Source organism: Numenius arquata, chromosome 3, assembly GCF_964106895.1.
Source record: "Numenius arquata chromosome 3, bNumArq3.hap1.1, whole genome shotgun sequence".
In the NCBI taxonomy this organism is placed as follows: domain Eukaryota; kingdom Metazoa; phylum Chordata; class Aves; order Charadriiformes; family Scolopacidae; genus Numenius; species Numenius arquata.
In genome coordinates, this window is record NC_133578.1 from 11,139,296 (window position 1) to 11,281,547 (window position 142,252).

General features: G+C 44.2%; 3 protein-coding genes across 3 annotated transcripts; 2 read left to right on the forward strand and 1 right to left on the reverse strand.

The window, feature by feature from the left end:
• Positions 1 to 922: 922 nt before the first annotated feature.
• On the forward strand, positions 923 to 42,662 carry OSBPL11 (oxysterol binding protein like 11). The gene is made up of 13 exons (XM_074144868.1): positions 923 to 1,056; positions 17,812 to 17,880; positions 18,403 to 18,578; positions 19,383 to 19,462; positions 20,390 to 20,572; positions 24,704 to 24,905; positions 28,003 to 28,148; positions 30,181 to 30,321; positions 32,280 to 32,778; positions 34,406 to 34,592; positions 38,352 to 38,534; positions 39,146 to 39,299; positions 40,689 to 42,662. Exons 1-13 carry the CDS (start codon positions 923 to 925, stop codon positions 40,764 to 40,766), a joined length of 2,232 nt encoding a protein of 743 aa, XP_074000969.1. The 3' UTR covers positions 40,767 to 42,662.
• Positions 42,663 to 46,284: 3,622 nt separating this feature from the next.
• On the reverse strand, positions 46,285 to 65,857 carry LOC141463306 (TGF-beta receptor type-2-like). Its single transcript, XM_074145639.1, has 8 exons — positions 65,774 to 65,857; positions 63,547 to 63,640; positions 59,947 to 60,097; positions 57,603 to 57,805; positions 52,787 to 53,586; positions 52,529 to 52,670; positions 51,134 to 51,261; positions 46,285 to 46,789 (listed from the first exon to the last, which is right to left on the reverse strand). The coding sequence occupies exons 1-8, from the start codon at positions 65,855 to 65,857 to the stop codon at positions 46,577 to 46,579; spliced, it is 1,815 nt and encodes a 604-aa protein (XP_074001740.1). The 3' UTR covers positions 46,285 to 46,576.
• Positions 65,858 to 89,150: 23,293 nt separating this feature from the next.
• On the forward strand, positions 89,151 to 124,622 carry SNX4 (sorting nexin 4). The gene is made up of 14 exons (XM_074145011.1): positions 89,151 to 89,505; positions 90,563 to 90,678; positions 101,105 to 101,243; positions 101,320 to 101,469; positions 102,585 to 102,632; positions 106,524 to 106,579; positions 111,088 to 111,160; positions 112,700 to 112,761; positions 114,308 to 114,373; positions 118,437 to 118,526; positions 119,781 to 119,880; positions 120,682 to 120,827; positions 122,219 to 122,333; positions 122,656 to 124,622. The coding sequence occupies exons 1-14, from the start codon at positions 89,398 to 89,400 to the stop codon at positions 122,701 to 122,703; spliced, it is 1,317 nt and encodes a 438-aa protein (XP_074001112.1). The 5' UTR covers positions 89,151 to 89,397; the 3' UTR covers positions 122,704 to 124,622.
• The last annotated feature ends 17,630 nt before the right edge of the window (positions 124,623 to 142,252 follow it).

The window sequence follows — 142,252 nt, forward strand, 5'->3', positions numbered from 1 at the left end:
CTATGTACATTCTCACATAGGGCATTTTTAACATCTTTTGTATAATGGTTGTTCACAATATTACAGGAGTATAATAAAGGAGCTGGAGAGAGGAGGGGGCAGTTGGGGCAGGACAGGATGTGGAGAACCACAACCTTGCTAACGATGGCCATGTCTAATTCTGCCCTCCTCTTATTTATGTGCTGGCTGATGAAAGCCAGAACAAGGACCCTCTGCCCCTGATTTTAAGAAATAAGGTGGCTGCAGTCATGGTTGTCCAAAAGCCATGCCTGGCCTGAAAGATGTCACGTAACCAAACCCACCACTCCTAGTCAGCTCTGTGAAGGAAAAAAAACTGCCTAGCTGTTTTGTAATGCAGTAATTGGAGGAAAAAAAAAGGAGGAAAAATGTATTTCCTCTCGAGGCCTGGTGAATTTGCTCCTGTTTGATGGGTTTCTGTGAACACTCAGTCAGATCCCAGCCAAGGGCTTTCATGCCTCTGCTCATAAGAACCTGTGTACAACACAGCTTCGATCCTTCACTCTTCGTATTCCTCTCCTTTCCGGGGAGAGAACCCTTGTAGCCAGAAGTTTAAAATGATTTTAAAGGGTTGCTGTGGCTTTAAGCACGGCAGCACCTGGGAGCGGCCTAGCCCGGGCACTGCTGCCCGCACTAAAGATGGCGGCGGCGCTGACCCGGAAGGGGCGGCCGGGCCGGGCGGGGTGAGGGAGCGGGAGGGCGGGTTTCCCCAGCCCGCCGCGGCCGTGTGGGGAGCCCAGCCCAGCCCAGCGGGGCGCGGGGGGTTGCCGGCAGCCGCCGCCATCGCAACACACATGGGGCGGGCGCGGCCGGGCCCCGGCGCGGCCTGAGCGGGGGGGGGCGGCGGCGGGGCCCCCTCCCCTGGGCCGGGGGCGCCTCTGAGGGGGCGGGCAGCCGAGGCGCCATGCAGTGCGCCGACCCCGCGGCGGCCATGAAGGGGCCGGAGGGCGAGGGCAAGCCGGAGCAGCAGCCGCCGGCGACGGGACAGAGCGGCGGCAAGAGCGGCGGCGGCCGCGGCGCTAAGGGCTGGCAGTACAGGTGGGCGCGGCGGGCCGGGCCGGGGGCGGCGGGCTGAGGGGAGGGGAGGGGAGGGGAGGGGAGCCGGGGGGCTCCGGGCCCGGGGCTGCTTCAAGCCGGCCTCTGGCTCTCCCTGGCAGTGCCCTTTCGGCGGGCCGGGCCGTCAGCCGGCTCCCCTGGTGTTTTTTGTGCCCGTGTATCGGCACAAAGCCCCCTCGCCGCCGGGGGGGTTGTGTGTCTTCCCTCCCTCCCTCCCTCCCTCCCTCCAGCTTTTCGTGTTTCCCTCACAGAACGTGGAGACCGCCTTAAAGTTGCTGCTGGAGGCGCTCCCCGTCGCTTTCCAGCCTTTCCCGAAAAGCCAAACTTTGTGCCGAGTTTTTAGTTCGGTGCGTCTTCCTTGGAGAACTTAATGGCAGCCTTTTTTATTTCATTGATGCTGATAGCGAAACTGCGAGTGTGCCCGGAGTTTCTGTCTGATCTGGCTTATTTTAAGAATGGCTGCGCTTGGCGTAACTGGGGGTGATTACTCAGGTACAGCAGAAGAGAGCGGAGAAAGCGGGAGAAGCTGTGCACACAGCACGAGTTTGAAATGGATTCAAACTAAAACGCTTCCTTTGAACGACCTGCCTGTGCGTTCGAGGGATTTGGGCATTTTCATGTACTTTCTTTTTTTTTCTTTTTCCTGATGTGCTTTCTGGTTGAATTTCCATTCGCACACCGAGGGTGGGCTCTCTGAGGCGTCACTTAAGAGATTCCCAAATCTCCGCTTTTAGGTCTCTCGTCCTTGAGTTCTCTCATGTTGCTGTTGAAAGTACCGCTGTGACGTGAAGTTTGCACGCTTCTCCCTCAAATGGATTTGGGGGTTTTCATGTACTCTTTTTCCCTGATGTTCTCTCTGATTGAAAGAGTTTCCACTCACACACTGACAGCGGGCATTGTTGGAGAGATTTCCGGATCTCTGCTTTTAGGTGTCTCGTCCGTGACTGGAGTTCTGCCATGTTACTGTTGAAAATGCCGCTGTTAGGCGAAGTTTGCACACTTCTCCTTCAAATGGAGGCTCTCCAGAGCTGTCATCTGCCAGCCCAGATGGACTGGCTTTCTGTTTCCTGCGCGCGGAGACAGGGGAACCAGAGCGTGGTACATGTGTGTGCGCTGTGCGGGATGGAGAGCCATCGGATGGCAGAGGAGTGCCCAGGTCCAGGCTGTGCCCGCACTGAATGCCTGAGGATTTTAATAGCTCGGTCATCGCTGAGAACCTGAGTCGTGAGTCATTTACCTTCCTGGTGACTAGTCCCAGAAAGAAAAGCGGTGATTTTAGGGCCAATATTTCAGGGTGTTGAATAGGCAAGCTTCTTGTCCCATTTGGCTATTGGCTGTCTTATTCATTGTTTCCAGTTGCTTCTAAACTTCTTAAAAAACTCTGGATTCATGTATAACTATGAATTTTCTTACGAAAATTCTTAGTACTGTGACCAACTATGTGTTTCACATGTGAAATACAAGAGTTAGTTTATGCAATCAAAACGGAAGTACTTAATATTTTTATGCGTCAGAGGCAGTGGAAAGGATGAGATACCTGATTTGCCTGGACCCTTTTCTGCTATAGTACCTTTGAGATGGTGGTTGCAGGTCTGTGCTATGCAGTGAAATACCACTTTCTAAAATTATCCATCCAAGTGTTTTGTTTCTTCTCTCAGTGCTGTAGATTGTAGGACGAAAGTTGAACTGACTCTCTGAGGGATAATCAGTTTGGTGGCTTGGCAGCTGTAAGCAGGAGCTGTCTGTGTTACTCCCTGCAGCTATCAGTATCTGCTTTGATTTGCTCTAATACTCTACTACAGATTATTCTTCTTTGTTGTTTTCTTTTTTTTTGTTTGTTTGTTTTTTCCTTTCTAGATCATTGGGACAAGTTTAATATACCAATTTTATTATTCTGGACACTTGAGGTGCCTCACTGGCAATCTCTGCTCTGTTGGGAATCAATTATTTACTCCTATGTTTGTTTCTATATCTAATTACCCACAAAATATCACCTTTCTCCCCCTGCTTCCCTAGGAAGTTCTCCTGGATGGGATGCTGTAGCTGAGTTTTCACTTTGGATTGCTTCTATTCTAAAATATATTTGACGAAAGACCTAATAGTAAATCAATGTCTAAAATATAGGATTTAGAAACGGATTCGCTGGGAGCTTCTGGTGGAAGTTTGATCTTTAACTTTTACAGCCTGGAGTGTGAGCAGTGTGTGGTCACGCAGCCTGGCAGAAGTAGGGTCCTGAAGTACTTGCTCAGCCGAGACTGCGTCTGGTGCAGAAGTGTAACTGTATTTGGTGAAGCTTCTTCTCAAAACAGTTGTAGCGTAGTTGTCAGACAAATGGGACAACAGGTACATGATACTTTAATGCTCCAAATACGGAATTATGGCTATGGAAAAAACTAACCACCTCCAGCACTGCTGGAACCTGAAATAATGAAATCTGAACCTCTCAAAGAGGTGGAAAGTCACATACCCTTGGGGTGAAGTGCATGTCTAGAAAATAAAAAATGAAGCAGAAAGTCTAACTTCACATTTTTGTGGGGGAATAGTAGGGAGATTTTTAAATAGCTATGATAGAGTTAGACCAAATGTTTGTAATAGTGGAGAAGAAGAGACAACCAGAGGCTGCCAGACACTTCAGGTGATGCGGAGATACGACTGAACCTCTCTGCAGACTTTCTGCCAGTAGCCTGTGTATGGTGAGTTTAGGCAGCCAGTACAGCAGTGCCTCTGTTGAAATTTGTAAGGGCTCAGTTTTTCAGAGCGCAGGAAGAGACCTTTTTTTTTTTTTTGACTTAATAAAAGTTAAGAATTCTTGAGAAACTGTTTTTCTTGCCCTCTGACAGGAAATAATCTTGTTTACTTGTGAATATATGATCAGGGTCAGAGTGCGTAGTAATTAGCCCTCGGCTGCATTTTGCTGGCTGGGATTGGGAACAGTGTGAATGTTAATTTGCAGTTAAGTAGATAAACAAAGCTGGAGAGGCTGTGCTGCACACTAAACTCTTTATCCCTATTTTAATTTAGAAAAATAGTTACCATAGGGTGAGACTTCCAAATACCTTCAAATTATTAAAAGATCACTTGATAAAGTAATATAAGATTATAACACTTTCTAAGCAGCTGCTAACCAAACTAAGTGCAGTGTTGCGTGTATAGAGAGTTATTTGCATTCAGCAATCCTGCTTTTACTGTTGACCATCTTCATTTGGTTTTTGCCTTGCTCTAGGTTAAATGAACAGCTTAGTTTCAAAGCAGTGAGAGAAAGGAGACAGCCTTGGCAGGTTCTTCTGTGACATGTGAGTCGTAGTCATTCTAATAACGTAAAAATTTCACAACTAGAAAGCAGATTCTGTGTCTATGAGCTTGACAGAGAGCTGGTCAGAATGTGTGCCGAGAAGTCTAACAAGTCCTTTCAGCTTGGCTTGAGGGGCTTCCAGATAATTTTGAGCGAAATGACTTGCGATAACTGGTTCTCATTTATCTACAAAATTAAAAGTTCAAAGCGCTGTGGTTGACTAGAGAAACAAGATTGTCTTTCCCAGTTGGAGGCATGCTAATGTGCTGTCATTTTATGTTTTTCTTAGTGGTTCTGCTCTCAAATACATAAATCAATTCAGCTGCTATTGAAAGGACTCCCAGCATTTCTTCCCTTGCCGGTAGAAGCACATGTAAAATGTTCATGAATTTCCCAAGTTCTTGCTGATTTTTAAGCTTACAAGTTATATTTCAAAACCTATTTCCTTTTCGGTTCTGTGTGTATTTTTGTAGGTATTTGCCTTTGTTCCTCATTTCTGAAATGGTTTTAGCATCAGCTCGCTATGGTTTTAGCTATATATATTTATAAAATGCTACGGATCATGTATTTTGCACCTTTTTTAAAGGAAAAAAGTTAACTGTTAGCTGTTCGTGAAAGTTTACTTAAGTGCTGCAGGGGTATTCACAGTTGTGAATTAGTATGGAAAGACATTTGGATGAAAGTAGCTTCTAAGGAAATGAATCAACTTGCTAGACTAAAATTACTTTTTTTTTATTTTTAATTTTTTTTTTCTTTTTTTGCTAGGGATGACAATGGCAGGTAAGAGGGTTCATGCTGTGTGGCTTCTGCTTGTCTTTAGTTATCAATTTAAGACAGATTCTCTTGCAGAATTACTCCATGTGCCTTGGGCTGGATTAAGAGAGGCTTTTGGTAAAAAGAGTAACATTGTAATTTTTTTGGTATCAAATGCGAAAGGATAACAAATTTAAAACAAGTGGGAGGGTCACCAGTCTTGTTATAAGGGCTTTTTTCATTTTGTGTAAGCACTCTTCATAAATAGTAAAAAAAAGGAGTAAACAATCACTGACCTTAATTTAATCTTCTGTTTTTGAGCAAGTCAGCATGCGATAACGTAACAGAAGAACTGCTATCCGAAACACGTGAATATATTTTAATTCTGCATTTTGAGACGATCGTGAACTTTTCTTCATAAAGTGATCCCATAGCAAATGTAAAGAAAACGCTTGTTTCTGAGTTCGATCCCAGTTGTCTTTGGAGAGTGACCGACAATCCTTTGTACTTCAAACACGTGGAAGCAAAACGTGTGAGGCTGAGAGAGACTGCGGAAGTGTTGATGACTTTTATTCATGCTATCTTGCCAAAAGGATCTAATTAGTAGTAATAAAGGGAAGTGTCTTGAAACTGGTACAGTCTTCCTGAGATGTTGATAAGAATCTTTTTTTTATTGAGGGTGACGTTGATGTCAGTCTTGATTGCACAAAAAATGTAGAGAGTTTTTCTAGTTTCTATGCGTTTCTAGTCACACTCCAAGAATGTTTGATCTCGGGAGGATAAATTTCATCTGTTTGGCCTTTACCAAGCTGTTTTCAGCTTTAGAAACAGATACAGGAGGTAATGGCATAACAACGCTTCATGTTGCCAACCTCTCCCTTGCTGGTCCTCCTTTCTTGTCTCTGAACTTAACATTTCTCATCATATTATTAATGTAAGCATCAAATTCTTGCTTAGGCTGCAGCAGAGTGTGTTAGCTGACCTAATTAACTCTGGACTCTTGAGAGCAGGCCAGAATTTAAGTTAAAGTCCCCAGCACTTGTTAAGTAGAAGAAAAGAAACTTCCCAAACCTTCATGTAACCGTTAGTGTCATCCTAGGACAGTTCCCTCTAATGCTGGTACTCCTTGGACTTCCTCTTTAATACCCATCTCCCTTGTTCTGGGGTTGCTCTCTGCACTGCTTGAAAGAAAATTCTTTGGGATCCTATGTGGAATTTTTGTATATTCCAAGTAATGGATGCCCCCTTCTTTGCGTGCAACCTCAAAGGCGGAGAGAGGCTGTAATTTTGTGGTCTTACCTTGGGAGGTCTGGCGAGGACCACTCCTGCTTTGACTTTCCCCTGCTCGTACAGCCCACCCCGCTTCCTCCGTTTCCTGCTGGCATTGTGACATCAAGGCACTGGCCACCAATGGGGTTGAGGTTTCCGTTGCTCCTACTGTTACACATCTGCCAGCGGCTTTCAGACTGGCTGGTGGTGCTGATGTCAAGCTTGTGTCAAAGTGAGCCCTGGTCATCCTTGCTCCTGGTGATCTGGGGAGATACCTCACCGCTGGGTGGCCTTCAGAAAGCCCTTGCTGCTCGTTTTCTGACTTGATGCTGACCTTTGGGATGTGATGAACTGGGTGCTGAAAAGAAGAGTTTCTCAAGTGGTTGCTGTGACAGAATTTATTTTTGCAATTTTGTGTGTTGTATTCCTTTTCATTGCTAAAAATCAGGTTAGGATGGCTGTCACATTTGTTTGATATGCTGGAGAGAAAAGGTTGAAAAACCTAGTGCCTGAATTTCTTTATACTGATTTGAATCTTTGCTTAAAGAGTATACCACATTCATAACGCTAATTTAGAAATGCAGCACTCACCATAATTTGCTCATTAGTATAGATAAGAAGCCCATATTTAAGATGGTCAGCTGGTTATATCCACCTCAGGATCCATTCTGTGTGACTAAAATGTTAAGGTCATCTTTTATCAAGTTGATTTTTCCACTTGCTGAAGCCCTGGGCATTTCTGAGAAGGCAGGTGAGCCATTCGTGTTCACACATGTATTTACGACCTGGAAGAATGGGGTTGGAGCAGATGGAAGCTTAGATGTGTTATAAATTAAGAGAAGTAAATCAGTGTGTGAGGGGTGGATAGAGTTGGGGAGACAGGTTTGGGTAATTTAAACAGGAGCTTCATGATGGCTGATGCTCTAGTAGGAAATCTGAACCCAATTCCTGAACCAGGTCGGCAGGGCCTGGGTTCCCTTGTCCAGCCTTGTGTCCCACTCTCCCTTCCTGGAGCATCCCTGTGTTGAATGGGCAGGTGGTAAAACTCACTGGGGCAGGGCTGACAAATGTGGGAGTTGGTTCTGGCATAGCAGCATACTTGTGTTTAATACTGAGATATTAATTTAGAGTTCAAATTAAGCTAAACTGAAGAATCACAAACTTTTGAATAGCTTCTAAATATAAAATAATTTGTGCTTTCCACGGAATAGATTTCTGCAGGAGTTAATGGCCTTTACAAAAGTCTATCCTTCTCTAAGCGCAACGGGTATTTTCCAACTTCACCTTTTCTAATGTAATTATGTATCAGCAAGTTAATTAAAAGCACCTACAACATTAACGTCCTGCTCTGCCACACACATTCCATCCCCAGAGAGAAGAAGAAAAACAAACTGGATGTGGCTGACCTAGTGACATTGCATTGCTTAATGCAGGAGCAGAAAGTGCCAGCTGCTGCTGGTAGGTTATCCCAGGTGGGTTCTTGCACTGTATTCATCGTACCATGAAAATGAAGGCATCTGTGCAAGGACCTCTGTTTACTTAAGGATGTTGCCTTGACATGCACTCTGATCACCTGCCAGTGTTGATGAATTCTTTTTGTAGGAGGTCACTGCCTGCTTGTAATGCTGCCAGGCAACTTTCTTTTTAGGGTGCTTGCAAAGCTTGTAGCATTTCAGATGTTCTGTATTGTGTGTCTAAGATCAAAATGAGAGGGGAGGACCAGCTGAAGTGGGTAGGAGAAATGCAGTTTCTTCCTGTGTATTTAGCTGACAATCTTATATTTAATAACCTGCTTTGGAGCAGGAGTGTCAGGGAGAAGGCTTTTTGCTATGGGTATGCATTTTTTTTTCTTTTTCCTTCCAGGTGTAAATTCCTGAGTTTTTGATGAGGCTGGAAATCTTGAAAATCTTGATTAACGTTTAAGCATTGGCAGATAAGTTTCCTGAAGAGCTCAGTTTGCATTGGGAAATCGATTTCATTCATTGCAGTGACGGTGTAACAGAAAGCGTGAGCACTGCTGGATGCTATATTAAGGAGCTGGCTTCTGACCCTGGCTCTGACTTCCTCTGTGGCAACAGTCGTATTGTTTAAACTAGTTTTCCTCTGTAATCACTAATTGTATGTTCCTCTTTTTTTCCTCAGAGGCCTAGTTTGGAACAGTTGGCTCTGATTTTGCAAAACTTTTGCAGGGTCACAGCTGCAGCTGAAATCAGCAGAAGCTGTGATTTGAATGTCTTGAGTAAAATGGGGCTACGACTATATCAAAGTTAGAGAGGCGGAAAATTCATTGTGCCTCAGTTCCCTGTATGTAAAATGGGATGATAATGTCCTGTCCTTTTATTGTTTGGTACATGACAGTCCTTCATAAATGTCAATGACAAGCGCGAGGGAAGAAAACCATAAGGAAACTCTTTATTAGCACATCAGTGCCACTTAAAGAATACCTGATGCTTTTTGCACAATGAAAAGGAGCAGTTTTGAATAATTCCTTATCTGGGAATTGTTGTCCTCTTAAAACACTGAACAAGAAACCAGTCCTACTCTTTTTATGTATTGTCATAATCATAGGTGGTTAAGTTAGCACATGTGCTTTCTTAATTAAAGTTTAACCTTCTACCTCAATTTTATTGCAAGAATATTTTTGTTTAATTTTTCTATATCTAGGAATTATAGAATAATTTAGGTTGAGAGCAACCTCTGGGAAATCTCTAGTCCAGCCTCCTGCTGAAAGCAGGGCCAGCTTCAAAGGTAGAAGAGGTCATTTGGGGCTGCAGGTTGAGTTTGGGCATCTCCAAGGATGGAGATGCCATGGCCTTTCTGGGTTCGTGGCCCAGAGTTTAAACCCCCCCCCATTTTGAATGAATTTTTCCTTGTGTCACATGAGGAATTTTTTTTTTCCTACAACTTAAGACCATTGCCCTGCTGCTGTGCATCTCTGAAAAGAGTTTGACTCCATCTGATCTGTATATAGGGGAGCCAGTAGTGAGATCCCCGTTAAGCCTTCGCTGCTTCTGAAGGTGACTGAACAGACCCAGGTACGGCATACCTCACTTGCACTGGTCCATGGGTTAGTCCATCCCAGGCAAAAGGCTTCGCATTGTTTTTATCAAAGTTTGGTGGTCTTGGTCAGCCTGTTCCTCTGGACAGTCGGGACCCTTTGGAAAGGCAGCCCACCCTCCTGCATCCTGACTGCTCCCCTAGGTTTGGTCTCACCTGAGAGGTTGCAGAGAGCGTGTGCTGGTCCATCAGCCAGCTTGGAGGTGTTTACTGGTAATGATCCCCGAGGTGCACCACTTGTAACTGTTTGCTAGTTAGACTTCAAACTATTGGCCATTGCTTCTTGAGTCTGGTAGTCTACACAATTTTTTGCTTGTGTTGTACTCCAGGCTTATGGTCTTTCTGGATATTTAGATAACGTAATCAATTAAGCGTCTTCTTGCTTGCTTGGAAGGTGGTAATAATTACTATCCTTTGTATTTAATCTGAAATGTCTCAAAAGTGGTTCAAAATCATTAAGAAGGCAAGAAGCTTGTCTGGAGTAGCTGATCAGTGTATTTACCTTCCATTTAATAGCCAGTGTTTTATTGCTGCAAAGTCCACGATGGCCGTGGGTAACTGTCAATACAGTAATTTTAAAGTCACAAAAACTGGGAGGGCATGGCTTTATATTTCCGATAGGATAATTGCTACGAGACTAGAAACGGACCAAAATGCCTTGGGCTGGAATGTGTAGTAAGTGAATGTGTAGTAAGCTAAACCCTGTTGGACTGTGCTTAGAGTAACTAAGCCATGCAGAGGTTTGCTCCAGCAGTTTCCGAGAATAGTGCTTACCGGGGTCCACTGCTTTCTGAGGTGGTGTAGGGTGGCAGATAGTCCCAAATTGTGAGGATTCTCATCCATCAGTGAGTTTGCCTTGCTTTTGTTATGCCAGTACCATTCACTGCGCAGAGTAGCTTTCATTTGACTGCTTGAGCTTTCTGAAACTAGACTTCAGGGGAAAGTTTTGGGGTTGGTAACAATAAGTGAAACTGCATTATGTTGTGCTAATGTAAGCTGGTAACATACATAGTAGCAAACCTGCAGGCAACAATCATTCTCTGGAGATATCAAGCAGAGAGCTCAGACTTTTTGAGGTGCCTGGTTCTTGTATGCTCCCGCCCTAAAATGTTATTGGCTAAATCTACAGTTATTTTTCCAGTGATAGTTTGAGTAGTAGTTATCATTGCGGAAAAACCTGCAGGGCTGGCTACTGACTCTCGGGTCCAGCTTCAGTTGTGTTATGCTGCCGCAAATCCACAAATAAATTGCGTGTGAGTGGAGTTCTTGCTGACTTGAGGTGTTTGTGTACGTGCAAAGAGAAATTGCTTAGCTGAAACTTGCTGCAGTTTTTTTCCAGATGTATTTGGGAGAGCTAAAGAGCTCTCTAAGTGATAAAGTAGTTAAATAATCAGCTTTGCAGTAGCCCAGCGAGAGCAGTGTTTTGCTACTTATTAATTAAATATTATCTTTCTCTTTTTTCACTTGCTACCCTGCAAAAGCACCACAATACAGTTTCATTTGTGTATAATTGACCTGTGTCATTAATGGACAAAAGAGGAGAATTGGATGCAAGTTTAATTAGGATGGTTTTAAAAAAACCCCAAACTGTAAGCTTGATTTATCATTCCCCTCGAGCACTAGTATTGACAGAAACTGTAGGTACAAAGGCAACAGCGGTGCCCGGAGCTGGGGCTGGGGGAGCTGGGCGGTGGGAGAGCCCCGGTGGGGTCAGGGACAGCCAACAGCTCATTTTGGCTCTGCAGCACTCTTCCTTCTTGGCAGTCTTCTCTTCCAACGCATGTCTGTGCTCTCAAGGGTTTATAAGAGTGCATATTAAGAGAAGTTTTTATATCTAATGAGGATGTGCGTGTTGCTAGCACACTTGTGGCCGAGCGGTGGGTATTCTGAAGGATCCCCAGGGTCTGCTGTCAATGTACTTGTCATATCGTTGAACGTTTTCTCTTTGCACTTGTTGGTTTCTAAACTCATAATTGAATAGTCAAAACCACATGAGCTGAAGAGCAGGAGCTTTGCTGCCAATTTACAGTTGACTGTGGGGCACTGCTGGTGAATTCCACAGCAAGGTTGGTTCATTTGTTTCTCCAAAAGAGGTTTGGAAAAGCAGAGCTGATTTATTGATGTAGGTAAGCAACATGGAGGCTTCTGCCTTACCTTGCTGGGTGTACTGGGCAACCCACGCTTGCATCAACAAGCCGTGTGCTTAACGTGGTGGTGGTTTTTGGGGAGCAAGTGATCTTTGCAGTTGCAGAAGATAAGCCCAAAGTTTCTGTTGTTGACACAGGTTTTTTTTTTTTTTAATTCTCTTCTCCCCCGCCCTTCCCTTCCATGTAGCAAAAAGGGGAATCAGTGGCTTGAGATAAACCCTCCGCAATGATCAGTGAGGAGAAAGCGAGCTGTTACAGAGGGTGATCCTGTAGGCAGATAGAGATGAACAAGTTCCATGGAAATGGTTACTGCTTTTTTCAAACTATGTGGTCAAAAACTACTCATTAGTTGGCACTCTTAAAATCCTGATTTCTTTCTTCCCTTCCCTTTGTGCTTTGCTAGCTTTTAGCAAAAAAGCCCTTGGCCATGTCCTGAAGGCACGGTCATAACAGTGGTGGTGGCAGCTATGGAGGCTGGACCTCCCCCCTTCAGGACCCCTTCCCAACATCTGCATGAGCCCCAGGCTCCTGGTCATCCTTCCTGCTGGAAGGAAATCCACGCATAGTCAGCTGCCATTTGAACCCACGCGTTATGCTAGTCTGTGGGGAAACTTTGGCCTCTGCGGTTGCTCTTCAAACAGCTGTTGGGTCTTTAGAGACCTGGCTGCTTGAAGTATCCTGCCCAGTGCTATCTGGGTCCTAGCAAAATTAAAATCATCGGAAGGGCAGCCTTGGAAGTTTTCTGTAATCGCTTTCCCGATGGGTGTAATTTTGTGCCACTGCTAGGAGTGGTTTGTTTCTGTGGGGCTTTTGGGGAGAGCTGCACCAGGAGGGGTTGGAAAAAAGGGCGGAGAGGCCTTCTGCATCACTGTTTCTTCTTGGAGAAAATGTTGGCCCAGCACTCATCAGGTGTGAGCCCGGGTGTCTTGGCTGAAGCTCCTGAAAGACGTCATTCTGAGACTGCTGTTCCTCAGCATCTGCGTTCAAGACTCGGATGCTGCACGTAAACAGGATACGGGGGGAATTTGGCCTGACTATTACTGTCTTAATTCTCCTCCAGGACAGGAGACCAGCCTGTAAGGCACTGACAGCTGCTGCAACTTAAGAAGTGTACTAGAAAAGGATAAATAAAACTAGAAAAGAATAAAGAAACTAACAATAAGCCTTTGTGAATGTTTTATTCTTATAGTATTTTATATAGAACTCTGGCTTGTGGTAAACATCTTTGAAGATGGGGAGGGATAGTTTTCTGGAAAGATTATGAACTGATTTCTAATTTTTCGTACACTTCAGTCATTTGTTTACAAGGAGAATTTCAGTCCATCTCACGATATTTATAAACTAAATAAGTGTGATAAATGGGCAGCCAAGCTCAGTGGTGTTCAGCCTTTGGGAAAAAAAAAAACCCACGGATTTTTCGGGGGTGGTAAATGTGCTGGGCTGGAGTTCAGATGTTATACCATGAGCTCCTGCATAATTTTTTCCTGGATTGTGATTTGTACGGTATCCTTACTTAAAGTAGTCCAGCAAAAGTGAAAATGAAATTCTTTTTACATCTTTAAGGCTGTGACAGGTCTGCTGCAACACAAGGATGTTTTTTGTCATCCTTTGACAGAAGGACATGTGAATTTCTACAGAATATGGACTTTAGGGGTTGTTGACTCATTGTTACTGAGCTGTTGCCATTCCTTTGACAATGTGAGACTGCTGTGAGCATTTTGAAGAGCAACAACAACTTGGTTATGAAAAGATACACGTACCCCTAGATACATGCGCATGGATGTAGGCAGCGGCGTGAATGCAAAGGTATTCTTAAAGTTGGGCAGGATCTCAGGGCAGCCAAGTCTCACTGTCAGTGCTGAGTGTTTTGAGTGCACTTCTGAAATCTGTTTTCTAGAAGTCAGAAACCTCAGTGTGGGAAATTGTGGAGGCTTCCGAGGTACACAGGTGACTTTGAAACAGGTTTTGCTGTTGTTCCATTAGAAACATGCTGGTAAGAGCTTTAAGAAAGATCTCGCTCCTATTTTACAAACTATGGTTATCTGTGAGCAGAGCCAGTGCCTGAACCTCAACTTCTTGTTCGCAAAGTCTATTATCTTAAAAGCTTTCTGTAGTGCTCTGAGGAGCTTTGCTGTTAATTCCATACTAGTGAGATATTACTGGGGGTTTGGGTTTGTTTGGTGTTCTTTTTTTCTACAATGTTAACTGCCTTACAACGCCATTTTAGTAACAACAAATATTGTAGTTTAAGTCTTGCTGTGGAGACACTAATCTTAGAATCACTGAAGAAATGCGCTAGTTAAGATTCCATGGCCTTGTTGTTCATAAATAATACTGAGAATGTTTTTCTGTATTCATAGAAAAATACTAGTGCTTACCCAGAAGAAGAGTAGGAGGTTGACTGTAGTTCTGTACCAGGTTTGTGTACAGTAATAGGATCTACCTTTTGTGAATTGTAATTTGCAGACTGGATTTAAATCTCTTTTTTACTGTATAAAATTGCTAATTTTTAAAAAATAAGCCTTAGTTCAAATGTTGAGAATTCCCTGGCCCACGTGGTGTGGGAATCTGTGCTGGGAGAGTATGATCAGTGCCTGTAAGGTCTGTGCTTTTACTCTTCTGTTTGCTTATTTGTTTGCCTCTAGGCCCTTATACTGTCAAGGGAAATGTTTTAAAAATGAACCTCATTTTTCATTCCCTTCAGGCAGTTACTTGCCTGGGCACTAAAAGTTTGCCCAGCCTTTCACAGGGTAAAAACTAAATAACAGTCTTTTGGGGTTGTGCAGTTCTATTGCAGATACATGAACACAATTAAGAAGGAAAATAATCAATATTGTCCAAGAGGCGGCTCATTTAGCAGGGACCTTTGTGCTCCATCTCTTTGGACTTTGGCTCTTCTAATGTTCTCTGGCCTCCCAAAAAGCAAGCCACAGCTCAGTCTCTCTTCCCATGCTGCAGAGGTTACTTTCCATGATCTTGGGCAGGTGGATGAGGTCTTTTTGCTTGTGAATGGGAGATACCTGCTAAATGTAATCTCAGCTTTACCTTTTACATTGAGTTATAGTTCTTTTGTGTGAGATACGGGGTTTGGGTCTCCATGAGTGCAAAGGTAGGGATTCTGAAACTCGGCTGGTCAGTGTGTTTAACGTCATAGAATCATAGAATGGTTCGGGTTGGAAGGGACCTTAAAGATCATCAAGTTCCAACCCCCCAGCCCTGGGTAGGGACACCTGCTACTAGACCAGGTTGCTCATGAACTGGTGCTTGCTGCAACATGCTCCTTCCAGGTTGGCAGCGCCCATGATGCTGGAGGTGACTGGCTTGCTTGTCCTTAGTCACTTTCTCAGGCTTCTCAAGGGGGCTGTTTTTGAAGTTTTTCGGTTAAACCATCAACTTCTGGGACTGTGGAGGCTAGAGATAGGAATTATTGAAGAGGAGGCATTTAGAGAAGTTTGGGTCTAGTCAAAGTGAAAATTCACATGGAGGGGGATGTGCGGATGAAGACAAAATGTATTCAGGTGCTCATTTTATGTGGAAGTACATCACCAAAAGAGCTGCATTCCCCTCTAAAGACTGACAGAATCAGCTCTCTCATCTGTCACACTCAAAAAAAAAAAACAACAAAAAAACAAAAAACCCAAAACAAAAAAACCCAAAAAAACACACCCAAAAAAAACCACAAACAAAAAAAGAAAACCAAACAAAAAAACCAACCCAAATGATTTTAATCAAAGACTGTTTAATTTACCCATGCCAGATGAATGGACTTCCAAGGCCATACATACAGTCCTTATGTATTCGTTGCAGTCTGAAGTTACTGTTCTGATTTTTCTTGGATTCTGCTAAACATAAAATACCTGTGATTTGGGCACGGTCGTTAATGGGAGAGTACAGCAGCTCTTGCCCAAGTGCACAGGGCTATGTACAATGCCTAACTGAAAAGCAAAGGTGAAGCTTGCATTCACTAAAACTGAAAAACAATTAGCTGTGACTAGGGACAATTTTCAGGCAATTAAAACCAAGCTCATACATTTTTATGGCTAGGCAATGTCATAATTTTCAGCTAAATTAAGGCAGCGAGCAAGTCTAAACTGTACTTCCCTTGTATGCCAATAATAACAAATGAGAGGCGTCTGCAGAGGATGAGTTTGGCTGTGTCTCCTGTAGCATTTTTGTACACTTAAAATATATGATATCCTGAATACCCTCTGCTCTCCTCGGTTTTATTTTTATCTGTAGTACCACTTAACGAGCTATTAGAAATTAAATTCCTAGACAGTCCTGCTGGCTGCTCTCCATTGCAGGATATTACTGCAATACTGATTGCTGCAGAAATAGCTAGAACACATATTTTTGTTTTGAAATGTTACATTTAAAGTCAGCAACTTCTTTTTCTTCAAAAATGTACGTACTTCAATCTCTTCTTTGAATAGCGTTACTGAATGGCAGTGATATGGCATTGATTCATGTGGCAGTGTTTTACTCTGAGGTTGTCTTCATTATCCGCATCCTAAATAGCTTCCTTTAGGATGAGACTTACTATGTTTTATTTATTGAATTGTCAGGTGTCTAACTAATCTGATGATACTGACACTGTTTAGAAATTAAGTGTAGACAGCAGCTTCAGCCGTTATTTGAAATTTACCCCAATAGTTCATCTGGCTGTGTTTGCAACTGAAATCCACTAATGAAGGTGATCCCTTGGCTCTAGTAGTCCTATTTCTCTGCCCCTTTCCACTTCTGCTGACATGACTTTGACTTCTTAACAAAGAATCACAGAATGATATGGGGTTGGAAGGGACCTCTGGAGATCATCTAGTCCAACCCCCCTGCCAAAGCAGGTCCACCTAGAGCAGGTTGCACAGGAACGTGTCCAGGCGGGTTTTGAATGTCTGCAGAGAAGGAGACTCCGCCACCTCCCTGGGCAGCCTGTTCCAGTGCTCTGCCACCCTCAAAGTAAAGAAGTTCCTCCTCTTGTTTAGGTGGAACTAATTATGACCAAGTTTGTGCCCATTTCCTCTTGTCCTGTCACTGGGCACCACTGAAAAAAGACCGAGAAAATGACCAAGACACTACTGAAAATGACCGTGTCAGGCTGCTGCTTCAATGAACTCTAAATAGTTTTCATATGATCTTCAACATACTATGAGCTACAGAACTTTTAATTTAAAATCTAAACAAGATGGCTTAAATATAAGCTTCTTTTAAAAAGCAAGTAGTCAGTATCTGATATTTGGGAGATTGTGTCCATTCTTCATTGGAATAATAGGAATTTTTCTTATGCTGGACCTGATTTGTCTGTCAAGAGTGTGTTCTTCAATGTAAAATTGTGGCCTACTGTAAGAGGCGAGGGCATTGAGGTGGCGTTTCTAGAATTATGGGGATCTACAGTATAAAATAGGTCTTTAAACTCATTTTAAGATGATTAGTTTGTAGCCATAAGACTTGTAAGCCTTATTTAGGAGAACTGCTTTTGCCTGTAGTGATATGAAGCCTCCGTGCCGAATGCTCTCGATGGGTTTTTGGTTTTGGTGGTTGTTACAAGTTGAGGCTTCGGAAGAGAAACTACCTGATTTTCCTGCCAGGCCAGAGGAGGAGATGTTTCGGGTCTTGTTTTACGTTTCAGAATATCTTGATGTGACGTGCACCCGCGTGTTGGGTTCTGTAGAACATCTGTTCAAGAGCGTGATTGTTCATGTAGTTGGGAAGGGTTCTGGACATCAAAAATAAATAAAACCACACTGGTGTAGGAGTAGCTACAGACTTGGTCATGGTGATTAACTAAAAACAGTTTCTGTTAATAAGCTAGTGAAAGTTAATTTTGTTCAGGAGTCCAAAAATAGGAAGCTTGCTTAGAAGAGGGAGCAGGAAACAGAAGAAACATGGATACTATGTTTTTAATTACTCAAAGCTAGTACAGACCTGTCCAGAAGTGCCTTCTAAGTAAAACTCAAGTATTGGTGAAACTAATTATGTTTTGAAATTATTTGGAATTCGGTAAGCCTGGTTAAATTGTCTTAAGAGAAAACTTTAGAAATTAATCTGAAAAAGTTTAAGTGTTGATAGTTTTACTAAAATGGTAGTGCTATTCTAAAAATGAAGGTGAAAATTCGTTTTCTGAGAGTAGATAATGATGATCAAAAGCTGATAAGATCTAAAGTTTGTTTGGTCTGAATACTTGTCTCTCTTTTTTTTTTTTTTTTTTTTTTTTAATAATAGTGATCACATGGAAAATATTTGTGGCTATTTAATGAAATATACCAATCTCGTCACCGGTTGGCAATATCGGTAAGTCTGTTATGATGCTTTTTAGTAATTGTTAAACTTCTTGTTAAACTTGGTTGAATAGATGAAGCATGCTATCCACTTTAATTTTTTTTTAAATCTGGAATTGCTTCAGTTTCACAGTTTTGTATCTTGACTGTTTTGTAGCTGGGGCTGTTTTACCCTTAATTTATGTAGTTTAAGGATGTAATAAGCCTTGGAGATTCAGGATAATTTTTTTTTTAATTCCCAAAATCTTGCAATAGCACTCTTCTGTGGGCACAGCTGTTCTGTTGTGCAATAGCATCCCTGGTCTCTGAGAAAACAAATTGGTAAGAACTTAATTTTTGTGGAGTCTTGTTGGGAACATAATTTGTATGTTTGGGGTTGTACTGACTCAAGTCCCAACCCCATCTGTGCCAACTTGTAATGAAAGACTTGACTTCTCCCCATGCCTGCCCTCCTCCCTGCCAAAAAAAGGAGAAAGGAAAAAAAAAGGAAAGTGAGCTGTTTTTATTTAGTGTGTTTGCTTTGTTGTCATTGCAGATTTTTTGTTTTAAACAATGATGCTGGTCTGCTGGAGTACTTTGTTAATGAGCAGTCTAGACACATGAAGCCCAGAGGTACCCTGCAGCTAGCGGGAGCTGTGATTTCACCCAGTGATGAAGACTCTCACACCTTTACAGTCAATGCTGCCAGTGGGGAGCAGTATAAACTAAGAGGTAGGACCTAGATTCTTGGGCAGGGGATTCTTCCACTAGAGGACACTCCTGGCTCTCACCTGTGGCTGCTCTGCTGGGTTTGGCAGCAGGTCCAAAGCAAGAGAAATTGTTTGGCAGACTGCTGCAATGAGACTTATATGTGAAACTTTCATTCCAGTCTTCACTTAAGAACTATCCTTCTTTATGAATGATTCCGTACTTTGGGGTTGACTTTCAGAAGACCATGAAGTTAAGATGTGTAGAATGGGGTTTAACCTGCATGTATAGTGTCCTTAAACTGTACCGATTCAGCATTTTCTAAATCATTGTAGATAACAGTACTGTGTTGATGCTTACACAGAACTACGTTATTCCTAATGTTCAATACATTGGCCTTCTTGGGATGGTTATAGAAGCCCATTCTCTGATTTTGCAGGCTATGGAAATCTGGGCTAATGTCTTATAGCATTTCTTCCCCTGAAGACTTGCTGTCATTATCTAATTCTGGATATTACTCTAATGTCCTCATGACTTATGTCATTACTCTAATTCCAGGAAAATGTGTCATGTTGTAAGAATTAAAATGTGTGAGAGGGGAGTTATTGTTTGTGGAAGCTATTTCTGTGTTACAAAATTTAAAAAAAAAAAAGTACATGTCATTTATTTTCAACTTTATTTAATGTTATAGCTAATTACTGGTGAGCTGAGCAAATTTTAGATAAAAGATGCTTTGTACTGTTAAAGTCTTCTGTCTGTTTTAAAGAATTATGCAGACTTTTGCCAATACTTCAAAATATCGTAATCATTTTGGTTTGCTTTTATTAGCTACTGATGCTAAAGAACGGCAACACTGGGTTAGCAGGCTACAGATATGCACACAGCATCACACGGAAGCTATCGGAAAGGTATCGTACGACTGACACTTTTATGGGCAAAAGTAATTTAGGCTGGTGGTAGAAGTAGTTCCAAATACAACTACATCTAAGAGAAATACTACAAAAGGGCCTGTGGTTGAGCTTGACGCTTACGTTAAGAAACATTTTTCTGAATAATAGACTTGTAATAGAAATATGCTTTAGGAATGACACAAAGTGAAGCCAGTTAGCTGCTGAACAGCTGAATTATCTTCCTTTCCAGTGGTTTTGCATTTTTATTTTATTTTTTTTTTAATAGGTGAGGAAACAGGTCTTCAGTGTTATTGAAGCCCTTCTAGTTTGGGAGCTTTCATTTTATTTTAACCTTTTCTTAAAACCACTCAACAGCCCACAAATACATTTAGGATGAATTTCCATGTCTGAGAAGCAAGTCCTCAACACTGTATCTGAGGGTTGTTGATTCTATTTGCTAACCATGTATTGGTTGCAAATATACTGCATTTGATAGAACCTCCTGATTACCATAACATTTATTCTGATACCTGAATAAAACCTTGCTTTTAAGATAAGGTTAACATCTTGTAACTGGCTTTGTTGTAAGAAGTAAGTTCAATGAATGGTTCTAAATAAAATCCCATTCTCTTAAATGTGAGCTTTATCCTTGCAGGATCTGTTAGGAGTCAGTTTCTGGTAGTGTTGCAGATCAAGGACTAAGTTTCAATTCAGAAGTGATAAATATTGATCGATCTCATTTCACGGTTTGTTCATAATTAGACTATAAAACAGTGCAAAATATTTATTTAGCAGTGGCCCTAATAACATTAGTAGCATTGTCATCTCTTTGCTCTATAAAATATCAAGGATTAAATTATTCTACTGTATCTTTCAAATTAGAGTATTTGCTGGCTATTAGGAATTAATTGTAAATGTTTCTCAATATGCTTATTTATTCACTAGAACAACCCTCCTCTGAAATCTCGCAGCTTCTCTCTTGCATCCCAAGGAAGTGCCAACTCTCCTGGTGTGCAAAGAAGACCCAGTCAAAATACAGTTTCCTTTTTCAATGTTGGACATCACAGATTGTCAACTGGAAAAAGAGTTCCTATTATGCAGCCAGATCACCTTGTAGATGTTAGAGAGGTTTGTATGCCTTGAATTATTTCATAATCTTTTGAAAAAGCTGTCCTATTATTTGTAGGATTGTAGAGAAACCTGCTATTCTTAGTTGAATATATTGTCAATACCATGTCCTAAGCTGTTACTGCATAGCTGTGTGAGGGTAAGTAACTTGCCTTGGCTAATTGTAGAAGTATGTGATGTATATTCGATGACTTTTGTAGAATTTTGCATGTTCTCATCCTTGTAAGTCCAAGCACTAGGAGTGACAAGGGAATATCCTTAAGGAAGGGAATATCCAAGGCCAGGCTGGATGGGGCTTTGAGCAACCTGCTCTTGAGAGGTGTCCCTGCCCATGGCAGGGGGGTTGGAACTAGATGATCTTTAAGGTCCTTTCCAACTCTAGCCATTCTATGATTCTATGAAGTGCAATATCACATACTATGACACTTTTATATCATAAACTGTTTTCTTCCTGTGTCAAGCTATAGAAGAATTGACTAAGCGGTACTTGTATCTCCTATGACTAAGAAGACATTGGTTGTGACTGATGCCGAAGAACACTAATAGCGCTTTCTAGTATGCTAATTCATGTGGCCAAATTGTGTAGGGATGGATGTGATTTAGAAGAGAGCAAAATAACATGAGCAATTTGGAACTATGCTTTTTTTTTTTTTGCTGTGCATTCAAGTGTAGTGCATTTTGGAAAAAAAACCAGAAATAATTACTTTCTCATCTTGACAGACAGAATGGACCGACGAGTGGTTGATTTAACTTGTGAATATTTACAGTGTAGATCATGCAAATCTGAAGCTAATACTAAAGGAAAATTAACTGCTGAATTACAAACTTGTGTTACTTAGTAGTAGTATTGGTATTAATGAGTATTGTAATGCTAGCTGTGTAATTACTGTTGTGTGACACATTTCTTGGCAAAAATAAGTTTCTAATGGAGAACTTTTTAATCTAGGAAGTGTGTATAGTTAGAAATAGAACATGGACAAACTGGGACAGAAGAGTGCTCTGTATTGTGAGCATCATTAACCTTAAAATATGTGGCTGAGCACTGTGGTAAATTCAGCAGTGGGAAGCTGTAAATGGGTATTGAAAATACTTTCCCTGGTGTGGTGTGGTATGGTATGGTATGCTGCCGTCGTCATTGTTCCTTGATTTAAATCAAGTCCTGTGGTGTAATTATTCAGTAAACTAGATGAGGTGGCTGCCTCTTTCACCTTAGAATCTGCAGCAGACTGTTCTTGCAGATGGCTTGCAAAAGGGTAAGTGCTGCCATCCTGTTTATGTCCTCTAATAACAGTAAAGTCTCCTGTAGTGCTAATGCAAAGACACGTGAAGCCCTGTCAGGTACCCAGGAAAACTATATCCAGTGGTTTCTGTTTTTTATGAGCTGGTTCATCTGCTTTATCCTCTGAAAGAGAAGGTTTTCTTCCAAATTCGTTCTAAAACCAAAACTATACAGGTAGTTGCCTTTCAGTTTGATTCATCAAGTTACGTCTTACTTGTGATTAACCTTCTTACTAGTGTGGTACAATTGCAACATATGATAAACTTAAATAGTATTTGAACTTTCCTACCTATTGCATGAAAATAGCAACAATACAGAACATGCCATTAATATTTACAGAATTCATACTTATAGCTCTTAGCAGGTTTTCTTTCTTTTATCTGTAGTTGTATCTTGGTGTTTGAGAAGCTATCCTGTTTAAGTGAGGTAACGTTTCAGAAATGACTTTTTAACTTTTTGCCTTTTCAAATGGCAATATGGCATTAAAAATTTGAGGGAGGAAAGCAGGGAGTGTGTGAGCTGGAGCACTGAAGCAGTGACTTGCATCTTCTAATTGGGATTCTCACTGGGTGGGAGGTAAAGTGGAATGATTTTTCTTAGCATTGCAAAGAGCATGGAAAACTATTTGTGTTCCCTTTTGACCGTTTGGTGACACAGCATGGTTACTTATCAGCTTAGAATGTTTTGACCTGTGCAGATGAAGACTCCTCAGTAATGGTAGCTTTTCTGAATGTCAGAGTTGGTTTACTTACCTTTTTGAAGCTAAAATGCTTGTTAGAGACAATGCCTACTTTTTCTTTTTTATTTTTTGAGATATAGTTAAAATACTTAAGAGGCAGGTGCATGCTTGTTAAACATGATACAGCTCGAATACTTACAAATTCACTTTGAGAAGCTGTGGCAAGAACAGCTGCTCTTTCAAAGGATCTGCTGCACGGTGATCTTTTTTAATTTTCCTGTGAATTGCACTGTAGCTGGTTCTTCTGTCAGTCCCTTTCCCTTCTACTTACCCTTGTTCTTGGCTGAGTACATGTCACGACGCTGACTTGGATCCCTTGCTAAGCAGGAGATCTAAGAGGATCTTTATGCTGCAGGTGTGTGTGTTTGCAAAGTGAAAACTGCAGCCTGTGTATTTCTGATGAGATTTTGAGTTTTTAATCACAGTATTTCTTCTTTTTTTTTTTTTTTTTTAACAAATCCAAGTGTATAAGCAGGAAAAACAGGACTGTTCAAAGTAACTTTTTTGAAAGGGGAGATGTGCCTGTTTGAACTTCAGTGCTCAGTCTAACATGATTTGTCCTCTTGTCTGGCCTGATCCTGGAACGAGGTGCTTGGGTGCTACCACATAGTAAATTACTAAGAGTGAGGATCACCCGAAGCGTTGCAGTGATTTGTCAGCTAATTATCTTTGTTGTCTTTATGGGTTTTTTCTTTTAATCCAGCAGAGTTTTTCAAAGTATTGGAAAAAAAAACTTGCACGCAAAGACTCGTATCATATTCATGACTGAAAAAAGGACACGTTCTGGTAGCAACTGATGGGTTTGTGTAGGCAAGGCTGTATAACTAGGTGTCTTATAGCTTTCTGCCCTGTCACTCTTGGGACGTGCTAAGGCTGACTGTGCACAGTTAATACCACTTCCAAAGAGCCAACGCTCTGTAAATTCACACCATAGTATGCTATGTAGCCAAGCCCTAAAATGTTCCAAATACCACATACTGTGAACTTGGATGAATACATATTGCCTAAGTATTTACTGCATAAAACCTTAAAAGCAGTTCCTGGAAGGGATTGCAGGGAAAGGTACTTATAATAAAAAAATCAGTAAGATACTGCTAGGATTGGTGATTTAAAAAGCTAAGCAGTCAAATGCATGAATGCATCTCAAATTCTTTAAAGAAATTATTCTTCTGCTCTGCTAAATCAATCTGTTCAGAGTAACTCTATCGAGTTAATTAGTGCTGTTTGTTGTACCTCCCCGGAAAAGGGACACTGGCCTGTGTAGAAGGTTTGCCTTCATCCTGCTGATTCAAAATTAGACAATATTTTACTTCTGTGAGTACAAGGAGAAAAGAATGTGGGTTTTTGAAGACCACAGTGTGCTGCTTGGCGGCTGGTGTGCTTCGGCACTGTACCTCTTGTGGGCAAATGTGCTGTTGCAGATGCAGTGATGTAGGGGTGTACTGTGTCAGGAGGAAGGAGGAAAAGAGCTTGGGGGAGAAGGGGAACAATGATACCAGGAAAGCTGTAATTTGAAGTGGATAATCCTGCTTTCCCCCCCCCCGCCCCGCAAAGTAAACAGTGAGATACTGATCCTAAGTGTGGTGGCAGTGTAGACAATAAATGTGAATCCTGTATAGTTTGAGCTATACTGAGTGATACAGGTCTTCTCATTTAAAGTGCTGTATCTTTTGTCGGGAGTGAAAAGATCTTCATACCCACGGAGAGCACCTCATAGATCCTTTTCCAGGCTGTGCAGAGCACAGAGCTTAATTACTTCTCACAGACAGCATGGGGGGTGTTCCCCCCCGCCCCCCCATCAAGCAAACATGAAAGTGTTTGATATTTACTGCAGCAAGTATCATATTCGATTTCCTCTTTGCTTTTTTTTTGAAGTCACTTTGATATTCTCTTGCTTGTTAATAAGGTGCCATGTATTGCCGTGGGAATTTTCATCACGCATTCAGTGACTCTTTAGTAGCTGCATCAAGAAAAACAAGAGTACAGTTAACTGTATATAATCTATTACCTTTTAGTTTTATTATCGTCATAAAATAATTTGGGATCCTCTGTGTGCACAGCTAAACACAGACCACACAACGCACTTCCATGCCCTGACTGTTTTGTTTGACAGATGATGTCTCAGGCTGAGGGCCAGCAGAAAGACTTGATCAGGAGCATAGAATGCCTTCCTGTCTCCGGTCACCTTACATCCTTGGATCAAGACCTATTAATGCTGAAAGCAACTTCCATGGCAACCATGAACTGCTTAAACGACTGTTTCCATATTCTCCAGTTACAACATGCTTCTCAACAAAAGGGATCCTTACCAGCAGGTGGGTATAGATGCTCACAAAGAGCAGAGCCCTATAACAAGTACAAATCCTTTCCTTCTTGCAAAGATATTTGTTGCAGTAAATCCAGTTTCATTTGGGTAGAGAAAACTGCTGGCTGCCTGGTTTCTTGTGAGGTTTTCCAGAGTCTGACTTGCTGGTGTTGGGTAGAACTCCCATGCTTTTTTTTTATTATTTATTCATTGTTTTCTCTACTCTATCAAGAAGTCTCTGGCAGCAGCTGTATAAATGTAACATGTAGTTGTTGGGAGCATCTCACAACGGAATAAAGTACATAAGGCACCGCAACAAGAAGGCTGCCTTTGGGATGAAACTGGCTACTCGGGAACAGTAATAGTGGAAGGGAACTCTTAGGGGATTGGAGATTCTAGGATATGTGATGTCCAATACAGCTCTGTCAAATGTTGTGTTTGGGGTTTTTTTTTTTCACACACTAAATACCCATTATAAGCATTTACATGTGTCTTGTTAAGCGTTAAAATGCAAAGCTTTACATTTGTGCAGGTTGTTATTAATACTGTTTATATATCAGCCTATGTTTTAGTATCCTTATTTTGAGTTAACATCCTAATCTGTGTTGCATTCCATTCTGAGGCCGGAACAGACTTGAAGCAAATGCAAATTGGTTAACGGTAAAAATAAAAAAAAAATTTAAAAATCTCTTTTCATAACAAATCAACCCCCCAAGAAACAAACCAAAAACCCCACAAACCCCACTGCTGATGGATGTGGAATAACATGCATTCACAGGCAGCAGACAAATAACGTTGCTATGTCTGCACAATTGATTGCTTCCATGGAAGTAGGTGCTTACCAGTATCATTCCACATAGTTTGTGTGCAATGTATGGAACTGAATGTGTGCTTTCCTGTTTGTAAATTCCTTTCCATCTTATTGTGGTTTTTTTTTCATATGTTTACTTTGTGGCTTTCTGTGAGCAAAAGGCTTTTGAGTGTTCTTAAATGCTTTCTTTATGCAACAGATATGGTAGATACGGTAAGTATGTAACAAAGTACACTCCTAAATTGTCTCTTACCTTATCTTTCCCATATTCCTATCATATTTGTGGTACTTGCTTTGCCAGTGTATGTTATTTCAGAGCTGGAATTTAGCTTCTAAGATGAAAAAAGACCTTGTATGAAAGTATTAAAACTATACAAAAATATTTTGTGAATTTTTTTTTTAATCACCACAGATATTTAAAGAAAATATGTGAATATTTTACATGAATTAACTTTTTTTTGCTGTATTTCAGTTCAAAATTTCATTTTAAAAATGAAAAACTGGATGGCATCTCTCCAAATCTTTGAACTCCAAAGTTACTCACACTGAAAAAACTCCTCCTATTCCCTGGGAATTTTTTTAAGTATTGATGTATAACTGTGGGAGGTGCACATCAGAAGTCTTTTTGTTTTGGCATTTTCACCTGTGTGCTACTAAGGTGGATTTTTTGACCCATTACTTTGTCTGGGGAAATACTGGGGAAATAAGTAAGGCCTAATGAGCACCATTGTAATAACTTACAAAAAAGATAGTGTTTTTTATTTTTTTTTTTTAATGAGTGCTTTTGTTGTTTAAACGTTTAAGCTATGCAGGGAAAAGCTCAATTCATCTGACTGCTATTCAGTTGGTATCTGCCTGTTAGTGGCCAAAGCTAAAAACACTGCTTGAAGATGTCCAAATCTTGGAGGTTTCTGGTGGTGTCCTAGAGAAAAGGATGGCGAGGGGGGGAGCAGCAGATTGGATGATGCATTACTGGGGCCAGAATTAAAAAATAGACTGTTAAAAGAGAGCGTGTGCCTTTCTGCAGCTTTCCACTTTCCAGCTGGCGTGGCCTTTCTAGAGACACTGTAATACATTTGTTCCTTTTAAGGATTGCGAAGAATTGGTTTTTTTTTTTTTTAGAGACTATTTAGCTTAGATTCCCCCTCCCCTGCCCCATTCAGGAGGGATACTTATCCTTCTAGTTCAACTGGTGGAGTCTTTTTGGTAGGCTTCAGAAGCTGATATAGAAAGGAAAAGGGTTGTGGCTTACTTGAAATGCTGCAGGAGACATTGTCTTGCTGGGTAAAAAGGTGTCTGGTCCCATTACTGAAGCTGGAATTTTTTTCCTGCCCTTGTATTTTCCCAGTGGAAATGCTGCTGTTTATCTGAATTAAACTTACTCTGCCTGTTGTGGTTGAGGATGTGACCTAGTTCCAGGTAACAGATGTCTGGAAATAAAGGATTCCTATATGGTACAATATAGGAAGAGGCAAGAGCTGCCTTGGTGTAGGTACCTAGGCACAGGAAACTGCTGTGTGGTGGGAGAAATTCAGACTTCCTAATAACTTCTGTGCTTGCAACCCAGCCAAGATGGTTTGTCAGTTTGTGTATTCTTCAGTAAAAACTGATTGTAGTCACCTGTACATTTATTAGCCTTTGAAAAAGAATGGAACATTTGTATTATTAATGAGGAACCCGATCCATCCTGATAAATTAGCTGGGAGTAACTAGAGATGCTGGAATCATTGAGTGGGTAATAGCTTTCCAAGCCCTGCAGCGTTTTTTTTTTTTCTTTTGAGCAACTATTATTTATTCAGCAGCGTGTGCCTGCCTTCTTTGCAGCGGAGAAAAGACAAGTGCCCCCTCCAGAGAAAACACTGGCAACAAAACTTTTTCCGCTTTAGCTCTTTTTAGTCTAGAACTCAGCTGGGTTTGAGAAGCTGATAAGTCCTGGGCTTTTTTTTTTTTTTTTTTAACAGTTAAAAGAAAATTGTAAGGGTTACTTAACATTCCCGTGATACTGGGTTCTTCCTATAGGGTCTGATTACACCTTTCATGACACCAACTAGTTTCTCCAGTCCAAGTTGCATGTATTACAGCTCGCCAATCGCAGTGTTTGTGCTAATGATCACTGAAGGTGGTGTCTCATTGCACCACCTTTGTTTAGTGGCTGCTGAAGGGATTGGCTGCAGGAGGAATTGGCTGCTCTCAGCTTATCCCTTAAAAAAAAATAAATAGCTGTTTTGTGAAAATTGCGATTTATTGACCTTCCAGAGGATGAGCAAGTTTCAGCGCAAACTTTCTTTTGCTTCAGGAACGACGATCAATTGGTTGGAACCGAAGATATCTCTGGCAAACCACTTCAAAAATGGAGCAGCTCAGAATTTCCCAGCAGAGATAAACAAGCCAGCATCTGTCAGAGAGGAGCAGTCTGTTGCAGAGCCCTGCCAGCTAACAAGGGTAAGGTAATGTGAACATCCCGTTTCTGTGGGGAATTATTTTGAGGAATATCTCTAAATGTTTCAATCATACTATTTGAAAATGATTTAATGACAATTCTTCTCACACTTTTTGATTAGTTGTTTTGGAGGAAGAGCGAGTGCAGTTGCAGTAAATGAAACTTTCTACCTGGCTTTTTCAATAAATTTTTGCTGCTTTCCGTAACTAGCTGTCAAGTGGAGGGAACTAATTGGGATGGTAATGTGCAGTATTCCCTTGCATTTTGATCTAAAACAACTGGAAATTGAAGTGTAAAAAACCTAACCGGAATTCAAGACACTCCCAAAATGGGCCCAAGAAGTGCTGCCTAAGTAGATGAGAGAAAAAATTGCTTGTCTCCAGCTATTAAATCTCTCTGTCTTTCTTTTCTAGCTCTTGCTGTGTCTGTTTTTCTTAATCTGAGCAACTCTCATCACTTGACTTCAGGATGCCTTAATGTATTTGAAATACAGCTACAGTCTGTATCATTATAACTGTCAAAATTGATTTGAAGCACAAAATACTAAAGTAGAAAACCAGCAGGGATTATGATAAAGAGCATGTTTTCCTAACTAAGCTAGAAAATCATAATTACATTCTCTTTATGCTAGTTGTTTTCACACGGTTGTTTGGATGAGACTTTATCATTGTGAAGAGATAATATGCTGTTGTATGTCTTAGTAACAGCACTGTGCTGTCTTACAGCAAAATTGAAACAGCAAAGATTTTTTTAGTTGCTATAGTTGACAGATTTTTTTTTTTTAAATGGATCTGAGTAGTTGCTACTAAGTTTAAAAAAAGGAAAAATGAAACAAACCAGGAGCTTTCAAATAAATAACTTAATTCCTTACTTCTTCTAATAATTGAGTTACAGTTCAAGTGCTTAGTGTATATGGGATATGGGTAGTTTTATCACTCCCCTTAGATATTTTCAGCTCCCTTATTTATGATAGCAGAACAGCGTAGCATCCTTAGAAAGGAGTCACCTGTGTGATACTTCCGTTTTCATCAGGGTTCGAGCTCTGCGTGAGGGGTTGGCCCCTTGTGTTTGGTGGCTGAGCGTTCACAAGTTTGCCTTGAGCTGGGGCAGCGGGTCCAGGACAAAGGGCTTTGCTCAGGCAGATGGATATTGCTGCCCTCCTGTGGCTTTCAGTGCCTCTCCCCTCTCCCTCCCTCCAGCTGTTTGCCCCAGGAGGATGCTGCTCAGAGCCCGAGGAATGCCACCTTCCCTCCCACCTGAAGCGTTTGGCTTTCTGCTTGCGGGGTGATGGTGGTTAAAACAGTGCTTGAGGGATAGCAGCTGTTAAAACAGTGCTAATATCATTTCTGATGGTCTGACTGGGCATTTCAGTTATAATAACACACCCCCCACACACACTTGGTGTCTATGTGTGGTTTTTTGTTGTTGTTTTTATAAAACTACTCCAATTTACTTTTCTGTTTCACTTTACTGTTACCTATTGGAACTAGCAGCAATGTTGATGATGCTTGTGAAAACAACCTTGGAGATATGTTAATTGCCTGTCATCGGGCCTGGCAGTAAGCAAGTAACTAGGAACTACCAGTTGCCTTTGCAGTAATGATGGCAACACTGGAAAGCCTGAAGTAGTGTGGAGGTGGAAGGGTGTTATTGAGGTGGTTGGAATTTCTGCTAGCATTTGTTTTGCTATCTTTGTGTATGTGCTAGATGCTTGCCTTTCTGTTAGCTCACAAACTTTCAGGAAAACAGGTCATATTTGCTTTTAAGCTTTCCCCCCCTCCTGCCATGTGAGAGATGGTGAGAAATCATAACCTGAATCCTCTAGACGAAATCCGCATTGAGTTATTTTAATGTCCCTTTAAATACTTCAGCTGCTGTTTATCTTGGGGGTAGATTCCATTGTGTAGCTCTCTGCAGGAGTTTTTTTTGGTCTTTTTTTCATACATGGACAGTTAAATTCAACAAGAAGTCCTTTTTTTGGATATTGTCTGGCCAGTCACATCTTTGACGTGATGTTTATGGCTCTTATCTTAGGAACCTGAAGAAATAAATCCAGATGAGGAGCTGGAGGATATCTGTGATGATAAAGAAGATGACCTAGGAGCAGTGGAAGAACAGCGCAGTGTTATCTTGCATCTCTTGTCTCAGCTGAAACTTGGCATGGACTTAACAAGAGTAAGTAACTGAAGTGTGAAGACTGGCTGCAGAAGAAGTGAAATGCCATTTTAAACTCAACTTCTGTATTGAACAATATTGAGTTTGTGACCTGTAGCAACTTGAGGTCTCAAGAGCCAATGTCCCAGGACATTGCAGGTTTTAAGTGGAACGCACTGAGGGACTGGATTTTCTTTAATGCAGCTGGCCATATCTTTTCTATTGGATTCTCTTTGTGTTTTCTACAATGTTTTTGTTGGCTTTCCTATAATGGCCTGTTTTCTTCCTGTGTTTGCACCGTAGTCTTTCCATGCTGTTTTCTACAGCCTTCTCATGTTTTTGTCTTTCTGCTTTCCTTCCACTTTCTCACTTGATTATGCTTTTACATGCAAGTCGCATAACCTTACACCTGTATTCATGGTGCTTCTGAAAGGAAGCTTTCTTTTGGTTCCCCATTATCTATCATCAGATGTCTGTTTATCCCTCTCTGTCCTATTCGCATTTCTGTGTTTGCTCACAGCTATAGCAAGCAGGAACAAGTTACGCTGGAGGGAAGTGGGTTTGACGCTTCAGTGCAGCTCTCAAAAGCAAGCAACTTTGAAAAATTAACACTCAGTTGCAACTAGACAATTTGGGCAGCAATTCTGGGAAAATCGGGCTGCTACCAGCTTATGTTCAATTAACTCTTGTAAAGACTTCTTATCATAAGCAGTAGACACTTTTAAAGCAAAAATGGATTTTACAGTGGCATGGAATAAGGAAAGCAATCCACATAATTATTGGAATTATGGATTATAGTTATTTTTTTCTAGCTATATTTTTTGACCACTAGCTACTTGGCCACTTGTATTGTGAAGCGTACACGTCACAAGTTGGAAAAAAAGGTGGTATGAACAGGTCCTGCTGCCTGTGAGCCAAACTAACACTGCCGCTGCTTAGTCAGGAATTCAGTAAGACATTATTTCACTTATACTGAATATTGGATTTGGTCTATCTTTTTCTCTTAGATGGAAAAAATTGTCAAGTCAGCCTCCCAGTTGTGACTTTTGTCTGTGTGTGTAGAATTGTCTTTAGTTCAGAGCAGGCGGAGCATTGAAATGCAGCAAGCCTGACTTCAAAACAGGTGGTGAGGCTGTTAGGATAACATTTAACCTAAATATCAGGGTACTGAAATGAAAAGCAACTTTAATATTCCAGGTTGATGTTGAAACAAAGTGGCAAGTGTATTCAGCCTAACTTGTGTATCTATTAAGAGTCTCTTGTCTGTGTTCCACCTCTGTGAATGCAGCTGATTTAAATGGACTGTCTTGATCTCATTGTTGAGACACCCTGTGTTGCTCTTTACAACAGTTACTCACATGAGGTTAGTTGCCGCTATAGGGAAGGAAAAGACACGATGCCTGCAGACTCTTACTCTACGGTATTGCTCTGGGCCCAGCAAAGACCAGGACTGCTGTTTTTATAGTGGTAAATATAACTGGGAAAGCATAAGGTCCTCTGCTCAGAGGTACAGGATAAACCAGTACTGTGTTATTTCTCATAGATGCTTGTCCTAGTTGCTGTGGCAAGAGAGAGTGCAGGTTCTCAAGAGCACTGGCATAGCTTGCCTGCTTTTCTCTCCATTAGACAAAACCTTTCCAAACCTCTGCTCTGAACCTTTCTTGCTATAGTTTGAGCTCCTTCCTGCTTGTTTTCTCCTCCACAGACATGCGGAACACATTATCTCTTTACAGCTCTTTCATGTTTTTTGAGGTCAGTCCCTTACAACCTCTTTATCCTAATAGTACTTACTGGGCTCTTTTCCTCCTTTTGAATTGCTTTTCTGGGACCTGTATTTTGCTCACATCTTAGAAGAGGGACAAGTCTGAAAGTTCAGTCTGAAAGTGTGGTGTCCAAAACAGCACAGAATCCTCCACTGGAGAACTTCCTTATGCCTGTTTCTTTGTTTTACTGACTTTCTGGGTTTTCTTTTATTTCAGGTGGTTCTTCCCACTTTTATTTTAGAGAAGCGATCATTGTTGGAGATGTACGCAGACTTCATGTCCCACCCAGATCTCTTCATTGCAATCACGAATGGCACTACCCCTGAGGAGAGGATGATCCGCTTTGTTGAGTATTATCTCACTTCATTTCACGAAGGTCGCAAAGGAGCTATTGCAAAGAAACCATACAATCCAATCATTGGGGAAACCTTCCACTGCTCCTGGAGGATGCCGAAGAGCCACGTAGCCACTGATGCTGGCAGTAACTCCTCTGCTCACACCACCTCAGAGCAAGTAACTCTTTCTAAAGATCTGGAAGGCCAAAAAGAGCTGGACTACTATACAGTAAAATTTGTAGCCGAGCAAGTATCCCACCATCCTCCTGTCTCAGGGTTCTACGCTGAATGTGTAGAGAGAAAGATGTGCGTCAATGCCCATGTCTGGACAAAAAGTAAATTCTTAGGAATGTCAATAGGAGTGACAATGGTTGGTGAAGGTAAGTGTAACTTCTGTCCATTATTAATTTTATAAAGCTAGTAAAATATTTCTTTGAAAGGAAGTTTGATGTTGTATGCCTCTGGCAGAAATACAGATGATTACTGGTCACTAGCTTTCTTTCAAAGACTTTTCAAAGAAATTTGCTTGCAAAGATGCCAGCTACTATTGTGTGTTTTCAGTTTTTTATGCACTTTTATTTTTCCTCTAATCTTTAGGATCTGCAAGCCTTAATGTGCAGTCATTCGGTGATCTCTTACTTTATTTTTACAGTTTACAAAGTACAGAAGATACTGCAAGTCCTCATTATAAACAGCAAACTTCCATACGTGGAAAAAAATAGATTTGGATTATATTTGGAAATAAAATTCTTACTTTTAAACCAAAGGACAGTTACTGTATTGTAAACTGGTATTTGTGAATGTTTCTAAAGCATTGGACAAACTAATTTGCATCCAGACATTTACTAAATAGAAGCGTTGTTGCATTTGCATATATTGCACTTAGGTATGTTACTGTGCAAGCTGTAATTTTCTTTAACTGGAGAAATCGGATCCTTTAGGGACAGAGAAGGTTATCTTCCCTTAAACTGTCATTTCCCTTTAGTACTAGTCTTTACTGCAAGAGGTGAGACAGCATCTCCTGTTCTGTGTCCCCTGTGTATTGCTCAGCGTCTGGGCATTCCAGGCACTCGCATGTAAAATGCATGTCTGACAGGGGAATGAGCATGGCAGGGGAAGCACATCTTGATGCTTTGCCTGCACCAGGTGATTTCTGAAATTAACATCTCACTTAGGGCATTTCTCAAATCGTATCGTGAGTGTGAAAGCCATGAGAGTATCTGAAAAGTAACCTCAGACGCACAGTGATAATATACTATAGAAGCATGGGTTGATGCAGGCACCAGTCAAGGGTCATGCTGTGCTCCTGTAATGGCAAGAGGTAGATCTTGTGTTTGGCGTGGTTGTTTTTTTTTTGTAGGAATCAAATAATGTGGGCACATTATTATAGAAAAAAAAAATGTGGGCACACATCTTAAAACTCAAAGAAAAAATCTAGTTTTTAGGAGATCCTTGACATTTATTGCAAAAGCCAGTGCTAGGAAAGAGTTGGGCTTATCTTGGCAGAGAGGTGGGGTAAGGAGGATTGTCTCCCCTACCTGCCTTCAGATAGGGTAGGGTGTATCATGGAGAGAGAGAAACCATGACAGGAATACTGGCCTTCCTCAGGATCTACAGTTCAGGGTATTCATTTGTTATTTGCTTTTGGAAGTGCAAGTCTTGCGTTGCCGTGCTCCAGAACCATCAATAAGAGAGTGACCAGCCCTTTGATGTGTTACTGAAAAGTATGTTGCCCAGCACAATATTATGCTTTATGGAGCAATATTATTAGGATGAATGTCTTCTCCCAAAAGAAACATAAATGTGTGTTATTCAGGAAAGTATTTATATCTAGAATCTGTAATAAGTGTCACTTTCGTGGGGTGTGAGATTTTTTTTTTCTTTTTGGTGTGAGGGGTTATGAGGAAAAGTAGTCAGATATCCGATCTGACTACATCTGTTTCAATAACATGTTTGGTCTTTTCTGAAATGGTCCTGATTTAGGGATTCTTGTATTTCTTCACACAGGTGTCTTAAGCCTCTTGGAACATGGGGAAGAATACACCTTCTCTCTGCCCTGTGCATACGCTCGGTCAATTTTAACTGTTCCCTGGGTAGAACTGGGAGGAAAAGTCAACATTAACTGTGTGAAGACTGGGTATTCTGCGAGTATTAACTTTCACACCAAGCCCTTCTACGGTGGCAAGTTGCATCGGTGAGAACACTTTTCTATTTTTCCACATAATCCACACTCTAGAACGGCAGTAGCTGCGTATCTCCCCTGTTCTGCGTGCTGAATAATACTCATTGAAAGTCTGAGAAAATGTAGTTTTTCCTGTTCATAAATGCTTGAAGGTATTACTGTGTTCTTAAACAATATCATAACTAAACAACTGCATCCTACGTGATCCTCAAGGAAAAAATCAGGCTGCCTTTAAAGATGGTAAGGAACTTCCACGTTTGTCTGACTGTTTTCAAACCACTGGGAAAACAGAGCTCCTGGCTTTTATTCCTGGCTGCCACAGATTCTCTTAGTTCTGTTAGAAGTTGGTTAGTGTTTCCTATTTTTTTTATTTCCTCTGTTTGAAATGAGGTTGAACTTGCTGCCCTAAAGGGTTGCATGTTGTATGCAACATTCACTGCAGTTGCACTGCAGGGAACATTAGTAAATAGTCTTCTGTTACTTATTTGTCTTAGGATTTCTGAATAATAAGCATAAGACTGTCAAGTTTAAGCAACTAGAAAATCTCTAAGTAAAAATACCTTTTTTTAAAGACAAAAATTGTTGTGGTGGTAATTCTTCATGTTTATGCACAGTTAAAGAAGATAACAGACAAAGAAGATCCAGAGAAAGTTTGCTTGGGGTTACTTGTGCAAAAGCTTTTAGAACTCAGTAACACTGATGTTTTTAGAGATTGTGTAGTAAGACTGCTGCAGATTAATTGCCTATATATTAGCACGAGGCTAATTAAGGAAGGAGAAAATTAAATAATAGTCACACAAAGAATTTCTGGTTGCAGAGCATCTTGCTGGACAGTGTTTTTGTTTAAACCTTTCTCAAATTAAATGTGTAAGAGATAATAATGAAATATGTAACAGCCTAGAACATCAGAACTTCTTAAAAGTGGGTTGCTCTCACAGGTTGCAAAAAATCATCAGTCTTCTATAAATCCCTTTTTTTCTGAAACAGTAGGGTAAAGCTGTATTTATCATTTAAAGGAAAACAAAAATTCCCACCAAAGCCTCCATCTCGAAGCACTTTGCCCCACAAATTCCCATGCATGCTTGGAATTTAACTTGGGACCATGTCTCATGTCCCAGTGGCACCTGGAGAACTGAAGCTTACACATAGCTCTCTTTCACTGGCAACAATTGTAAAATGATGCGTGGTTTGGGATTTTTGTTCCCGGTGCTTACAATGTATCTTCCACCTTGCAATAACTCCTGTTGTGCCATAAAAAAGAAGCAATAGGATGCAATTTTACTTCAATGACTTAATTTTGGAAACTGTTTTTGTTGTTTGTCTCTCTGAAATTAGTCACAGATGTAGAGGCATTTCAAAGACAGATCTGTTCAAGGTACTGTAGCTGTTGAAAATTTGACATGGTGATGATTGGACATTGCCAAAAGACTCTCTTGGTGGGGAAGCAGCAATGTTGTCATGGTTACGCAGAGCGCAAGTGAGTTGCTATGGCAATGTTATAGATTTTTTTCTTTTTTTTGCAGAGTGACCCTTGTTGTTAGACCTCAGCTGGATATTTGCTCCTTGGTCCTGTACCTCTTTAGTTTGATGAAACAGAGGATGTTCGTTACGAACAGCTAGGCATATACCAATCGTGCCAAGCTTACAAATAAGTACTAGCAGATTTTTATCACTAATATTAGTTCAGACAGATATTATGATCTGCAGTGCTGGGAATGGTTGTATGATATAGCGGCTCGATACTGCGCTGTAGTAGTGAGTGATATAACTTTGTTTACTTTAAGCTGAGTGGAGACAGTAATTTTGTGATTGATATTAAATACTGGATGTCAGTGTTGTGTTGTAACCACATGGTGCTTGGAAAAATTAAGCTCTTAAGGTTGTGGAGATGTAACTGCAAAGTCTGAATGGGCTGGTCTCTGGCATCTTGTCAGAATCAGTCTGTTCAGAGATCCCTTGGGAGGAGGGCAGGGACTCCACCACTTGTAATAGCTTTGGTGAGGTGTGGAAGTCACAGGATAAAAAAGCAGCACAAAATCAAGGCTGTTTGCTTGTCACCTACTTTTTCAGAAACTGTTAGTGCTTGTTAACGTCCACCAAAAAAAGCTTAATAGTTTAATGTAAACATGCGATGTAAACATGGAGCTTGTGTTGCTCCATCTCTGGCCTCTTTTCTGGAATGAATCTTAAATTTTTGTAATAGAGAACTGTGCCTGGGTAGCCTGTACTTATCAGTCTGGTTTTTTGGAAGATCTTTCTAGTGAAGTTAAATCGGGTTGGAGCTGCTGGACTGTGATGTGGCTCCAGCTGCCTCTTGCATGTGCAGGATGTGGCAGAAGCCTTGGCTGTTTCCTCCTGCTCTGAGCCGGCTGTGAGCTTGCCACGCTTGCCCTGGCTTCCCCACAGGTCTGATTGCACTGGCATCGTGTGTCTCTGGGCTGCAAGGTCTGACCTGTGATGCTCCTTTCGTTGCCTGAGAAATTAATTTCTCTGTTTTGATGCTGGGTTTGGGGGGAACAGGTAGGTGCAGACACAGCTGGAAGTGACCAGTGGATGCAGAAGAGGGAGAGTGGCATCTATGTGTCCTGTGCTCCCTTCTGAGTATGGCACCACGCAGCCAGTGTGGGCAAAGTGGGAGCACAAGTAGGGGGCTGCTTTCTGCTCCTCTGTGTGTTCAAAGGAAATAGCAGCAAAGCAGCGGATTGCAAATTAGCTCTATCAGCTGCACAGAATGTAAGTGTGAAAGGAGATGTAATGTGGGGTTTGTGTGAGCGCTGATGAAATGCAGGAAGGGGAGCTGGAGAGTGGTGTGTTGTAGAGAGCTTGTGTACAGGTAATTGCAGTTTAATTGGAGCTGGAGACAGTGAATCCTTTGTGAATCCTGCAGCACCTTTCAATGAGAACGTCTCAAGTCTTGTTTGCATCGTGCGCTGACCCTTTTGTTTCTTTTTCCTGGGAGAAAAGTTGTGTTTGAGGGTGGTAATTGAGCGTGCCTAGCAATGCTCCCTAAGCTTCCATTCCTTCATTCTGGATGAAGTGAGTGTTGGGAGGTCTTCAGACAAGTCTTGATGTTGAGAAGAAAAATATGCATGTGTGTGTAATTATGGTGATACTTGAGCATCTGTGCAACACTTGGAATTAAATACTGCATACTAGAAAGACATTCTTAATATCTTGTTATTGGCAGAGATTTCTGTGGAAGAGATGGGGAAGAAAAGCAGTTTTCCTGATTCCTAGTTTCCTAGCTTGCTTTCTGCCTGTGTGTGACTGCTGCTTATGTGAGCAACATAAAAATGAGATCGCCTACGTATGGGGTACATTGGGATGTAAAGATGTGAGATAAAGTGCCAGCAGGTAGTGAGATACATTCTTGCTAGAAAGTTCAATTTTTATTTTTTAAGTCTGAACTACATATCTGATGTGATGTTTCAAGTGGAAATGATCAGCTGCTTGCTACACGTGAACCAGCCTCTGTTAGTTTCTTTTTCATTTTCAATTCCATTAAAAGGTTTGAAAATGGTTTAAGCTGAAGCCAAAAGCGGAGTTTCCTGGGTAACATAAAGAGAACTAGAACAACCAGTGAAAGTCACTTCGCTCTTTGAGCTTCTCCACGCAAATACAATTGAAGTAACTAACATTTTTCAAGACAGCGTGACAAGTTCGCAAACTCATTCAGAATTACAGAATCACAGAATTTAGTTGAGTGGTTATGCAAGGAATAGTACTCAGGTGTCTTCAGCCATGCCTTTTAAAAATAAATTGCTTTCCTAGAGTCACGGGTGAAGTCAAGCAGAACACAACAAACACAGTGGTGTGCAGGGTGCAAGGAGAGTGGAACAGCGTGCTGGAGTTCACCTACAGCAACGGGGAGACAAAATACGTGGACTTGACAAAGCTGTCTGTGACAAGAAAACGAGTCCGGCCCCTTGAGAAACAAGGACCTTTTGAGTCTAGGTAGAGTATGTGTTTACTGTTGTCTGACCCATTTCCTAACGTGGATGCCTTAGGAAAACCTGCAAATATAGATGTTATTTGTGGATAATGCTTAGCAGCAGTGACTTTTAAAAAAAAAAAAAAAAAAAAATCAAAACCAAGTGCATAATAAAAAGTGCAAAAACCAAGTGCAGGCGCATGGTTGTTTATCCTGTCTCTTTTATTCATGGACAGAGTTGTCTTAAGTGTTCATAAAGTGCCTGCTAGAACAGAGCCTCCTTATTTGTTTTGGTTTTAATCATCAGCTACACAGCGGGGCAGCTCCTGACAGGGGAGGTCCCCACAAGAAACTGTTCATTGAGTAACACTCCCATGGCAACTCCAACGAGTGTACAAACAGACACCAAATTGGCACAGCCAGAACCTCAGAGGCCTTCCTATCTGCTCCTAATTGCTGGTGTAGCTCTGCGACTTGGCTGTGAGCCCTTCCACCTGCCCTGCACTGTCGTGCTCCCACCTGGGTTGGCTTGTCATGTCTAAGTGCAGGGAGTGCTCCTGTTCCAAAAGGACTACATGTGGTGATCCTGGAAGTTCCAGGCTTTGAAAACTGAAGTTAACAATTTGTTTTGTAGGAGGCTGTGGCAGCATGTAACAGAGTCTCTGCGGGATGGAGACATCGATAAGGCTACGGAGCACAAGCGAGCCCTTGAAGAACGACAGAGGAATGAAGAGAGGCTTCGTGCTGAAACAGAAACACCTTGGTGTACTAAATACTTCCTTAAAGAAGTAAGTTCTCAAGCAGTTAGCTGTTGATGAAGGCAGAGCTACAATGAAAGCGGGTGCACATAAGGGTCTGTGTCCTGTCAGAATAGGGTGTTTAGCCTTGGATCTTATAGTTTACCTCCATGGGGTCCATAGGAGTAAGTTAACATAAACATGCTCAAACATTTAAACGTGTCACTTTACCCTTCACTTCCCAAACACTTTGGCAATTTCCTTGCAACAAATTGCCTGGTTTGTGGTTCAGTTTCTTTTACCAAGCACTTCCTTGTGGTACATAGAAAACAGCTTTACATGGACACGTGTATGTAGACTGTAACAGTAAATACCCAAAGAAAATAATCAGTAGTACTAATGTTGCTTATTGTGTGCACATATGAACCCCAGATATTACCGTTAGCAAGAAGGAATATGAGTTAATTCTCATCTTAGAACTTCTTGTGTCCTTGTACATTGTGTTTTGGATGGAGCTTATTTGTTCAGTGGCTTAACCTGTGTTTCAATAATGGTAGTAATAATAATAATATAGTAAGACTTTAACAAGGTGACCTGCAGCCTGCTCAGGAAGCCTGGTGGCTACCAGTATGATAACTTTGAAATAGCCTTTCCTTGTGACCCAGACAATGAGACCCTGCTTGTGCAGAGAGCTTTGCTGAGCCCCATGCAAGAGGGGAGGACTCAATGAAAATTTATGCTGCAGTAGTTTAAATTCTCCTTGTAGTGAAAACATTATCTGTGAAACTGCAGTAATCTAACTCCCCCTTCATCTTTTTGCCATGTATGTGGTCTAGCAAGGGTTTAAAACAGGCTAAAATTTTTTATTGCTTATCTTTCTAGTTTTGTTTTTTAAAGTTCAGGACTATCTGTTAGCTCCAATAAAGCTTTTTGTTCTCTAAAACTATGTTAGCACGACTGGCTCAGATGTAGATATTTCTATTGTTAGTATCTAGATTTAGAAGAGGTGAAATTCTGTTGCTGATCCAAGAGACAGATCTACTCGGAAAACGGTTAAATATAATTCTGAGCTCCTTCATTTCCGGGTTAGCGGTCGGGCTGTGTTAGAGCTGATAATCTTGGATGGCTGCCTCTCTGCTGGCTTCTTGGTTGGCTTTTTAAAGTAATCTGGATCAGGGAGCTGAGGAGAGTGGCTTTCCATCTGGGTTAATTAGAAGTGCAGTCGATTCCCAGAGCGCGCTGTGGCTCGGCACGAGTCTGTATGTGTTCTGGAGTAGTCTCAGAGCCTGCAGCATTGATCTCTGTGTCATAATCTGTGGGAGTTAAATGTATAAGCTATGTCCCTCTTGGTTTTCACAGCTATTGGTCTAATAGCTGTGTGAAGGGAATTCTCCTGGGGCAGTGTCTTTATTGTAACAGTATTTTCTCTTACAATTGCAGGGAGATGGCTGGGTTTACCATAAACCCCTCTGGAAAACGGTCTCTGCTGTGCAAACTCAGCAAACGGACACTAACTAGAAAAACTGCTTTGAGATGAGTTTTCTGATTTTCCTCTCCTTTTCCCCTGTCTCTCAAAACACAGTAATCACACCAAGTGTCCCCTTTTTATGTAATTGTGAAAGTTTAAATAAGCATAAAGAAATAAGTATACTAGGGCACTTTAAAGCTATTAAAAAAAAAAAAGTTGTAGAGACAAACTTGCCAGGTACATTCAACCAACTTGTTTTTTGTATGATCCAAGAGATTTTATCTGAATTGTGTAAGATTCTTCTAAGTAGATCTGATTGCAAAAGCTGCCTAAGAGGAGAAGGAACCGTTGGATTTTGGAGTGACGTGGGAACTTTTTTTCAGAATCTGCGTCTAGCTCTTTAATAACTGAAACCTGCTCAGTACCCATGTAGACAACAGCAACCAAAAATTGCTGCTTTTATGCCCAGTGATTAACCTTTCTGGCGAAAACTGGAGGGATGTTTGGAAGATGTGCCTGAAATCAGTGTTAAGAAACAACTGGATCGTGATGACTTTTTTTTCTTCAGAGAGAACACGTGCATGCATCGGAGGAATATGGGATATGTGTAGAGACTACCTTTCTTTTTTATGGATTTATAAAAGCAATTAGAATTGTAACCATGGAGAAATTTTTCCTCTGAAACGTTTTAATATACTTGAAATAATTGACTTGAATTGGAGAAGTAATTTGAACACTTTTCAACTCCTAATTTTATTAAATCTCTTTGAGTGACTTTGATTTTTCTCATGTTATAATGTAATGAGGTTTGGCCTTTTTTCCTTCCTTCACCATCCCTTCCTGAGGACTAAGGCTTTCAAAATGAACAGAAAACGTACAATTTTGTATTTAAATTTCTCTGCCCATCTAATCATCTAAGAGGGGGAAGTATCAGTGTTACAAACTGTCCTTTGGATTGTTTTGGTTTTTTCCCTGTGGTGTTATTCAGAACAAAGCGGTGAAATGTGACCTGTGAATACATCGACTGTAGGTCCTGGTTTTTCATCTTACCATAAAAAAAAAAAGCTGATTATGCTGAGGACTTGGTATTGATTTGAAACACAATCAGATATCAGGAAACTGTATTCAGGTACAAACATCCTTTGTTGTTGTTTTGGTTTTTTTTTATAACTATTTTATTGAAGTCTAAGAATTGCTGGCAATTAAGAATAGTACTTATTATGGCTTTCGTTATTGTTGTAACTACAAGCTACCTTAATTTTTTCCAACAGTGGTGCCTTACTCTGTTTTTTCTTCTGATGTAGTCTTCCAACCAGTGTATATAACATTATCTGCCACCTCCCAGCCATGGCAATGGCTGCACCTGATCCAGCATTATGAGAACTCACAACTGTGTGATCCGGTAAGATGCTTTCCACGGAGAAGATACAAGTGTAAGAATGCATCAGAAGGTTTAAATAACCATCTTAACTTTCAACACAACTGTAAATCGTGCAAAAAAAAAAAAAAAAAAAGAGTTGGGTTTATGCACAACTATTTTGATCCTCTTGTACATTTTTTTTTTTTTTTTTTTTTTGCTGTGAAATGCACTGAGATCTCAATGCGAGTCCTAGTCCGTTTGTGAGAAGTGGGGGTGGGGATAATAAAACTACAAAATGATTCATCTGCTCTGTGTGGTTTCCTAGAGATCAGGTGACCGGGAAGACTAGGCTGTTATCTTTTATGCTGGAGATCTGTCTGTCTGGGCTTTCCTTGGCCCTTAAAGCAGGATATGTTGGCACTGTGCACTTGAGTAGTAACTATGCTCTCCAGCCGAAGAATGTTTTAGGCCCTGCTGTCTTGTTTGTGGTATTCTATACAACCATCCTGTTGTGTTAGTTTTGGATATCCATTGGGCATTTTCATGTTTAACCAGGAATAAAAATAAAAATGAAAACAATGGGATTAGTTCCTCCTTGTTTCTGGGTTTGCGGCACATTTGGGGTGTGCTCCTTGGCCAATTCCAGGATTGGGGGTAGGCATTATGGTGGCGACGTGTAAACTTCCATGGTTCATCAGTACCTGCACCAAACTGGGAGGTGGTAGAGGGACAGAAACTAAGCTGACAAAGCTGTATGCGTTTCATAGTCGTTCTATCTGTGTCACGTGGCAGATTTGCTTTAAACAAACAGCAAGGGCTGCGGTGCGAGGTCCAGCGTTTAATATTGCTGTGATCAGAGCAGAAAACAAACCTTTGCCAGCTGAACGTACTCCAGGGATCAACTTGTGCTTATTAAAATATAGACCTATGACTCAGTCACTGAGCTCTGCTTAAAATTTTGATTGGGGAATTTGTCAAGGTGATGGCTGTAAAACGGACTGAAAAGCTCCCATGCTGACCGTAAACCCATTTGTGTTCCTTATATAATATTATTAGTCCGGTTATTTCTCTTCCACCCTCATCTGGTGTGCTTGTGGTTTCACACTGAAAAAGCTGTTACTAATTTTGTTGTGTAAAGATAGACCTAAGGCTGAAGAAGTAGTCTTTTAAAATACATGAAACGATTTCTTTTAACTTGGGGGTGCTGCTAGGGAAAAAAAAAAGAAGGTAAAAAGCCTTCCTTTGCTCGGGTGATCACAAGGACTGGAATGGCTTCGTGATGTGGATTCAGTTATGATGCGAGTTTCTAGATGCTTCTAGGAATAAAGGACATAGTAGAAAACAGTTTAAAAAAAAAAAAAAATTCTAGCCACTGAATATCCAGCTTAAATCGTAAGATATTTATGTGATTCTTCTGAGAGTTACAAGCACCCTATGGACTAATGTATGTATTTTTAACTCTGACCAGATTTGAATTCTCTTGCGTAACTGCTGTTGTTTCCATCTTATACCTTCTGGAGTGAAGGGAAGGGCATCGCTGATGCTTCCTATGTAGGTATTGGCTAGAACCACAGCGTGTTCAATGGGGCATGTGGCAAAATGTAGGATTTCGTCTTGCCTTCCCTTCTGTCTTTTTGGCTTGATTGGGCTCCACTGAAGCGAAGAGCAAAATTCTTACTGATCTCAGTGGTTTTAGGCTCCCTGGGTTATAAACAGATCTTGGGAGGTTAAATAAGTGGCTCTCTTCAGAGGTGCTGTGTGCCCTGCTGCTCGTGGAAAACAGAGACTCCTATTTAAAACAGAGCCACTCCTATTTAACGCAGGCATTCAAGCGTATAATTCTGAAAGGTTGATTCTGGACTTGGTTTTCATGGGGGAAAAAAAATGCAATATGTAAATTGGAGTGCTCAAGATTTTAGGCATGGGGAGGGGAATAGCTTGAGAAGTTTTTCAGCATATTTCCAGTATAAACTGTCAACCCTAGGATTAAGTCTCTGACTCCCCAGGAGAATTTGGATTTCAGCTGTTGGAATCAGAGATGCAACCTTCGATGTCTAGTTTGCACGGGCTGATCCTCCCGCTCTGTCCCGGTCACCTGTGGAAGAACAGGTCAGGGTGTCTTTTAAAGCCTCTTGAGCTGAACTTAGAAGAACAAGTAAATTTATCCATCAGTGTTATATCCAGACAATTTGGTGCAGAACTTGGTAGGGGAAATTCTGCCCTGAATATTATGAGAGGGAAAAATTGGATAGCCCTGGGGGGAGTTCGGTGTGTTCCTGTAGCTCCTTATCTCCATGTCAGAAAAGCTGCCCCAGGCTCTCTGTTCATTCTGGGTATATATAGAGTAGAGCCAGTGGTTAATCTATTAAAGAAATGAGGCTGAAGTCAGGTGGGTGGAAAGAGTGTATTTCTGGTGAACTGGGGAGGATATGCTTGGAGAGAAGGGGGTTGGCTTGAAAAAAAAAAAAAAATCATAAGGTGACAAGGAGGTAGGAGCCAGGTAGGGGATTGGTGACAATGAAAGGTATGGTCAGAGTCGCAGGTGGAGACTTACACTTGGCCAAAGTTAGTTTTTATTATTTAGATTTTATGTGACCTAATTCATTCCCCTTCTGTCCTTCTTCGAAGGAATTAGAGACAATTTTATTCTATGGTTTTAATTTGGGAGCTGTGGAAACAACAGCGAGACAAGAAAAGGTTTTTGTACGTGCTGGTGCTGTCAGAGCTGTGTGTTTTAGAAAACCAAACCAGCCCTGCAGATCTACTTCCCTGCTCCACGTTGGGGAGCCTTGGCCTCAGAAAGCTTGTGGTTGTTGTATGGTTTTCTCCCTTCCCTTCCCTTCTCCTGTAGGGGCTGACCCACGAAGCCGTGTGCTGGTGGGCAAAGGTTTACTCTCCGATGCCATCCTGAAAGATACACCTCCGTGTAGGTGAGTGTCAGGTATGGGCTTGCAGGGCTTCTTGGCAGCAGCTAAGGCTTTTATTACCTTTTGCTCCCATGGGTGGAGGGATTAAGATTTGCAGAGTGCCAGGGTTCAGAGTGAGGTATGACTCAACCTTTCCTTAATTGCCTTCCCACTCCCTGGGCAGCCTGGCATGGGCTGGTGGTTACGGGAGTAAAGGTCCCGGTTCTGTCTGATCGTGTTTCTTCAGGTAGAGCAACACAGCAGAGGGATGCGAAAGAGTTGCCGGGAGAATTGCTGCTGGAGAGGGTACAGCAAAGGGCTATGAAGATGATTAGGGGACTAGAACCTCTCTCTGATGAGGAAAGGCTGAGGGACTTGGGTCTTTTTAGTCTGGAGAAGAGAAGACTGAGGGGGGGATCTGATCAACACCTGTAGATACTTAAAGGGTGGGTGTCAGGAGGATGGGGCCAGTCTTTTTTCAGTGGTGCCCAGTGACAGGACAAGAGGAAATGGGCACAAACTTGGTCATAAGAAGTTCCATCTAAACCTGAGGAGGAGGAACTTCTTTACTTTGAGGGTGGCAGAGCACTGGAACAGGCTGCCCAGAGAGGTGGTGGAGTCTCCGTCTCTGGAGACATTCAAAACCCACCTGGACACGTTCCTGTGCAACCTGCTCTAGGTGGACCTGCTTTGGCAAGGGAGTTGGACTAGATGATCTCTAGAGGTCCCTTCCAACCCCATATCATTCTGTGATTCTGTAATCAGTGAACATGTTTGTGTTGATGGTATGACTGTGGCACAAGTCTGTTCGCCCGAGGTGGCTGGAAACTGGACTGGTATGGGGAAGGAGTTGTCTGGATGCCCTTTATGGAGACTTTTTGGAGTGAAACAGCAGAGTCTGCTCTGGTGTCTATTTTCATTCTATTGAAGAAACTTCACGCACCACCTGAACTATGAAGTACACCCAGGAGTTCCCCAGTGAAAAAAGGTGCGTTGGAGTTTCAGCAAATCAGGCTTTTGCAAACCGGATTATCAGGTATCTTTGCAGTGTATTAAGGACTGTCTGATCAATGAGCAATTTTCTTGGCTGCCAGCATTTTTTCTACTGAGGATGTGTTACATGTGTTACAGGTCTTTTTTTCCCTCCTGCTACAACAGAATTTATTTTTCTGTGTGTGTAGGCCATTAAAGAAGAAAAATCAAAAATTGTCTTGATCTCTGCAGAATAAGCAGTCAGAAGAGAAACTCGTGATGGCAATGTGGAAGGACTTCAAAAATAGGCATGGAATTCAGGTGCTTATTAATAAAAGATTAAACATTATTATTTTAAAAAATAATAAAAGGAATGCTTTGCATCATTATACATTTAAAGTAAGTACAAAATCAGTTCATATATAATGTTGCACTTTAACCAAAGTATTGATTCCACAGTTCACTGTGTCTGTGGGAGGAAACAGATCTTATAAATAAGTTATGTACTGGATCTCAGTTCCATTTGGAAAAACGAAGCAGGGTTTTTTTTTTCCCCGGTGAGCCAAATGCTTCTCGCTTATCATCTTCTCATCTCTCATGACCAGGCCTTTTGCCTGCTGTGTCACTGCGTATTTCTGCTCTCGTCGCTGTCCTGGGGCTCCCCGCCTGGAGAAGCCGTTTTGCTGGCCTCGTTGTCCGTGTTGTTGTTGAGGATGTCGTCGCAGTCCATCTGCGCCATCAGGTTGAAGCGCTCGGCCACGCAGTGGGCGGTGAGACGGGCCTCGGGGTCGTGGTCCCAGCACTCCGTGATGGTGTCACACAGAAAGCGCATTCCCTGCGAGGCAGAAGGGCTGAGATTAGGATATGAAGGCAGGAGGAAGAGGAGCTAGAAGCTGGTCTAAAGCAATCGTACATGCTCTAGGCAATCCTGCTTCAGCAGGGGAGTTGGACTAGATGATCTCTATGGTCCCTTCCAACTCTAAAAAATTCAGTGAAATTCTTCACATCTTACTGCAGAAATGCCTCTTTTTTTTTTTTTTTTTTGGCCATGCTTAAGCAGAGGAGGAGCCCTGGTAAGTTGTGGCAGGTGCCGACGCTTGCACCTTTCTGGTGCTGCTGGTGTTAGAGCAGCAGCCTCTGCTCACCTGGGATCCCATCCCATTTCCCATGCTCCCTGGAAATTGGTGTGTGTCGACTGTGGGACTTAAATAAGGGCCCAAGGGAATTTGCTTCTCCCCCCGCCTCCATCTCCCATCTCAGCCGTGCCCGTTCCCATCAGAGCATCCTAACATGAGGAGGGGCAGGAGATGGTGTCCCACAGCCTGGCAGCCGAGCCCAGGTCTCTGGGTTTCGAGCCCGTGCCCTGGCTGCTAGACCTGGATGGTGGTGGTGGTGGGAGGTGGTTCAAAGGCAAGTTTGGAATGAAACTTCTTAAACGTGACCTATTGTTCTAGCAGCTTTCTGGCAGGGTGCGCCGTGCCAAATGGCCGCTGCAGTGGGCAGCTGAGCTTTCTTTTCTCGCCACAAAGTAGTGTCTTGGTTTAGGTTAGGATTGGGCACCTCTCAGCGTGCTCAGTTCCTCCCAGTTACAGTGGTCATCCCTACTGGTAATAGAATTTTTTTTTTCCCCCCCAACTGTTTAGTGCTCTGAAAAGAGTCCCAAAATTTTGGGCTTAGAAACAAACTGGCAGTATTTAGCTGTTATTTTTTCTTCTCCCTCTTAAGTTAGCAACACCGCTAGCACCGGGAGCTATGCTGAACCTTCCTTTGCGTATATAATTCCCATCATGTGCTATTGCTTTCTGCATGGTCGACCCAGGTTGCAACACAGTGGAAAAATCGTTATTCTAAATAAAGCTTCATGTCTTTCAGTGGGTTTTGTGGATTTCTTAATTTGCAATTAAGAGTAACACAAAAGTCTCGCGTAGACCCACACAAGAGGAAAATGCCAAGTCCTGCACAGAGGTACCGCCGGTGTCACCTGTCCTTCTGCACCTTTCTCTGAACTCGCTGCTCGTCCCTAAGGCTCCTCGAACGAAATCTTCCGTAATGGACGCAGATTAGAGAGAACAGGCCTGTGCAGGGAGACTGACAGATGGTGCGTTTCAGAACCTCTTACGTCACCCGTTTATTAGCCTGGTTGAAAGGATTTGAGGATAATTGATTAACATGCGAAAATGAGCTAGCTTAGCCGAAGCTTTTAAAATAAGCCTTTTCTCAAACAGAACGTGGCAGTGTCGTATGGCTTCCGTTGTTAGATTTTTCTGTGCTTAATTTTGCCCTGAAATCACGACATTTATTTGCAATTTGCCTTCTAAGTAGCGACGATGCTCTTTTGAACGCTACAACTGGGACATCTTGCTGCGCTCACAAAATGGACTCGGTTTGGATTTTATATTTGATGTCTCGGGTTTCCAAAGGATGCTGAGTTTTACAAGTATATTTTTAGTGGCAATATTGACTTAAGCTCCCACTGCTCTTTTTCCTGTTCTGCACCAGCTCTTCGGTTGTGCCAGTACAACAGTCTGTTCAGCTGCTTCGGGAACCAGATCCAGGAATTTACCTGGCCTTTTATTTTTTAAAAAATGTGGTGGGGTGTGAAGCGAGGTGGAAGCAAAGTGTTTGTAAGCTATCTGGGGAAACTTTGGCGATAAGTTTCTTCAGTGGGCTTTACTGTGCAGCCACTGGGGACAGCGGCCATGGAGCTGCTGATGGGCAGCCTGCTGGGTGAGTCAGCTCTGCCAGGGAAATCGGTGCTTACGTCTGCTGAGAATCTTAAACCGTGGCCAACAATGTAGGCCCTCGCTTGACTGAGAAGGGATCCTGGCGGTTGAAACATGGAAGTAGCATTTGGAGCTCAGTGTCAAACTTATTTTCGTTGGTGGGAACATCTATGGGGGCTTCCCGTTCAGGTGAGCAATTTTGTCACCTGCAGGAAGCCCTTGACTCATCTGAGGAAAGGCTGAGAGATCTGGGTCTGTTTAGCCTGGAGAAGAGAAGACTGAGAGGGGACCTCATCAATGCCTACAGATACCTAAAGGGCGGGTGTCAAGAAGATGGGGTCAGACTCTTTTCAGTGGTGCCCAGTGACAGGAAATGGGGCAATGGACACAAGCTGGAACAGAGGAAATTCCGGCTGAACATGAGGAAAAACTTCTTTACTTTGAGGGTAACTGGAACAGGCTGCCTGGAGAAGTTGTGGAGTCTCCTTTTCTGGAGACATTCAGAACCTGCCTGGATGTGTTCCTGTCCAGCCTGCTCTAGGTGAACCTGCTTTGGCAGGGGGTTGGACTAGATGATCTCCAGAGGTCCCTTCCAACCCCAACCATTCTGTGATTCTGTGACTCCCAAGGAAGCCCTTGGCACAAGACGGTGGCTTTCTGCTGCTTCCCAGCAGATGGTGCTGCCCTATGCCGCATCCTGAGGAGACTGCTTGCAAAATGCCGGGAAAACCGTGTACGGCCAGGCTCGTGAGGAGATGTTCATTAGATCAGCTGAGATTAGTTGGAGGAAAACTTTCAGGAACAAAACGTGGCTTTTCTGTTCCTCTTCCCTGGTGGATATCAGGTGGTCTCATAAAAGTTACAACCTTACAAGCCTCGCTCTGTTTACGTCCTCGACCAACCCAACTGCAGCAGCGCTGTATCTCGGAGGTGATTGCAGTCAGCCCTTCGTCAGCTCAGCCAACAGCGCAGGTACGGTCCGGCTCTATCGGAGCGGGATTTTTTCCATAACCCAAGCCTCTGTATGTTTTCCCCTGTGGTTTCCAAGTTTATCAGAGGCCCTGGGAGGTTGAATGTCTGTGATGAATACCTCAAAGGCTTCAAATACGCAGCAGCGTTGATTGGAGTCCCTGTATTTGCCCCCATCCAGGAAAAAGGCTGGGTGGTGAGCTTCAGAAATGGCCTTGCCGACTGATGAGCTCACCGATGGTCCAGCAGAAACCACAGGCTGATTGGATGCTGTTGGCAGCTTCGGTGGGTCGGGTCGGTTGTGAGTCTTTGGGCAAACATGGTTTTGAGAGGAGATATTGTAGGGAGCACACGGCCTACCGAGATCGTGGAATTCTCTCTCTCTTTTTGAAAAGCCTGGCTTTTATGCAGCATCCAGGTGGAGCGGAAGCGGGAGCCGTGTGTTTTATGGGTGGGTTCTGCACAATGATGCACTGAACCCTGCAAGGCTTCCTGAGCCGACGGGCTCAATGTCCCAGCTTGTTTTTCAGATGAACTGAATTGTTGATCAGCGGGTGGTGGTTTTCCCCAAGACATGTGAAATTTAAGAAGTACGGAAGTCAGGCAAGATTTAAGAATCGTAGTCAGCGTGCCAGTGTTACCCCTGTGTCCTCAAAGCATGGAAGAAAGCACTGGAGCTGGGGGAGAGAGGACCACGTCAGGGCCAGGAGGTAGCTGTGTTTCTGGAGCTGGTTGGTCTGGGTGTGCTTGGGGGATGTCTTCAACGAGCACATCTCGTGACTGCCGAAGTATTTCTATTCTAGAGCTCTGGGTTATGCTTTCTGTGCTGAAGCGCTGTGCTGTCAGACCCTCTGAGCTGCTGAAAGACTTCCCCTTGAGAAGGCTTGAGCCCAGCAGGTTCCCTGCTTTCAGCTTCACGCGTGTTTCCTGGTCGTTTCACTCCAGGGAGATGCTTTCCTTGCAGAAGTCCTCCTTCTCGCGTGCCAAGCCCTGACCTCTCGTGTTGGAGGTAATTTTGAGCTTGAAACCTCCACAATCCTGCGGGCAGGAGGCTGGATGCACCTTTCTCCCCGGTCCCTGCTGTGAGATGGCTGCGTGCGAGGGACTGCGTGTTTCCTGAGCCCGAGGTTTCTGGATGTGGGTGGTTATGGGAGAAAGGGGGTGGACTCAAATAATTTACTGTTTCATGAGAATAGCTTGCACTAAAATGCTCCGGTTTGCTGTTATCTGCAAGATAACTGAATACCATCGCTTGGCATTCGTAACGCTTCCCGATCAGGACAATTTATGCGTCGTTAAATTTTGCTGTACCCCTGGCTGATGGCTTTTAAACACCGGGGGACTGGGCCTTGTGGGGCTTACGTGGGCTCAGCCAGCCAAGAAGGAGCTGCAAGTAGGCTCTAGGAGTTCTGCCTCCTTGTGATTTGATTACAGCTGTAACGATTTTATGGGTTGCTCTTTCCTGAACCAGCTACCCCCAGTTTTACCTGATGCACCAGCCAGCTGCTGGGGATCTCGGGGCGTCCTCTGCCATGCAGCACGATGTCCCTCATGGTATCCACGCAGGGCTGCTCCTGGACTTTTGACCCAAAAGGCAGCTCATAATTCTTCACCTCTGCAAGGAAGAAGCAACAGCAGTGTCTACAGGATGTTTTTCATGCATTCACTGCTTTGCTTTGGTATGGTCCACTGGAGGAGAATAAATTTGTTTTTATCAGTCGGCAAAAATAAACGGGTCTGGAAACAATTTAGAATTTGAACACAGAAATATAGCGCTGGGTTTTCATATAGAGGTGGTTTTTTTTTTTTTTTTTTTTTTTCCAGAGATAAGACCAAGGAACCATCTGACCACCTTCCTGAACCCAAGAGATGCACTACAAAGGACTTTGGGTGAGACATATTTTGAGCAGGTAAAATGTGTTGCGCTGGTGAAAGACGGGAGAAGCAACTATGGTACCAGCATCCAGACTCCTGCTGCGGGCATGGATCGGCTTAGAGGAGAAATGGCCCTTCCAGAAGAGCAACCTCATGTTGTGGGAGGCCAAGGAGAAACTCCCTGTTGGAGAGGTGAGAGGCCACCAGCTCCTGCCCGGATGCGAATGCAGGTGAGATACGAGTGGGGAGGGATGGCCTGGGATGCTGGCTCAGGAGCAAAGGGTGCACAGGGCATCTGAGCCAGGCAAGGTTCTCCCACTGCCGAGCAGGGGGCACATGGGGACGGTTGGGGCAGCTCTCTTGCCACGGATTGGAGCTTCTTGCGGCTCCAGGGGCTGGTATTGCAAGTAGGTGGGATAGGGAAGGAACCGGAGGGAGCTAAAAAGGGAAGAGAGGGGAGCAGGCAGAAGGGCAGGCCGGGGCTAACAGCCGGGCAGTTAATTAAACGTTTTGCTACACGCAATTACAGATGCCAGGATGTGGCTCTGGGAAGTGAGGGGGGACATGGCTCTGTTGGAGGCTGGAGTTTGCGAGTCCCCGTTGCAACATAAACCCTCTGCTGTTGTCTGAAAAGAAAAAAAAAAAAAAAAAAAAAAAAAAAAAAAAAGGCACTTGTGGCCAGGGAGGGGGAGGCAGCTTTGGCTCTTCCTGCTCGGTTTGCTTTGCATCGCCAGCGCTGACTCGGATGTGACTTGGCTGGCTTTGAGCGGGGGCTGGACCAGATGACCCCCTGGGGTCCCGTCCTGCTCCTCGGCCACTGAGCCGGCCCCCTTGAGCCGCAGCACACAGGGCAGGATCTGCTGCCAGTTCTTAGCAGCCCTGCAGAGACCCGAGCCACCCCAAATCAGGTCCTGTGCCACCGCCAGGGACACGAGGGTGGGCCACGTCCCTGTACGGGGAGGAAGGGAGCAAAAAGACATGTGGCAACCCCAGTGTGATGCTCCTACCTCCTACCACTTCACATCTGGAGGCCATTTCCCACAAAACGAGGGCCATGGAGTAGACATCCATCTGCTTGAAAGACTCCAGGTCTTCCAGGTTCACCCTGGACTCCAGGACCTCTGGGGCCATGTACCTGGCGGTGCCCACCTGCCCGCAAAGAAGAGAGAGGTGTTAGTAGGTGTGGGCGAGGACCTTGGCCATGGGGTGACCAGGGGTGGTTTGCAAAGGATCCCCTCTGGGGAGAGCCAGTGGGTCATACTTGCCTGCCCGCTATTGGCAAAGTCGTCCACCGTCAGGGAAGGGTCGAGGCGTATGGCGATGCCGAAGTCGCAGAGCACGCACTCCTGCTCGTTCTTCACCAGGACGTTGGTGCTCTTGATGTCTCGGTGGGCGATGGGGATTTTGGGCCTGCCGCAGGTGGTGTAGTCGCTGTGGAGGTGGGCCACCCCGCTCACCAGGGAGCCTGCCATCTTCTGCAGGTCCATCCAGCTCAGGATGTGGCGGGAGAGGTAGTCCTTGAGGTTGCCCCGGCTGTGGTAGGCGGTGATGAGCCAGTACTCCCGGCGCGGCCCCGCACCCCGGTCCTCGGCGGTGAGGAACCGCAGGACGCTGTCGTGCTTCAGGCTGGCGTCGGTGAAGATCTGGCTCTCGTTCTTCCAGGAGGAGTACTCCTCGCAGGGGAAGATCTTCACAGCCACTGTCTCATACTGCCCCGAGCGGCTGTGGCTCAGCTTGGCCCTCCACACCTCCGCGAACTGCCCTTTGCCCACCATCTCGTCCAGCTCGATGGGGAGCAGCTCAGCAGGACGGCTGGTGGGGATGGCGCCGGCCGGGCTCTCGTCCATCAGCACAGACAACTTCTCCTCCCGCTCGGCCGACCTCCCCGGCTCCGGCAGGGCCGGGGGCTGCCCGGCTTTCCCGCCCCACGCCTTGGCTCTCTTGCGCCGCTTCTGCGTGCGGCAGAGGTAGAATGTCACCGTGATCATCACCGCCACCAGCAGCGGGGGCAGGAGGCTGATGGCGGCCACCGGGATCACCTCTTTGCTCTGCAGCATGGAGTAGCCTTGTGGGGGGGAAAGCAAAGGCGAGGGTCTGCGACAGCTCGTTCTCATCGCGCCGAGGAGGAAAATAACGCGAAGCCGTTAATGAAGCGCAGCCCTTTGTGGGGGCTGCAAGGCAGGCTGCGCACAAGCCCCGTCCCGGCGGAGAACCCAGATGTCGGCAGCTACTAAGGGGGCTGCTCGGGTTAGCTCTCAAATTTACCTCCATTTATCAAGCGAGGGGTCGGGGGCCGGGCGGTGTGTCGGGTGAGACCTGGCCGCTGCCACCAAAATGGCTCAGCCGTCCTTTCGGCATCTCCCAAGTGCCGCTTGTGCCCGGCGAGGGGAGCCGGGGCGGAAAAAAGAGGGATAAAAGCTGAGGCAAGGCTTGAATGGAGCAAATTTGAGGCCGGGGCTTTGCCGGCCCCCTGCGGTGCAGGGAGATCCGGGAGGGATGCTGGCGGGGAGGGGGTGGGCAGGGTGCAGGACTGTGCATCCCTGGGGGAACACCGGGATGCTTTGCACAATAATTAGCGTAAAGGAACATCGTTTCAGCGCTGTCTGCCGGTGTTGGCATCTCCTTCCTCGCCACGTTACAGCGCTGACCCCCGTCAGCCGAGCAGGCATGGCTGCTTTTGTTTTATTTCTTTTAAACCCCTGTCAGCCTTCAGATCATCACGGGGAGGGGGGGGAGCACGCAAAAAGCCCTGACCCTCACACAACATATAATTGTCTGATCCTTTGATGTTCGCGATTCCTGGAATAAACATGCTGACTTCAGTAGAGATATTCAAGTAAAATCTTACTCAGAGGTTTTTCTGCCAAGTATAATAACCCAGGGGAAGAGGGATAAGAATCATTCCATAAGCAAAACTCTCGCTGCTTGACCTCAGTGTGTGCAGATCATAATTCAGGTTCTGGAAAAACAGAGCGTTTAGCTATTTTCCTTGGCAAATTTCAAAAAAATGTGCTGCAGCTAATTTCTGCAAGGCTGTGAAAGCGTTTCTAAAATAGGCATCAGGTTCAAACCACAAGATCAACCTAAACTGATATAAATCAATAACTAACTCAGGAATATGTTTATTTTGGAAAGTGCTAGGCCTGGATATCACCTACTGCTTTAATGGATTTACCCGATGCTTAAGACCCCATCTTTGAAACTCTGAAGAAAGAGGAGATATTTTTAAGGGAGTTGCACGCACGAGATCTGAAAAGGGGAAGTTAATGCAACTCCAGCAAATTCCTTCATGAGGATGCCCCTTCCCGATGCAAGACCTTGGATACGGCTTAGACCCCTTCCATGGAGACCAAATGTGGCTGCTCTGGTGGTAACTGTGGGTCTGTAAACCCACACCTTGTTAAGCATCGCTGTGTGGGGCTTTCTGTCCCTGTCGGGGGGAGGTGGACCTCCAGGACCAGGCTCAGCTGGCACCGAGGTGGAGAGGACTTCGTGTGCTCAACCCTACCCAGTGTCTTCCCAAGGTGTCTGCTGAGCTCCTGCTTGCACGACTTTAGGAAATGATGCTGCTATGTGTTTTTTAGGGTCATCTCTCAACTCTGATGGAGTTCCTTGCAGCCTTGGTGCTAGGGCAGTGCCACCCAGCAGCCCAGACCTGAAAGTCGGGCTTAAGAAATCAAGAAACTGGAAAAAATCTGCCTACTTCAGCTGCTGGAGAAACGCTCATCTCTAGTAGGTACTTCTCTGCTCAGTATTTGTCTATACCATTGAAGGTGATCATAAATTAATGTTTAAAATGCAAATGATCCTTTAAAGGAGAAGAAAAGGATGTAAACAATGGGGTCTCTGAGTCTGGGGCTTCCCAAGTGGTCCCACGAACCAAATCAAAGAGGACAATGATTGTTCAAGGCTCGAGCTACTCTCACTCTGAGTTTCTGCACTTTAGGTGCCGGCTGGCAGGAGGAGGCTGTTTGTGGAAGCCTTCGGTGGGGGTGGCATTTCCAATGAGCCAGTTGTCATTTTTGTGTGAAATTACATATCCCAGCATCGGCTTTGGGATTTGACTATCTCTCCCTAGAAGTGCGCGTACCTGTTATGTTTGGCTCAGGAAGCAGCAAAGAACTGCCAAATTTAGCATCATTTGCCTTCATTAAAAGTGGCTTGTTTGTTCTGAGAATTTGCATTTTATGTGATTTCTTTTTTTTTTTTTTTTTTATTTTTCTTTGCGTTGCGGGAGAAGCTATGCCTCCCACTTGCAGGTTGTGCTTTAGGTTCATTTTCAGCATCTCATTGCTCTGTGATTACAGAAAATCAGACGGGTTTCATTTTGCTTTTGTTATGGGTCAGATTCTCGATGGGCATTTGGATAAACCTGGGCCATTTGGAATTAGGGAGGTTTGGACAAGCCCCCAAAGGCTCGGGATCTAGCTGGAAGCACTTCCAAAATACACGACCCTCGCAAGGTTCAGAAATGAGCTGCCTCTTAGTTTTCCCTCCTGTGGCTTTATAGCTCCTGTTGGACCTGTAGCCATCTGCTGAAGCATCCACAGGCGTGCCAAGCCGTGCTCATGTCTGTGTACAGCAGCAGGGTGGCTCTGGCTGTCCCTGCCGGGGGGAAATGCTGCTGCAGAAACCCCCAGGAGAGTGGCAGGGGAGGCACAGCCGAGCGCCGAGTCCCACGCCCCAGCACCACCACCTTTTTGGGTTGGAGCTGTGGCGGACGCCAGCGGTTCCCATGGGTGTGCCGGGGCAGGATTTGCTCTGGCACAATTTATTTAAAGCTTTCAGAGTATTGACTCACGCTGGGTTACGTCAGCCTTTGGGTTCCCTGGTTGATTCGCCCTGAGTCGCTGAAGGGTACAACCTACCGAGAGATACGGTGGATTTTCCATTGCCTGATGTTTCCAGACGAAGGCTGGAGGGATAGCTTAGCCACAGATAAAATACTGGGCTCAGTAACAGGGTACAAATTTTACCTAGCTTTTACATAGGAAGGTCGAAGAAGGTGCTGAAAGAGCTCCTTCTGGCATTGCATCTCCTACTCTACAAGTGGTGTTCCCCAGGGGTCAGTACTGGGGCCTGTTCTCTTTAATATCTTTATCAACGACCTGGATGAGGGGACAAAGAGCACCCTCAGTAAGTTTGCAGATCACAACAAGTTGGGCGGGAGTGTTACCTGCTTGAGGGTGGCTCTACAGAGGGATCTGGACAGGCTGGATCAATGGGCCGAGGCCAATGGCATGAGGTTTAATAGCCGGGTCCTGCACTTGGGTCACAACAACCCCAGGCAGCGCTACAGGCTTGGGGAAGAGTAGCTGGAGAGCTGCCCGGCAGAAAAGGACCTGGAGGTGTTGGTCGACAGCTGGCTGAATATGAGCCGGCAGTGTGCCCAGGTGGCCAAGAAGGTCAACAGCATCCTGGTCTGTATCAGGAATAGTGTGGCCAGCAGGAGTAGGGAAGTGATTATCCCCCTGTACTTGGCCCTGGTGAGGCCCCACCTCAAGTGCTGTGTCCAGTTTTGGGCTCCTCACTACAGGAGGGACATTGAGGTGCTGGAGCAGGTCCAGAGAAGGGCAACAAAGCTGGTGAGGGGTCTGGAGCCCAAATCTTATGAGGAGAGGCTGAGGGAGCTGGGGTTGTTCAGCCTGGAGAAAAGGAGGCTGAGGGGAGACCTTATCGCTCTCTACAACTACCTGAAAGGAAGTTGTAGCGAAGTGGGGGCCGGTCTCTTCTCCCAAGTAACAAGTGATAGGACAAGAGGAAATGGCCTCAAGTGCGCCAGGAGAGGTTTAGGATGGATATTAGGAAAAATTTCTTCAGAGTTACCGAACATTGGAACAGGCTGCCCATGGAAGTGGTTGAATCACCATCCCTGGAGGTATTTAAAAGACAGGTAGGCGTGGTGCTGAGGGACATGGTTTAGTGGTGGTTTTGGCAGTGTTAGGTTAATGGTTGGACTCGATGATTTTAAAGGTCCCTTCCAACCTAGACGATTCTATGATTCTATTGCAAATACAAGTCATTGACCATTAGTGTCGGGTGCTTCTCCCTGCCGTAAATAACATTAACAAAAGTGCTCACCGTTGGTGTGGTTTTCAAAGATAAGTTTATCGTTGCACTCCTGCTCGTCCACACAACCACAGATGTAGATGATCCCCTCCTCGCTGGGCTGATGGGTCATGATGCAGCGCGAGGTGTTGTAGTTGGGGACCATGAGGTTTTCGATGGGGCGGTGAGGGTTGTGGCAGAGCGTGCTGATCCTGATGCTCTCGTTGTCCTGCCTCCTGCACGTGCCAAACGAAGCGACAAAGCGTTAGTCTCACGGCTCAGCCTTTGTGTCACCTGCGTGACATCTTAAACCTGGTTTTTAAGATCATTCATTTTAAGCTGTGTAGGAAATGACTTGTTTGCAGTGGCTCTGGTATAATTCTAATTATACCTGCTTTGGTGGGGCTTTGTTAAAGCCCCTTATCTCTCCCAAATGGTGAAAAGAGAAATGTTTAGCACATGCCAATACTAGGATGTGAGCCCGAGACTCTACTTTTTCCAGTAGATAATTCACCAGTTCATAATCACGCCTGGAATCAGGTAGTGCCAACCGTAAGACTGAGTGTCCTGTGCAGGATCTGGGGACAAAACCCATCCTTTACCAGTACCAGCTGCTAGGCCAGCTGGTTTTGGGGCTATATGGACCTAAGGAAACCCTTCAAAATGGGGGTCCTGCCTCGTATGTCACCTCTACTGCTACAATACAAGTCATAACATCTCTGCCTCAGGAGGGGCAGAGGCGTCTCTGCTGCCCAAATTTCACCTGTGGAGGGTGAAAAGGTGAGAGGTGGGAGACATGGTGGCCACCCGCCAGCGACCGCTTGGCTCATGCTTTCCTCCTGCTCCTCTCAGCCCATGTGTGCAGGTGGAGCCCATAAGTGCCATCTCATCTCCTGGGCGCTCTCTGGGCTAATTGCTGGTTGTTGTGCCCCATCCTTGCAGGACCATTTGCTCAAACCACCTGCGGGAGCAGAGCCCTTCAGTCGCTGGTCAGGGCTATTTCTAGAAACGGCTTGACCTTTGGAGCTGCCAAATTATAACGCGAAGGCGATACGTTGCTCATGAGCATGGGGCCAAAGCTGCTGCTGTGACTGTGACACCCACGTGAGACAAGTTCAGATGACCCAAATATGCCTCTGCAAGGGAGCAACGGGCAGGGAGGCTGGCTTGGAGGTGAGGCCTGCCTGCAGGGATCTCAATCTCAAGATAGGTTTTAGGATGGGGTGGGAGACGCTGGGAGGAGGCTGGAAGGCTGGTAGGTTATTTGTGACCCCACAGCTGCCTCACCCTATCCGATACGTGGTGCGAGGTACAGTCCCATCCCATGCCATGGGGTTGCTTTCCTGGCGTGGGGATTTATGCTCTGGGGGTCTTGCTTTTTCCTGTACGTGTAGGCTGTCAATGGGAAAACCCAGCGAGATGCTGGATTGCCTACCCAGGATTTAAGGTGGCTTCTCCATCTGCGTGTAGGGGAATTTGGGGAAGGGGGTGGATTTTGTTTGTTTGTTTAGGTTTCTTATTGTTTTTCTGTTTTGCCTTTTTTTCAAGTCCATAATGCAACAATTATGTTGAGGCAAACTCCTACAGAAAGTGGGGCGTACAGCATTCACGCTAATTAGCAGGTTGAGATAAAGCCTAGCGATAAGTGCTTGGCTGGCTTTCACTTTGGCAGCCAAATTAAAAGGGAAAGAAGAGAAAATCACTCTGGGCAGACCCAAAATGGGTGTTTTTTTAGTTTTACTCATGGGGACCAAAATGCTGGGGGAGGCACTCTTCCGGGCAAATGATGCAGTGTGTGCTTGGCCTGAAGTGCAAGATAGTGTTTCCCTTACAGGCATCTCCAGGAGAAGCAGAAAAGGACTTTTCCTAGGGATGGGAAGGAGGTGGGTTAAACCCAGAGGGTTAAGCCCCAGTTCAGTACCAGGTCAGACGTCCGTGCGCCAGATGGGGACTGACCTCAGCTGCACCCCTGCACGTGAACCGGGGCTTCACCAGCCTGAGGCAGGAGGAGATCGTGGGTTTGGAGGTCAGGGCTGCTGGTGTTGCCCAGTGGTTCCAGCCTATAAAGTTAAATTCAGGGAGTTATGGGGGTTTAGAGGTCCTGCAGCAAACTTGCCAAACCACGTGTTGGGCACTTCCATGTTCAATTCATTTAGAAAATGAACTGCTACTAATCATAGGGCAGACCAGATAATTTTTTACTCCAAACTGTAATTTTGATTATGATGGAATCAAAGGGGAAGGAAGAGAAAGTCCTGAATTATTTTAATGGGCAATAATTCAAGTGCAGGGACAGATACGTATGTGTTCCCGTGAGCTGCTGCCCCACGAACCCCTTTTTCCACTGCGTCCCCCCTCCGAGGGGATTGCTGCTTACCATATGGCCACGCAGATCTCGTAGGGGTCCTCGCAGTAGGAGTTGAGGTTGCAGTTGCTGTAGCAGACCTTCTCCTCGCAGGCCGGCGGCGTGGAGTCGCACCACTTGCACAGGTTGGTCTTCAGGCTGCGGCGGGCGCTGGCACAGCAGGCTGCGGGGCAGAGAGGTGGCGGGGGTGAGGAAAAACAACCTCCAACTATTTCCAGCGATTCGCACAACCCGGTGGAGAAGGAGCCCAAATCGTCCCTGTTTCTCCATGCATTTGTTGATAGCTTTCATTTTGCTCCATTGCTTGGTGAAATGTGCTTTAGATTATCCCAAAGCCTAGAGGAGATGGAGGGATGCTTTGCAGAGCCTGGGAAGCTGCAAAAAACTGTGTTTTTCCTCTGTGTTTCCCATACTGGTTATCATCAAGGGGAAGTTTACTTCTTCCTCTGCAACCTAGGCTCAAATCAGCATCTCTCCTCATCCTGAGTGCACGCAATATCCAAAAAGGGACATCTCCGGGTCTCTGCATGCTTGAAGACTTTATTTGTTGCTGGGGAGGGACACACGGCCAGGTTGGGGCAGCTCCCTCCTCTCCTGCTGCCTCCTCATCCTCCCTCTGCCCTCTGTTCAACAAGCCCAAGCCAGGGAATGTGTTTGCCACCCGCTCCCCAGCAATGAAATAAAGGATGGGCTGAGACTTCCTGAGCTCTGGGCTGCTCCTGCCCCAGCTCCACTGCCCGCTCTGCTCCGGAGTGCCGGATCCAGCCCCAGGGGCAGGAATAACTGCTGCCTGTGTGGAACTGCTCTGCCTGTATCTCGGTGGCATCAAATTATCTCTATTTTTATACAAAGGGTGAAGGAACTATGCTCAGTAAAGGGATAAATCCCAGCTAAATTTAAGTTTCCTGTTTTAAGGCTGCTAAATGTCCATTTTTTTAAAAAAAAGAAAAAGAAGCCACTTAAGTGGCTTATGTAGAAATATATATTTATAAATTTTAACTAAATAAATAAACTCAAGAGTGTTCAGGTAGGAACTTGAACTACAGCAGCTCATTCTTTGAAGGTTTGGGTCGTCTGTGCTTCGCCAGCAGCCACCTCCCCGAGCCGCCCGGCAGCGCTGGGTGCTCCCAGCTCCTACGGAAAGGGCGGTGGTGGCTCACTGTGCTGCCACCGCCACCACGAGGGTTTTCCATCACCAGCCGTTAGTTCGAACAAGAAACAAACTGCAAAATCCCCGACTGCGGCTCAGAAAGCCTCAGTCCCTGCGAGCAAGGCACTGCTGATACAGGAGCATACCCACGGGCACCCTGGGTCAGTGGGCAACCTGCAGGACCTCTTGCATTCTTGGTGGTCACATGTGTGACCTGCCCGTGTCCAACACATGAGCCTACAGTCCCTTTCCTTTTTAACGCATCTATTGTCCCAACAGCAAAAAAGGGATTTTTAACTTCTCTGCTTCCCAAATCTGGGGCACACAGCCTGCTCCCACAGCATCTCGTGTGCCTGCTCCGCTTCCCTCGCTGGCTCAGACCCCCCTCCACGAGATGGCCATAAAAGAGCTGCTGGAAGGCTCCCACACAGAAATAAACCGTTTACAAGCTCCCATGGCCTCATACGTAGGGCCAAAGTTAACGGTGGAGGGGAAACCTGGCTGCAGAAGAAATGCCTGTTGCATCTGAAGGCTGGAAGGAGGAAATTTTGGTTAAATGACCCATGCGAGGCTTAAAATGCGACTCAACAGGGATGGTGTCCTGCAAGGTGGCAGGGGAGCTGGGAGCGGAGCGGGTGAAGATGATGATCACAACCTCTTGCTCAGCATCCGCCTCGTCCATGAGGCTGCTCTGGCCTTGCTGAAGGACCTGGGGATTTTGTGGGTGACCTTAACAGCCCCACATCCATCCAAGGGTAAGCTACTGAAATTGTGATTCCAGATGGGATTTGAAGCACCTGCAGCCAGCACAAGCCACCCTCGTCTCCCCGCCTCACTCTGTCAGGGCAGGACTTGCAGGATCCTGGGCAAAACTGCACTCGAGGACAAGAGTTTTGGAGGTGGCTCACTAATTAAGCCCAGCCTTTGCTTGGGGCTCTTGATCTACAGAAACAGCCACGAACTCTCTACAATGCTCTACAAACTCCATTGGCGTTGTTACATGGGAACAGAGAATCAAAGGTAAATTGGTTTCTCCCCCCAACAGCCAGCCCTGCCACAGCCAGGGCTGTGCTCTGGTGGTGTCACTGCCCTATTTCTTCTTCCAGCCCTTCTGCTCAACCCATCCATGCCCTGGATCATGCTGTGCTCGCAGCATGCTCCTGCAGGACCGCAGGCTTAGCACCATCATCCCAGGGATATTTGGGGGCCCTAGGGAGGAGAAGCAAATGAACAAATCCAGGTTGTAGATGTCGCTGATGCAGAAGAGCGATGGAGTTTGTTATTTATGTATTTATACCCACGGGGTATGTTATTTACTTATTTATATCAAGGGTTTGCTTGAGGTCTCAGAGCAAAACGTCAGCCCTGGCAGTTTTGTACTGGCACACGTGGTGGGGATCTTGACTTGCCAGTCATTTGCACTGCTGAGCGGAGAAGCCCAGGCAGATGAAAGAGTTAAATATGGAAACGAGATCCAGAAATATAGTGGTAACCGGACAAAATTCTTTGGAGACAAATTGTTCTAAACTAGCTCAGGCTGCGATTCTGTTATCTGCTCTGCAAGAAAGGTCAGACCAGGAATATCTCTTTTTCCTCCCTCCTCCTCCTCCTAGGAAGCTAAAAAGAAGAGCACAAAGCCCACTGCAAGTTTCTTCAGGACTTTGTGTCCTTGAACCATTAGCTCGTAGGTACAATTTAACTGCCACATCACTCATCTTGGCCCTGATTAGACCCAGATGAACACTTTCAATATTAATACTCAGATGATTTAATAAAGCTGCACGAGCAGTAAAAGTAACAATACACTCCCATAAAGGGGTTCCAGATGTTGCCAAGGCAAATGCTAAACATCAAAATACAAACTTCAAAAAAAAAAAAAAAAAACCCCAAAAAAGCTGGATAAGCAAAACTTGGAACAAACTATAAACTAATTAAATGTGGGTTGAGTTTTCCAAAAATAAATTGAAGCCATAAGGATGTGATGTGAGCCAATAAATAGTACAGTTAGTCAAAGTTATTGTGGAACGACAGTTGGAAAGATGGTTTGAAGTCACCGATAGGTGGGCTCCCAGTGAGCTTGGCTTCCTATCAATAGGAAGGCTTGTTCTCTTCTACACGAGAACAGGGTCAAGTCTTCTGGTATCTATAATCAAGACCCCAGAGAGGTTACTGAAAGAATATGAGCCGATTTTCAAGTAGAGGAATAAAGTAAAAAAACTATGCCAAAAGTGTCCGAGTCTCTCCTGCAAGAGCAGCAGGGGTGTTACCACCACCCGAGGACATCGGGATATTTTTCCACGTGTGTTGGGGGCAGCTCTCCAGCCTGTCGTTGCCCACAGGGCATGCGTGCTTTCTGCTTGGCCACCTGCAAGGCCTATTGAAGCACCACCACCGTAGTCAATAACCCATCCTCTTTCCCCCGTAAAAGTCATCTAAAACAGCTCTCCAAGAGAATTTCATACCAGTCCTGTCCTTGCAGCCACGGAAGCAGTCAGCTCCCAACAGATGAGCTTTTTGCTGGCTTGCCAGGTGCTCAGCTGCCAACGGTGACTGCAGCTGCAAGAACCCAGTGGGATAAATAGGGCTCTAATTAGCTCGTCTCTACCAATGCAGCCCCAGAGAGCAGGTAGGTCCTCCACCACCTGACTTTGGCTCCAGCTTTCCACACGCTGCGGTCTCCAGGGAGGATGAGTAAGGAGCAAGCCCGGGGTGCCCGGAGGTGGTGGCAGGGTGCATTCGGTACAGGGAAGGAGAAGGCATTTCGTAGCCAAAGCGATGGCATGTGCTTGTAATGCGTTTTCGCTGCGGGGCAGAATGAGCAGTTTTAGTTCTCAAATATTCTCTCTGGCGTGCTGTTTTGTGACAACTAAACACCAGATGGGCTCAAGGAAAAGTGCTTGCTGTGAGATGTTTAAGGCCCTTGCACCCCTCCAGCTCTGCCCCTCCCAACGTGGAAGGGCACCTTCCACCATTTAAAGGCAATTTGCCCTTGAATTGCTTTTATTTTTCAAGGACAAAGAAAAATGGATCATTTTTAGGTCAGAAATGCTTTACAGTGAGGCTCCCGTCCCCTCTTTTCTGTGTATCTCTAAGAACCTCAGGATGGGGCTGATGCTACCTCAGGAATTGCAGAGGGTTTCCCAGCTTGCTGTCACTGCAGCAGCTCCGGGAGGTCTCTGCAGCATCTTTTCCAGGCAGGTCAGTCAACCTGTAATCCCCGGGCTTTGCACTGGGAGGAACTAAGGCCTGGGAGATCGGCTGCTGTGCTCTGCGGCTGTCTCTGACCGGCAGCAGGCTTAAATGCAGGACTGGGGAGCACCTGTATCTCAACCCTGCAGCCACGTTGCTCCTGGAAAGCCCCTGGTAGGTGCCCTGATGGAAACTCAACCTGTGCTGAGACCTGCTTTACCACCTGGGTGAGCCCGAGCTCGGCGGTGAGTCTTTCATCCACTGCCGAGTTCAGGATTAGGCTTTGCCTTGGGCTTTGATCCACGGCTAATGACATGACTACACCATAGCAGAGCCTCTCATAAAATTATTATGAGAACAAACAAATTCCTTCCCTATTATATACAGTACTTGTTTTTAAGATTAAAACAACAGCCGGGCTGACAGGCTCTGCTCTCTCGCTGACCCATGGGAGAACACCAGGACCTTCGTGCTCTTCATTGGCAGGTTACTCCCGAGCTGCCTCCTCCACGAAGCAACCACCAGTGCCATGGGCAGGCTACGTCAGGGTAATTCCTATGTCCCTGATTTCCAGGAGATCCTACGCAAGGTCAGAACTCCCCATTGCAGTTGTCCAGCATGACCTGTGTAACAGGGATCCCACATTTCCCGCAGTCAGCTCCAGCTTGAGCTAGATCCGATCTGTCAGAAAGCCCCCACTGTCACTGTGGCATCTCTCCAGATTTTGCAGGATCTCCCCAGTGCTGTTCTTTTATTTTGGATGGAGCTCAGCTTCTTCCAGCTCAGTTCTGTTCTCCACTGGTGGAATCTGGTGCTACTTTCAGCTGCTGAACCAGAGTTTTTAATATCGGGCCACTCTTCTCCATCCATGTGTTTACAAACATCGTATCTTCATCTTTGTAGGAGAGGTAGAGCAGACCAAATGGAGCAGAAAAAAACCTATTATCCTTTTTTTTTTTTTTTTTTTTTGCTCCTGTGAGGCACAAGCCCCCAGCTCCCCCCGGAAACCCAGCAGCGCTCATGCTGCATTCCGCTCAGAGGACCAGGCTCTGCCCTCAGGTATGTGGTCCCACATCGTCCTGCATAATAAATACTGTACTTGGCAGAGTACAGTATAGAGCAAGGAATGAGCCAATAATGTTTCCTGGTGAATAAAAAAGGACTGATATTGATTGCGTTAGACACCAGTGCTTCCTGGTGCCAGAAAGACTTGCAGTATACATTTCTGGTTTGGTTGGACCTTCTTCAAACAGGCTGGTAACCAACTTATTCCACCACTTATTTTTCCTTTGTGAAAATATCCCTTTAAATTAAGTGTTTAGCAAATACTGCTTAGTCCCATTACAAAGTAAATTGGGTATGGATGGTACCAGCAGACTTCTCCAATCTCTTTCAGATGCTTAAATTACATCATGATCTAACTTGACCCCAGGGAGAGACGAGCTCTGCAGAATGTAGTCCGTCCTTCTGCTTTGGTAATCTCCGGTATTTCTCAGGTACCTTTCGCACGTTGTCTGCACGTCGGCGCAATGACTCCGCTGTTGGGGCGCTGGGATGTTTCACGCAGAGGTACCCCAGGGTCATGCCCCAACAAAGCTGGCACCGTCTGGGCGGGCTGGAGCGCCGGGGGCCAGCGAGGCGATGCCTGGTGCTCGGCGGGGAGGATTTGGCCGGAGCGGTTTCTCTTTCATTTCGGTCAGTTGATGTCTGTGCCCACGGGTGAGGACTGACCCCCCACGCTCCTCCGTCTGCCCTGGGAGCCGCTCGTCTCCTCCATCCACCACGACAGCCCATCTTGCTCGTGCCCAAGGCACTGAAACCAGGCAACGCGTGGGACCCCTTTCCTCCACCCGCAGGGAGACGCTTCCCCTCTGGGAGATCTCAAGTTTCCTGCCCCAGATTTCACTTTCTCTCCCCCGAAGCTGCTCCTCCTGGGATAACCCGCTCTCCATTCTCTGGACCCTGGTTTGTCCCAAGGTGTGTGTGCTGGTGCGGGGTCTGTGGGGGTGGCAGGGAGCAGGCGTGATGCCACCGCAGGACAGTGGGGCTGGCAGGGATGGGAGGGCTGCACGGGCAATTATCTGCCATATTGTGCTCTCGCTTGTGTTTAAAAACAACAACAGCGCAACTGACTCATAGATCCTACGGCCTCTGAGTCATTTTTTATTTCTGGATTTCACTGCTCTGCCCTTTGCAATGAAGGGAGTTGCATGTGCGCGCACACACACACACACATCAAGTTCACATTTGTTTTTCCCCTATAAAAACAAAACGATTTCCATACCATTAATGAAACAGAAATGATTTGACTTCGCATACCCCGGCTTTTATTTTCCATTTCCATCCTCTGCAGATGAAATAATGATGGTTGTAAAGTAAACCTCTATTTTTTTTTTTTTCCTTTCCCTTTCCAGGCAGCCTCTTTTCGAAATAGCAATAGGGAGTCACTTACAGGCTTGGCTTGTGCTGAGCCTGTAGTAATTAACCCCTTCGTCCCCGGCTTTTCCTCTGTTGGTATTTAACCACAGCATGGCAGAGGTAGGGCCAGCCGGAGCATCTCTCGGTGCCATGCCCATGGGATGAAGGAGGCAGCAGGTCTCCCCTGGGACTAGAAAAAAAGTGGGCAGGAGAATGTGGAAAAGGAGAAGAGCTGATCCTCTATGCAATGGAGCAGTGGAGGGCGCTCGGGTCAAGACACCTGTGGGTCGGACAGCTTTCCTGTGAGATCCAGGGCGCTGGCACTGCAGAGCCAGAGGTACCTGCACTCTTCCTGCACACCCCATTTTTTGGGTGCAATTCAGCATCACTGTCTTCCATTTAGCCTGGCAACCCCCTCCTGGGTCGCCTCCCTGCCTTCTCGGTCTCCAGGGACCACCAGCCCTGGCATCTCAGCGAAATGTCCTCTCTCCTCCCCACCGCCGCTGTGGAAATAATCTGCGGTAAATAATTTAATCAACAAATCTTGCTCTTTCTGTTGACAGGGCCGTTATGATTCTACGAAGCACTCAGAGGAGAATTAATAGGGTGAAGTAATACCTTACACGAGCAGCCGATACAGCTGGCGCTGGGTGTGCGAGCACGTGCCTGCCTTGCCCTGCGGGACGGGTGAGCTGCCCTCCCCGCGGGAGCAGCAGCTCTGCTGTTCGATATACCCTTACCGTTACACTCCCTCTGCCCAGGCAATCTGTCTGTCTTCAAGGCTTACACACACGCCACAAGCATTTTTCCTAATCGCATCCATCACGCAGCGGCACGGCCCTGCATCCCCCCCAGCATCGGTTCAGATGCTTCCCCGATGCCTGGCCCGGGCGGGTTAGTGACAGCGGCTGAGATGCTGTTACTCTTCCCAGACTGGGTGATGTGTTTTATATTATTTCTCTTGGATTTATTAAGCATTATGTAACCGGCTAACCAATCCCGCATGCGACGCAATCGCGGCTGATTTCATGTCAGTGGAAAGTAAACAAAAAAAAAAAAAACCCCAAAAGACTGTTCTGAAGTGGCTGAACTGAAATTCATTTCCACATGCAAAGCAATTCCTGGAGGATCTTCCCCATCTCCACGCAGCTACTTTGCATCCAGGCTCGCATGTAACCCATTAGAAAAGAACTACAGAAAAAATCGTTGCATGTTGTACATGACAGGGCATTACAAGCACATCCTCTCTGTTTACTCCCTGCATGCAACAATTAAGATGAAGTTTATTTTACTTAATCATTTTTAAGCATCTTTGTGGATTTCTGCTGCTCCTTGAAATGTGTTACGTTGGCATATTCTTTGTCTTTTAGCTGGAAAACTCCTTCAAACGTGAAAGTTACTCACCGATGAAGTTTGGCATCAAAATTTGAAAAACAAAGCAAGCCAGCCCTGCTGTCCTGAGGTCCTGAAGCCCAGCAGGACCTGACCCAACGCGATGGGGAGGATGTTCTGCCCTTGCTTAGCTTTGGAAGGACTGTAAGTACCAGGTGAGACAAAAACCATACCCCCTTTAGACTCTGAAATCAAGCTCTTTCAGGAGCACTCGTCTTTCTGGTGTTACAGACAGCGTACTTCCCATTAACACCAGTTTGCACCCCGAGACATTGAGCTGAGGACGGAGGAACGTGGATTGGACAAAACACAGACCTGGTGGACCCATACCATTTTCTTTGTTTTTCTCAGTGCATCTGAAACATTCAGCAACGTCTGAAAATGTTGCGTGTATTTCTGAATCCATTTTGCTGATGCATTTCACAGAAACATCAGCAAAGTTGGTGGCTGGGAGACACCCCCTTGCATGTTATTTGCATTATTTTTCAGTAAGGCCCTCAGGCACCCAAGCACCTGCTTCACCCGGGCAAGTAGCTAAGTCCAAGTTAAGCTGAGCTGCTCAATGAGGCCTGGCTGGGCTGATGGATCAATGGCTGATGAAGTTGTCCTAAAAACAGGAGGGAACCCACAAGTTAGGGGTTTGTCCACCGTTCTGGAGGCTCACTTATCCCCTCGGGTGACGAGCAGGGACGGGTTCTTCAGGAGTGCTTGATGCTCCACAGCCTTCATCAAAAACGTGGCCCAAGGGAAGGTTGAAGTTTAGCACAAGAGACCTTCAAGCCGTACAGGACAGCAGCTTAAAACAGGGTTTTTTCATTCCCGGAGTGCCCTGTGTGTGCTGGCTGTTACAAGTTGCTGTGTAATTACAGCTGGTACCTCCAGAACCGTTACCACACCAGACAAAAACTGCCCTGGCAGGCAAAAGCAGTTGTGAGTTTGCCTGGTAATAACTGTACTTATCCCATTAGGCATTCAGCAGCAGCTGGGTAAGTACTGGGCTATGAAAGTCAAATGTGTGGAGCCACGATGCAAACCAAGGCTCAGGGTCACCCTGTGTCTAAAGGTGCAATAATTCCCTTTCACTGCACCTCTTGCCTTTCTTTTCTCTGTCTTATCTTTTTCTGTCCTTCCCACCCATGTGTGACATTGGAAAAGCCCTGAGAGAGCAAGCCATGCCAGCAGCACAGCCTGAACAACAAGTTTGGGGTCTGGGAGGAGAAAAAAACCCCACAGCTGGGGGTCAGCCCAAGGAAAAACCATATATACATCCAGTCCCCCAGTCCCCCCATGTGGTAACCTCCACCAGCACCACACCACCACAGCAACTCCCACCAGCCCAGACGGCGCATGAGGGGAAGGTGCCGTTTCTCCCGGCGGATGGAGAGCAGAGCAATTTATCCAAGGTCTGAGGAGGGGGAAAACTGCTGAGGACAATGTTCATAAGCAATTTTAGCAGCTCTGTTGGTGCCTCTGCTTATCTGGGGCTTTGCAGGGCAAAGCAAAGCATTAGCAAACACCACGGTGTGGTGTGTGTAGGCTGCTGGTGGGGTTTGCAGAGGGCTAAGCTGACACATCCTCCGTGGAAAGTGCCTCCCGATGACTGGGGATTCACACGCCGTGTTTTCAGATGTCTCTGACATTTCAGCCCTTTGAAGAGCGCTTTGCAGTGATCTGGTTTTGACTAAATCCCGGTCTTAAAAATGAGTCCCTTCTTCCCACCTCCCACGCTGGTTGGGAGAAGGAGTCACAGCCTGGCCACGTACGGGTGGTTTGAGCTCATCTTGTCGCAAGTTGTTGCAGTAACTGCTGAGGATTTAACAGCCCTCGCAGGCCTGGGAGCTGAGCGACAGAAGGTAAGAGTCAACCGACTCCATAATACCATCGCCATCGTTTTTGCTGGTCTTGTTTCTCTAGAGCCAGAACCTAACAGCAAAAGAACGTGAGCTGCAAGTTGGTTGCAGACGTTGCTCTGTCTTGACTCCTGCGATTCAAGCAAAACTACTGCACAGCAGGCTTTTTTTTTTTTTTTTTTCTTCTTTTTTACTATTATCATCATATTATACTCTGGAATTCAGTTTTATGTATATTTTTCAGGCTCTGCAGGAACCCTGGATCTCTGTGAATAGATGGAAGTGAAATTTAAAGATATCGTCCAAATAGGTAAACACATCAGAAACATTATCTGGGTCACATTTGGGCAACAGGGTTCACTCTGTTTTAAGTGCAAATGGTTTTACTGATGATTTAGATGAACTTCCTGAGGAGTGTTTGAAATTCCTGGCACACGTTCGATTTACCATCTGCTAGAAGGACTTTGATGAGCCCACAAAGAGACATTAGACCAGAGCTGCTCCTCATATCTCGGGTGGACTTTTAGTGATTGGCTAGTTTTTATTTTATCGTGTTTGCATTGCTTTGATTCCTTGAGGAGAAGCGGGGCTTGCAAGGGACGGTGTGACGAACTGCCGGGGCAGAGATGCTCTGTTAATTCTCCGTCAATGTGCTGTCATCAAGTTGTTCCAGCACTGCCTGTTCTTTATGTCTGCTAAAATTATTACGTAGAGTTGAGTTTTGTCCTCATTTAGAGCAGATCTAACAGCAATTAAGCAATTTGTGCTGTCAGAGGGAACTTGAACTTGAGGCTAGCCCAGATTACAGATGCGAAAAACTTTCTTGCTTTTCCTAAAGCAGCCCACATTTAGCGCATAAATAGATGGTGTGTTCTTCTCTTCCATTTCTTTCTCAATCTCTTAAAAAAAGTATTTTTTAAGGAGCTTGTGTTGTAACCTACCAAAAAGGCACTGCCCAATAGGGTTGAATTCTGCTTGAAGGTTTTCTATTTTTCTAAAGCAGGCAAGCGCTATGGCAGGAGGGCAGAGGGGACAGGTTTTTTGGAAAGGAATTTTTGCAAGGATGGGACCAAGAGTCCTGTTGACAGGGCCTGAAGTGTTTTTTCTCCTCACATGAAAGTAACAGGATCTTGTGTGTCTGCGTGATGCCTCTCCAGAGACCCCTCTTGCAGGAGAAGAAGAGGGTTCTCACAGGTCCCAGCCCCTGGGCAGAAAGCTGCAGCACGGCTCCAGGGAGCCTGCATGGCTGGAGGGGACGAGGTGCAGGGGGCAAAGTGTGGAGGAACAAAGAGGGGAATGTTCTCCGTTTGCCATCTCCCACTCTGAGATCTCATCATTTTGCAGTAGCGCGTCACCTTTTCAACCCACCGACCTGCCCTAGGACCCCTCCTGGAACGTGCTGCTGTCTGAACATCACTGAGCAATACTTCTGCCCGAGAGCTGCCTCCCAAGCCGCAGCCCGTTGCAGAGGAATTCGCCCCGGCGAGGGTGAGAGAAAAGCTTGTGCCGCCCTTTTACAAACAGGTGAGCCCGGGCCAAATATACAAAATGAGAGTAAACATGTGCCAGGGAGGTCTCACCCCCGGGCAAATAGCCTGTGCCTCTGGTGGGAACGTCTGCGACCATTTTCTACCACCACCGAGTGCCTTTTGACATATTAAAGACATGGCAGGAACTGAGATCCCAGGGGATCCATTGGTCTTATTTCTGTGGACGCTTGTACCCTGGGTCTATTTGAAGAAGGATGATTCATTCAACTGCTCCTTGCTTATGGCTCTGTGTGTCACTTCCCATTGTAAGAAGAAGGGTCTTATTTGCTATCGTTGACTGGTTGGGGCTAATTTTGGGATAGATCTAGCATGGAAAAAATGCTTTACGCAGCAAGACAGCGGCTGATTCAGTTTCTTCCATGCTGGATGCTGGTGTTTAGAGTCTCCCAGGCAGGCAGTTTCATCAAGCAACATCAGACAGATGTTCCTCATTGTGTCCCAGCTGTGTTGACTGGTGACCTGCTCTGTCAAGCACTTGTCAGGGGACACGGGCATTCATTCTGCACGCGTGGCATTTTATTAACCGATCCACCTGAAAACAGCAATGGACCTTTCAAAAGAAATATCTATACCAGTAGTAATTGTAAAGACCCTAGAAGCGCTTGTAGTGATGGCACTCTCAAGAACCGTTCCTCGGAAGGGGGCTGAGTTCCTGATTTTTCAGGAAAAGAGTAGAAATTCTTCTCTGGATTTCCAGTGCCAGGCACAGTATGAATTCACATTGGCAGTATCATCTTTCTGATAGGGTGCACGGTGTCCCAAGGCAATGCAGGACACAGTCAAGCCACCTGGTTTGAAATGGCTGAAGTGGGAAGGGATCAGTATCAAAATCTCCGGATTTTGCATCGTTGATCTAAGGAAAAGGCCCCTCTTTGTGGTGTAACAACCAGCAGGCCAGGAACTTCAGCAGATGTCTCTAGGCCCCCCAGAAGCAAAGATATAAGAAAAGTGTATTTTTCCCAGAGGGAACCTCTTCACAGGGGTGTTGGGGGAACTGAAAAGATTAGTAGGTGCTCAGATATTGGGACAAGATGATGCCTTATCAATGATTGGATCGCATCAGCTGGTGTCACCTCAAGTGACAGCTTCAGTGCTCAGCCCCACCTGGACTGCAGACCAGGGCAATAAGCCAGCCCTCTTTGCTGACTGCTGTGGTTGCCCTGGTTCCAGTTGATGGCACAAGCTCCTCAGCACTGGTTAATACATGCAGGACATGCATTAGGGTGTGATGGTCCTGGAGGCACAGACTCTCCAGCTTCCACACATGATCAGAGGACTTGCCATCACATTCTGCACTGTGAGGACAACAGCTCTTCGCATGCTGAGTGAAGGTGGGCAGGAGTTTCCTTCAGATACCCTCAGGCCTCATCAGCACTGACTCTAGAGATGGGATGGAAGCTGCTGGAGATGGCTTTCTTTGGACCTCTGCTCACCCAGAAGACCTGGAGTTTTGGATCCAGCGCAGAGCAAATGACATGGAGCTAAAGGGGGAACATCTTCATCCACAGTGTGGCAAGGTGAGAAGTCTTGCTGCAGGCAGAGCATGTCCAGTACGATGCTGCTTCAACCACTTCCAGAGCCATGGCCAGGGTGTGGGTAGCACTGGAGCGTGGGACTCTGCAAAGTGACACCCAGCAGCTGCCACCACCGGAGCCACACATCAGCTCCCCATTACAGCTTGCTCCTGCTGATAGCTGCAAGTTGCACAGCGGGAATGTAGAAAATGTCTTTTTTTAAAGCAATTATGATGATTTTAATCTTGAGTCCAGCTGTAAATTATCCTGTCTAGTCAAGGGTACGGCTTGGGTTGAGGCATACCCTCGGAGCTGCTGGAATCCACGTGGGTGATAGCCCTCCGTCTGGTGCAGACCGGCAGGCCGTGGTGGACAGCTGGACACATTAATTGCCCCAACGCCGAGACGCATTCGCTGTGGTATAAATCAGCTGTTGTTTGTCAGGCGTGTTCCTGGCTTATCAATGGGAAGCAAAACACTGCGGTGGGACGGCTCCGTGAAAGGGTAAGTCCTGGGGCGGCGTAATTGGTAGGAGCACGGTCCGCAGAGGGGACTGCACGATAAGCAGGCTCTCCCACTTCTCCTAAAAAGCTTGACAGCTACCAGCAGCTGGCAGGAGAGCTTCAGCCCTACATGGGCTGTAACAAAAAGATGAACCAACTGAGGAATAAGAAATATGACTCTGACGGACCTTACAGATCCCTTCCGGAGTCAGGATCACAACTGTCGTCTCTGAATTCAGGGATGTGCACGCGAGCAGGGCCAAGACAGCTTCCAGCCACCCCTTCGTTTCCCCCTGAAGATCCCTAAGGAAACGTTATCCCACAGTTGGGGTCCGGCACAGAGATAATGTAGCTGTAATCCACAGGTTTGATAAGGCCGGCAGCCATCGGTGGCGTTATCTCCCCTCTGGATGGAGGCCCCTTCCAGCGCGAGGCTTTCACTTGGCACACAGCGCTGAACACTGGATGTGAAAAGAGCAAACTGTGTGGGAGCTGCTGATTTTGTCTCCTTGGTGGGACTGTTTTGGTTTGTTTTTTTTTTTTTTTCTTTTTAATAAAAAGATCAGATGTTGCGCTTCCTTGAAAACACGACAATCTATGGGAGAGTTCATTAGTTTATGGCAAGCTGCAACACTGTGGAGCCCGGCTGAAAGCAAATGTTATTGCAAAGAGTTATCACTACAGGGAGAGGAAAATGATGTCCCAAGGAAATAAACTCGGCGGAGCAAAAAATGGAACAATATAAAGCTGTGGAGGACAGGCTGGAGAGTTGAATGCTTTCTCAGAATAAAAGCCCCCAGTCACCTGTTTTTAATGCCAGTGTTTGCTTTCCTGCATATTCAGTGAGTATGTGGGATACATCTGTTCAGGACTTCATCTCTAATGGGAGCAACAAGTATCACGATTGCAGCTGGCTGAACTTTTTTACTACTAGTACACAAAAATGTCTTTGTGACCATCATGAAATAGTGATAGCACCAGTAAAAATCAGTTTTGGTTGATTTTTTTTTTTTTTTTAAGAAAATGGTGTGGCTTAATTTCAAGTTCTGTGGAATTATATTTCAAAAAGGACTTTCCTCCACAAAGCCCCCCACTAAAATACAGATTTGAGCAGCTCTGATGATGACCAGCCTGTTTCAAGTCTGAGAAAAGCTGGAGACACAAGGGGAGAGGAAATGCCCGCTTTCATAAATCTGACATAGCTGGACTGCCAGGTTTCTTAGCATTCCGTTAGTCTAACTTACACCAAGGGCTGAAACTGTAGTATCAGGTTTGGAGAAGTGTGAAGGTGAATTCAAAATAATCCATCACTTTCCTTGCTGAGTCTCACGCCTCTTGCGATGCTGCAGAGGACTCCAGTTTTGCACTGTCAGGGTTTTTTCTTGTGCTTTCCCTCTTTTTATTTCCTAACTGGAGAATTCGTTGCAACTTTGTTCTTTTATAGGCTCATGGTAGGATACAGAAACTTCTCCTTCAGGCAGTGGGATGCTGTGACTGCTCCCAAGCCAGCTGCCTACACCCAGCCAGCGTGGGACCCTTGCAGCCTCTTGCTTTGTTTCGAGGATGGTAATTTCTTCCTTGGTGTTTTAGCTGCCTTTAAACAACACCAAAGCATGATATGGTGCTACTTGAGAAGGATTGTCATAACCAGCCCTGTGGCCATGTGTCTGTCCCATGGCAGGCAGCACCCACCTCCATGTGCTGCGTAGCCTGGGAGAAGAGGTCTGCTCCGGGCTCCGGCTCAGCCTCGGGCTTGCAAAGCCCCTTTCTGCAAATGGATGTATTTGTCCATGAAAACGGAGGGTGACCCTTCATTCTCTTCCTTCCCTCGTTCTCTCACCAGCTCAGGTTTCACTCTGTGCTCCTGAAGGTTGTGTGGGTTGGTGTTGGGGTGCAATCCCAACAGCTCCCCTGTCCGAGGAGCAGGCTGGTGTTTCGGTGGCAGTACAGCCCCTGGATTTTGCTCTGGTGACCCTAGAAATAAGAGGCCAACGTCTTGAACAAGCTGCCTGAGGAGCCTGGGATAGGTCAGAGATTTCTTGAGCAGATCAAAAGCCAGAGATGTTTTTCTGACAGCCCCGGAGCTCCCTGTCATGATTTATGAATTATACACGCTCTATATGTTTAGCTGAAGAGGCTCACTGGGGGAACAGGGGCTGGTTTGTGCAAGCTGGAAAGAGCATGTGGCTTCAGAGAGCCACCATGTACCAAGAGATACCCCCTTAAATGTGCTCTCTACAGAGCCATCAAAGGGCCTTGAGGGACCGTGGCAAAGGGAGCCCAGGAGACTCCCAGCAAAAAATGTCAGGATATTTTAGCAGACCAGTATTTTAATGGGAGAACAAGATACGGGGAAACAGACCCAGACCCCAGGAGCTGGGTGCTCTGGACTTGGGGCAGTAGACCTGCAACTTTCCCTCATTTCATGAATCCTCTCTCTCTTTCTTTGGAGCCTCAGCAGATCCTATGGGGTACAGCTCTCCCTTGGTAAGTGCTACGTGCCCTGGCAGATTTTGAGTTTCATGTCCTCTTTCGGAGGTTGGATGCCCAAATGCACTCTGCCGGGCTCCTGGGGCTCTTCGTGCCCCAAGAGCTGTCGTCACACCAGTGACACTTAGCTCATGTTTTTTGAGGTTGTCTCAACAGCTCAGAGTTACGGCGCTTTTCTCTCCTCTCCATGAGATGAGATTTTGCTCAGCCCCATGCTTGCATGACCTGACCTGAGACCTACTCCTGACAGACAAAGCACAAGGGAGACTTTCCCAATTCTGATGCAAAACAGGGCAGGAAAACTCCTAATTATTAACTTTAAGTGTTTCCGTGTGCACGATTCAGTAATCCTTGTATCACGTCTGTAACTTCTAGATTACAGTCTACTGAGCAGGTAGTCTTGTGGTCATTGAGGGCTTTGAGTAACAAAAATCCACCACATCCCAAGCCTGAGTAATTACCTGCTGGAACAACTTTACTGTGTTGTGCTCTAACAGCTTCCAGCGTGTAAATCTTGTTTTTCCTCTGCCCCATGGAAGAGGAAGCCCTCTGCCAGAAAGCATCTCTCTGGGACCTGGTTATAGATGATGACTAGCACACCTCCCAACTCTCTCCTGGCCAAAATAAAGACACTGAAAGCCTTCAGCCCCCAGTGTAAGACAAGTTTTCCAATCCTGAATGATCCTTGTAATTTTTTTTTTTTTTTTTGTCCTGGGCTAGGCAAATCCAGAACCGTGCCAGCTCTTTTCCCTGGCAGGATTCCTTGCTCCCCTGCGTGAGGGTTTGTGTTAGCTGTGGTCCAACTACAGCTCCTGTCTGCACCTTCTGCTGAGAAAGACATGCAAAAATGCTGCCCTCCAGCAGCCACCACCACTGGGGAGAAATTTAAGGGTAGATATTTTGAAACCTTGCTAAAGGTGGCCAGGGAGAATTAGGGAAATCCAGTAGCTGAAATTTCAGGTGTCTGTCAGACTACGGTCCTTTTTTCCACCACATATGGAGGAAAGCGGTCAGATGTGCTGTCTGATGACCACTCGAACACGTTGGTGATTAAATGGATAGAGACAGGCAGCGTGAAGCACAAATTAGGGTCTCTGCTGCCTCGGTGTAAACTCTTAGGGAGAGCAGCAAAGTCCCTGAAGATGCTCACCTGGCCTTGAAGGAGTTATTCTGGGACACCTGAGATGCAATCTGGGCCATGTTCTCTACGGTAAGTCTTAAATCTCTCTGCTAAGAGGAGCGACTTTGCTGCTGTCACTCTTTAAAGACAGGCTGGACGAGCGGTGGGATTCGTTGCTTGAAGAACAGCTGAACGTGTATTATTTTCTGTCATTTTGGACCACTTGCTGTTCCCTTCTCTCTTAAAGTCAATGCAAAGTGGGTTCCCAGGGTACATTAACTGTCTCAGAATGACCGCAGGGTCGATCCTAACACGATATGCAAGGGAAGTGGATGTAGCCCCAGAAGACATATACCATTGTTGAGCTGAATGAGAGAGAGCAAGCCTTGGCTTATTTTTTTTTCCCCCATACGGAGGCAACTTTTGTCATCATATCACTCACGTAACCTTTCAGATGAACTTAGTAATCATGATATGTTTTGGTTTGGCTTCTTTCAGATTAAAACCTTGCCTTTCAGAAAAAGGAAACCATAAGTTAAATAACTCCAAAATTAGGTATTTCTGAAGGATAATTAGTGGTCTTCTTTCTTACCAAAAACAACCCAACACTGTGCATTAAATAATACCTTGTAGTAATTCCTTCAGTTCTGCTCCAAATGTGATTAATTTAGCAGGATGTTATCGGTATAGCATCCTACATTTCAAACCACACTTTTTAGGGTATCATCTAAAATACTGAATACTATTTATCTCTGCAACATTTTTGAAAAATCAACCAGATTTTACGTCCTAAATCCCCCATCTGGGTCTTCTGTGCTTCACCAGTTGCACCAGGGCTTGTGTTTGCCTACACCTAAATTACCAACCGCTCATATTCTTTCATTCCCTATTCCTGTAGATAGGGGGACCCATGTAAAGTGAATGCAGATACAGATCCCTGCCCCCAGTTATTTCATTTGGATGCAAAAAATACTGGAATTATAGTCCTCCTACTTTATCGCTTTGAGCAAAAAGCAATTATAGTTGCACTGAAATTTCTATAGTGAGGGGAACGGGTCTGTGTTTGTAAAAGAGCTCCCTGCAAAAAGTGCCATTGTCCGTGCAAACACATAAATATATACTGTATAGGGATGTACGTATGTATACATACACATAGGCACTGTATATACAGAAAGACACACACACGTACTTAGGAGATGTGTATATAACACTCACTTATATACAAATCTATTCCCTGTTATGAAACAATCATCAAGATATAAACAAGAGAAGTTAAACCATGGATGGGCACATTTTCAAGTGCTGCTGGAGGGTTTTATCTACAATATTGAAGAAGTGCTATCAAAACCTAAACAGGGCACTTATTACAAAGAAACCTTTACGTAAGTGCTGGAAAGGTTTGCCGAATAACCAGATGTTGTTGCAAAGACACTTCTCCTCCCCCTCTCCCCACTTCTTTCCTTCTTTAATAGTTCGATTAATTCCGCACATAAACCGGGGCTGATAAAAGTTCTAAGCTGCAAACTTCACCGCATCTGGACACTGTCGAAGCCAGATCGTTCAGCCCCGCGCGTCGGTTCCTTTTAATCTCCCTCAATAAAATAAAAACTTCCAACAAGTAATGCTGACCTATATATATTTTTGCGCTGTAAACACTGACATCTGCAAGCTGCTCCGAGCGAGCACGCAGCGCTTTCCACCAGGGCAATCGCTCGCCCTTCGCCGTAAGAGAAATACACAGCTGATGCAGTCGGAGCAGCGTATTCTACTCAACTCTCAGCTATTTCCAATCCTTTGGCTAATTGCTGTCAGGGGAGAAATCAAAGATTAGCTATTTTGCTGGAGGAAGGAAAAATAAACGACCTCTCGGAGTATGTTGCTTAACGTTGTCTAAGCAGAAACGTTGTTTTTTTTTTTTTTTTCTACTCACAGAAGGAGAGCAGCAGTACGGAAAGCAGACCCGGGCTCCTCCAGTAACCCATTTTCTGCGTCCCGCCGGCGACCAGAAGCCCGGCTTCACGGCGTTGACCAATTCATCTTCCCTCGGTGCAGCCAGTCTCCTGCCTTTCTGCTGTCAAGCCCGGAGCCCCGACTTTGCGAGAGGCTCCCGGCCAGGCTTGCCGGGAAGGCGGATCCAGCCGCTAAAGCCCAGCTGTGTGTGGGGTCCGCCCAGGAACTGCAGTTTATGAACAAACTAAGCCTGACTCTCCTCTCCAAATATATACAAATATGGGAGGGGGGAGCCGGGGGAAGTAGCCTGGCTCTGAGAAAAAGAGTTTGATTTTTTTTTTTTTCTTTTTTCTTTTTTTTTTCTTTATTTTCCCCCGATGACAATGCGGAGCTGCTGCCGGCTCCGTATGGCCCAAGGATCTTTGAAGGGGACCTAATGTCTACTGCATGCACCTAATCAAAAAGGCATGGGTACTCCTGCATGCCTCTTTCCTCTGAATAAAACGCAGAAGGTAACGATTCAATATGCTGAGCTGCCATTAATTTGCTACTTCCCTCCCCCCCCGCCTTTTAGAAATTAACTCTATCTTTTGAGTAAGTAAGTTTCAACAGGCGATATTTTTAATAGGGATAATTAGAAGTTTTAGGGCAGCTTTTTCAGAAAGACCACATCAATATGAGCTTAGCCTAAAGTGGGTGCTTTCGACCCATTAAAGCAGCAGGGTTTAAACATATATGTTTTCCTGAATCAGGGCCTAAAATAATAACATAGAGCATTTAAATAGCTGCTTTCTCCCCAAGATCTCAAACCGCTTTACAAAAACTTGTAAGAAATATTATCCCACTTACAAAAGGGAAACTGTGAAACGTAGCAGAAATCTGACTTGCCTTGGTTGTTAACGCAATCAATCAGTGGCAAAAGGAGGAGTAAAATCCTCAAACTCTTGCCCTATGATCTACCCCAACCCTTCAGATTGCGTTAAAATAATGACCATTGTAATTGAGTGTGGCAGAGAAAGAGATGTTGTTATTAAGGCCTTTTCCAGCCAAAATGCCTGCCCTAAAGTGAAGCTAGTTTTTTATAGTTATTGATAAATACATCGATTAATTTTTAATGCATGCACAGCATTCTGATTCAGTAAATCTCAAGCTTCTTATTTGCCCATTTTACAATTCATCTTTTAGTTCATTAATCAGTTTGTGGTGGATATGTGGTGTATCTGTATCTGCTTGTGTGTGTGTGTGATCATTACCGGTGAGCGTTTTGCTCTGTTAACTTCAAGATCCTTTCTTTGTATGAATCTCTCTGATAAACTGCACCCACTTGTTTTGTAAACTATTTATATAAATTATTCTGTTTGGGAGGTAAATAATGGTATCTCTTTCCCTTTCTTGTGTATTTAGAAAGGAAAAGAGGGAAGTATTAGATGAGGTACAGATACAGCTGATGCATATAAAGCATCTCTCCTACACCTTGGCTACACCAGCACGCCTCTGCAGAGAGTTGCTTGGTCTGCTCCAACTTGCCTGTCCTCCATGGAGAAATGGCCATACATCCCTGGGATAACAGAGTAGAAATCGAGGTGGATGCCCTAAGGGAAGATACCACCTGGGATACACAGGGAACACCTATTAGGAAGAAGGAGTCTAGAAAGGTCTGTCTGACCAGGGGAGCTGCCTCTTGCTTGCAGCCCTTGAGTCCTAGACAAGGTGAAACATTGCTCTCCCTTGCTTGGCTGTCTTTACGGAATCACGGAATTGTCAGAGTTGGGAGGGACCTCTAGAGATCACCTAGTCCAACTCCTCTGCCAAAGCAGGGTTGCCTAGAGCACATTACTCAGGACTGCATCCAGGCAGGTCTTGAAAATCTCCAGAGAAGGGGACTCCATGACCTCCCTGGGCAGCCTGTTCCAGGGCTCTGTCACCCTCACTGTAAAGAAGTTTCTCCTCATATTTAAATGGAACTTCCTATGTTCCAGCTTGTGCCCGTTGCCCCTCGTCCTGTCACTGGGAACCACTGAAAAGAGTCCAGCTCCATCATCCTTCAACCGACCCTTTAGGTACTTGTAAACATAGATAAGGTCTCTCCTCAGCCTTCTCTTCTCCAGGCTAAAGAGCCCCAGCTCTTTGAGCCTTTCCTCATAAGGGAGATGCTCCAATCCTTTAATCATCTTAGTTGCCCTACGTTGGACTGTCTCCAGTAGTTCCCTGTCTCTCTTGAACTGGGGAGCCCAGAACTGGACACAGTATTCCAGTTGTGGCCTCACCAGTGCAGAGTAGAGGGGGAGAATGACCTCCCTCAACCTACTGGCCACACTCTTCCCTATGCAGCCCAGGATTGCATTGGCCCTCTTGGCGACAAGGGCACATTGCTGGCTCATGGAATGTTTGCTATCCACCAGGACTCCCAGATCTGGGCATCTGTCTATGTGGTCTGTAGTATTAATCAAGAAGAGATGGGTTGGCCTGCGTTACGACAGCTGAGGTATGGCCTTTGAGGGCTAAGGACAAGCAAATGTTCAGCAAACTTTTGGAAAGACATTATTTTCCAGCTGCCATGTGCACAGTGGCTTCTTTGGGTGACCTGCCAACTCTCCTCTTTCTGATTCCCAGCATTTCAAAATGCCTGCAGATTGCTCAGAGTGCCACTTGGATTCTCGGACGTGAGCCCTTCTGTGTGTTACAAGGCAGCTGGGTAAGGCTTATGTTAGGAACGTCGCAGATTATTCACGATCCATGGGAGCCCTCTTTAAAATCAGGAAGAATCCCCCGCTGCCTATGAAACTCAGAGAGAAATAATGTCCCCAGCAGGAGCCCGGAGGGGCTTTAAACAATGGTGGACATTGACAAAACACGCTGTATGATTTGGAAGTGCAAGGGAAGCAAGGAATATTATTTTTCAGCGGCAGAACCTGGGAAGGCAGCGGGAAGCCTGGACAACATCCCCAAAGCCAGGGACCCTGAGCCGCGGGAGCAGCGTTTTCTAAAAAGCCGGGCAATCCCAAACAGCTTCTGAGCCAAACCGAACCCTGTAAAATACTTCATCCTGTCTGCAGAATAATCTTAGGGAGAGGTTTGGGGCCGGAGCTCACCGAAATGAGAGGAAAGGCAGTAGCTGTCCCATGCGATGGCATCTTTACAAGGCAGTTGGGTTTCTACAGGAAGCTCTGCAAGGGGGAAGCTTTTGGGGAGCAATGTTTGTCCCACTCTTCCTAAACAGCTCTACTTATTTCTAGACGGTGTTAGACCTGTTGCTTGGTAAAACATGGTGATGCGGGCAAGGGTTTGCTTTCATAAACTGGCTGATGGGCTCTGCAGGCTGCTTTCTGCACAGAGGAAACCTGTCCCTTCAGCCCTTGCTGCTGATGTACCCTCCCCTAACCTGCATTTTCGGTCCACTGAGCACTATTGTAAGCAAACCTCATCTGCAAAATAGGAGAACGTGAGGCTGGGAGCTTGTTTCACACCTCTCTGGTGTTAGTCACCCCAGGTCAAGTGGGGAGCCACGCTGCAAGTGCCCCACTGACCTGGGCTTTCTTCTGTTCTGGAGCCCCTGCTTATTTCTCAGACCTTAACCAAGTAAAAAATGCAAACTAAAAATCCACAGAAGTTAGGGGAAAGTGAGTAAGAACTCTGGGATTTAGCCTGAAGTGTCTAAACTCACATTATAGAGCTTTGCTTCTGTGAGAGAACACAGTGACCTTTCGAGTAAGACATTGGGAAGGAAGAAGAGATAAATGGTTATTTTTATTGTTAGCTTGTTTATTCCTTTTTGGTGTAAATTCCCCTGCTCCTCTGTTAGTGGTCTGGACAACCTCATAACTCAACACACGCTGAAGGCTGGATTTAGGCTGAGGAACGTAAGGTCTCTGCAGGGTGATTTTTAAGTTGCATTGTGGGAGCAGTTTCCCCAAAGTTCTCGTTTAGGAGCTGGGAGATATTTACTAGAGAAGTAAAATAAAACTTTGGACACCTGAAACAATACAGCGTATATTTAAACAAAGGTTTCAAACAGCCTGCGTTTGCAGCGTGGGAGGGAAGGCTCTGCAATCAATCAATAGGTTTGAAGCTCCCAACATAGGCACTAAACACCCTTGTGCAGGCTAACATCACGATGGACGTGTGCCAGCCCCCAGGTGAGCTAAACCTCTTATTCTTCCTGGGGCAACCATCACCTTTGTGTGACAGGGGACGTGAAGGGAGAGAAGGGGAAGAAGAGAACCACGTAGCCATGCCCTGAACAATGCTAATGCAAGGGCAATGCTCCTGAGCTTCCCTGGACCTCCTCCATGCCCGCTAGACTCCAGAGATCATAGCAGGGGCACTGGGTTTAAAATGACAGACTACAACAAAAGGTGGTGGGTTGACTTCTGCAATCAGATGTTCCCTTGGCCCTCTTGATTGCTTGCACCTTACATGTCTGGACTAATATCTGTTGCATCTGCTCTCTTCTTTTTAAATCTGTTGATAGCATTAGTGATGCTGGGCTTCAGAGAAGGTCCACGAGGGTTTCCGTTGTGAAGAGGATTTGTTTTATACTTTGAAGTTTTAAAAGCCGGGTCTAAGGAAAATGGCTACCTGATAGGATCAGGACTTAGCCTCTATTAGTGAGCACAAATCCATGCTCTTAATTTACGTGCAAATATTGTGTGGTTGTATTGAACTACTCCCAAGTTATCCTGGCAGTTAATTAAACGCCAGGAATTTCAGTGTCAACAGTTCTGCATCTTATAAGCATAGCCTTGGTTTCACCATGTCATCAGCAACAGTTGCCTGAGAAATCCTTCTGCCCTGGGGACCTGATCCAGCTGCCGTCTCCATCCTGCACTCACAAGGACACTGGCTCACACAAGGCCTGGGAGGGTCAAATAAATCCAAACACCATTGCCTGGTGGGCGCTGAGGGTGCCCATCGCTCTCTGGGAGAAGTCCTCATTACCCTCCCGCTGTTGCAGTTTCATAGTGTTTTGGTGTTTGCTTGAGCTCATGTACCTGGTACTATGGTTTGTGATCCCTGCTGTCACCTAGGGGAAAATACCATGACTTGACTTGTGGCATTTTCCATTCTCTTGCTGCAGCTTGTCCCAGCGGTGGTGTGGTAACCTTTGATGCCCAGACAGCTTGAGGAGTACAATCAAAGCCAGCAATGCGTCCTGAGGGACACAGCTATACCTCCTTCAGGCAGAGGTGGCCTTGTCTGCATTGCCACAACCACTTCTCCTTAGTCCTGCCAACTTCCCCGTGCTCCTGCCTCTCAGCTAATGCTTGGTTTGGTAGCCATGCAGAATAAATGCATTTTTAAGTGATGCCTGACTTCTACTGGAATTTTTCTGTAGCCCAGAAGCACTGGCCTGACAGGCTCCTTGACCAAAGCTGCGTCAAGGTTAAGTAAAGGTCTAATTTGCCCATCTCTACCATTTACAATGTTATTGAGTTGTTTTTTTTTTTTTTATGTTCAATTCTGTCCCAAATCCTCTTGCTTTCTTCCTGTGAAGTTTTGAGTTTTTCTCATGGCTTGCTTTGTGCTGCTTTTGAAGCCACTTTCAGTACATTTCCGTTCATACTACTGATGTGCTTCAACAGATTCTTTAAAAAATGTGAATTAGTTCTGGTTCTCTTGTTTGTATTCATGGATCCAGCTCTGCCGTTGCTGAAATTGATGGAAACCACTGCTACCAATTTCAGACTGAGTGGGTGGGATTGGGTGATTTCCCCCACCCCAGAAGATATCCATATCTCTTTTCCACTCTCTGCTTATCTTTCCATGAGTTTTTCTTTCTCTGAATAGTTAACGAAATGTTTATTTTTTTCTATTGTTTAGTGGCCATTTCACACAGCCATTTAGATAATAGAAATATGTCTATGAGGAGCCTGGACTCGTGGGAGGAGAGTATTTCCCATTTATTCTTTTCAAACCTACTTTTCCTCCTGCACTCTTCCACGCTGAAGCTGCTACTGGTGCATTTTACCGACTCTTCCTTGACATTCATCCCTCCACTGTCTTTTCTTAGGGAACCTCAGTACTGTTTTCTGCGATATCCATCATACCAATGGCACAGGATGCAGACAGATGCCAGGGCTTTCAGTGAGGATCAGCCTTTGAAGACCAGAAGAACACGCTGGCATTGCTTCGGCTGTTGGACGCCTCCAGTCAGCAAGCACCTTCAGGTCTGAAGGAATTAGCCTGTAGAGGGAGGCATGAGCAGTTTGACAGCCTGACTCATGATCTTTGCATTATTATTAGTGGTAGTGAAATTATGATAGGATCCAGGAGCCTGAACCATGGATCAGGAATGTGCTTTTGAAGGGAAACTCCCGGTCATCCTGCTCTTGCTTGCGCTACAAGGCAATCTTAGGGCATGCACAGGCTGGATTTGTTTTAAGTAGCATGTAAACTGGAAGGTATGAAGGGTGGCCATTCCCTAGGAGTGGGATAAATACTCAGCAGGAGTATTCACTGGTTAACTCTCTCTTCCCGAGGTTCCTGAAAGGCCATGGGTGTTACAGGTAGATGCAAAGCATAGCCATTGCTTTAGGAGTTTTCATTTAAGTTCTCAGTAGCAAAGTGGTGGTTGTTGGTGGTAACCACCACCAACATCATTTAATTATTATCATTTAATATTAACTACTTCTAAGAAGTTGAAGGGAGGAGGAACTCTAAATGAAGTTACTGAAAATTAGCATTGTGACAAAGGGGAAATGATCTGAAATATTTCCCATTTATATAGCATATAGTTTTTGTCTAAGGTATGTAATTTGCTATACAAAAGGCTGTCAAAAGATCCAAGCAGGAAAGGTAACACACGTAACCTCACAAAAAGCATCAGGGAGCTGGTTATAAGGTAATATACCTTGACCAGTCAATGGCTTTCTTCAGTCAAAAAGCCATTTTTACAGAGTAACAGTAGGATTAACAAGAATGGATTTACAGACTAGAAAAAGATGTTTTTCTGTTTGCCAGAGACTGCGCCAGGAGTAAGGAACAGCTGAGAGGAGGGCATTAGGGCAGGCTGCTGCTTCTGCATATGGTGTCACAGCTTAGAGAAAGCATACCAGAACTTGCAAAAAGCAGCACCTGTGTTTGGTGAACTTTCTTTCCTATAAGACCACAGAATTATATGGGGTTGGAGGGGACCTCTGGAGATCATCTAGTCCAACCCCCCTGCCAAAGCAGGTCCACCCAGAGCAGATTGCACAGGAACGTGTCCAGGTGGGTTTTGAATGTCTCCAGAGATGGAGACTCCACCACCTCTCTGGGCAGCCTGTTCCAGTGCTCTGCCACCCTCAAGGTAAAGAAGTTCCTCCTCAGGTTTAGATGGCACTTCTGTTCAAGTTTGTGCCCATTTCCTCTTGTCCTGTCACTGGGCACCACTGAAAAAAGGCTGGCCCCATCCTCTTGACACCCACCCTTTAAGTATTTATAAGCATTGATCAGATCCCCCCTCAGTCTTCTCTTCTCCAGACTAAAAAGCCCCAAGACCCTCAGCCGTTCCTTGTAAGAGAGATGATGTGTAACTCTCTGGTACAGAAGTCAATAGCATTTTGATGTGAAAAGGTTGTTTTTGAGAAAATCTACCTCTCAGATGACAGCTTCGGAAACTGACGGGATGTGTAGGTAGGAAGTTGAGTTGCGCTTGCCTTCTTATGGTTGAACAAGTAGGGACATGCTGCCTAGTGAAGATGCTGAAGAGCAGAAGAGTGTCCTGGTTAGAGGAACCTGTAGGAAACCAGATGTGCATCCCAACAAGAGGGAGTCCAAAGAGAGCCCGACTGCACCAGTGGCTGTGCCCAGCTAAGGGGGGGGAAACACCAAAGCTTATTTTGACCAACGTAGCGCAAGTCCTGGAGGTATGGCTGAAAGCAGTACTCTGCTGGGACCATTTTTCTGTGAGAAAATACTGTTAGCCCAGTTTGCAGGCTGAGGTGGGGAAACAGGGCTCAGGAAGAGCAGTTTGTTGGAGACTGGTGCCTACTGAAGACCTCTTAATTGCACGCTGGTCTGTCAGGACACCTCATGCTCTCCTCTAAAGCCCCCCAGGCTATGATGTCCGTGAGGGCTACCCAGGCTGTTGGTCATCTTGATTTGGGCACTTCTATCATCATCCTCCTCCTCCATACATAGTGTTTTAACTCTTCTGCACATCTCTTAGTAGTATTAAGAAAATTCAAAGCTGAAAATAGTTTTTGAAATGACTGAATGTTAGACCTGCAAAATATTACTGTACTTTATTGCTAATGTTGTTTTCATAATAAAAATATTTAATACAAAGTATGATATCCTGTATGAGCTTCGCATAAATATTTCCACTGTATCGCTGATACAGATCAGAAAAATTTCAGTATGCGTATCCTGCAAATGCAAGTGTAATTGATACGAGGTATGTATCTTAATGTACATCTTGAGTAAACATAAGAAAACCATACTCTAATGGAAAACAGACTTTGTCTTACAATGTGCAATCATGCTTTTACATCTGAACTGGACTTTGGGTTTAGAAAACAAATCTTAAATCAGTCCTATTCAGAGGACAAATCACAGTTCACATACTTGTAAAAAACTTTTGTTCTAGGAAAGCCTTTTGTGGAAAAGCTTGGGAAAACTCCATCCAAATACAGTGGTGGAGGGGTGGGAAAGGAGGGACTGAGGTATCAGTTCAAACAATCTGAGGGAAAAGTTGAATAAACATTGAAGACAACAGAATAGAAACCAGACGCCAAATATTAATTCATGGGGTCTTCAAAGGGGATTTTGAGATTTATTTTAATTGTTGTTGAGAGAAAAAGATTAATTTTTGGATGAAAAATGTATGCAAATTCAGCTGTGGTCAACACTGAAAAAAAAGTTTCCTATTCAAAGCAGAAAAAAGCAAAGCAAAGCAACCTGAAATATCAACTCTTTAATCCCCTGAGATGACCTTTAACCTGGGTTTGAAAAAGGCAGGAAAACAAAAAAAAAAAGCTACATGAGAATAACAAAAAATGTAGTGCCTGAACCAAAGGACACCAATCTGGTGCAAAAACGGGAAATGTCAAGGTAATGACGTGATACGTTGTCCTGTTTTGAGAACGATGGGGCTGCTCCCGAGTGTCTGAAGTAGTGCTTGGAGTACAAGGAATAAATAGGAAGAACCTCTATGTCCATTTTACTGGTCCCACCAGGACTGTGTGGGCACCAGGGTGTCATGAGGGTATAAACCCAAAGGCTGCAATAATGAAGGTATATGTGTATATACACACACATATATAGTGTGTAATATATTAACTGACTGATGTTCAGTAGGAACTGTGAGGCAGACTTGCTGCATGTCTCTCCAAAAAGAACAGGAATTACAGGAAAGCACAGTAAGGGTTTGTTCCTGCTCAACAAGGAGAAGGAGAAAAAGAGACAGACGGGGTTTTTATTAAATAAACACCAGGGGCTTCTCCAGAGCTGAACTCAGGGCATTTTAACTACTCGGGTACCTCCTGGGGAAGCGTGTCAGGGCCAGGACACAGCGCGGTATTGGCCAGCAGAGATGGCAGGCAGAAGAACACCCTTCTGGATGTCCTACCATGGCCAGGAGGGAGCTGATGGAGAAGGCAGAGCGTACGGGAGAGTAAGTAAAAGCGAACACAGCCCGACCGAGCCCATGGCTGCCTGTAAAGGAGTGAGAGCTCAGAAATAACGGGCTGGTGGGCTTTAAAAAAAATAATCCAAGCTGCCTAATGTTAACAAACATCCTGTGGGAAAGTTAATAGCTGCTGAAAAGAGAGTCTATAAAGCAAAATGACAAGTCCTGACACAGAGGGAAGACAAGACACAGCACAGGCGCATCAGAAACTCTTCAGTGACCGGAGAACTGAGAGAGGAACGACAACAACAGCAAAAATAAATCTTAGAAATAAACATTTACAGCTGTATGAGTGATGCTGAGCGCCCAGGGGACGGTGGAAGGTCTGTCCCTCCCCCGGACAGGAGGGTAACGCTGCCGGGCTTGGGGCGAGGGGGGCTTTAGAGCAAGGAGGGGTGGCTTCACCCCGCCGTGTCCGCGAAGGGGTGCCCACCGCCGGGCCAGTTTTTGGCCGAAAAGGCGGGCAGGCGGCCAGCAGCCGAGACAGGGCTTCCATCAAGTCCACCGACGCGCCCCGGCAGAGGCGGGCAGCGGCAGAGGGGCCGAGGAAGGAAGGCCGAGGGCCGGCAGGGGCCCGCCTCACCTCAGCCAGCCCCCAGCGCCAGCCCCGGGCGGGCACACGCCCCCGCCCCGGCCCGGCCGCTCTCTCTAGGACCTGCGATGAGTTTGCCCGCCGGAGCCGGTCTCAGCGCCTGCGCGTCGGGAGGCGGCCGAACCCCTTATAGCCATGGAGAGCGCCGAGGCCGAGCCGAGCGATAGCCGCCCGGAGGAGGACGGCGCCGCGCCCCGCAGCGGTTTCCCGCCTCCGGAGCAGCCCGTAGCCGCGGCGGCCACGGTGAGGGTGCGAGGGGGTGGCGGCGGCGGGGCGGCCTTCCTCCGGCGGGCCGCCGGCCTCGGCACGGCCTACTCCGCTGGGGCAGAGCACCGGGCTTTCCTGAGCGCGCTGCCCGGCCGCCGCGTCGCCGGCCTGGGGTGGGCGGGGAGGGGCGCGGGGAGGCCGGGACCTGGCGGTAGCGGGAAGGGGGCTACAGGTGGGACGAGCCTTCCGTCTGCTTGCCCGGGGCCGAGGCCCCTGCCTGGGGCTGAGCTGTGCAGCCCGTCCCTCTGAGCAGTGGCGTTCTCCTCCTTCCAGCCCCTGTCTGGCCGCTGTTGGAGGGCTTTGTGTGCTGTCGGCCCTCATCCCTTGTGCCAGACTGTTATTATTATTAGTAGAAGTATTATTATTATATTTTTCGTCCCTCAGTTTGGCGTTCCGCCCCCCCCCCCCCCCCCCCTCCTTCTACCCCCAAGTTTCACAAGTAAATTCCCCTCCCTGCTGGGTTTCAGCCGGAGGTTCCCAGAGCTCTGCTTTTCCAGGGTGGGCGTGTGGTCCTGACTGACTTCTGCCCGCCAATGTGTTAAAAGATAACGATCCTCCTTGGAGAGATTAAAAGAAAAACATCTCGATCCGGATGTATTCGGTTTCCTGTAGAAGGGGAGGTGGTTACGCATGTCCCGGGTGTCCCGTGGAGGAATTCACGGCTACTTGGGAAATGTTTGGGTAGAAAGTGCAAGGGGTTTGTTTGTTTGTTTTTTAAAAAAACAGTGACTTTGTGACCTGCAAGGGAAAACATTTCTCCTTTCTGTATCTTCTTGGCTCATGATGGCTTTTGATATCCAAAGTTGTCTATTTGTGGATGTTGATTTTTTTTCCCCCAAAAGCAGGTTTTCCGTTTTCGTTTGCAAATGTGATACAGAACATGGGTATAAAATGAAGCCCTGCCAAAGCCTTTATCCTACAGAGACCTGTCTTATTTGAACAAATGTGGTGTGAGAGAAGGGGAGGCAGGGTTAGTAGCCTTTGCCTTGTGTGGCTAATGTTACATGAATCTTTATTTTCCTCCTCTAAAAAGATGGAAGACTGTTTGGCAAAAAAAATGGAAATCACTGTTTCGGAAGCTGAAAAACGGACTGGGAGGAATGCCATGAACATGCAAGAAACATACACTGCTTACCTCATTGAGACAAGGTGGGTGATGAGAGGTTACTCTCAAGACTGCGTGGGTGTGCCATTCTAAACAGAGCCTCTCTCTTTCCCCCCAGAAATATTCAGGTACAGTTGATGAGAGGATTTAGTTTGTTTATGATTTGTTACATGATTATCAGCCTACTCTGGAGAATCTTTCCCCATGAAAGCTTGGCATCTGATCTCCAATTCGGTAATAAGGCTGGTGCTGTGTAACTGTGTACTGTAATTCTTCATTTGGCGCTAGGTGGAAAAATGTGTGCTTGAAAGATGTTGCTTTAATATGGTGTCAGCAACCAAGCTTGGTTATTTCTTTGACATGGGTTGGATAAATTTATATACATATATATGAGCAGCTTGTGCGTGAGAGAGGTTGTGCGTTGTGGTCTACAGCAATGGTTAGGCTTGCTTGGGATTACAAGAAAGTAAGGAAGCCTCATGACTTATGTCATGTGGTCAAAATTTACTACTCTACTAATATGTGAACTGTTTTGCTTGATCTGATCACCACATACTCATTGTAGATGCTCCAGGGGTTAGGGTTAATTAACTGTTTCCTTCCTTCACACTAGCTTGAACTTTCACTGGAGAACTTACTGCTTTCAGTCATCTTGTGTTAGCAAGATTAATAACACAAGTATGGTAAACACACTTGGTCCCACAAAGACAACTTGCAATTTTCAGTATTGAGTAGTGAACAAAGCTTTAAAATCTCTTCTAACTTACAGTTACTTCCCAAACAGTCACAGATGACTCCTATTATGCAGGATCATGTTACTCAGCTGAAGCAAGAATTTCAAAATTAGACTTTACTAGGAGTTTTGTCTCTCTCTTCTTTATATTAACAGTTTTAACCTTTGGGCCTTGCCATGGGAATGATCTGCTGTACAGATAAAACCTTCTGAAACAAAGCAGTTGCATTTTTGCAAAGGCACTGAAAAGTTCAGATTGTAATACTATCACGTAAGTCTTCTAGTTACTAGTTGAAAGGCTTCTTAGCTTGTTTTGCTGCTGAAGGGACACATCAGTCACATTAACTGCAGAGCTACTGGGGTAGTTTACTATATTTTGCTAAATTTTAAGAATAAAATCCAAAATAGATGTACATCATATTTTTCAAATATTGTAGCTCTTTGGCAGTTGCTCAAATGTTTAAAAAAACACTTCTACAGTGTATTGATATTAAAGATCACATCTTCTTGTGTTATTTTTCTTTTAATCATATTTCTGAAGGAAAAAAAGAAGAAAATCAGAATCGTTGGTGTCTAACTGTGATGTGAAGTGTGCTCTGGGGGCATCTTTATGCAGCCCCAGAACATGCTGACTGCATTGCCTTTCCTAGTCTTCCTTACATTACTTTAGACTTGCTCCTGCTGGTCTTTCCCAGTGGTTCTTTCGTACTAGTAAAAATGTATTTTGCTGCCCAGATTGCTTTCTTTCATTAAGATTTATTTTATTCTGTGGTCAGCAAATACGAAGGCCAATTACATGTTTGTCACAGAACTATTGAAAATGTGGGTTTGTCACATCTCTAATAAAATAGGTTCTCTATTCATTTTGCTGAGAAGGCAAAATTTCTTGCATAAATATAATTGCTGGCTATTAAATGTGCTTCCTGCTGAGCCTGTAGCTGTAGGTGGGCTTCACAGCAATTTGTCTGTGGGTAATAGGATATTTTGTAGCTGAAGAATAAAACTCAGTTTATAGTAATATAAAAGGAAGACCACTTAATAATAACTGCATTACAGTTATGTGAACTGAGGTTCCACCGTTACTGCCATCCAGGATTTAATTTCAGTTTGAACGGAGGAGTTGCGTGCATCTGGGTGAATATGAGACGCAAGATGGATGCAATTACAACTACTGTGTATTTGTTACAGGACAGGAGCCGAGCACCTAAACTTTTAGTGCCTCAGCTTGACTAGTGCTGGATGAAACTGTTTTCAAAATGCAAGCAATGGTGTTGCTTCCTTTTTCTTTTCATTTTGAAAAGAAGTATTACTATTTTCAGATTGTCATGTGACTTTTTTTTTTTGAGTGATATTACACCTCCACATAGATTACTTTCTTTGAGACAAAACAAACTCCGCTGCTGTAGACTGCAGAGACTCGGCAAATTTCAAGGGTCGTGCTTCCTGAAAGCATCTCCTTTTATTCTTGGTTTACACCTTTCTGCATTAGCTAAGTAGATTTTTGTGGTGAGCTATTTCTGTTCAATTAGTCTTGGAGTCAGTTTATTTCACAGCTTCCATTAAGCTATACAGTTATTTAAAAATAACTTAGCTTTATATTCTCCCTGTGAGAACAGATGAACACTTCCACCTCTTTGTGGGAAATGGCATTAAGGCAAATACAAATTCTTATAATTAAGATGTGTAACAGAATATTCTTTCTTGAGATGTAGGCGCTCAGCGTATCACTTGTTTTCTGTGAGGGAAATTGCAAATATACGGGATCTCACTTAAGTTCAGATTTGCTTGCTTTTTAGAAATCGAGACAGCTGTGTCTTGTATCAGAGTCTGGATGAAACTGCAAGAACTGAGATAGTGTAAAATACAGAATTTGACTCCTGGTCTGGTACGCCTTGTTTTCCATGGCAGAGCTGAAAGTTAATAGGAATGCAGAGCACTTCTAAGTGCTTTGTGTTGATGGACTTTTAATTACAGTACATGGAGGGATGTCTGTTTTCCTGTTCTCCCTCAAGGTAAACAATTTCTTCTGTAGTAGTAGGATGTTTCCATTTAGTTCTCTTTTGCTTCTGTCCCTGCTGACTTTCAGATCTCCATCCCTGTCCTTCTGGTCACACAGTATGATGGTTGGAGTTTGGGGGTTTTTTTTATTTAAATGTGGCTTTAGGAAAAAGTAACTTAACTTTGTGCAGCCCGGTAACTGACTACGTCACAGCAGGATTGCTCTTTTCCAGCCTTACTTGTCTTTACTTCCTTTTGAAGTAATTTGACGGGATGGCTCACTATATTTGCTTGTTACTTCCCCCAGCTGTACCGGGGGAGTTAATAATCTTATTTTGGCTTTCAGTGTTTGGAAAGTTTTCTGCTAGTTAAATTGTGACATGAGCGATACCTGCTTCTCCCTTATGACCTTGGGTTGCCCATCCGAAGCGTGAGGACTTCTAAACAAAGTTTCTGTGAGAGAAATGAACTTGGAAATCAGTAGCCAGCCAGGTCACAGTTCAGTGGTAGCAGTGCTGCACCGTTGGACTTAAGGAGTTTTTCTTTTATGTTTTGTTTGAGTGCTTTTCCCAAAGCCTCCCGTTCCACATCGGGCTAGGCGAAGAGCCCAGGCATGTGTTTCCTGGGGAGAGGCACAGAATGAATGCCCGCAGAGGTATGCTGTCTTCTGATAAAACAACAAAATGCAGATTTTTGGTCATTGAGAGTCAGGAAGACTTGTCTTCTCCCTCCAAAGGAGGTATTGGGGGGAAAAAGGAAAAGCCCAAATCCAGCATGAGCTTTAAACGGGAGAATCAGAAGATGAAAGATGGAAGAGTTGAAAACTTGCTTTACTGCTGATTTACTTAATTCATACTCTGAATCATTAACCTGTCTAGTGGTTGTGTGTTTTAGTTCAATACAGCAAACTGTTTAGGTAAAAGCATTTAAAAAAAAAAAAAATCACCTGGTTGTGAAAAACCTTCTGACGAGAACTGCCTCTTTGTCATAGAGTTTGCCAGGTAACTTTTTGTGGTTTACAAAGTACGTAGTTGATCTGTAATGATTGCTCTTCTGTCTGTTGAGAGGCCTAAATAAAAAGACCGTTTCTAAACAGCTGATGGAAAAAGTTGCCCAGCCCCTAAAAATGCTGTTCCTCTACAGAGAGAGTGAACCTTGTCCGCTGCAGGGGTGTGGAAGTGTCACTTCTCCTATACTGGAAGGTCAAAGGCTGAAAGTGAAGTTACTGCTTCTGCAATTGAAGAGGTGGTTGCTTTTACAAGGAAATAAATGGATGTATTTCCTTCTTGTCCGATGTAATATTTTGCAGCCATTCCTCTTTTTATTGCATTCAGAATTGTTTAATGGCTCATTTAAGATAATTAGTTTTAAATGGGAAACGGGAAGAGGTTAATTAGATGGACTAAAGTTTTCACATTGGCACTTTGAATTAAGGCAAATGAACGTGACTTTTGGAGTAATGCAATCTTCTAATCGCTTATGATAACATCAGTTATGAATGTAAAAGCTGAAGGTTTCAATTTTGTCTTTTAATTTTTTTTTCAGGCAGGTTGGTTCATTCAATGAATAACGTGCATTGTTAAAACTGTACTTAGAGGGGAAACATATGGTTTTCCTGCCTGAAGACTGTACAAGTATTATATTGTGTTTTTAAAACCAAAACAAATTGAGAAGTTTGACTGAATGTCAACAAGTGATTATAATCTTAATTGAAACTGGTCTGCAGTACTTGCATTTAATGGTGGAGTTCATAATGTGGTCTAAAAAATTAGATGGTAATGAAGGTATTAAGTGTAATGAGTACCTTTGTGGATTTCTACTTCCTTTCTGGAACAGGGTTCCTGGGGAGAAATGCTCTTGTAATTGGTGATATTTTATGGTCTCATATGTAACCAGGTGGAGACATTTTTGGTGTGATTAAAAAAAATTATTTCTCTCATCTTATTTGCCTGTCCCAAATCCATCCATGTAGTTTCAAAGCCTTATTACCTCGTTTAAAAGGCAGCGGTGTGGATGCAGGCTCATAGTTGAGCGCTGTACAGTACTTTCCCACCACAGCTTTGCACTCTCTGGAGATCAAAATTTGGCTGCTTTTACTTTATCAAAGCCTGGGTGGAAAGGAGAATCTTAAACTAGTATTAATAATTTCAGAATGTGTCTTAAATTTATTCAAATAGGTTAACTTGAAAAGCATTGCTTCTTTGTTAGGCCCTACTCAGCTGCCCTCCTGAAATGGTTTTCCCCTTCCAGTCACTAAAAGTCACTAAACTGATGTTTTGGAGCCTGATGGGGGGAAAAAAAACTAAAAAAAACCCAACCAAAAACCTGACAAGAGCGGGTGCTGCTAGAGGCAGAGGCAGGAGGGGTGTCCATCCTGCAGAGAAGGGGCGGTGTGGTGGCAGACTCTGGCTGAGATGCAACTCTTCGGGCACAGCTTTTTGCAATGGAATGCTGGGCAAAGAAGAACATCCAGGTATTTCTCTGGACAAGTGTGTCTCTCCCTGTTTTTTCTGCCACATTTGCTTTCTTTATCTATTGTCTCTTAATTGCTTTTCACCCAAGCCAAGAACTGTGTTATATAAAGATAAAAGCAACAACTGCAACCAAAAAAGGCATCATTCACACTTCTAAGACAGTGAGAATAAATGCATGTTAGAATAAAGGAAGTAAGTATGATCCAAGAAGAGAAATAACATCAGACTGCTTAATGCAGACTACGTTGAGGAGGCTGTGTCAGATGCTGTCTATTTAAAAAAGAACGAACTATGCAGACAGGTTTGACCTTCAAGGTTCTCTAGTAGTAATTTAACTTTTTTCTTCAGGGTATAACGTGAGGCTTGTGTGTGTCTCGCCAGAGTTGTAAAGCTTGATTAACTTAGACTTGGGGAAGCCTTGTCTGTTATCCACATATCTGCTTTGTCAGAACAAATTGGCAGTAGGTTTTAGAGCTAGTGAACTTCTGTAGTTTCTTCAGAGCGGGCAGGGAAGATGTGGTGAGAGGCATGGTCTGGTCTGGCAGTCTGCTTCCTTCCTCCTTGAGTTCTTGAGGCCCCTTGTGGACATAAAGCTTCAAGTCACAGGGTGTCTACGTCTCCATTTTGGGGTAGTAGTGGTTTGTTCTGAGGTAGGACTAGTCTTCTCTATAAAGCTGTGGTCCTTCCTGCTGAAGTGCCACACTCCTAGATGACCTTTTACAAATTTTGGTTCCTGTTTAATTTTCTGCTTGATATTTGTGTGTGTGGACTGAGATGTTACTATTCTGTGTTTCTTGTTTGTTTTTTTTTTAAATATATATTTAAATATAATAATTCTGACACATACAAAGCTGATGTCGCAGGCATATTGAGAAATTTTTAGCACAGTTAAGGCTCCATGTGCTCTTTGCTGCTTCTAGCTTATAATAAACTGCAAAACGGTCATGAAGTATTAAGAACGTAATTTACACTTGAACCTTTTCTTGTCAGAAGGCTGTCGTCTCTTAACAGTGACAGTTACTGGTGGTGTGTTGACCTGAACCCTCACAAATGATAAATGGACTGCTGCACTATTAGAATACGTGATGATCCTGTTGGTGTGTTTGCCTTCCTTCAATATTTTAGGGTAGGAATGTGAAATGTAAGTGCATTCTCTTCTAATCCACAATCTGTACTACGGGAGTAGACTATATGTGGCTCCCCAAACAGATTTGAAGTTATGAAGTCACTCTTGATTTAATTTCTTTTTCTCTTGCTGGTTTGTAGCAGAGCACTATCCTTTAGTTCTTCTCTCGCCCTTGTGGTGTGAGAAAACTATTGAAACTTACTAAATGATAACGTGACTCTCTTGACTGCAGGAATTGGGAGCTCTAACAAAAATACAGATCAACTTTACACAATAAAGCTGAGTTGGCAAAAATGTTGGCAAAAGGATGAGTTAAGGCAGATCAACTATGGAAGACAAGCTACCTAACTTTATACTACTAACGTATATTACTTTAATTGTATTTGGTAGGAAGTGCTATATTGAGGCCACTGACAAATGCTTACTATCAAAATTTGGCATAGTTCTTTTCTTACAGCTTGTGAAGTTTTATTTCTACAGAAATGCACTTGAAAATGGAGTAGGAACATCTGGACCAGAAAGTTCCTTGAAAGATAAACTCCATTCTTCTCTGTGCTGTTGTAGGTTATTCAGAAAGTGATGAATATAAGATCAGACTTGTCCTGCATTGGGGAACTGATTGGGTTAGAGGCAGAAGATAGCGCTTAAGTACGCGCTGTGTTGAAATGAAACAGCCAAATTAACTTTTACAAGTACTTCGTATTCAGGAGGTGGAAAACTTCAAATATAAAGTTGCCCATGGCAGTGTAAGCCCATAGAACAAGTTAAGTGGAGATGAAGAATAATTGTGGCTAGCAATGCTTTTCCTTAGGGCCTCATATTGACAAGAAAAATAAGAATAATATTTAAAAAAATAAAGTGAACTGTTCTTCTTGCAGTTTACCTTTGGTGGTAACTTCTTAAACCTCTGTAACTCTACTGTATGTCTGAAATGTGTTAGGCTGCCATAAACCGTCAGTAGTGTGTGCACACCTAGCCTGCCTCTAGTTACGAGGTGACACAGTCAGTCTTAAACTTCCGTTAAATTTTAAAAAAAGGTGAATGATGAAAGTCTCCTATTACAGAAAAATCAAAACTGGAAAGAAGAGCTAGTTAAACCCGACTTCTGTGCCAATCCCAGGGCTGCATTTGCTGTGGCCAGCAAATGGGTATGCATAGGAGTGACAGAGGCATTTAACAGCAATGGACTAAATGCATCCTGCATGGTTGGTTTTTTTCCCTCCTTCCTCTCTTTCTTGTCCAATAGAACAACCATTATATTGCGGAGAAGTTCTTGTTCCAGATCTGAGATGTCTGTAATCTTCCTGCCTTTAGAGTAAGGGTGGCTGCAGTTTGCTTCACTCTCTGCAGTGTGTCTGCCTAGCTCTAGGTGGGTCTCTGGTGCTTTACTGCTGGCGCAGCAGCCGTTGTATCTGCAGCACTGATGGGTCCTCCTGGGATGTGGCTGGTTTTCTCAGGGCAGTGCTGGCCTGTGCTTGTTCTCATATCCATCTTCATGTTTGCTTGTGCAGGATGTTCTCAGACAGTGATGTATTGATGGTGGCAGCCTTGCTTAAGAGTTGATAATAACCCATGCAGAAGTAGCGTTCTCGAAACCCATGGTGTAAGTCAGTGCAACTGGTCAATAGCTGCTGAAGCTGGAGATTGAAAGGATCCCTAGTTATAAAGTACCTTTATGTGAGTGTCTTGAATAGCCAGATTGTTTACCAAACCCTGCTGGGAGCTTCTCTAGGAAGGTGAGGTTTGTGCCTTCAGCTTTCAACTAAACAACTAACCTTTCTGGGCCTAGTAGCTTAATTCTTTATCTATTTAAATTTGCCTCCAGCTCAGCAATGGTACAATCACAAGATGCTTAGTTTTAGCTGAAGTGTTCTTGCAATGTTTAAGTTGTGCAACCTTGGCGTAGGGAGGAATGCTGCACAGCCTGTCAGCCCAGCGCTGAGCTGAGCTTATGCTCTTCGTAACTCTGTGGTTGCAGTTGCAACTTCATTGAATCGAAATACTCTAATAGGGGAGAATTCTGTGGGATGTTGGCAGTGCGATTTAGTGGCTGTCAGCAGTGTGCTCACCTTTTTTTCTCAAGTCAGCCCCAAACAGGTTTAATCTGCAGCAGTTTGTGTTGAATGCTTATGAATACATCCTTTTTTCTTCATCCTTGTGAATTTTTTTTTTCCCCCTATAAATTCAGTCACCTGGAATAAATGTCCTTTCCACAAGGCAAGGGTAGGCATAAAGAAATGTTCTGATGTACTAATTTAAGAATCCTTTTGCGTAATCTTTTTTTTTTTTTAAAGGAGAGGATATAGCAAGGGCGGTCTCTAATGAGAGTTCAGAAATGGATGACAAAGGCTTCTTGTATTTTGTTTAAGTATAGCAAATAATTGGGGCTGCTCTGGAGCGGGATTGTTTGTTTGTTTTTCGGTAAGGTCGTTAGAAATCCAACCTTGTAGCTTAAGAATAGCTTAAAAATAATTTGCGTGCTATTTAGATATTTTTAAAACATTACTCCAGAAAGTTGTTTTGAATTCAAGAACTGTATAGCCTGAATTCTGCTGGAAGAAACAATGTAGTATCCTATTCTACTGAGTACCATACCAGTAAGTACTTGTAGTTCATAATGTACTGTGCCCAGTTCTGGGCTTCCCAGAACAAGACGGATGGGGACATACTGAAGCCCTTGATGGCCCAGTGAAGGGCCATGAAGGTGATTATGGGCTTGGAGTGTCTGATGTGTAGGGAGAAGCTGAGAGATGGGGTTGTCCAGCCTCTGAAAGACACAACTCAGGGGATCTTAGTTAGCAATGTGTATCACTACCTGGTGGGGGAGGTAAAGAAGATGAAGGTAGACTCTTTCTGTGATGCACAGAGAGAGGACAAGAGGCCACAGCCATAAATTCAAACATAGGAAATTCCATTTAAATGCAAGAAATCCTCTTTACTGTGAGGGTGGTCAAACGTGGGAATGGCTTGTCCGGTGTGGTGGTAGTCTCTGTCCTTGGAGGTATCCAAAACCCATCCACATGTGGCTCTGAGCAACCTGCGTTGAGCAAGGCAGTTGGACTACAGACCTGCAGAGTCCCTCCCCAACCTCAGCTATTCTTTGATAATTCTTAACATAGTTAATATTGTTTCATGTAGGTTTATGCCAGTGCTTTGTATTCTAATTAGTCACTTTGTGTAAGAACCAAGGTAGACATAGACATCACTGGTTTCTGTTAAGTGCCTTGTCTGAAGTCTCTCTCTGTGTTTATTCTGGCATATGCAGACTGCCAAGAAGTGTTGCTGACCTGATGCTTATTTTATGATATTGCAAAGTATTTCTGTTGCTCTAAATGTCTTGTATGAAGGATGATTTCTTCTTTTCAAGTTTTTATGTTACTTTTAGATCCTATAATCTATGATTTCTCCTTTTATAGTAATGTAAAGTCCTTTAAGCCTTAGCAAGGTGATGTTGGCTTCAAGTTTTCAACAAATTTTTCAGACGCATCAATTTTGTACCTGCTTACCCTATCTTTAGCTACTTTGCTGGACTACATGTCCTTAGTCCTTAAATATAAAAAGATACTATTTTGAACAAAAAAAAAAGGAAGTGCTTTGAAATTTGCTGTTTTTCTAAAAATATCCTTTACAAATTCTTAATATTTTTAGTTATATTTTTAACTATTCTAGCTGTTGCAGGCAAGACAATTTTTATCCTTTGAAGTGAAGACTTTCCCATTAAATAGTAAATTCCTTCTTGTAATACTCGGTCCTTCAGCTGCTCATGAAATCATGTTGGCTTGGAGCCTAACACTGTTCCAAGAGAAATGTCTTAATTCTGTAGTGATGTGAACTAAGTCACTTGTGTGACTGTTCACTTGACTGTGACCTACCTGTTTGTGATGTGATGAAAATGCGTTGACTTTTCTTGTGTTCCTGGCACGTGCAGAAAATTTAAGTGCTATCAGGCAGAAATTTTAAATATTTTTAAATGAAGTATGTAGACATGAAATTAATTAGGGTTAGTTTAGATTATGGGCAAGTTATGCAGTAATCATTACTGGGGAAATATTTTTAGGGCCTTTGCTATCATTGTACTGATGATATGAGGGAGAAGGCGATAGCTTACTAATGCTCAAATTTGCTATTTTATCTTTCAGAGCTGTTGAGTCCCAGGGTGAGGGACAGTGTGCCCCAGTGGACTCCTTGTGGCGACGTTACAGTGAATTTGAGTTGTTGAGGAATTATTTGTCAGTTACCTATCCACATATTGTTGTTCCACCTTTGCCAGAAAAAAGGGTAAGGAAGCTGAGGCTGCAACTTGCTTTGTGCTGTTTGTTATTTATTTACTATTAACACTCTTCTGTTTAAATAGGCTGACTTTGTTTGGCATAAGCTATCGGCAGATAATATGGATCCAGATTTTGTGGAAAGAAGAAGAATTGGTTTGGAAAACTTCTTGTTACGTGTGGCTTCACATCCTGTTCTTTGCCAAGACAAAATCTTCTATTCATTTTTAACACAGGTACAGTGAAGTGACATGCTTTCTAAATACATTCTTTAGTAATTATTTTGTTTAAGATAATGTCCTTTGCTCTTTTTCCCTCCCGTTGACCCGTAGCTTGCTCTGTGTTTAGGAAGAGGGTGCAACATGAATAAACTTAAGGTGGAAAAGGCTTGTCCCTGTAAAAGCTGCTTAACAGCCCACTGCAGTGGTACAGTTGGCCTTTTAGTGTACCTTATGACTTTTTTCCAGTCTAGTTTTAAGGCTCCTAAGAGAGAATTTCCACCTCTTTGGAACAGCATATTGGGAGTTTAATGTGTGCTGGTTGGGAAAGCTTCCCTAGGATTAAACTTGAAATAGTTAGCATGCTGTACTGCTGGCTCCGAAGACAGCACTGGCTTCCAGTTCACTTTCTGGATAGCCACGGTTTCTTTAGCGTTGTGGTTTGAGTCAGGATCCTTACAACTTTTGTAATAACATATGAAATGTGATTGTCAGCTAGGTGCATCCTGTGATTTTTCAGCTTCAGGAGATGTTAGGCGTTTCTTTGTTCTGTGCTTTCATCAGACATTCCTGAGGAGTGGACTGAGCTGATGCGTTTACCGCAGCACAGTGTATGTACTATGTAGATGAACCAGTCTATGGGAACTGAAAGCAGTGGACAACCAACCACTGCACGTGAGCGAGGTGACTGTGTGTGCGCTGTAAACTGATCACATCAGTCATTGCCTGCATGTTCTCTGTCTGCACCCTGCCTCAAGCGACACAGGTCCTTGGAGCTGCTGATAATCCGATAGACAATAGATGACTTACTCTTCTTTCTGAAGAGCTGAGCTACTTCCTTAAACAAAGCTGTGTGACTCTTGCCTCCAGCTGATAGATTGAGGTAATTGAGCACACTGACACATAGTGAAGAAGAGAGAGCTTTTTGGGGAGGTTAGTATGTAAGCGCTACATAATGGCATGTTATTCTTAACCCAGATTCTTGAAATGGAGAGGGTAGCTGAGGCAGAGCCCCGGTTTACTGGAGAAGCTCTTCTCCTTTCAGCTTTGACGTGATTCAGATACAGGGCCTTGCAAAAGCTGTGGCACTGTTAAGTTACTCTAACAGAACCTTCTTTTCCTGTATTTTACAGGAAGGTGGATGGAAAGAAATGGTGAATGAGACTGGATTTCAGTTAAAGGTAATTACTGTAATTGTTTGTTTCATGACTGCTGTGACACAGAAATACTCCAACTAATGTGTTTTAGGCTATTTATGTTGGCTGCTAGAATGAGCTAAAGGGATTGCTTTATGTATACTTGTAACTACAAAATACAACAGGGTTCTTAGCATGTAATAGGTAAGACTTCAGTTGTTAAGTTTTCTAGCAGGCTTGTTAGTTTGTGCTTATGTTTGATGCTTAGCCTTGTAATTCTGCTAGTAGTATAAATTTATGATCCTTATAAGCTTTAAAACTAATGAACTTGGGTTCATAGCAGTGCTTTTGTATGTTGTCAATTTAGTTTAGTATCATTTTAAAGATGGGTGTCAGATTTAGCCTGCTAAGAGGTACAAGATGTCAAAAACACCAAAAGAGCAAGCAAAGGGTTCTGAATTCTCTACAAAGATAAATTGCTGAAAAGGACAAAGACAGGTGGATTTGGTGCCCCTTAACCGTTTAACCATGTGTCTTGAAGTAATAGTATCCCCACTGGTATCGCTGAGTTGGTGGCTGGGAGAACTGGTGGAAGACTTGAAGGAATAAATGATCAAGGGTTGCACGTCTGTATGGAAGGAGAGTGTGTGAGAAGCTGATAGATTGCTGGGCTCTACCTGGAAAAGTTACTGTATGGGAACAAATACTGAGCTTCTGTTTCCTTGTAACATGATCAACTCTTAGGAAATTACAGCTGAAAACTAGGTGGATTATGAGGAATTGGTCTGAATAGTGAGAGCCGAAGGAAACCACTGGTGCTCTTATCCTCAGTATCCAAGGGACTTTGATACTGACATTTATGTTGGTAACTTAAGTTGCTAATAATTCTCTTCCATCATGGTAGGGCTTGCATTTCACTAATATTCATAGAGCAAAAAAAGTAAAGCTTTCAAGCTGTGTTCTCCTAGTCAACACATCTTTGCTTCAGCTTACACTTATAGGAGTTCAGGAAGTTTGTACTGGAAGGGTATGTTCAGGAGCATGCACAGTGGTGTGTGTATGAAAGAAAACCCGTAGCAGAATGCTGAGAATATTTGCCTACATGAAACCATGTTGTAGATTAAATGAGAGATGAGCGAGTCCCATTTCCCTTCTGGATTTGATTGTGTGTATAGTTTCCCTTTTACACTTCCTGTTTCCTTAGGAAAGAAAAATAACTTTTTGCAAAAGCCTGGGGAAAACCATCCCTCCTTTATTCAACATCTGAAGTATAAACCCCTCAAGATTGGAGGTTATTTAGAACTATATGGGAGGACAAACCTCTGTTCAATACACGTCTTAGACTAGAATCAGAGCACTGGTTTATGTGCTGCTGCTGTCTCTGCTGCTGATGCATTAAAGCAGGATGTGTCTTTTGTCCCAAAGGGTTTGAATCAGGCTAACTAAACTTTAAATTAGGCATTAACGCAGTGTAGCATGTTATAGTTGAATGTTGATGTTGGAGACTTTGTTTACACTGCCAACTGTATCATTAAATCATGCCTTTCCTCCCTCCCACCTCCAGCACTTAATTTTGTTCTTTAAGGGATTTGTCATTTGGGATTTTAACTCCTCCTTTAGGAAGGACAAAATTCCCCTCTCTCTTTGGCTTACTTAAATGATTATAGGATCATAGTAGGAATTAACTGTCTGAGAACTCCTTGACTGTACCTCATTTGATGGGGCGTTCATCTCTAAAATGCATGCGTGTATTAATTTTAAATGAAGTTTAAGGCTGAACAGACATTTTTCTAGCCACGTAATTCTGTGTGGCGCAAATGCTCAAAAGCAGTCTGTGGGAGTTGCTCTGCTGTTAAGGGCAGGAAGGAAATAACCCTACTTAGATGGTTGAGCATTGGCAGGGTCTTGGTTCCTGCCTGATAACTGCTTGTGTACTTACTGAATTCTTCCTTCAGAGCACTATATGGGGAAAAAAATTGCCCATAACTGTAAAGTAGGAAGCGATCCTTTTCCAGTGTAAACCTGTTGAATGTACGTGCTGTCCCAACAAACTCAAATGGCTTTGGTCCCTGCTGTTTGGACATTCATGCAGTATTTTGTGAAATAGCTGCTTAGAGGGAAGGACTCTGATTTAAGGTCAGTGTACCTGGGTGGTGTTTGTACTGCGAGAGGATGTGTGAGGGGGACACGTAGGTGTGTCTGAATGGCGTGAAATCTAACTGGCTTGTGTAATGACTTGTGGGGACAGAGTAGTCCCCACAGTGGAGGTCCCCACTGTACAAGCCTGTGGAGCACTCTGAATAAACACAAAGCCTGAGCTTTATGCAGTGTTTTGTGTTCCTTGTGTTATCTTAGACATGTTTCCCTGTGCTGCCTTTGTGTGTTCTTAAAGGAGCACTGTGTGTAGCGGGGACAATGAACCTGTTTTCCTCCAAAATCGATCAGTCTTAGTTTTGCGGGTTTCATTCACTAACTCTTTGGTTTGTGGACTATGCTTTGTGGCTGGAAGGACAGATAAAGCTAGCAAGATTTCCATCAGTACCTTTCATCCTAGTTTGAATAAACAAACTGATTTTCCCTCAACTTGGATGCTGGCCTAAGTGTCCTCCAAATGTGGAGGTGGTTCTAGGTGAGAGGAACTTGCAGTGCTATTCAAATACAGGTATCTTCTCCTCAGCCTCAATGCAGTGGGAGGTGGAACAATCTCAAACTGCTCCTGTCTCATTTGTAGAAGTTACTGAAAGGGCCCTAAAGGAAAGACTCCGTTCTCAGTTTGGAAAAACATTGGTTTCATTTTACTGTCAAATTCAATATAGCTCTTCAGGCTTTGAGGTGACTATAGCAGTGCACAAAGTATTCCTGTGTCATACACCAGCACTAACAAGTACTGCTGAAGTAACTTGCTGGTAGCTGTTGTGGCACAATCCATTAGCTAAAAGAGTACACTAAATGAAATCTATATACCTCACAAGATGTGTTATTTATTGTTCTTTCAATGATAAGAGGAATGTTTTGATGAAAAGTAAACTCCAACCATTTTACCTGAGTTGGAGTTTTCATACAGTATAGATGAGCCCTGAGTGAGCTGTATGTAAAATACCATATAGAAGTGAAATGTTGGGGTGATGTGGGACCTCTTTAGATGAGGCTGGGATATCTCATCTTTATTGGTGTTTTAGTAAGAGTAAACACCCGTTGCATAGTTTAATGTTCAACTAAATTAAATGGAAAAAAAACCGCCTGAAAACCCTCCTTAGAGACATTCTGTATTGCTGTTGCAGTGATTGGTAAACCAACATCTCAAAGTAAAGTAGCCAATTACCGTTTTAATTAGGTATTGAATTTTTCTCTGTAGAGATTTATATATGCTCTATTTTGGAAAAGAACATTGCATTAAAAATGTCTCTATTCTGATATACAAATTACATATTTTCTGTGAAGCCAGTCATAAAATAAGAGAACACGATATATAAGAACTTGATTTCACTGGGGAACTGTTCCTAGTAATAAAGAGCATATAGAGGTCACTCTACCACTGGTTTTATTTGGTTTGAAAAATATAAAATAGTTTGTCCATATGGTCTTATGTTACCTACTTGCTTCATCTAAAAAGAATGTAGGGTTGTGTATCTTAACTCCATGATTTGTGTAACGTTCTAAGAAGGGAATATTTTTGTGGGATTTGGATTATACCACCTTAATTTTAGTGGATACTGTATACATCCTAGTTGACAAAAATAGCTTAGTTTTTTTACTTTTTAATAAAAAAATCTGACATGCAGGGCAGCTAGTGTCAACTTACTCAATGTTTGAAGGTTTAAATATGCCAGGAAGGCAGGCTTTTTTTCTAATGGTGCTGCCAGAGGCTGAGATCTTTTTTGTCACTGGAATTTAATTGCATTAAATTAACAAAGCTTTTTTTTCCCCTTTTTTCAGGCAGATTCCAGATTAAAAGCTCTTAATGCAACATTCAGAGTGAAAAACCCAGACAAGTAAGATTCCATATCCTTTCTCCCTCCCTCTCTCTTTTTCAGTTACAACTGTAACTTCAGATGACAGAATATTCTGTCTCCTTAGAATAAATTCAGAAAAGCAAAATTATCTTTCTGCACTTCAAATCTTAACAGAAGCACAGTGAGGAGGTAGTGTGAAAAGGGTTGATAAATACTGTTTCTAGGAGCAGGAAGCATTCAGAAAAATGCCATCACTTTATGCAAAATGATTCTTTCATTTTAGCTAGATTAAAAGGAAGGGACAAAAGAAGGCTCAGAAAAAGAATCTCTTAATATTTGTTTGCAGAGAAATCTTTCCAAGCGTGAACAGAATACAGATTGATAGTTGGTCTTTCCGAAAATCTGCTAGTGTGCAGTCCTGGATACATGCACCCTGGTGTCGCAGTTCATAGTTCTCTTCAGGCTGCCAATTTTCACAGATGCTTTTGGAAGTCCGGAGGTCAGTTCAGCTCTGTTGCAGTTTAGGAAGCTCTGGGACACGCACTAGAGCAATCTGCTGGATAGAAAAACCTGTCAGAATAGTCAGAGTATGTACTGGGAGGCTCATCACACCCTGGGTGATGTGAGAAGGGTAAAATGAGAGTGAGTGCTGCAGAAGTAGGAAGAAACACCAGTGTGCAGCAGTAGGGTCAAGAGATGCTGCTGTTTGCCATTAATAAGCAATAAAGACCTGTAAACAGTGCCTTTCTGGGTTCGTCTGCTGGCCAGTAGTGGGGATGCTATGTAGGGACAGCCCATGTGCCTGACTGCTTTCTGTTGTCTGTTCCCCTCGTGCTTCCCCAGCATCTATGGGTATTGTGTTAAGGACGTTCGGGGGGGTACATACCTTTCTGAACCTCTTTATAGACTTATCTGTGGATTGGTGCAGTCCCTCCTTTTCTTACTGTGTTTGGTTTTGCAGCCTTCTGTGGCAGCAAGGAAGCTTTTAGCTAGGGTTTAATATGAAAGATAACATTCATGCATGAGATTGAAAGACAACAGTTCCCTCAGTAGCTACAGGTGAAATTGGCCCCTCGTTTGCATACTTCATCTTCTATCGTCCTGATCTGTGGCTAGCAGGGAATTCTTGCCAGTAGTCTTCCTGTAGGCGTAGATGGGCGCGATTTGGTTAAAGCTGAGATGAGGAATAGACTGTTATCTTTGGAGGTAACTTAGTGGTTCAGAAAGCAAAGCTGTTGTGAGAAGTGGCTTGGTAAAAAGCAGGAAAAGAGTTAATACAAGGAGAATGTGAGGAGGGGCTTGTAACAAAAACAGTCCCTGTTTAACTCAATAGAGACTTCACAGCACTTAAGAGATATGGCACGTGCTTTCTGTTGTATTCTGCCAGTTAGATAGCTTTCATATCCAACTTTTGGAGACAAGTCGTTTAATAAATAACTGATGGGCATAACTTGTTTTTTTTAATTGGAGGAGAGCCTTTTAGTATTAAAACACATGTGGCTCTAACAGGAAGAACAGTGCCTTGCCCAGCCAGGCGCACTTAAACTTGAGCTGCCTGGAGCCTGACACCTTACCTCTCTACCTCTGGTGCTTGCATGACTGGGTGGTAAAGTGGGTTCAGCAAGCTCACCTTGCCCAAACAAAAGATCTGGCTGCTGTGTGGAGCGTAGGTTTTCAGGTTCCTGGACCAGGAAGGGTTTGGGTGAAGAATAGCTGAAACTCGCAGTCCAGGTTGCCTTGTGGTGCTGTGGAGCTGCAGCCTTCAGCTTAGAGCAAGGTGAGGAGCTTTACACAGCTGAAACAGTACTGCTCGAGGAGTTCAAATGTAGGCTGGAAACAAACCTCGTCCTGTGGGAAGCAATTTGTATCTTTAATGATGGAATCTTATGGTGATAAAAATGTTTTCTGATACGCAGAGGTAAATTTGTGTCTACTGCAGACCTCTGTAATTTGGCCTCATGGCACTCATCCTCTTGGTTTTTTTCTGTGCTTTAATCAAAACAGTGCCTTTCTTATTGGTGAAAGTTTTCTTCAGAAAACACTAAATCCTTTGCTAAGGGAGTGTTCTGGTTTTTTTTTTTTTGTAGAAGTAGCTCTCCTTTCCTTGTCTGGCTAGTTGGACAAGTGGCTTGTTCTTTAGTGAACAGTTCTGTTCTTGTAGTATCTTCCTTCGCAAAAGAGGAAGATGGCACTGCCCTCCCTGATGTAGGGATGAGTCAGAGTAAAACACACGAAGTAAATAACTGTCTACTGCAAATGAAATTTTCTTCATTGCCACTACTAGAAATGAAATTTTTGAGAAGAAACTCTGTGGTGTTCCTACAGAAATGAAGAACAGATCAGGTCACATTTGTGTCTGAAGTTATACTTAATAGTTCAGTTAAATATCTAAACTGTAGGTAATGTTGCAGAACCAGTAAAACCAAGTGAGAAGCACTAGATTAAAAAAAAAAAATGCCTCAGCTACTGAGTGCCGAAACTGTGTCTTGTTTCACACTTATGCTGTTACAATGTGCTGGAAAGTAAACATCCCTTTGTGTGTCTCACCAAACTCAGTTTGGAAATTACTTTATGTATTTTTTTTAAATGAGCAATGAGTAGGACTCAAGCAAATACTTGAGAAATAAACCTTTGGTCTGCAACACCGATCTCTTAAAAATACGGGTTTTTTTCCTGAAAAATTGTATTTGTAAGATTTTCAGCCTTCACAGAAGACTGGGCAAAAAGTAGCATCACTGGTTTATGCTTTTCTGAGACAATAAAAAGAAGACAACTTGGTTATGAAGTAGTATTTTTTTATTTTTATTTTGTAATGGGGGAGGAATCGGCATGGGAGAAGATGTATTACTGCCGAGTCCAGGATACTGGAACTCCTTTTAGGTTCCTGACTTTTGGCTTCAGGGAGTACGGCATTCCTAAAAGCTTTCTTGCCACAAAACTGGATAAATAAAACTTTTCATTATAAATTTCTGGAGTGGAAAGGGGAGTCTTCCTGAGCTGAAGGCATGCTTTTTAATCTTTTGTTTTTAGTTCAATTATTTCAAATATCTTCACTGTACGTGTCTGCAGCTGTCTGACATGCAGCCCTGGTGCATATTTTATAGAGTGTAAACTGAAAAGATTGCTCTCTAAACCCCACTGTGCAGATCAATGACTGTATTTATTTTTCCCATACAGTTTCTCCGCTGGCTTTTAAATCTTTTTATGCACTTTAACCCTCTGTGTATCATAATCTTATAAAAGATATTCCTTGGAGATCAAAAATATTAGAAATGGTAATAAAGCTCCTACTTCCTGAGTGTAGGGAGGAGAATGTTTTAGAGGAGGACTTCCTGGCAGGGAAAGAAGAGGTGTTAAAGGAAAACCGCTGGAATTTCATACTTGGTCACCCAAAATAAGTGACCTGACTCACTTCAGTGAGATCTCTGGGGCACAAACTATTCTGAAATACAAAGCCTGACTGTGTGCTGTGGTGTGAGGAGGGGTGAAGGTTTTAATGCTTGAACATCAACCTGCAAGGCTAATCTTAGTCTCCTGTTCCTTAATTCTAATCGTGTTCTTCTGTGTTTGTTTATTTTCAGATCATTGTTTAGTAATCTAGGGAAAGCTGTTTCTGGCTTCCCATCTGGATGAAATACTTTCTTGTGTACCAAAGTAGGTCATGAGTTAGACTTGTGTGTAGTAGGCAGGGTTTATGTGTACAGAAGTGGCTGTTGCTGTGGCTTAATTGGTTACCTGTCACTAGCAAAGCTGTGGCAACTGATTCAGCTTCGTCATTAGCATGAGCTAAATGTATCCACTTAAACTGCCACCAAGGCTTATCTGGGGCAGCTGATAAAATGCCTCTGTCCTTCAGCAGTGGCAGGCCAGCAGTGTATATACATGGTCACTTGCAGTGGGTTACCTGACTGGTACCTTGCTAAGCTGTAATAGCTTAATTGCTTTAGCCTTACGTGACTCCTGTGCAGGTACAGGTCTCAGTAGGGTGTCGTTTGTAACTAGTTACAGTTACCTCGCGGCTTAGTTTAGAGGAATTGTGATAATTGTGAATGCTTCCTTGAGCTTCTGAAAGGCTGTACTCAAAACTGGCCAGATGGCAGCTTGAAAGTATCTTTGTCAGGTCAGAAATGTGAACGCATTTTTATTAAGAAGTACTGTGCTTCAGCAGATTTTGGCTTTGTACTTATTTGAAGCTTTCCTATTCTCTCATGCTTGCTTTGGTAAATCCCATTTTTAAAAAAAAAACAACACAGTGATTTAGTAATTCAAGTTAGTGACTTAGATTTCATAAAAAAAATGATCTCTTACATTGTTCTGAACCTTCATTATTTACATTAATAAAAAAATAAGTTATGCAAGTTTGGGTTGTTCACTTCAGAGGAATTAAACTCTGCAGTCAGTCACTGCTTTAGGAGTCTTCAGCTAATTCCACCTCAACATAATCCAGGCTCTGTCCCACTGGCTATAGCTTTGTGGCTCTATCTTGCATTCTGTGAAAGCTCGCTTTCATGATGGCTAATGATGTACTATCTGTTTCCTGCTCCCAGGAGATTTACTGAGCTAAAACACTATAGCGATGAACTGCAGTCTGTCATATCACACCTTCTGCGAGTCAGAGCTGTAAGTATTTCCCATGTGTGTCGTGACAAATAGTATAATTTATTTATAAGGCAGTGTTTCTTGTTTAGTCAAGAGAACTGGTATACGTGCTCTAGAATGAGGGCAGTTTTGCCTGAGAAAGTCTGGGTCTGGAGCGTGGAGCAGGGGATGGTAAGGAGGGAGGCACTGACTTAGTACAGATTTGCGGGGGGAAGAGTTCCAAAAGTGGTGGTTGAGTTTGGCAGTCGCTGGAGGAGCAAACACATGCCTTTTGCTAATCTGCCCTCTCCCCTGATGGTCACATATCAGAGGGAGGTGTTTTAAAGAGGATCGAGATGTCTGCTTCTCTCTGCTCAGCAGACAAGTTGCTTTTGCTGGATGTCTGGGCTGGGAAGGGCCCCAAAACACCGTTTTCTGGTCAGACATATAATACTTTGTTTTCCAGAGCTTGTAGTATGAATCGTGTATGCCTCCCAGCACACTTTCTTTTTTTTTTTGGCTTGTTCTTCCATCTGTAATGAATAATGTTCTTTCTAATTATGTCATGCATCAAGATACTCTATGGATTGAGAATGGAAGAGATTTTTTTTTTTCCTAAAAAGTCACAAAAAGGAAATAGGAAATTACAATTTCAGTAATGAGGAGTATGATACTGCTTTTTAGTATGTTCAACAGGGATTTAGTTTTTGATGGGAACTGTGCTGCAGAGAGGACAGTAATTGATTGCCTTGTTGAGCTGAGGTTCTTGGAGGATTAATCACTGGTGTTCTCCTGACAGTGCCTGTTTCTCAGGGCTGTACGCGCATGAGATCTCTTGGGCAATTTGCTTGCGTTTCCTTTTTACTGCTTTGACAGACCAGTAACGGTAACTCTTACCGAACCTCAGTCTCAGTCATTGGTATGTCACAGTAACAAGGGCATTATCTGGATTACAAGTCACACTTCGGAGTGTACATGTGGTCTTCTCTGAGGTTGTTGCCAGCATTGTAGTGCTGGCTGCAGCAGGTACTGACTCTCCAAGCAGCTGAGATGACATATCTAGCTTGAGCAGTAAGTTCTGCAAGGGATAGCTCATTTCCTTCCCTTTGTTTCACTGAGCTGGATGGAAAAATCAAGTCACTTCTTTTAATTTTACTGTAGTTTTCCCTGTGGTCTTGGTGACAGGGTGGACTTCTGTCTTGCCATCTTTATGTTAAATAAGCAAGTGTGTATATAAACTTGGAATTATTTGGGGAAAGGAGGCTATGCCTTACATCTGGTTATCAAAAACTAGAGGTACTCAGCTATTTGTGGTCTCCATAGGAATATCCTATGCATGGGTGCTTCCAAAGAAATACTTGGAATGTTTCTTTTTCAATACAGCTTTGACTGTGACTTCAGTCTTCAAAGACTTAATGCTGTTGATTTTTCCTTCAATAGTGGCTTAGATTAGATTTAGGCCTAATCTCATTTACCTGTATAAAAACATCAAGCCTTTATCTTGAAGTTTGTATGTGGGTGTTCACAGAGCAATTGCACTTAAAGTTTATGACCAAAAATTGACTCTAAATAATGTTTTAGAGGGTGGCAGACCGGCTATATGGTGTCTATAAAGTCCATGGCAACTATGGAAGAGTATTCAGGTAAGAGTTCATCCATTTTTAAAGTATGTATGTAGAAAGAGAGATGTGTGTGTGTATATATATAGAGAGAGAGTGTGTAGGGAATTTGATGGTTATGTTCTTGTGCTTTTGAAAAGTATATCCAAAATATTTAAATGTCTGCCTTGAAAAACTTCACATTGCAGTTCTAAAGAGATTTCTTTGTTGGATATAGCGGTCTCTGGATCTGCTGAGTTTAGTCTCAAGTGGAGGACTTTAGCTTTTTGTTTTGTGTTCCAGACCTTTGGGGCTTTTGTTGTTGCATAGGCATTCTGTTTCTTCAGAAAGCAACTTACTACCTGTTTTCATGAAGTTGTCTCTGAAAAGCTTCTCGGCCCTTTTAAGGGTTAAAAATCAACAACTGTATCTATCCAATTTTAGTACCTCTAAGTGAATTTGCCAATCGCTTTTTGATTTATATGAGTGAATTGCATGCTCAAGTTTTCCATCTCACTGGAGAATTAAAGAATCTAAACTTCTGGTTAAGGGAAACCTCCTGCTTCTACACACTGTTCAAGTGCTAAATTTAATTCTCTGGGTTAATGGATTGCAGATGTCTTTCTCATTGGGGGTTTTAAAGTGAAATTAGGTGTAGTTCTGTAATAACACAAAGACAAACAAATGTCAACATCAGCGGAGTGGAATGTTTATGAAAAAGTGAAGGACAGAATAGATGCATTAGACATAAATTATGTGAAATATAAGGGGACCCCCTCCTTTTTTCTTGTAAAAAAAAGTTGTGGATGTAGTTTTTGCAACTAAGAAATCTCATAAGGTTTCACAAAGCTGAGAATACAATTAAAATAGCAGTGTACATACTTGGATGTCAGAACAAGTCTCTGCTATCTTGTAGCTCTGTTTCCTTCTTTATCTAAATGAATTCCCTAATGTGAATAGATAGTTGCATTAATGAGGCGGTTGTGAGTTAACATTTTTTTTTTTTAATGAAGAGAACTAAACAGCAGTCTATTATGAAAACAGAAAACAACACACAGCAAATGGTTCCAGGAGCTTTACCGCTTGCAAATGCCTGCTTGCAAATTACTGCTTGCAAATGTCATATCCCACCTTCTGGCTTTTGGAATGAGAGGGTTCTATCTGATGTGTTGTGAGTCTTTAAAACTTGGTTTCTTCTTGATGAGCATGTTAGACCAAATTCTGTTTTAGAAAATTCCCTTTTTTTTTTTTTCCCCCGCTTCTTTTAAGTTCTAGTATCTTCGCTTTTTTTTTAATTGAGCCTTGGCTATTTAAACTAGACTCTTTCTGTTCAAGACCGATCCTAAACTAAGTGTATTTGTGAGGATGAGTTTAGGTGGCAGGGACGATTGTTTGTTTAACAGAGTGCCGTAAGTAGCCTTGCCACATTGTCAGTGTTGCTGCTTAGAGGAAGAAAACAGTTTGGCCAAGTCTAACTTTGAGGCAGTTTCTATTCAGGTGTCACCTGGAAAGAAACTATATACAGGATGCAGCTTATTAACTTCCCTTACCCTTCATGTGTAATGTTGTTTCTCGTTTGTTTTTCCTACAGTGAGTGGAGTGCAATAGAAAAGGAGATGGGGGATGGGTTGCAGAGTGCTGGCCACCACATGGATGTGTAAGTACTGACTGAATATCTGATAGTTTGATGTAAGCCAGATGTAGAACTCTCCCTCTTTCCTCTCTTTTCCCTCAACCCCAAAGTGCATAGGAGTAGAGTACCGAAAAAGTTGGGGGTGCATTGTTTTTAGGTGTACAGTGTTTCTGTGACTTGGATGCAGGCACAATTTTAGCATCCATGTACTGTATTAAGTAGCTCAAAAGGTCTCAGGAGAAACCAGAGGGGTTTCTTTTTTTATTATTATTTTGAAATTGTAGAAGTGCTTGGAATTCTTCCAGTTTTTCTTTTAAGCTACTATGCCAGAAACTGGTGGAGTACAACTTTAATGTACTGCAGACCTGATGAGATCCATTTGGTTTTGATACAGCATTTCGTACCATGCAGTAGATGGTACACAGATTTGTACTTAATTACAGAAAGTTAAGAAATTTAATTAATCAGCACCAAAACTCTAATGGATTCTTGAAACATACACTGACTGGATGTAATAAAGTAGAGAATCCTCCCTCTTTGCATCTTCAGAGTTGTTGGCAGAGTATACAAAACACAGTCTTCAAAATAAGAGTCTAGCACTTCAGAGTGCTCACAAAAGTGGTGTTCTGGGCTCACGCTTTCTGCTTTTCAGGTCGTCTTATATAGTAAGTGAAACAGTATAGTTTCTCATTGCTCCGATTCTCCTGTAATCGCACAGTACAGATAAGTGACAATTCCAGCAAGAGGTGGATGCTGTTCAACACTTCTTCATACAGTATTTTTACTGATAAAGTGTAATTTGTGTGGAAGTTGTCAGTTTTGGTTTATAGTGCAGATTTGCATGTGTACTACTGCCGGGTTGGAATTGGTGTTATGCATTCTCGAGTGGAAGGGTTTGAAGAGCCATGCCATGCTCTGCCCTCAGCTTTTTCAGAATAATTCTGGTTTTATCAGATCTTTAAGAATTTGAACCCCTCTGAATAATCTATTCACACTTCTGTGTTTTGGCTAACACAGTAGCTAGCACCCCAAAAAAGCTGTAATATTTTTTAGACAGGAGGCTCTGGTGAGAATAAAGAAATGGAGATCGCATTCTGCTTTCAGAAACAAATAGTTGAAGTAGAGGTGGAATACGGTGTTAAGCACCTACTACAGTATGCAGAAATTGAAGAGACTATGAAAACATGGTGTAATTTAGGGGAGTTAAGGAGGCACAAGTAGGTTTTAGTAGTTCAGATACACCACACGAAGATGTCAAACGCCTAGAAATGTGTAACCAACTGAAAGAAATGGGTCTCACTTCTCAGCTGGGAGGCTCACACCCTCTCCACGCATCTGAGATGTTTGTTTCTGACTGTGACACAGTTAGGGTTAAAGATCCAGAGTAATGGCAGTGAGTTTCTGGGTAACTTTAATCACTGCATCAAGTCTGAGGTAGTTCTTATGGTCTGTCATCTCTTCTGCTCTGGCACCCTCGTACAACAATAAGCTTTCGGTGACAATCAAGCAAGAAGCAGCAGCTGTGAGCTTCAGGAACTCATTCAGTGACCCATGTGGTCTCCTACCAGTAAGGATTATATCTATGATCTCTTAAAAGTATAACTTACCAGTCCAGTTACCGTTCCCATAACATCAGACAGAAGTTTATTGCAACAGAAAGTTTCTTCAAGAAGGTTGCCTATTATAGATGTTAAACTTCAAGGGTAATTTAATTATTCTCTATCTACCCCATATGCTGTAGTCTCTACTAGATGTTTATTTAAACTTCTGAGTTGTTATTGTTTAGTATGATCTAAAACTGCTTAATATTTGGAGAATACATCCCAAAGTGCACCTCTAGGTGTGTTATATAACAGGATGAGGCTTACTGAAGTGACAGAAGACAAGAGAGTATGCTGAGAAAGCTCGAGTGAACGGCTGTAACTTTATCATTTAAAAGATGAAAGAAAAAAAAAAGTCAGACCTTTAACTCCTGTCCTTCATGCTATTAATTAGTGATCTTTTATCTCTGTATCAACTAGACTGTCATTACAGGTGGAAGCAGCCTAAACTAAAACAGGGGTTTTAGCTGATGATTCCCATGAAAAGTGGGAACATATTAGGTACTTTTACTGCAGTGTTTCTCCTTAAGATTTTCCCTGGTCTGCTTACCTGCATAGGACAAACCATTGTTTAAATTTCAGCTCTGGCAGTCAGAAGTCAACTTGTCTTACTATTTTTTTTTTGGTTTGGTTTTTTGGAGAGTTATTCTGCTGCAGATGAGCTCTAGCAGTGCTCTAAACTTAGAACTTACTTGAAACTCAAATGTGGTCCATCTGCTGCCCTGAGAAATCAAACCACTATACTAAAATTAATGCACTTCAGAACTTAAAAATAGAGAGGGCAAGCCACTTATGACCTGTGTGGCTGCAGGATTTTTTCAGGACAAGTATAGTTTTCAACAGTTTGGATTTCTTCCTTACTTTGATTCATAATGTGAATTCTTGTTCTACATGTTCTTTTATGCCTTCTACTTAAACTGATCTGCTGTCGTTTGTCGCTTTGTATGTTACGCTTATTTATCACCAATAGCCTTGGTAGGGCTTTTCCTGGGTGTCCCACGTCTTTGATTTCACAGAGTATCAAAACAACTCTTCTTGCTTGCAAGCTTAAGAAATTCACACTTGAGCAGGTGGGCATGTCTACAACTCTTCCTTGGGCTCTGCATTCTTCCAGTTATTCTGCAAGTAGCTGCTCCCTCTTTGAAGAGCCTTAGTTTGGATGCCCTCCTGAGCAGCCCTGAGGAGGATGGTAACGTTCAGAAGGAGCATCTCCCTTATATTCCCAGGGGTCTAAGTGATACTGTTGTTTCTTTTCAAGCTTGCAGGAGGGATTTCTTGTTCATTCCCAAGTCACATTACCAGTTGCCTTTCAGCTTGATACGCTTCAGAGTCAGTTACTGGAGAGGCACAGGAAGAAAGAGAAAAACTCAGACTTTGCAAAAACTTTAAAGCCAAGAGGTGCTGTAATTAACCTTTGGGTTACATTGTGCTGGTCACTAGACAAGCATGGACATATGCTCACTTCAGAGAGCCTGCAGCTGTGCAAGGGATTGCCACATACTTGAGAATCCTGACTGAGTTGGCAGAATAGATTTGTGATCATTTGAGAGCATTTGTGATGGGTTCTCATTCATTCTGTTCATCTCCAGCGGAACACCCCCTGTGTTGCTGGCTGTTTCTGTCGCTGTACCAAGTAAGATGTGCAGTTACCTCTTTGCTCTCGGCCTGTCCCTGCAAATGTGTCCAAGCACAGCATCTTGGTTAGCGAGAACCTATTAAATACTGTCCAATAAGCAATATAAACTCAAAAAAGTGCTTTTTTGGCCATTTTTAGGAGTTAGCAGCCTAAATGACAAAACTCTTACTAAATGCAAGAGCTGCAGAGTTGGTCCAAACCCTCGTACTTCAGATTTCTCCCTAAAAGGCAGGTTTAAACTTCTTGTTGCTCTGAATTGAAGTGCCTGACTTACAGTGCAGACAAAGCAACACGCTTTCAAGGAGCTGAAGGACTTAATGTTACGGTGTTCAGAGCACCACTGTGAGTTCTGTCGTACTCAGGCTGAATAACTAACAATGAAAATAGCCTTTTAAATGCTGCCTCTTTGCTTTTCAGAAGGTTTGATATTCACGTTCCTATGCCTTAATGCTTTAAGCCTTGCAGGCCGCCTTCTGCTCTGTGTATTTTTTGTCTTGGTGCTGCCTATTGACAGCCTACTAAAGAGAAGGAAAAAGGAGTATTATTTTTTTTTTCCTTTCCTGTAATAAAAGCTGCCTCATCTTCAGCAGGAAACTTATGATAGATCTTGTACTTGTCAAAAGATTAATTGTAGTAGCAACCAAAGAAACTGGCCTGCAGCATTGTTTATATTAGCTGATTCAGACTTTAATTAGAAACAAAGGTAAAACCCCTTTCGGAAATGCCTTTCACTGTTTTACTTTGTGATTGGTGTTCCTGTCAAACAAGGGACCTCCCTCGTTACTGTATGTGTAGTGCTTAAAGGTTAAATTAAGGAACTTTATATTTACCCATGGCTGTTTTTCACCAGATATGCAGCTTCTATTGATGACATACTGGAAGAGGAAGAACATTATGCAGATCAGCTGAAAGAATATCTCTTCTATGCAGAAGCACTACGGTATGTACAGAAGCATGTAGCTCAAGTGGAAGCTGCAGTCCTTTCCTCTAACATTTTGTTGATGTTAAATTTAGGTTGGTATCCTCCTCTGTCCTCTGAGAAGTGGAAATGTCAACGTTGCAGAATCTCCATGTTCTCACCTCTTACTTTGCTTCCTCATATTTGATTGCCATGTGGGTGGCAATAAAAATTAGAACTGAGCTGATTAATAGTGAAACAGCAGAAATGTTAAATTCGGTATGCTGTGGAATGTAATGCTGTCTATTCCTCTGGTTACACTGTTTCCTTGGCTTCTGGTAAAATAATGTCCCAAATGTGCTGAAATGTTCAGCTTTCAAATGAGATAGGCCAAACAGAACTGCTACAGCCATTACAAATTCCAGGAAGTTTCAAAGTGCCCTATATAACTTTAATTTGCTGTACAGTATTGTGCATCTAAATACTGATTTAGATTTAGGTGTGGTGTTTTTTTTTTTTACGCTTGCCTTTATAGGGTAGTCCTCCCTTACAACTGTGGATACAAAAGCAAATTGCTTTATGCTGTAAGCTTGCGCCTAAAGCTATTGTGCTCTCCATGGGCTGGCTCCGAAGCTCTGGGAGGGGTTCGGTGGTGCTGTAGAGAATCGGGTTGGTGAGTGTGATGAGGGCTGTGTGGGAACCCAGAGCAAGAGTAGCCTCTCCTGGGAGACGAATGTGCATCCGGCAGTGGAGTACGGATGTAGCATCATCAGCCCACACAGGACTGGGACTTACTGCAGGTGGCCAGACGAAACTCTCCTCTTTTCCAGATGAAAGGTGCTATATGAATCTAGGAGCACGGTTTCTTGTTTCATTGTTTAAAAAATAAAACGTGAAGAATTTTGACTGATACATTGGTGCTGTGACAGGTACCATCTCCAGGTACCTTTTGTCTTAGTTGTGATTTTAAATAAAACTATTTCACAGTGGTGTCCTTAAGTAGGTAGTAGGGCTCGTATTGCTGAGAGTGTCTTGGAATGAGTCTAAAGAGAGGAGCAGAAGAGCAGAATGCTGCTTGCACTAAGAACTTTCTTTATACTTTGATCCAAGTTTGCTTCACTACAGCATTTGCAGAGTTAATGCATTCTGTGATAAGGCAGTTGAATTCAAGTTAGATAAATAACTGAATGTGCTGCCTGTCAAAAAAAAGCATGGTGCCGTTTGTAAAGTTTAAATGGAGGGAAACGTAGCAAAACAAAGTATTATGTGACAGATCTTTCATTGCTTACTTTTCAGGGCGGTTTGTAGGAAACACGAACTAATGCAATATGACTTGGAAATGGCTGCACAGGACCTAACATCTAAGAAACAGCAGTGTGAGGAGCTGGCAACAGGAGTGAGTCTTTCCACTTTATTCTCCAAGATGCCTCTTTTTTAAATTTTTTTATTTTTTTTTTTTTGAGCCAAGTAACTTAGAATGACATTTAAATGGTACTAACGTGCTGGCTGCTGCTTATGAGAAGCAGTATCATATGAGCTGTAGGCATCTAAAGCTTAAAGTAACTTGGTTCTTTGTGATATAAGATGTTTGTACCAAACTTCTTTTAGTGAATACTGAGCATGTAAAGGGTTGCAGGAAGTACGACCTGAGCAGAATAACACAAACAACTGTCCTGAAGATCAAAATTCTGAAAGGCTTCCTCTGCCTTTTGAAAGATGGCTTTTACTGATACGTGGCTAGTCCCTCTTATATCGAAGATAACATTACTTAATACATTATCTTAAAGTGGTAACTTCAAAAAAAGTATTTAGAATTCTTAATATTCCTGTTGGGTCTATTGATGCTCTACATGCAACTACTTTACGGCTTTTGTTTCTCATACAGAACACAAGACTTGGGTTCTTTCCTACTTCAGTAAGAAAAGGTTACCCATGTCAGTGGAATGACTTGCTTATGGTCCAATCCACAGACCAGCCTTAAGGGTTTCAAGATGAAACTGCTTCCTCCCCACTTTGCTCAGTCTAACGTGAGCCACCACACCTTCTATAGCTACTTATCAATAGGACATTCATAAAATGGAAGTTAAAGCCAAAATTCAGTTGAATAATAAGAAAAAGCTCAAATGCTGGTAAAAATCATATAATAACTTGTGGCTGTGCTTGAGAATCCCAGACCTAGAGTGTTTTTGTTTTGTAGACTGTGAGAACGTTCTCCCTGAAAGGGATGACCAGCAAGCTCTTTGGGCAGGAAAGCCCTGAGCAGAGGGAAGCGAAGATAAAGGTTCTAGAAGAGCAGATACAGGAAGGAGAAGAACAACTTAAGTCTAAAAATCTGGAAGGCAGGTAAATGGGCTTGACTTTTTCAAAGAAAACACAGGGCTTGTCTTAGCAAAAGTCCTTGACTGGATGCTCTTGAAGGTGTTTGCATTTTATAAGTGTTTTTAATATATTCCTGGTGTTTATGAGCTGTCTATAAAAGCTCCTGTCAGCTGCAAGTTGTGAAATAAAGTACAGTACATGCAGTTAGCTTCTGGTCTGAGCGTATGGCTTATGTAAAACCTGATGACTTTCCCAGTTACTGAGCCCACTCTAATGGTTGACTTGCATGCTTTTATGTTCAGCTAGTAATATGTTTAGCAGGTGGGCTTGTAGGTCTGCAGCTGAATAGCCTAAGACTCAAAAGCTGATTTGCTTCAAATACTGTATTTAGTTTGGTTTATGTGTATGGGTCCTGAGCTCACATTCTGCAGCTTCTTATATGGGGGACAACTGACTCCTGTTTGAAATAGATGAGAGGTTCTGGTGAGCTGTGTTTGACTAACTGCTTCTCATTGCTTTAATGAAATTTTCTTCAGGAATGCAAACATGAAAAATAGGAACTAACATTCCTAAAGAAACGGGATTGTCTCGGAACACGTTCATCGTATAACACAAGGGGCAAACGTGGTATCTCCTGATAGGTTAGGATTAGAGCGGGAAAGATAAGACTAGTTCATGAATAGTTCAAAACAACAAGATGCTCAGCAAATGCAATTTCTTAATCATTTTGACAGAAGTACTGGAGATCTGCTTTTGTAGCTCTGGAAGAAATTTTCAAGTGAATACTTGCCTTGTATGTATAGTCCAGCAGAAGCGAAAGCTATGAATTACAGAAATCTACCTCCATTTTAGTTAAGGAGACCTAAGACACGTCACCAAACAAACAAGATTAATTCCTGAAGTTAATTGTCCAAGTCAAATTTGCATTGTAAATGTTTGTTTATACATGAGTGTCTCAAATCCTGGTGACAAGTGAGTTTTCACTTTGGAAAGACCAAGATTCTGACTTGGCAATTGACAAAGAAATGTGCAATGTTGTGCGCTGAATGTTAGCACAAAGATACTTAGTTGTCCCGACAGAATCTGAGGAGAAAAGTATATTCTGAATTATGCTGGTTCTATGGCAGTGATGCTTACTGGGAAAAAATACCCCAAAACAAACAACCCAACACATCCTGTGAAACTGATCCTCTAGATGAAAAACCTTAGAAGAAGATGGCGAATTGGACAGTAGTGCCAGTTATAAAATGAGGACACTGTTGGATGCATAACAACTGCAGAATTTGGTTTACTGACTGAAAAATAGAGTGCTTTGTCATAGGTAGCTTCTCTGCTGAGGGTTCTGAGGAAGGAAGATCAGCTCAGGATGGAACATGGAAAACACTTACTAACAGAAACGTTGCTTTTAATTCCAGAGACTTTGTGAAAAGTGCCTGGGCTGACATTGAACGGTTCAAAGAACAGAAGAATCACGATTTGAAGGAGGCACTTATAAGCTATGCTGTTATGCAGATTAGCATGTGCAAAAAGGTACGTTTGTGGAAGGCCAGGCTAGTGCATATGTTGTATCAGCAGGGGATCAGACGCAAACTTCCAGTAACTAGGAACATTGCGGTCACAGAAGGTTGGAAGTCACTAGCGTAAAACCTCCCACGTATTCTGTCCCACTCTGTCACGTGTTAATGTTGATATATAATAGGTGGTGTGGTCCAATTCCAGTGTGGTCTCTGCCTTGTTCTTGTGTCAAGTTCTGTAGGACTTTTGTAGAGTCTTCTGTGGAAGGAAGTCTGTTAATGAGGTTTGCAAGCAAAGTATACTTCCACCTATTGATTTTTTTACTTTTTTCTTAAAGGGAATTCAAGTTTGGACGAATGCAAAGGAATGCTTCAGCAAGATGTGATTTTCTGGAAATGAATTCCTCCTCCAAGTGCCAGAGAACGGAAGCACAAATGTATAACACCAATGTTAAGTTGCTACATGACTTACATATAAATCATGAAATAAATGAGTTGAGTGAATAGTTTTTCTTTCTGCTGATTGTAATTGTTAATAAAGGACAAAAAGGACTTGTCATTAAATGTTTAGCCCTGACTGCCACTTCTGTGGCGTGTTTTATATGTGATAGCAAATAATTCAGGGGTAAAAGAGTTACTGAAAACTACAGCTCTGTATTGGGCCAAAGGTATAGGGAAAGTTATCCCAGAAAGTATGAACTGAACTGTTCGGAGACTTGTGAAACACCATGCTCTGTAATGTGTAGATCACTTCCAGATGCCCTTCTTTTCAGCCCTTGCTGTTTAGAATTTGTAATGCTCAAGGGTGCTTTGGTTTTATAATGGGACACACAGTTGTATTCTCGAGGTCTACACCAAAAACGGGACAAAAAAATGAAATACTGCAACACCCAGGGTTCATATTTAAATGCCTTTGCACGTCCATAGAGAAATGTGCTTTTCCAGAGTTCGGGTTAAGCAGTCTCAAGCTCCTGAGATGGTTGAAACTCTCTACAGTAGAGGTGTTGTACAATGGTTTGATCCAATATTCTGCATTTACTGGTTCCCACTTAAGTTTTGATATGGGCATTGTTTTCTTATCAGACTTCTTCTTGCAAGTAAAGGCAACTGGTGATCCAGCTGAGCAGCAAAACCAAAGTCAAAGCTGGTAAGAAGCGGATGCAACTTCTGTTTGGTTGTTTGGAACCTGTTTACACTAGATGTGAATCTGGCCTGTGGTACCTCTTCTTGTAACTGAAGCCGTTTGCTTCTTTTAAAGAATAGTTCTTAATGAAGATGCTGAAATAAAAAAAACCCTGGTGCAACTTCTGTAGTACTTAAGAGCAGTGATGTGCAGAATCCACAAGGAACCAAGGTGTCTGTTTGGCTCTTGTAATGATGTTTCAGTGTGTGTATGTGTCTCTTTCAGTGTGTGTATATATATGTGTGTATATATATATATACACCAGTAAAACATGATTTGCAGTTACAGGTACTTGCATTAAATGTTTCCAATTATGAAAAACACCACTGTCTAATATTGGGATTTTTCTACATACTTAAAGTTCCTGAAGTCTTGTGGAATTTGTCAGACTTGATTGCTAGTCCTAAAGAAAGCTTTGTAATACTCTGTTGAAAAGTGTATTTAATTATTCTGGATTATAACACTACTCGGATTTTGATTTTTTTTTTTTTTTTTTAAGAGATACTCCAGGAAGTCCTTAAAAGTTCCTTTGATAAATTATCAATAACGCAGTCACTGATATGTCCGGTGTTACTTTTGTCTCTGCAGCATTTCTTTTCTATAAAACCATTGTAAAGAATTCGTAGGCCTGGTGTACACTACAGCTTAAAGCTCTGCAGTAAAATGCTGGTCGCTCTGATAACCTTTGGCTTTTTCAAAGCCACGTGACAGTGACACTCCTGGCTGAGAGATGATGTCGAGGAGAAAGGGGTCTCTCCGTGTAACGTTGAGGAGGAGAAGCGTTGTTCCGTTCAGAGGCTGCGGTATCCAGTTCCGATACAGGCTGAAGGACTCTTACATTCCAAACCAAGAAGTTGCACACTTGATGTATTCAGTAAACCTTCTAAAGGAGTGGTGCCTTAATACAATACCGTGAGGCGCTCAGAGTAGGTATTTTTCATGCACTTTGATTTTTGGTAGATCTTTCTGGTGCCTCTTTCCACATTTCACTTGCTGTACAGCGTATTAAATGTATTAGTATGCCTTTTTTTTTTCCTTGCTAGTTGTACTAAATTTAAGAAGGGAACAAAACGGTTCTTGTAAGTTTTGTGCCAAATAAGCTAAATAAAATTGCTCTTTGATATTTTTGTTACGTTGTTTTTTTCTAAAAAATGGTGTCTTCCCAATTCTGACAACTGCTGTTCAATTTCTTGAAATCGGTTCTTGTCCATCTTAGCTCTTAAATGGCCTCCAAAAATGGGCTTAAAATTTAAGAGGCAGATCGCCCACACCCAGCTTATTTGCCTTTTAGGTGAAGAACATAGTGTTAAGGCTGAACTTGGGTGGTTCCCACAAGCCAGCTTTGATCCCTGCTTTGTTTTTGCCCAAGCAGAACTCGCCATCTGAATTTCATGCATGTCTTCATCTGGGTAAGAGATGGATGCGTTCGAAAAGGGTTTGCGTTGTTTGATGGACGTTGGGTGAAAGGCAGGGTAAGGATATTCTGAATAACCTGATTTCTTTTACTTCTGGTTGCAGAAAAGTACCGCACGCGGACTGTGTACTTGTGGATGTTAGCAAGCAGTGAAGGCTTCTCCCCCTCTTCTAGCTATTTAACTTATTAAGGGGAAATCGTCTAGTTAATGGCTGTTTCCATGTGCTTAATGGAGTCCACATGACAAACGCATACTTGTGAAGCCTGCGTTTTTTCCGGTTACAGCGTAGATTTAACTCGAGTAACTCGATCCACTCTGCCTCAACGAGCTTCCTTCAATTATCCAGTACACACCAAAAATTGGTGGAAGACCTTGAGGATAATAGCAGGTAGGTAGACCATTTTAACTCGGTCTCAAAAAAAAATAATGCTCAAATATGAAAATTTACCTACATGGATCATCTGGGTTGCTGCTGGAGCCGTCACTTCTGTCCCAGGCAGCTTTGCTGGGTGGATAATCGCTATTTGTGCCGTTCTTGACCTTCTCCACTACCAGCAGGACCTTGACTTCTCGGTACATTTTAATTGCTACCATTGTCTGCTCCTGAAGCGTAGCTAGGGTAAGGGAGCCAGCTGAAATGGAAAGAGAAAGTATTTTTATTAAGTCTATTTTTCTTTTCTTTTTTTTTTTTAAATGTTTTATTATTTCAGTATCTGGCAAGTCAGCCAAAGCAGAGTTAACCTAGCAGCTGTGTGCAGGGACTGCCTTGGCAAGTGCAGAGCAGTTTTTGGAGCTGAGGTCCACACCGAGGCACTCTCCTCGTGCAGGTGAGCCAGAGGAAAGTGGTGGCTGTGGCCAAAGACATGGCAGAGCCAGCGGAGCGAGGCTGAGGTCCTAGTGTGGCTGGCTGGGCTGTGTGTACTGCATCCTTGGAGAGACCCGATGTACCTGTAGCGTGGTGAGACACTGGAACAGGTTGCCCAGAGAAGCTGTGGATGCCCCATCCCTGGAAGCGTTCAAGGCCAGGCTGGATGGGGCTTTGAGCAACCTGGTCTAGTGGGAGGTGTCCCTGCCCATGGCAGGGGGGTTGGAACTCCATGATCTATAAGGTCCATTCCAACCAAAACCATTCTATGACTACCAACTACCAAAATTCTTTTGTGCACTTCTGTTGAAGAAAGGAGAAACAGTTTCTGATGTCCTCTAAAGGATTACAGGGAAGGAAGTTCTCTGAATTCCCACACTTGCCCTGCAATGGTACAGCAGGGCTCTAATTCATGTTTCCTTGTGTCCTCCGGTGCATCCCTGGTGCCAGCGTCCTGTATTTGCTCCTCAAGCTCTGTGGGACAGCACGATCTGTGTAGTGAAAATCCCCCTGGGAATAACACAACGGAAGTGGGTGGAACAAGAGCTAGTGAAATTGGGAGCACAGGGTTCAGTGCCAAATCTGAGTACAGCACACGTGTGTATCGCCAGCAAAAGCAGTCACCTTTCTGAGAATTCACCTTTCTGGGCAGTCACTTTCCTGCCACCTCAGCAGGCCTTAGGTCTGCTTTAAGCCCTGCAGTTGGAGCGCTCCTGCCTGGCAGGTTCTGGGGTTTCTCAGGGCAGGGGGTACCTCACAGAGGATGCACACTCCCGATCCAGGTCCTGTGGAGACCTTGGCACTGCAGGAGAGTAACTTGCGTGAGCTGCTTCCCTCTAGTGGGTGGCCACCGGGGACAGTAGGATGCTGGTAGGATGCTCTCTGTGGCCGTGGTAGCCAGAGAAATGTCTCTTTTTTTTAAATAGCAGAGGATTCAGTGTCCCCCCAGCTGAGACAGGGAGGTTTTACATGTATCCCTTTTACAGATATCCCCTCTGCGGGGCGGCTGCAGTGAGTATCTCCTCCTGCCTGGGGCAGTCTGGAGACCCTCAAGTGCCTGCATAAGCGAAGGGCTGTGACTCTCTGGCTGCCGTTTTCTGATGCTTCTTCACATGATACAGGGTTCTCGAAAGGATTTTGCAATTGTGACTTCTGTAAGGTCAAATGCAGAGGATAAACCTTTTTTGTTGTTTGTTTGGGTTTTTTGCTGCCTTTTAGTTGCTTTTGAATGAGGGAGGTGGTTGAGTCACCATCCCTGAATGTGTTTAAGAGTCGTTTAGATGTGGTGTTGGGGGATATGGTGTAGGGCAGAACTTTGTAGAGTAGGGTTGATGGTTGGACTCGATAATCCAATCTCTGTGAATCATAGAATGCTTAGACTTGGAAGGGACCTTAAAGATCATGGAGTTCCAACCACCCTGCCATGGGCAGGGAGACCTCCTCTAGAGCAGGTTGCTCAAAGCCCCATCCAGCCTGACCTTGAACACTTCCAGGGATGGGGCATCCACAACTTCCCTGGGCAACCTGTTCCAGTGCTTCACCACCCTCACAGTAAAGAACTTCCTCCTAATATCTAATCTAAATCTTCCCTCTTCCAATTTAAAACCATTACCCCTTGTCCTGTCACTACATTTCCTGACAAAGGACCCCTCTCCGGCTCTCCTGTAGGCTCCCTTCAGATATTGGAAGGCTGCTATGAGGTCTCCCCGGAGCCTTCTCTTCTCCAGGCATAGACTCATATGACTCGGGCATAGAGTTGCCTTCCCCAAAACTGTATTTTCTTTCAAAAAAAAAAATTTTTTTTTTGCTTTGACTGGTGGTAGAAGGTATCTAAACCACAGAGCAAAGCCACATGGGAAAGGATCTTGGGTAGATTTGGAGGAAAATATCTCCAGACGGTGAAAGTGCGGAGTATTTGGTGGTAAGAGGAGTCGGCACCATGCTGGGAGAAGCAAGGGGGGGTTAAGCTGCCTGCACTTGAGGGAAGACATGGCTTTGAGGAGAGACAAACGAGGGTGAGGAGGTAAGGAGGAGAAAAGAGAAAGCAAACAGGCAGGAGGGAGAGCAGGGATGGGATGGGTGGAGGAACTGGAGAGGAGAACAGATGGAAAGCTGCTGTACCTGTGGGCTGTTCTGTGCAGGAGAAGGGGAAAGCAAAACTGCCTGGCCCTTATTTTGGAGAGGGGAGGGAAGAAGTGAGGCAGGCGGAAACAGGAGATAGCGAAATTTCCAGAGCTGTCAAAGACACAAGCATATAATACTAATGATAATATAATGATAGAGTCTAGGTCTGAATGAAATTTGTGGTGATGACCGTGGTCTTAAGGCAATGTTCAACACTGATAATGGTGTAACATTTCTCTTGAACTCAGAAAGAGAGATTTAATTTTGTCTAATATTTTGTACCTATCTTTAATCTTCTTTGAATTTTCTGAATAAATGAAGTAGGAGAAGAAGCTGCGGTCTTCAAAAGCCCGGCATAAATGTTGCAGACACCCTGATCCTACAAACACCCGCATGATCAGCCCTGTGATCTGGGGGCCTGCTGGCTGGTGCAGCTCTAAACCAGGCTGCCCCACATACCACAGACATCCCTGGGACTGCGAGTAATAAATAGCTGCTTCGTCTGCAGTAAACGTCTTCTGGTATCTGCACGTATCATGGCATATGATAACACCAATTACGTTCTCTACAGGAAATAGCTGCAAGTGGCCGCAAGGGATGACGAGTGACTTTGTGGCGAGCCTCCCCAGGATGCGAAGGTGGAAAATGATGTAGTGGAAGGGAAAACGCAGCCCCGACCGCCCTCTTGTGGGTCCCAAGCTCGGGCTCGCAGGGGCCGGAATAAAACCCTGCGGCAGGAGGGAGGCAAACGCCACCTACTCCCTTCTTGCCGCTCAGAGTTGCGAGGGCCATTGTGTTAGCCAAAGCGTAATGGGTGCCTAAATGCAAAGGGGTGGTCATACTGGAACAGGTATCCATGTAGGGTGTAGTGATGAATTCCTATCTTGCTGTAGGTTGCTATTAATAATACTGTGTATTACACTGTGATTTGCAGCTTGCGTGCAGGTTCCTCAGGCACCACTCACACCAGACCAGCGCTGCTGTGAGTTGGTCTTAAAACACAGGTTTCTGAGCTAGCAGTGGTTTTATTTATTTATTTTTAATAACCACTTGGAAGCAGTGCTGGTTTCATGGTCAGAAGGAGCGATCTGTGAATACATAAACTGTAGTTCCCTATAAGAGATGGGAAAGTCGCCCTTGCCCAGCGCTGCTTCGGATGAGCTTTTCCTGAAGTGTGTGCTCTCTGGTCCCAGCTTTGAACTTCTGGTGATAGGCCAAATCTCGTGATGGTGGTTCCAGAGGCTAAAAGCATAGAATTTATTTCCAGTCTCATTTGTCTGCTCTACCTTCCAAGAGCAGCGTTGGTAGGCTCCTGCCTGCTCACCTCTGATGGCCCTGCAGATGCTGGATGCTCAGGGGGCAGTGGGGAAAAGCCACGGGCTCCTTCCTTGTGCAGCAGCACCATCCCTCCTGGGCCATGCAGCAGAGCCACATATCCCTCCCATCCTGCATTTCATAGATTTATAGAATGGTTGGAGTTGGCAGAGACCTTAAAGATCATCTAGTGCTAACCCCCCTGCCATGGGCAGGAACACCTCCCACTAGACCAGGTTGCTTAAAGCCCCATCCAGCCTGGCCTTGAACGCTTCCATTTCCCACACTGGAGTGGGCATTGCAGTAGCCCCAGCAGCATTCCCGTTCCTGTGTGACATTCCCTGCTCTCCTCCATGATTCACGTCAGCCCCTGAGGCTGTCACTGCTCATTTCAAGCCACATCTGGAGCTCCCGCTGTCTTTCAGAGCAGGTCTTCTCCCACCCTGACCACACTGGGGCTGCATGGAGCTGTGCCAGGTCTGGCACCAAGCTGCTGCTCCTTTGCTTCCATCAGGTGACTCTCGTCACCACTCTCAGCAGCACAGCCTCCTCCTCCTCTAGCGGCTCCTTTATCTTTTCACCTCCATCACCCATGGTCTTGGTAATGCTCTTACTGCCCGGGCTGTTAGTAAAGACACTAACCAGCATGGAGCCAATGTGAGACCCCAGCGGGACCCCAAAGAGTTCTCATTTCCAGTGACAACCTGAAGCTTTTGGCCAGACTTTAATGTATTTTAAGGTGTGCTAGGCTGGCTCTCTGCTTCCTTATTCAGAGCAGGACTGGCCCAACCCGTGTGAGGAAAGCTGTGGGACAGTGGATTGTTGCATTAATACTATTGCTCTACCAAGGGAACGGTAATCTATTAAAATGAGAATCAATTTGACAAGATCTGTTTTCCATGAACATGTCAATTGGAATTAATTTCTTTTAACTCTGTATCAACTGTTATTCTCCCAGGGGTTTCTTTCAAATTTACAGGCCTATAATAATCCACTCTCTCTAATTATATGTATTTATCAATAGGCAAAATATTAGCTTTCTCCCACACTTGTGGAATTTCTTCTGAAATTCAAGACTTGTTGAAAATCAGTATCCACGGTTCAGAGGTGTCTTATGTCAGGACTTCTATAAGCTTGAGAAGAGTCTATATGGATCTGCGGATAAAGGCATTAATTTAAGAAGCTGGTGTCTGGGCTGCACCCTGGGTGTGACTCAGGAGAAATTACCTCCTCGTGATGGAGGTAACGCACAGCTCCGGTTGAAGAGGGTATGATTAAGTTTTAGCATCCTCCTAAATGAAATGAAAATAATATCCTTACGTAGTTTTCATGTAATTAAGTTATAACTCTTTGCTGTTGCTGAAGTTTGACCAAATTCTCTGACATCTCAGAACTGAAGTGCTTAATTAACCTTTGGACCATGCAAAATGTCAGGAATAGTCACTGGCAGAGGTGGAGGGGGTTCATTTGTGGACCAGGAGACCCCATTTGGTCTGAGAAGCCAAACTGTTAGAGGAGATGAGGAATCCTCCCTTCAAAATCTAAAATCCTTCTCAGCGTTAAATCTTGCCTAAGTCCATCTTGCTTCCTTACAGATAATTGATCTTTCCTAACCTCTAACTTCTCTTTATGGTTGGCTCCGCAATACTACTTTACCTCTTTCTGTTTCTCCTCTAAGCCAGGATAGGGATTTTAACGTGTGTTGCTTTTTTCAATTCCAGGGTGCTTACTTGAAATATTTGGAAATAATTGCTGGTGATCATTCTCTTTCTGTTCAAACTCCTTCCCCCTGCTGATGTAGTCAGTGCTATTTTTAGCTTTAAAATGCTAAATACATAGTGCTTAGCTGGGTCTTTTTCCGTTTCCTTCCAACAAATACAATGATTGCGATTACAAGGCAATTTAGTGGTTGCTCAGTTTCATGTTACTTTTAAATTTTAAAACATTTTCTTTTTCTCTCCCATGTTGATGTCCAATATGGAGCTTCCAGCGCTGGAGTTAAATGAAAGAGATGGTAGACCAGGGAGCGGGACCGTATTGCTGGCAAACCTGTGGGCGGCAGGACAGATGTCTCGGTGGTGGTCCTCGGCAGGTGGTCCTGGAGAACATTTGACTCAATTCAGGTGAAGTTTCTGCTTCCTCTCTATGCCCCGTTAATGGAGTGGGATGGCTTTTGCATTGTGGTACCAAATATCCCTGGCAAACACACAGGAATTGGCAAGCCGGGCCTAACGGAGATGTTCCTGGAGGGTGACAGGGCAGCAGGTTCCTGGTTTAGGGGTGTTGGTGGGATTTGTCCCGTCTCATGTGAGCAGAGGGTGGTGAGTTGCCATAGGAGTGCCTTTGGGACCTGATAACCTCTGCTTTGCAGGATCCCACTTTGAGTAGGCGGATAAGGATATAGAGGGGAAATGAGCTGTTAATAGGAGCAGGGTTGGAGATAAGCATGGGGAAAGAGGCCACAGAGCTCTGCAAGCCCAGCTGGAGTTCTGGATGAGGTTGGGTTTGGCAAATGCAGGCTCAGCTGGTGGAAGAGTTTGTTTATAAATTTGGCCTCTAGGACTGCCTTTCACATGAACCTGCTGTGGTTAGGAGATGGCCCTGCTTGGGGACTGAGTTGGGGTTACCTTTTCCATCGGAGGAGCAGCACACGGGATGCAAAAGCCCTGGCCCTGAGTGACAGAGGTGAGAGTTGGCAGCTCAGGTTGGAGTGGTCTGTGTGAGGTGAGAAGGCACATCTTGGTGTCATGGGCATGTTGAGTTGCATGGCTTGACACAGTTGTTCATTCAAAAGTGGTTTCTACCATCTTTGCCAGGGGGTGCCCCGTCCCTTCCTCTCTTGCCCCCTACCTTTTTGCCGTCCATTGGTGTTAATGCTTTGGCACGTGAACCTTTCCACGAGGCATTGGTAATGCCGCTGTGCCAAGTTTGTGCCTGCAAACGTGTCATAAGAGTTGATTTTGGGTGTTACCTGTGCTGTGGCACCGCTGTGCAGGCAGGCAACCGGCCTTTTCCCTTCATCGCTTTTGTTCTGAACGTCATGGCTCAATGGCTGCTCCTTTTCATCCTCCCTTCATGCTAGTTCAGTGCTTTTGGAGTCATTTAGTCTGCCTCAGCCTGCTGCTCAAAAAAAATGGGGTGGCTTCTACTGATACAGTGGCCATCCACGGTACACAGCCTCCCCTCCCACTGGAACAGTGTGACACAAAAACTTCATCTCTCACTTTGCAGGGCAACTTCATCGATTAAGGATGGGAAGAGTCTCAAGAAATGCAGCTGAGACACATGCTTCTTCATGCTGTGCAGAGTTCTCCAAAGTCCTCACTGACGCACTCGGTCTCCTGGGATGTACCTTGGCGTGGATGGTACTATTTCTTTACGGGTGGCTCCTTAACCAGCTGTCCCTGGAATTTTAAGCTTAATCACATTTTATGTATTGGCTCTAGAGAAGCAGGAACTGTCCCCTTTGAAGGATGTTCTTCTGTTGTCCAGAAAGAAGTGGGGTTTGATTGAAGAGATCTCAGTAGGCAGCATGGATTGCCTGTCAGGTTGGGTTGAGTGGCCACATGCAGTAGTGCTTTTCCTCTCACCGTTTGTGTTTCTGCCCTTTCCTCTTCTGTCTCCAGCCAATGGTGCTTTGTCCTTTTGTCTCGTGTTTAAAAACCACGGAGACTCCTCCTTAGCTTTGATGTGAACCGTATCCCTTGCAGACACTTTTTCCCCCTTCTCTCTTACAGATTGGGTGGCAAGTCCTCTCTGGCTTGGTTGACCAAGAGTTCTCCAAATGCTGAGTCAACGCTTGCCTTCCAAACCACCGATTTTTCTTGTAGAGTGGTGACCAGCGTTCACTCCTCACAGAGGAAACCTCCTCTGCTGCAGGTTGGGGACGTGGCATGCTGCAGCAGGCAAGAGGTGCATTTCCCCGACCGGCCGTTAAAAGTGTGTCGTATTCTCTTTACGTCTTGACAGCTGCCCCTGAACAAGGGAATGGAAAAGCAAACTGTTGTGTGGCTGCATGGGAACACTAAGTCCAGCTATTAGATTGCCATAATCTGGGGGAAAAGGAGGAAAATAAGTGCAAACTGTGAAATCGCCTCCTCTCACTGACTCATCTCGCCATTGCTGCTACTCCCTTGGGTCAGCACACACAGAAGATGTTTATTCATCTCCAAGTCTTTGAAGTGGGTAATATTTGGAAGGCTCTGCAATGTCTGAAGGGGCAGCCTGGCCCGTGCGTCGCAGAAGATGGGATCTGCAGTTATTTCTGTGTAGCATCCCTGGGTGCTGGGTGTGAGAGGGAGTCAGTCGCGTCCCACGGTAGGTGTTTAAGGTAGGTTGAAGGAATTGCTCCCTGGAGATCCCATTCTGTCTGCCTTGACTGCACAAGGAGTTGGAGAGAGAGAATTAGATTTCAGATGTAGTCTACCCAAACTAAGGAACAGAAGCTGCAGTGGTTTGCTGTGGGTTTGCTTTTGAAGATTTTGGCCTCCTCTTCGCTGTAAAAATTAGAAACTGGGAATTTTACAGATCCTTCTTGGATTTGGTCCAGAAACACCAGCTTTGCCATTCTCTAGGAAAGGGAAGCCCTGTCTTAGAGATTTTTTTGTCTCTTTCTTTCCCTCAAAAATTTAAAAAAACAATATTAAAAATTGCAGCCCAGCGCGCCTCTGGCAGCTGGGTTTATGTGCTTGACGCATGGGGCACCAATCCCAGAGGAACCAGACGCTGGCTGGAGAGCTGGGTGCTGTTGCCGTGTAGGTGTTTTGCCCAGCGGGGTGGCTGCGGGCTGGCAGAGAAGAGTTAACTGGTGGGATCTAGGCTGGCGTGCGCAGAGCAGCCGCTAATCTGCAGACGGATGTGTTCCGACAGGAAAAATAAATCTTGTCCGTACCTGTGCTCGTTCGCTCCCGCTGGAGACAAAGTGAAGCTCTGCTGGTCGGCCTGGCCCCGGGGCCAGCTCGTGGGCTCCTGCACGGTCACCCCTCTCACCTGGCCCCAAGTCAACATCGCTCCTTGGGCTGGAGGATCTTGTGCAAGTGGGATGCAGCTTGCAGGGGGGGGGGGGTGTCAGCGTGAAGGCAGCAGGACAAGCCCGGCCGCGGTTTTACAATGGGATCTCTCTCCGCTTGCACGTTCCTCGGCGCTTGCTTTACCTCCCCCATCACCTCTGCTCGTCGCTGCTCTCCAGCTGTCCTTGCAAACACGTCGTTCGCAGCCACGTCCTCGTTTGTTTGTCTCCCTGGGTGTTCGCAAGCATATTCGTCAGTTCTCTCAGACCTCAGCGTTGCAGCACAAACGCTTGCCGATGCCACCGTCGGGCTCCCGTGCTGCTCCCAGGGTGGGTGAGCCCCCGGCAGGGCTGTGGTGGTGGTGCCCGTGGCCCGGCCAGGGAGCGCGTGGAGAAAATCCACGCCGAGCGCCTTGTTCAAACAAGTGCCTTTTGCTCCAGCGGAGAAATCCAAAACTAGACTAAACAAAGCCAAAAAAAAAAAAAAAAAAGAGAAAGATTTAAGGCGTGCTTCTCACAAGGTGAACGGTTGTTTCTGGGTTTCTTCTTCTTTGGCTTTCTTATTTTTTGTCTGAAAAGCAGACTGCTCATTATGGATTTTGGGAACTGAAATACACCTGGAGACCTTTGCCTGTTGCCATTACGGGATGAGCATTTGCAAATGGCAGCTGTTGGGTTGCAGTCGGTGTGGCAGGGAGGGCAGGCGAGGGGAAGCCACCTCTGCCACTCGCCAGCACTCACGGGGAAGTGACGCTTGCTGGACAGACTGGTTAATGAAAGAAATGCGAAAAAAAAAACCAACAACAAAAAATCCCCGAAAAATCTAAAACCCAACAAAAGCCGTCTAATACAGAGTCACTGTTGGCCTTGCCTTGCGAGCTGATATATTGTCTTTGCTATACTCGTGAAAATAAACTCCTTCAGCTCAAGTTTTTCCTACTGGACAGTGTCTTCGAGAGAAACCATTTCCATTTCTGGGCCTGGAGAGTTAAAAGGAGAGAAATAACTTCTTTGCTTACGGCTAACCTGTCACAGGAGAGGCAGATCTTGGCTATCACGCTTCCACCCCCATCCAAACTTCCTCAACGTTTAGAGCAGACAGATTTGAGCTTTTCTGTCGTACATGGCTCCAGAGACAAGCTTTGTTCCAGCTGCTCTGAGAGGTGTTTTGGATCTCCTGCTTGGCTGGCGACCATCTCCAACAGGAACTTCGGGAGCAGAGCCTGGACTCGTACCTTCTGTTTAGAAAAAACAAACAAAACGCCCCAGGGCGGAGAGCGTGCAGTCAAGGTGCTCCTCTCTCCTGCAGCCCGCTTCTGTGCTGACTTCTTCCAGCCTGGTTGGAGGTGCTTCCTCCTCTCCCTTTCTTGCTTGAAGTCAGCAACAATCAGGCCCTCGTTTTCTTTGGGTCTGTAATTATTATTATTTTTTTTTTCCCAATTATTTGATAATTTATCTCCTTGCTCCTTGCGGCATGCTCTTTGCCTCCTCCTTACTATTCCTGCCATTTTTCAGAGCAGCTAAAGGAGCTAAGCTGCAGGTGAGTCCCTGCCATCTTGGCCATGGCACTGGTGGCACGGATGTGGCCAGAAATCCCAAGATTCAGAAGGAGTTGTCTAGCAACAGCCATGTACTTGTGGGGCTGGTCAATGCAAGTAATTTGTGATGTATCTCTGGGTTGGGCTGCCAAGATGCAGGTTAGGGGCAGATGAATCAGAAATCCTTGCAGAAAGACAAGGACATGCTAGTTGGCCACCTGCGTCCTCCACTTTGGTCGTCTACGGCGCGAAGTGGGAAAAGGAGAGAGATGGATTCAGTTGCTGGCAGTTCACTTGATGAAACGCTGGAGGGGCTGCCACAAAGACTGTCCCTGGCTTCTGGGGGTCTGCGTGCTCAGGGGCGAGGCAGATGGGCACGAGTGGTACCGATGGTGGCTGCGCTGCCCATGGAGCTGCACAGCCACGTTGCTCCCATGTGCACCCTGGGCTGCGTCTTCTCTGCCCATCCCCTGGACAGGACAACAGCAGCCTCCACGGGCTTTTGATTGCTTCTGGGTATTTATGGTTGCAAGTTGGTGCCTGTTTGAGATACACTGGGACTTTCTGGCATCCTTCAACGCTATTTTAAGAGGGGTTCAGGTTTGTGTCCCACTGTGCTGCCAACAAAATTGACTTACACGAACTTTCCACCCCTTGGGGACAGTCTTTCTCCACAGGGTAAGGACTGTACCCAAAGGTTGGGGTGGCTGCTCCTTGGGCATCTTCTAGTGGGGGATGCAGTGGAGCATCCCCCGGGGCCAGGGAGGTACAAACCTGCCTGTCCCTGTTGGGTGGCTGCAGAAGTTATGGGAGGAGGAAGGGGAAATGGAAAGATGGACTGCCTGGCGCCGTGGCCGCCACAGCCTGCCCACCTTAGGAAATAAGCTGAAGGTAAGTTCCTTCTTCGTCCCCTAAACTTGCATTTCACAGCAGCTTAGTGCCTGGTGCCCGATGCTGTGAATCTGGAGGGAGAAACCTGCTGTGGGATGCTACTTTAGGTTGTGCAACAAAGCACGTGATTAACTTGCAATTAATGAGATGGCAGGTAAGGCTCTTTTGGGCTGAGACCACCTGTATTTTGCTCTCCACGTGGATTGATTGCCCTGCTCTGCGACTGCTGCTGTGCTGCAGATGGCAACTACTCATAACCTCGTCCTTCCAGAGCCCTCCAGCGGTTTAACCAGTGCTCTCCAGTAGCAGGTATGGTAATTCCCAGGGTAACCGTGCAAGTGATCAGAAAACCCACCAGCTGCCATGGGAGCCTCCTTTCCTGGGAGAGTGGTCCAGCGTTTCTTACTGCCTCTTCTTGTTCTCTGCAAAACCACGCGTGCTTTACTTCTCTGGGTGTAGCTCCTGGCTGCAGCCACCTCCTCTTCACGCTCAGCTGCAGAAATCCTTTATTTCTCACCACAAAGAGGGTGCTGCAGCCGGTGTGGCCCCGTGTGCCTGGTGCTATGTTTGCCGTACCCTGGCTGTCTGTATTCTTTGCTAATTGGGAAGCTAGGGAATCTTATAAGGGGTCTAGAATAAAACCCAGCTGCAAGTTGGGGTGCTTAGTGGTGTGACAGCCAGCATCTTCTTCTACCTTTCCCAGGCTGGAAGAAGTTCCCAGGGAATAAATCTGGGTTGCTGGTAGCTTCTGGTGGGCTGTGATGTGACCTGAAATGTTCCCGTGGAATGATTTAAGGGATTTAAGGTGCTGAGGGGGAGGCCACGGACAGTCAGGACCCGTGGCTATCTGCACAAGGTAGCGCCCCTCTGCGTGGAGGCTGTAGGGAAGTGCAGCATCGCAGGAGACCAGTTCCAGTCTGATGGGACTGCTGGTGAACTGGTGACCTGTGGGTGGGGGGATGACAGGACACGAATATGCAGGACCTGGGCACATCGCAGCCAACAGTGTACAGGGGATAACGGCCAGCGGAGGGGTGTGTGTGTGTGTGTTCAAATCCAGCTCCAGGGATACGGCTCCTCAAACGGGGCTTGTGAGTACGTTTCAAGGCTTGGCTGCTGCGTCCGTGGCTCTGGGATCAAATGGGGGCATGTTGTGTAGTTTGAGTGTTTTGCGAACAATTAAACTGCAATTTGTGCCAGCATGACTGCTCTTACTCACAACGGGATGACAATTAAATGAAGTGCAGTGTTTAATGACCAGTATCTCATTTTCTAGAGGGCGAGATTTTTTTTTTTTTTTCCCTTCACGCTGATGAAAATTTCTTTAAACTTAAGATGTACTAAGGAAAAAGGAATGGTTCATCTAAGATGAACTTGGGAATTCATTTAGGTGCGTGCTCTGTGTTGCTGCTGTTCTGCTGCTACAGGCTTTACTGTAGGTCTGAGAAAGTGTCCACCAGGCAAAGAAGTTTGTTTTTTTTTTCCTGGATACTGAAGCCATGACCCACGCTAGAAACTATGCAAACACAAAGGGACAGCCTGACCGTGCAAGGTGGTGCTTTCACCAGCAGCTCCTGGTGGGGGTCAGGCACATCTGAGGGGAGGAACACAGCAGCTCCTCGCTCACCCGCCCTCCTCCCCCCATTCCCTGGCTGCAGTAGGTGATTTGAGGTTAATGTTCCTTCATTCATTAATTTAGTTGTAGCTATAAAAAACCAGACATCTTAAACGGAATGTGCAAATTCAGCAACAAGAGACTGAGAACATCATATTCCTGTTGGTGGTTGCGTCTTTACGTGTTGTAGCAGACTTCAGGATGGACAGATGTCACTTTGTTTTGATGGTTGCGTCCAGCACAAGCAGGTCTTCAAACCTCTCAGGTGGTACCCCAATACCAATTTGTTAGGAATGATTCCATGTATTAAAATATTTGATTTGACTTATTAACCATTTCCAGCAGCAAGCGGCATCTGTGGTTTCTTTGCTCTGCGGTGCTCTAGGGAGCTGTACCACCCCCAGCCCCTACCTGTAGGAATCTGGGTCTGGTGTAACTGTGAGCAGCTGCTGTTCCTCACCGCCTTCAGGAGACCGCTCCTGTGAGGTCAAGTGAAGTTATTGTACCTTTGCCTTTTTTCTATTTTAGCTTCAAAGGACACCTTCTTCTAGCTCCAAAGTATTATGAAAACCATCTTTCACTAGACTAAACTTTGAAGCTGCAATATTAACCATTTTATATGCCTATGGTCGGTGTTTCTGTGGTGAAGACACAGCGACGTCCTCTTTCTGTTTTAACCCAGCCCAATTTGCTATTTTTGCATTCAATATTTTAACGTTGTCTCACCCTATGCTACACCCTACTCTTCTAGTTCTTTCATTTGTGATCTGGATAACTTCTGTATTCCAAATATAATTTACTTTGAGAACACATTTTATTTAAAAGAAAAATGATGTTTTGAACTCGTTTTGTGTTTTTTCACCATCTCCCCCCAAATGACTTTGTTTCTCAGCTTTGGCACTAAATAAGACCTGCTTTTCTTCCTTTTTAAAGACATTGACTTACTAATTTCGACATGAAAAATTCACCAGCATTAAGACTACTCATTAGTATGCACAGCTATAGCACAGGATGTTTTATTTTTTGACAGCTCCAGCTTGTAAACTTCTCTGTAAACTGTGGGGAAAAAGCAGCCATTTTAGTACATAAGAGGGCTGTACTACAAACAGACACATTTCCCAAGCAGAAACCAATCTGCAAAATATTGCCACTTTGCATGCAATTAGGAATGAGATTGACTGACTACCATATCTTTAATTAAATATGTAAAGTGAGTGGATCAAAAATGGCCAAGCTGACGAAATGAAAGTATCCTTGATCTACATCTAAATATACATTTTTTCAAAGGAAGTCATAGCTTTTTATCGTGCTTTCATATTCCAATAGCTGGCATTGATTTCATCCTGTCAGCTTGCATCTTCTGGTGTTGATAAGGAGTCTTTGATAATATGTTTATTTTTATTTTTTTTTTTAAATAAAGCTGCTTTTCCCCCCAGAGATGTATGGATTTTGGGTCACCTTGTTAGGTTTGCCCTTTTGTATTCAAAGAGTGACCCAAAATCTCCTGCCCCTATTTTTTTTCTTTTTTTTTTTTTTGGTGCCGTTTTGGCAAGCTTATCAGCTAGATATTTTATCAGGATCTGTTTTCTCCCTGCCCCTGGCTTCTGTAAATGGTGAGTTAACTTTGCCTGGAAGTTAGGACCAACTGCTCAACTGCCGGCAGCTCCACAACGCTCGTCAGCCCACCAGAGAGGGGCTGCAGGAAAGGGAAGCTGCCTCTTGCCTTGGGACGAGGCTTTTCCCTAAGCTTTGACCCAGAAAAAAGTCCAGTGCGTTACTTCGCAGTCTGCTGCCACCGTTTGTCCTCTCCAGTTGCGTGCTTTCACCCCCCACCAGCTCCTTTTCCTCCTCCCCTTTGGAGCAATCATGGGATATTTTATTCCACCATTTACTGTAGCTCCTCTCAGGCCGGGCAAGAGTCCCTCCTTCCACCCAGGGACTGGTTTTTCTTCATCTGCTCGTCTGGTTTGGTGTGCACGCATCCAGCCAGCAAACAAGGCCAGTTCACTTTACAAAGAAACATGGTTTTATTTATTACAAGCCATTTTAAATCATTTATTTGACTTTTAAATTATTCTCTCAGCATTGAACCCTCATCTGCTTTGCAGATGGAAAACAACACTTACCAAACAGCCTTTATTGTCTGGGATATCCCCAGCCCACAGTCAAACAGTTTTGATGTTCTTCTGACCTCTTTCATTTTACGTTGTCTCCCTAAAGCTCAGCCAGGCTCCCTGGATTTCCCAGGCAGGCGGTAGTATTCTGGAGTCTTTCTGAGCTGGTGTCATATGGTCCAGCCTCCTGACTGACCTCTGAGGCTTTCTGAACCTGCTTGGGCATGAAACGTGAGGGTGTGCTGTCCTTCCCCAGGGTCTCACCTGCAGGAAGCAGTTGGTCCTCCTTACTCTTCAACAAAGCCTTCTACAGGCTTATGCCAGTGTGAAGGGGACTTCACAAATGCTGTCCCAAGTGTGATGCTCTAGAGCCTGTAAGCTCTAGGACACCAGGAGAGGTGGTGCTCTTCCGTCAAGCTCGTTGGAACTTGTGTAAGCTTTGAAAACCACATCAGTGCTGTTAGCTGAAAATAGTCTGGTGTTAAATTTGAAAAATGTTAATGATAAAATGTTAAAAACCGTTAAAAGTTAAAAAACAACTGCTGCCACTAGTGAGATCATCTATGGAGAGATCATTTCATGTGCAGCATCCCTTCTTTACCAAAGTGGACCCACTGAGAGAAGCTGAGGAGGGACCTTCTCCCTGTGTGAAATACTTTGGTGTATCAGCATTAAAAAAATCATATTTTTCTTAATGCCCACACACAGCACCACATCCCTTCCAAGAAATTGGTCTCTTGATGTTTCCTTTGTGTTTTAAACAAATTTCTGGCAAAACGTCTGGTATGTCTCTGAGACATGTTCTTAAACTGATCTCCCTTCAAGTTCAGTCCTTCATAGGCACTGGCTGAAATGTATAAATAATTGAAAATTTAATGGTTGGAGTTACTCAGTAATAAATAGGTTTGTTAAGTTAACTTTGGGTAAGACTTCGCAAAGAAGACCTTTGCCCTTCTCTTTATAGGTTCTGTCAATGCTGTCATCCGGGTTGGAGACCATTTGTCACTGTTTGTTCATTATTAGATAAACCAGACACACAGAAACAGCTGGATACACCTCCTTGATACACACGCTCAGTTTTCTTAGGATAATAAGAAGGCTACAGCTTTGCAAAGTCTGTTCAAGTTACTGCTTTTGGGGCAAAGCAGTCTTTTTGGCTCAGGACGCATTATGTATCTCAGACAGACAGTGCTTGGATCAGACCTGTCCTCCATTCCTTCAGTGATGCACAAGTACCACCAGCCAGTCCTCAGCCTACTGGGACAAACAGTGTCCTCTTAAGGAGCCAAAAAGGAGAACTGCTTGTTTTTTTTTCTTTTAAAAGAGCAATATTTGAAACTTAGGCTTTTTGGCTGCTTTCCTCCATTGCATGCTGAGCTTGTGATGTGGCTTCCCTGTGGTTTGGGGGGCTGCTGGCCAGGGTGGGTTTGGTGGTTCTTGCCTCAGTCCTTGGGCTGATGGGAGCATTGTGGCTGGTGACAGAAGTCCTTGCATCCTTCTTTCAGTGACTCGTCTTATTTCGCGAAGGAACAGCTCTGGGGGGATGGAGCGCAGCCATAAAGGGCCCATGGGGGACAGCAGAGAGGGGTGCAAAGGGCTGGTGTCAGGCAAGCTGAAGCAGACTTTTTTTTCATAGACTTTAAAGTGTCTCATATACCTATGGTGCTGACCCGTTTCCTTTCTGAACCATTTTGGTTTTAGCATCAATGCTTAGTATATACCATAGCAGAGAAGTTCCCCATTTTCATCTCTTCTTGTGTACTTTCTTTGTTTCTTTTTTTAGGTTGTTTTGGTCTGGTTTTTTTTTTTTTTTTCCAGTTTTGAATATCCCACCTTTAGTTTGATAGTTCAGAGAAGGTCCCTTTATT

Bases quoted from the DNA above. Each gene is read 5' to 3' on its own strand.
- LOC141463306 (XM_074145639.1), bottom strand. From the start codon at position 65,857: ATGACCCTGGGGTACCTCTGCGTGAAACATCCCAGCGCCCCAACAGCG. The intron at 53,587-57,602 runs GTGAGCACTTTT...CCCCCCCACAAG, and splicing joins CTTTGAAAACCACACCAACG to GCTACTCCATGCTGCAGAGC. The intron at 46,790-51,133 runs GTAAAACTGGGG...TCTGCCTCGCAG, and splicing joins GCAGCTGGCTGGTGCATCAG to GGAATGCGCTTTCTGTGTGA.
- SNX4 (XM_074145011.1), top strand. From the start codon at position 89,398: ATGGAGAGCGCCGAGGCCGAGCCGAGCGATAGCCGCCCGGAGGAGGAC. The intron at 106,580-111,087 runs GTAAGATTCCAT...TCCTGCTCCCAG, and splicing joins AGAGTGAAAAACCCAGACAA to GAGATTTACTGAGCTAAAAC. The intron at 112,762-114,307 runs GTAAGAGTTCAT...TTTTTCCTACAG, and splicing joins AACTATGGAAGAGTATTCAG to TGAGTGGAGTGCAATAGAAA.
- OSBPL11 (XM_074144868.1), top strand. From the start codon at position 923: ATGCAGTGCGCCGACCCCGCGGCGGCCATGAAGGGGCCGGAGGGCGAG. The intron at 1,057-17,811 runs GTGGGCGCGGCG...TTTTAATAATAG, and splicing joins GCTAAGGGCTGGCAGTACAG to TGATCACATGGAAAATATTT. The intron at 32,779-34,405 runs GTAAGTGTAACT...TTCTTCACACAG, and splicing joins AGTGACAATGGTTGGTGAAG to GTGTCTTAAGCCTCTTGGAA.